Genomic DNA, 121,896 nt, shown 5'->3' on the forward strand with positions numbered 1-121,896 from the left:
GGAACAGAATACAGGAGAAGGTAGAAGAAAAAGTAGAAAAAAGAGAGGAGACTAGAGAAGAGTAAGAGGAGAAAATAAGATGAGTCATAAAGTATGGTACAGGGAATAAGGCGAGGGGAGACAGGAGGGGAGGGGACAAGGGGAGAAGGGGGGCTAACAGGTAGGGTTATTTAAATCAGCTACACCTCAATTCAGATCTTGTTCTGCCTCTTATTACCTGAGACCTTCATTTTTACACTTAACCTTTCTGTTCCTCACTTATATTTGATTTATGAACTTGTTTTTAATCCAAGTCTAACAGGCATCCAGCTCCTCTGTTCTGTGCCCAAAGTTCTGGACCTTTGGATGCAGAAGTTCAAATTTCATTTCCACTACCTTCTAGTCATGGCTGAAGTTCACCACCTTTTTGAGCTTCATTTTTCTTATCTGTACAATGCAGAGACTGAAACTCTCTCCTGGCATAAGTCTCTGCTGAGTAAATGCTTCTATGCAGGGTAGAGAGGATGAGCTCAAATACAACGAACATTCCATCAGAGAAAGTCTGAGTCTGTCCTCTGTCACTAGCTTAGAATCCTGTGAGAGAGGATACTCACAGTTCATCCGGTACAACGCCCTCAAAACACAGGTGCAAAAATATAAACTCAGAGAGCTGAGGTGACTTGCCCAAGGATGCACAGCATGTTAGCACTTCAGCCACAACTCAAAATCTCTAACTCCTGGCTCCCATTGACTGTTTGCTCTTTTGTGTGTGTGTGTTTTCTTATTACATTTTACTACTTTAAATACCAGTCAAAAATTAGGTAACCTGGTCCTTGTCCAGATGATATCAATCACCTGTGCAACCTTGGACAAGGGTCCGACCTTTCTTGGCCAACTACGGAATTATAGTACCTGCCATATTGCTTTGGACTTGAGGGAGGCAAAATGATTTAATGGACCAGAAATTTCTTCTAAAAGTTGAAAGACAGAGAAAAAGAGAGAGATGCAAGGGAGGGAAGGAGGGAGGAAGAATGGAAAGAAGGATGGAAGGAAAGAGGGAAGGAAAGAAGGAAGGAAGGAAGGAGGGAAGGAAGGAAGAAAGGAAGGAAGGAAGGAAGGAAGGAAGGAAGGAAGGAAGGAAGGAAGGAAGGAAGGAAGGAAGAGAGAGAGAGAACAGGTTATTATTACCATAAATATACCTGTTTTCTTTTTTTATGAGCTTAATGCCAGTCTAGCCAGGGTGTGTTGGAACCTGAAATAACCTGATCGATAGCAGCATGGCCTGGAAATGGCCCCATGAGTGGGCAGTCACTCTGAGTCGAGGTACTAAACTATGGTATCTACCAGCATGAAGTCTGAAAATCAGGAAAAAGGACATGTCTGCTACCCCTGGGCCTGGGGATAGGGTTCCCTAGCAGGCAGGAGACACAAGGAGTCATATCATGTAGGTTTCTGTGAGGTTCTTACAGTAGGTATTATAAAGGTCCACGGGCTTGGCTTTGGAACAAGCAGTCAAATGGACAGCTATATTAGGGGTAATGTGCTTTTTCTCTGGAACAATGGAAAAATAAATCCCTTAGTGAGGGCCCCAGGAAACCTTATTGCTTTCATAAAATATTTTTTCTTTCCTTTTCAATGCTTGGTAAAGATTAAAAACAGAAGATAAATTTCACTTCATTGCGTGTTTTTATGTGTGTGAACCAAGAAATTCTATAAAGATTCAATTTAAAAAATCAATGAAGTTTCTGAGAGTACTATGTAATCTAAAGTTCCCCCACCTAGAATCATAATTTGGAGAGGGGGGATACACAGAAGGCTTGCAGAACTGCTAATTAAAGAAATCACATTTCCCTGAAATGGTTCTGAATCATCAAGTCTAGAGGCTGGAGAAGGGACACAAGAGATCATTTTGTCATCTCCCAGCTCAAACACTAAACCAGAAAAATCCTTGTCTGTTCTTTTCCATAAACCTCCAGAAAAGAAAAGTTTTCATTCTCCCTTGATAGTGCCACCAGTTGGTGAATCATTGAGTCAATATGCATGGAGCATTTTTTTAGCACCCAGTTCGATATTAATTGGAAAGAAGAAATTTATTCTTGGCATAAGTTGGGCAGGTGGGAGAGATGAGGCATCTGAGACTTCAGCTTGGTCAGTTCTCAAGCCTCAGTCCTTGCTGTCCCCAAGTTGAAGCATTTTTATTAGTCTCTCTTCCTTCATCAGAGAAACAGGGATCAAATTCTGCCTAGCTTACATGACTGATGAGAAGATTACAAGAAAGAACATGGGCTTTGGCCAGGATTTAGAGCCTAGCTTTCCTCTTTTATGACATGGGTGATACAGTCAAGGCACTTCATACCTCTCTGCTCAGTTTCCTCATCTGAGAGATACCATGAAGGGTTGCTGTGAAAATCAGAGGTAATTTATACAGTGCAATGGACACACATCTAATAAATGAGCTACTGTTCTTGTTGAAAGCATTTCATTGACTGCCAGGTTCTGTGTACATTTTAGGGACCCCTTGCTCCACCCAAATCTTCCGTTGTTATCCCATGGAATTAGTGTGTTGAGGTGTCTCAGTATGGTTGGGAATAAACATGAAAGAGTTTTCTTTTTTTCCAATCACAGCCCCTTCTCCCCTCCTCACCACCAGAGAGGTGCACCTCATATTTTCTTGCTGCTGGCACCCTCAAAGCCGAGGATGGGAAAGCTTGGGTCTGGTTATGGTACAGAGGAAATTCAGGCATCTTTGGATGCCTAATAGTAGAAGAATAAGGAAGCTACACCATCAACTCTTTACCTGGCAGTTCTTTCCCCCTCCCTTTCCACCTGCTCAGGTAGGCTCAGGCCAGATAGGCAGGTCCACTGCCTAAGCAGATGCCCAACCAACCCATGAGATGCTATACTCTTCCTCTCTTGCCAACTTCTCTGTTTCTGCCAGGGTTCTCTGATGCCCTGTACCATTCGGGATGGGCAGAGGTGGTGGGGTACAAACACTGCAATCCTTTTGAGGCAATGTTTGTTTCCCTCTTAGCACTGTCTCCTTAAAGATGCTGAGGACCCCTCCATCTTGTCCCCATCTTTATATGTAGAGTGAGAGGATGATGAAGGCTGCAAGGACAATGGCTGATGCACAGATCCGTTTGAGCCACTTCTCAATACGTCTGAGAGAAATTTCCTACCCCAGTTCCTGTTGGCTCCTTAGTACCGCTCCCTTCTCATAGTTCTCTCTGTCCTCAGACTCAGGTCTTAGCCACGAAGGCACTTAGCACCCTAGGACACCTGACTCACTCTTGAGCTCTCAAAGGATGTCACATGTGCTGAAGGGACAATGGGACCTAACAAGTCCTAAACATTGTGGTGGTGTTAATATTCTGCTTTGGGAATGGCAGAGGAATGGACAAGGAGGGGAACTCATCTACGAATTCTTACACCTGACATTTCTATTTCTTCCAAAGCCAGACTTATAAAGCAGGTTTCTTCTTTACATCTAAATCATACATTCAGGTCTAATGTATATCTGGCTCCAAGTCCAAAAGGACACTTAGATTCTTTCCCACCATCTGCTCTGTCTTTGGCCAGCTGCCACATATTTGGGTTGACAATGCATGTTGCTGGTAATTCTTATTACCAAGTATTAACTTATTTACTCTTCAAACTATTCTGCGAAGTTGTTGTTATCACTGTTCCCTTTTCATGAATAAGAAAGTAGAGCCTCTGAAAAACCAGAAAGCTAAGAAATCACAAACCTATTGTATGAATCCAGCTTTTATGATTCTAATTTCTATGCTCCTCCCACCTCATGACATGCCTGCTTTATGCTTCCAGGTTATTCTCAGAAGCCACCTCCCCGAGACAGTGGAGTCTGCAGAGGGCTCAGAGCTGCCTTCACAGGACCTGGTGCATGATGCAGACTCCCCCACCCACCAGCTCAGCCTCGGGAAACCACGTGACCTCTCTGGATTGGTTTCTTCATTGAGAAAGAACCAGAGCGATGGAGAATGGTAAATATTAGATAAAATACCACATATGGCAAGTGCTGTGTAAACAGCCAAGCAGCCTGTGGATGCTGGTTGCTATTTCCATCTTCTCTGTGGGGCCTTGTCTTTCGATAAAACAGCTGGGTCTCCCCGCCTGGCCCAGTAGTCACTGCCTGTTTGTCTGTGTCTATAAACTCTAAGCTCCTTGAGGACAAGCAGCTCATTTTGTTTTTCTCTTGGCTCCATCCGGTGCCCAGATTAACATCATACACAATGTAGACTTGCAATACGTGTGCAACAAATTAAGCGATGAATGGCCCTCTCATATGCTGCTCTTGGAGCTGTAAATTGCCGCCCATTTTGGGAAACAGTTCAGCAGTCTCTATTGACATCGAACATACGTGTACCCAACTACCCAGCAAGTCCATTTCTTTGGGTATATGTAACAGAAATGCCTACATACACATAGAAAAACAAAGGCTCAGGCAGCTCTATTTAAAATAACCTTAAATTACACAGGAATTCAATTCCCATGTATAGCTGAATGGATAAACTGCAGTATATTTACATACTGGAATATTAAGGAGAAGTGAGAATACATGAGCTAGAACTACAAGCAACAATACGGACAAATCTCACAAATGTAACACTGAGCAAGAGAAACCAGACACAAAAATCACACACTTTATGATTCCATGTATAGCAAGTTCATGGGCATGTAAAATTAATCTACAGTGCTCTTCTTAGTGGGGAGTAATAACTATGAGGGTCCCGAAAGGAATCTTAGGCTGCTTTTCTTGTCTTGTTTTTTTCCATCTAGGTGCTATTTACATGGGTCTTTTCAACTTGTGAAAATTCATCCAATTTAACACTTTTCCATATGTGTATTTTATATCAATAAAAAGGTGTAAGATGTGAATAAATAGATTAAGGGGTGAATGAAGTCATCTGTAACATGGAATCCAGCACAAGTAAGTTTAGATAAAGGTGAGGGTGTGAGGAGGCCCAGAGTGGTGCACATGGGATTCCAACAGCCAAGCTGCCTCCCACTTTTCTGGCCTCATTTCTGCAATCTCTCCCATGGGCTCTGTCTAGCCATACATAAGTATTCAGGGTGACCGGAACAGGCAGTTTTTACTGTATTCACTGCAAGCTGACTACAAATTTCTCAATGGCCTTGCATTTCCGGACCCTTTTGTATATAATGTTGAATCAATCCAGGATATGCCTGCTAGGGAATTAGGTTCAAATGTTGGTTTTAACCTAGTGCCTGCCTTTCACACCATCTGGATTTACTTTTCCCCTTCTGAGTAAATCAAGAAACAAAAGAACTCTAGCCACTTAGACTGTTTAAACTAGAGGAACTGTTTGTTTTTAGCTTAAGACTGCTGTCACAACAAAAATATTAAACACACAGCCAAGATATGTCCCTACTTGTCATGAAATGCTAGTCTCTTTGCTCACATGACCTGTTCCAGACATTGCAGTACAAGAGGTACTATATCTGCCATCTATTCCCTGCAAGTGCTGCATGAAAGGAAATGCAGCCGCCAGAGCCCTGGGCAGAATGATATATGTACTTCTGTGCCCAGACACAAACACCCCAAGCAATGCCTTTATCTACATCTTTGATGTCGTTTCTGCAAGCCTGCATGGCCATCAAACAAAACGACCCCAGGCCAGTTATTCCCTGATCATCCAAAACATGAGGAGTCATTTTCCCTCCTTGGCTAGCAAGCGAGGAAGGGGTCATCCATCAGACGGCAGGGAAGCCAGCCCTGTGGATGCAGACTCAAACCGAAAGGAACCCTATCTTCCAGGGTTGCCAGCCTACTGGAAAGACATAAATCAACATTGGCCACGTAGACTGATAATTTTTGTGATAAGGGATACGTCCTGTGCCATGAGAGTACAAAGGAAAAGATTCTTGTTCGTTTAGTTAGTTGGGGGTCAGAGGAGAGTTCCTGAAGGAGACAGTGCCCTCCAGTGCTGAGGAGACAGTAAGCACCCCCGAGTGAGGATGCAGGTCGCTGAGGGCAGGGAGAGCACTGGGAACGAAGACTCCTGAGGCATGCAGCCTGTGGCATTCTTGGGAAAACTCCAAGCGGTCGGGCACTATTGCATCGCGGGTGCAAGGGTTAGGGAGAGGTGGTGGTGGGAGGCGGTATCTATTTGTGGCTGCAAAGTCTTATGACCATATCTTTATATTTAGTTTAACCCCCAGCCCCCAAACCATGAGGATTTGCATCTTCTTTGAGGGGTTTGCTGAAGAAAAAGTAACAATCTTAGCCACCTGTCTCATAGACAAGAGATATTTCTTTCAATTAAGAAAACACTTGGAACTAAAGAAAACTAAACATTTAGCAAGGATCGCTTCTACTGTACTTTCTTCTGTCATTGGTGACTTGCCTTCCAAGGTCCTTTATGGGCTATTCCTGAAGGTCTCCGATGGTTGAGCACCCAGCCTCAGAATGTTGCCAAGAAGAACTCAGAGGCCAGAGTCCCTTGATGAGGTGACATGTCAATCTCCCATCTTTGGTCCAACTGACTCCAGTAGCTTTTGTATTTGGTCAGCTTTTTCATGAGTTTAAAATTGGAATTCTATCACTAGGGGGGCCACTTATTAATTTGTTAGGCCAAGTATATAGTATAATGTTCCTCCAAATTATACAAACAAGAGGGGTGGCAACATTACACATACTAGGACTGACCAAACATTGCAACAAAAGCAAGTCATTGGATTAATACAATAATTACTTTTGTTTGCTCACTCATAGTCCAATATAGAAGGCAGGGAGCTCTGTTCTGCACAGTCACTTATGTATGCAGGCTTCATCCATCTTACAAAACAACCATCTTCAACAACCAGTCTTTAAAATTTTCATGTAAGAGAAAGAGAACATAGAAGATTCCATGGACAGGGAGGTATTTGGCTAGGCATGGCATGCATTTCTTTTGCCAACGTTCTCATGGGCAAAATTCAGTCCCATCCAATTGCAAGGGAATCTTGGAAATATGGTCTTTCTGTGTGCCCAAGGAGAAGATGAAACAGTGTAGGCTGATAACATAGCATTGTTTCAGGCACATTAAGAAAGAAGGAAAAAAACTAGAGTTGACCATGTCCTCTGTACAATTGATTACTGACATAAGGGAGCAAAGAGAAAATATGGAGCTATTACTCCTTTATATCTTTGTATCGAACACTTTCATGTTCACATGGAGGCTACTTCCATGTGATGGAATCAGGATGGACACACCATCTGAGGCATGGAGAATGGCCAGTGACAAACTTCTGTACTTTGGCACCTCGATATTTATGTGTGCGAGCTGAACATTGGAAACAGGCCTTGCAAGCTACTAGAGTGAACTAGAGAATGAAGTATGGAATTTCGTAAGCTCTGAGGGTCTGTGAGTTTGCTAACAAATCTTGTAGTCTGAGAAACAGCCTTTAATATTTTCCCTCTGAGTCTATACTTTTCAGACTGCTGGCAACTTTTTTAACCATATAACAAGATGTCACTTTCATAAGAACACTTGGCAACACCTATCTCCAAGGACTATTCCTCACTGGCCAAGGTTGCAATAGAACCAAATTAAATTTGGGAGGAAAAAAAAATGTACCTTTTTATCATCCAAGAGCAAATATATACCTAATGACAGAGCCCATATAACATTTACACATAGATCTAAAATATTAGCATCTTGGGTGAAATGATAGGAAATGAAGAAGGACGTTTTGGTTCATTACATCAGATTCTTGCAAAGCTTCACAGACTTTTGAGCTAATTCTACATTTTTTATGTTTACCTTTCACTGCCTAGCTATATAAAGAAAATAATTTTTTTCTTTACGATTCATTAAAACATGGCAAAACATCTTAGTGTGAAACATTAGATATTATATTGGGAATATAAAACAATAGAATAGTTTGTGGAAAGACATATTATATTTCAATAAATACCTTTATACTACTGGTTTGGAGTGCTTTTAAAACTCATCTTACAGTGATCATTTTGTGTAGGAATTTGAGGTCCCAACATTCTTTCATTTTCTGGCCTCCTTCCACCCTGTGCTAGCTGTAATCGTTAACATTAGAATTTTGACAAATAGGATAATACAAGTCATTTTCTTATAGTGTTGACATAAGGATCAAATGAGCTAACATATACATACTTATTTTTAAGTAATAAAATGTTTCAGCTGTTGTATCACTTGGTCTTGTGCAGGTAGACATGTGCTGCCCTCCACAGCCCTGTACGCATTCTCCTTTGACAGCCTTATCCCCTGTCATTGTCTGTCACATAGTCAAGAATCTGTGGTAGACATGAGTTTGTGGTAGGTTGGGCAGACAAGCATGATAGATGGGCCAGGCACAAGTATGGTATCAAGATCAACTCATGCCCCATCTGAAGACTTGACAGGGTGTTCTCGATGTCTTTCTCCTTTAGACAGGAAGACATTAAATACCTCTCAGCCTACCTTCCTACCGAGGCCCATAGGCTGACAAAGAGACTGTCATTTCTATCCCAGCTCCAGAAGGGTGGGAGAGAATGCATCTGCGATGGTCTGGCGCTTTACCTCTTACCCACAGGAGGACATGAGATTAGAAAGAGCATGATATGTTTTGGACAATGGCTACCTGTTTTCTAACTTTTTCTTTCACCCTCTTTGTTCTTTGCTCTGCCTAGGATTGGTTCATGAGACAAACTTAACAACTTTCCACATACCTGGATGGATAACTGTGCAGATCCAATCTAGAGGTAGGTCCGAATATTTCTATTTGGAGGGAGGGAGGGAGAGAGATGTAGTTGAAGGGATTGGCTCACATGATTGTAAGAGGCTCAGAAGTCCCAAGTTCTGCAGTCAGCCAGCCAACTGCATGGACATGTGTAGCCCCCATCCGAGTCTGAAGGCACGTGGACCAGGACTGTTGACGGTGTAAGTTCCGGTCAGAGTCGGAATCTGAAGGCAGGAAAAGACGGAGGCCCCAGCATAAAGACAGGCAGGGAGAGAATTCTTTCTTCCTCTGCCTTTTAGTTCCATGCAGGCCTTCTGTTTCATTCAGCCTATGAATTTGAAGTCCCTCCCATCCAGAAACACCTCACAGGCATACCCAGGATAATGTTTAACCAAACATCTGGGGCACCCTCTGGCCCAGGCAAATGGACTCATAAGACGAACCATCAAAAGTCGCAATCTCTAATTCTTTACTGGGGAGTTATCTGTCCTGTGTTATGAGATCAGTACCGTAAGCCTTCTCCTCTTTCATCAAATCCTTAACATCACCTCTGTGGAGGCTGTGTTTTTTCCTCCATACAGCATCTGATGGTCCCCCAGTTTCCCTCTGTACTTCCTTTGTGTTGTTATTACAGATGATCACTGAGGTCTAAGAGCGTGCTTTGGAGAAGAACAGAATTTGAAGACTGACTGAGAAGAGGCAGCCCTGGAAGACTAATGGGGAAGAGGGGAGAACGCTAAACATGCATCACTGACCATTAGGACTTTTTGACAAAATTAAGAGAATTCACCAGAAGAAAGAAAAATAGAGAAGGAAGTAGGGAGAGCAAGGTGGTAGATAAGTGTAACCCCAACCTTCATGAAATCAGAAAATCATCACCATGGAATTGGTGGGGGTTTTTAAGGCAAAGAAGGTATATACTGGATGGCAAGGAGGATGGCTAGAAGCGGCATGAATGTTAGATCCCCGTAGAAGGGATGTGAGGGCCATAAGCGTCATTCATGACATCAAGGGCACCAGAGGGGGTGCCCATGTGTCAATCATTGTCTTACACCCCAGGAGAAATGGCAGCACTTATAAGGTGAAGAAACTAGGCAGGACACCGGAGCCGGATCTCAGGCACTCTGCAGTGTTGAAGCAGAGGGACCTTGCACCTGTTCGCTGACGTCCTGGTTGAAGAGAAACAGTGCCACCCAGTGTTCTAAAACCAGCGTCTGTCTAGCTGTTTGCATTTTTCACAACGGGATTTGAGAATCTCTTTCAGCTAAAATATATTTTTGGGCCGCAGTAGAAACCGTTGATTCATTGCCAAGTATAAGGGATGCAGTCATTCATTTTAAGCTTTGAGAGAAAGGGGGTGGAGTGGGGAAGAAGAGAAAGAAGGTTAAGAAGGTGTGGAGGGTTCCTGTGATGGGTCAGGATTCTGCCCCGAGAAGATGGTAAAGCGGGACCATCAACCAAGGGCAGGTCTCAAAAGCCTCTAATTTTGCAGAGGGTTACCATTCCTGTGGGCAAGGACAGATAGAAAGCATGTGCCACACTATTAATTTTGCTAAGGCATAGGGGGCCCACGGGCACCTATGTAACAAACCTCACAGTAGAAATAAATGCCAAAGGCTGTTGGAACACAGAAGGGAGCAATGAACTTGACATGTACACTAAAATAAGATGCCAGCCAACCAGGGTTCTAATCCCAGCTCTACCATTTCCTCACTGTGCGTCCCAACGCAAGCAGCCTTAAATCTCTCTGAGCCTCAGTTTCCCCTGTGAAAAAGGAGATGGTAATAGTGACCACATCATGTTGCAAGGATTAAATAACTTAAGGTATTTGAAAGAGCCTAATGCCAGGCTTAACACCTACACTCAAGGTGATTTCCTATCATAGAAGAGACTCAGGGAAGGTTTCATTGAGAAAATGACATTTGAGCTACATCCCTAAGAAGTATGAGTCCCATTTTCTTGCCCGAAGAACTCATATCCTCCTTAATTGAAGGCATAGCTCAAGATTGATGTGCATGGGGCAGTGAGGACCCAAGGCAGCTATCCTTCCAGCCAGCCAGATAAATGACTCATGGCAAGAGGTCCATGGGTGACGGTTGTCACAGGCAGATCACCCAGACAACCCAAAGAACGCACAGGTCACCCTCAGGTGGACATAGCAAGCTCCCTGTTCCTAAATACCCTTCTCTGCTGGGTTGCAAGTAGAGGGCAGAGCCTCCAGTCTGAGGCTGGGTCCCGGTGGATGTTCCACAGGCTGTGGCTGGAAAACTGTGGTTAAGGGAGGCGTGTATTACCGACAACAGGAAAGGTTATTCTTGTACTTAATGAAGGTGATTGTCGCTTTTCTGCCTCTAAGGGATTCAGAAGGCATTGTTCCTGGGGAAGATTAGGCTTATTCTATCACAAAGATACCGCTTCTCCATACCACCGGTTTTCCTGGCTGGCGAGCAACCTGCACTTAAATATTGCTCAGCTCTAACGCTAGAATTTGCAGAATGTTCCAAGTCCTGATCAACAATCACAGCAACACTTCAGGTGACAGGGAATAGTTATCTGTTGTGCAAACAAAAAGGCTTCTCCCCCTACACAGCTAAATAAATGCAGGATGGTTCTGCATATCTTTATGCCTCGTTTACAGCGCCACCTGCCGTTTAGAAGTAAGCAATGTCCTATATAGGCGATATCTCCCCTTAGGAGTCTCAGAATCAAGGCCGTTTTTCACCAATCAAGAAAACTAGAGCTCAGCATGGCACTCGCCGTTAGAACATGCCAAAAGAAGTCAAAGTGGCACATTTTACCAAATAGGCTTTTATTTCATGAGGAGGGCTGAGAAGGGACATTAAAGCAAAGAATAAATCTGAGAGTATGTCAAAATCCAATTTAAGTCCATATAAAAGTAATGATTGAGCCTCGCCATGATATGTGCCTAGCATTGCTAGGTGGTGGAGAGACTGCCCTGCTGAAGAGGATACAATTTTTGGCTTCAAAGAGCCAACGTCCAAACAGGCCATTGAAATACGGAGTGATTAAGTAAGTGATGAGGTTATAAAGAATATGCGAGGGAGCCCCAGGACCCTTGACAGTTTGAGAACAGGGTCTGGGGGGTCTCTGAGTGGACCCTTCAGAAAGCTGGCCAGGTGAAGGCAAAAAGAGAAGAGAGGAAGGGTTCAGGTTGAAGGTTTAAAAATTCATTTAGGGTTGTCAGCCAAATCTGGGGGCGATCCAAGAGCTGCTTAATTCACCGGTGGGGCGGGGCCCCCAGCGGCACAGCTTGCCCTCTGCCGCCCCCATTCCCTGGGCAGAGTGCGCTAACAGGGGACACCTTACCCACCCTGAGCCGGGAATGTGGAACTGCGACCCAGCAGTCTCTGGTTGGGAAGAAAGGTGACACCTCACCTAGAGAGGTGTAGGGACAAACCGTAGCGTGTCGTGTACAGAAAGCAGCAAAGAAACCCAGTCTGCAGCAGAAAAACCTCAGCCCATCCCTGTTGACCCCAGCTCTGCGGCCACCGTCTCTCACTCTTGGATTATGGCGACCGAACAGCCTCCTGAGACGCGTCCCTGCCCTGCCTTTGCCCCTCTCGGTTTATTTTACAGCAGGAGGCGATTCTGTTCGGGGTCGTAAGCAGATTGTGTGTTTCTCTTCGCAACGGCCTACCAGTTCTGGGTCCCAGTTGGAAAGCCGAAGTACTCTGATTGGTTCAAAAAGCCCACGTGACCTCTCCCGGCCTCTGCTCTAATTTCCTCCTCACTACCCTTCTCCTTCAATCGCTCTGCTGCATCTCCCCAGCCGCCTGCCGCGGCTCACCTGTCCTGCCTCGGGGCCTCTGCAGTTGCTCTTCCCACCGCCTAGAATCTCTTCCTCCAGAGATCTGCGTAACTCACTCATTTACCCTCTAGGGTTTGCTCAAATATCAGGTGTTCAGTGAAGCCCTTCCCGATTGCCCAGTTAAAAAGTAAAACACTTCATAACATCCTCTACCCTCTGTCCCTGCGTTCTCCTTCTCCACAGAACTTATCACCATCCGACATACTGCAGATTTTCATTATTTATTTTGCTTAGTGTCTGGCTCTGATACCCCCACCACCACCAGGATGGGAAAAAGATGGTCATAAATTAAGTAGCTAATTAATTAACTGGCTACTCCATTGGCAGGCGACTAATTCACCTGGTCAGAATGCCAGGTCTCCTGCAACACGGCCTTGGCCTAGCTGGACAAAGCACGTGCCTTTGAAGTTAGGCATTACCGGGTGCTGACGCCACACATGTCGTTTGCTATCCACGGGTGAAGCAATCGGTCAGTTCCCTGAACCTCAAGTTTTTCATCTCTAAGGAGGTTCGCATTCCCTACCTCAGGTGGTTCTTGCCAGGGTTACCTACAAGAATGCACATAATGCACCTTGCATAGGGCCTGGCCCTTAGTAATAAATGTGCAACAAATGATTCCTACCTTTAGGCAGGTGGGGACAGACAGGAGCAGCAGGGGAGTTCTTGGCCTGTGGTCAAGGGGATGCTGCTGTCTCCAGGCCCCTGTGAGTGAAGAGGGTGTTGAAGGTGGCATTCTCATGCACGTGGTCAATGGCCATTTCTGGTGCTTCCTTTTATACCTTCATAGCAGAATCTTGATACATTGGAACTATTTGGATCTTGCCAGAAAAAATGAATTGCACAAATGTGATATTTTGTTTACCCCCTGCTAAAGTATCCTGAGTGTGCGTGTGTGTTTAATTCTTGTGCTATGTCCAGGTTCTTTACATATGTTACCTCACTGAAGTAGATAGTCAAATCCTCACTTTACAAACAAGGATACAATGTTCAAAAGGCGTGTGCTCTCTCTCTCTCTCTCTCTCTCTCTCTCTCTCTCTTTCTCTCTGCTGTAGCATTCATCAGTATCTGAAATTGTGTTATACATTTACATGCTTAGTCAGTACCTTTCTCGCACACTAGACTATGATCTCCTTGAAGGTAGAGATGCCATGTTTTTCTTTACTCTTGCAACTCTGGAACATAATCAGTGGTTAATGAACACTTGTCAAAAGAGAAATGTAAAAGAAGACTAAACATTTCTGAAAAGATTTGACCAGCCTGAATCAGAGGGCACCACCACAAGGCTCAGGTAATATGCTTTTCTGAAAAATTACTAGATTATTGAACATCTATTAAAATCCTCAGTATATGCTTTTCTGGAAAGTTATCTGACTACTAAGAATATACTAAATTGATAGGGATACCTTCTTTCCATCAATTTCACCCCCATCACCAAGTTGCCCTGTAGAGAACAGAAAGAAACATTTTAAAAGCATCGCTGAATCCAAACATGCTCAGCAAATTCTCTTTACTCTTGTACTAAATTTTTGAAGATGTTCATTGTTGAACTATGGTCAAGTTTCATTTTTGTTGTTCACAGTACAATAATACTGTAGCAATATCTACAAAGAAGTAGGCAGTCTAAAAATATCTTTGCACATGGTTTGAGACATCTTCAAGAGTATCCTTTGAGATCGCCTTCAGAGTAAAAATGCTGTAGGGCTGTATTCTCACTGTAGCAGTTTTATTCCTTATTCTTAGTCACACAAAGGTGAGAACATATTGACGACAAAGATGTCCTTAGGCTTTTGTATTTCTATGAAGATGCTCCCGGTGAATTCAACAGCTCTCAGTGAATCATTGTAAGACATTTTGCTGTTTAACTTCTGGAAAGCACATTAGGGCAATAAAGGATTTTCAACATATTTTTAACATTTCAACCATCTCTCCTAATGCATCCCAGCTGCCTGTTAAGAAAGGCAGGGAGGAAAAAAAAAACTCTATTATGTACAAAAAAAATTGAAGAAGAAAAACATAGTAAATGGCAAGCGGAGATAAACATTGCTAAAGACTCCCTGCAAAGTTTTCATCAGACCCAATTTTATTGAGAAGAGAGTAATGAGCTTCTATTTTTGGAGGTTATAATAATCAGAAATTCTGACGACACCGAATCATTGCAAGGCACAAGGAGGGCACCAGCTCCGGTGGTGGGATGGAAGAGCCACCCGTTCCAGTCCCCAGGAAAAGGGATTAGCGCTTGACTAATCCACCAAACCTCTGCATTGGAGAGCTCGTGACTGTCCGGACTCTAGGGACTCAGGCACAGATTACTGTTTATTTCCCCCACAGCCTTTGGTGTTAAAAATAACAGCTGCTCACTGATGCCATGGGCAAGAACCTCAGAGGACATGCCAGCCGCATCCTTCTTCCCATCAATGGGGACGCCAAAGCAAAGAGAGGCTTTCCCACGTTCAGTCAATCGACAGGGTGGACCCACAAGGTGGCAAGGAGCCCTTTTCACTTTCAATAGTTAAACCAAGAGACTAAACTAGCAAATTGTAAAACGTAATTCAAAGAATCACATTCTACCACCTACTCGGGACTAGTTTCATCCACACGGGCATAGAGAGTTTTGCCATTAGCGCGAGTACGGTGGCGCTTTTCACTGGAATTGACAGAACGTGATCCTGACAGTGGATGTGGGGGGCAGAGGAAGCTTGAAGTTGCTGATTTGCAGGAATCTGACAAGGGCAACAACTTACGCGTTCCGCCCGCCCAAGGAAGAAGGCGGGATCTCACAGTCGAAGCCTCCGTCTCAGCCAGACTCGGTCACGTGACCTGTGTTCCACCAATCAGATGCACCAGTGCAAGACGTTCGCTCAACAGGGTGCAAGGGGCGGAGGCCCCCCCCGCACGTGGGATTTGTTTTTCTAGAGAGATTTGGGAGTGACGGAGTGGAAGTCCCGGCGCGCGGAGGCTCGCATCCTGCCTCGGGCTCAGTGGGTTCTGCTGGATGAGCTTCACACTGCCGTTTGGCACTGCTCTGAATAGGTCGCTCCTGTCGATGTCAGCAGTGGCCAAACCTGCGGAGAATTTCTACGGGCTTACGGGAGCCAGACTGACAGCCATCGCCAGAAAGCAAAATCTCTACCGACTGAGAAAATGCTCCGGAGAATGGCAGCTTTGCAACGTATTTTATACATTGGAATCAGAGGAGGAGAAGAAAAGAGGGTTACACGAACTCCATGGGTGGGAGGCTAAGGGTGGGGGAGAAGCAGAGCCGGGAACTCTCTGGGGTTGGGTGAAACGGCAGAATGGAGGGGCACGCGTCCTTCTGCGTTGGTGGGCGCAGGACAGTTAACGGTGGGCGTTCGCAGCGTGGAGAGACGGTGTGCGGGGAGCCCGGCAGCAGCGAGGGCCCTGTGGGTGGTGCCTGGGGCGGTGGTTGTGCTCGGAGGGGCCTGGGAAGGACGGTCACCCCGACAGGCCAAGGCCCTGCCACCTCAGATACAAAAGCCAGCAGGCGGGCTCGCCAGAGGCAAAGGCTGGCCTTGGTCACGGGAGTTGCAGGCCCAGGACGCAGCTCGCTGCTGTGAGCCGCTGGTGGTGAGGAACCTTTCTGTTCAGACCATCCCGTGCGGTTACTTTCGGTCTCTGAGCTTGGAGGGCCCGCCATGCAGGCCTCCCCGGAGCTGGTCAGGGTAGTATGTGGCCCCTTTCTGTGTCCACACACCCAAGCCTGATTCTTTGGCTTTCCTGAGGAGTCTCTATGGGATCTGTTTGTTTCAACTGCTTTACTCTTCACGCCTGCTTGTGTCGTTCGGCAGAGGACCTCCGAAAACGGCTGCCCCGTGAGCCTGACCCCCTGTCGTCCCTCCCGTGGGTCTGGGCTCACCACGTGACTTGCTCAGGACAGAATGTGATGGACTGATACTGTGTGACCTCCAAGGCTAAGTCCTAAGAATCCTTGCAGCTTCTCCTGGTGCCTCTTGGATTGCTGGCTCTAGGGAAGCTGCTTCTTCGGAACTCGGCTGCCACCCTGTGAGAAGCTTAAGCCACATGGAGAAGCTATGCAGCGCAAGAACAAATCAAACTAAAAAGAAGAGACTTTGCATTGTGTGCCCAGCACCCAGTCAGATCTCCTTCCATCCCCATACGCTCCACGCCCCCCTATCATTGCCCCCTACCCCGCCTCCCCTCTCGCAACCACCACACTGTTGTCTTGTGTTTACGAGTCTTTGTTTGTCTCGTTTGTTCATTTGTTGCTTTCAGTTTTATATCCCACTTATGAGAGAAATCATGGGGTACAAGTGACTAGAAAACTAATAATTTTAAGTACCTCTCTTTGAAATGTATATAGCCATTTTGAAAACTAGATATAGGTCTCTTGTCAACTTTATGGTCCAGGGAGGTCTCTCTCAAGGAGCCATTTCTGTGAAATGTAAACGTCAAGATTAATAACATACCTCTCTCTCTCTCCCCCCTCCTGCCTGCTCTGTTTCTCTCTCTCTCTCTCTCTCTCTTACACACACACACACACACACACACACACACACACACGGAGTTTCTTTGAGAGGCTAAGAGCCTATCCGGAGTAGGCTGACCTTGGTCCACATTGCAAAACAATCTCCTGTCGTAAAGATATCAGAAGTTTGTTATTCCGCTGGATGCCAATTACTAACACAGATAGTCACCCCAATTACCCAACGACCAGGTAAAATCGGAATGAACTATGTGTAACCCTCACCTGAGGACTAGCTATTGTTTATCTTGGGAACATGTGTGCAATAGGTTGCGTCTGCTTGGCTATAGGAAAGGATGAGATTTCTTTCCATGCAGTCTCGGAGTGGATTGCTTCTGAAGTGCGTCACGTTCTGGTTTAGTGTTCATGCAATAATGAAACTGGTTTCTTTCTCTACTCTCTTTGTGGACAGGTTTTCTGGGTTGGGAGAAGATTTCATTTTGAATTACATTTCCCAAGAGCAGGCACCCTGGTTGCCAGCCCCAGCTGACAGACAGCACCAACTTCCAGCCATGGGAGTGAGCCATCCTGGACATCTGGTCCCATGAGCCTTCAGATGACCACTGCCATGGCCAACATCTGGCCACACCATGTGACAGACTCCAAGCCAGGGCCTCCTGGCTGAGCCCAGGCAATCAGAGAACATATGACAGCTAATGAACTACTGTTCTAAGCCACTGAGTTTTTGGGTAGTTTGTCATGCATCAAGAGATAACACAAACAAATGACTTTTGTTCTTGCAGATAAGGATGAGTTTGGGAGTAGTTTGTCAGGCATCAAGAGATAACACAAACAAATGACTTTTGTTCTTGCAGATAAGGACTCTGACAGATACATGTAATCTCTCCTCTCCTTCTATGAGGCGAGTATCTTGGAAGATGGGGGTCCATACCATCTCCAAACCACCCTCTTGAAACTGGTGTTATTTTTTGCACAAGGTAGTTCCCAGTATGTTTGCCTGATTAACTGGCTCTTTGGGCAGATTGGAGTTTAAAGAAAATAAAACAACAAGTTGGATGCAATTCACTTCAGTCGGACTAAATTGAATATTTTTTTTATCTGACAACTGCTTCCAAAAAGCATTTGCTTCTGTTTGTTGACACACTCCACAGATAATTTCCCCACAGTTTAAAGCCAGCACATACCAAATTATGTTTCGGGAGCATGAAAACAGTGCCATTTCTCCACAAGCCCTGCCCTTGGTTCCCTGGGAATTTCGCTCTTATATCCACCTCAGTTGACAGCATTTTGGGTTTGTGCCACTTTGTTCCCCATGTTAATGGTGTAATTAAAAGCTCTCTGTTAGTCACCCATAGAGGACCTCTTTCACAAATGTCCACAGAATATTGTCAAGATTAAAACTGAGTAATTAGGGACAAAATAGGCTGTCCACAGGGCTCTGCCGTTCCATTTCTCTGGAGCATCAGCCTGTACGTGCGGCGAAGACCGGGTTACGTGTCTGCAGATACATGCTGACTCTTGGGATTTGCCTTTCTCACACTCCTGACACATTGCTGATTCGCGGGTTTCAAGATAAAAGCAATCTGGACACTGTCTTCGTGCTTTTTTCCAGGACTTGGTAGATGCCTTGCAGTTGCCATTTAAAGTGAACTTGGAAATGTAAAGCTGCTCCCCTTAGCTGACCTGGAGGCTTTCTGACGGGACTAATTCTCGAAGAGGAAGCTCAGGAAACGTGGACTGGCTGCATCAATCTCCCCTGTTCTTCCCCCATTTGTTTTTAAAAGCCTCGCGTGGCAGGAATCAGCAGACCACCCAGGTAGAGGAAAAGAACAGGAAGATGCCGCAAGTGAAAACCAGATGACAGAGTCTGTCCCAGGCAAGCACTTCATATCTGGGCCAGGCGTGCTGAAGTCCCGGTCTTCCCTCCCTTTTCCCTAGAGCCAGGGGGAGAGACCTAAAGACAGGGAGTAAAAAGGACTTGAGCAATTTGGAGGAGTTCCATCAGAGGCTGAGGTTGGGGAGAATTCATTCGCCGTCCCAGCACCTTCAACTACAAAACGGCAAAATGTTCAAAATGTCGGTGTGCAAGCCCTGAGGTGCCTGGGCAGCCTAAAAATGTAAGTGAGCCTAGAGTGTAAGGTGCTCCCCGGGTGTCACGTCTGGCTCTTTGCGAAGTGCTCAGTCAGTGCCACCTCCGATGATTGCCACATCCAGGGTGACACTGGGAACAGCGTCTTCTGTTTGGGGCGCCAGGTTTTAGGATGGACACGGCAAATGTAGAACTACAAAAGGAGGAGGAAAAAGAAGCCAAAGAGAGGGAAACGGAAAGATAAAGGGGGAAGAGGAAGATGACCAAGTTGGTGAGAATTCCATGGGGAAAAAAAATATATATAGAGAGAGAGAGAGAGAGCCTGGAGAAAATAATGCATAAAGATCAGGAGAACCGAAATGCATTGTGACTAAAAAATAACCCTTGTTCATCCAGCAGTGGCTTAGGTAGTGCTTATCTTGTCCTTAGCGAGCTGTTGGTGGGGGGAATACACATGTGATTCCCGCGCTCACAGAGCTTACAGTATAGCAGAGGTGAAAGCAAATTTAAAAGGTACTGGGACAGTGGCCGTAAGGGTGGCTGTGGTGGAACCCTTAAGGACGGGTAAAAAGCTTTTGGCGGGGGAAGGGGAGGAAGGGGTTGTCTAGAGAGGCTTCTCCCTTCCATATAGGGGGCCTAAGGAGCTGGAGAAATTCCCTCACCATTGTGAAGCTTCGGACGATCATCTTGCAAAGTGGGAATAGTAACAGTACCTACCCACAGGGCGCTGTGAAGAATAAATATGACCATCCTTTACGAGGACTTCCCTTGGGCTAGCAAGGCACTCAGCCTGATGGCCTGGGGGGCAAATGAATGTCACCGCCTGTGTAGTCAGTGATTCGAAAGGAAATGAGGGGCCCATATTTGAAAATTGAAAAATTTTACAGGATATACTTCCAGATTCTTGGGAAACTAGGAAAATCTGGCCGCTCTGCCCTCACAGTTCCATATGGCAAGAGTTGGCTGGAACTGAGGACCAGCTGCCCTTCTGGGCACAGTGTCTTCCCTTTGGCTGGCCAGCCCTTTTCTCCTGCGGGCTGCCTGCCTGGCCCTGAGGTTTCTGAATGGACCGCTCTTGGGCTCCTGGACACACCTCCTCCCCTGCCGCAGTTGTGCCGGTCTCCCTCTTCATTGTAGCAATTCTGAAAAACTTACAATTCCCCTGTGACCTCCAAACTTCTATGCTCTTCTTCCCTTGTTCTTTCTGCCTGGAAGAGAAAGCGTAAGTCAACTCTTGCTGAGGTAGATTTGAATTCTATTTTCAAGTGTGGAAGGATTTTGCCTGGACAAAGCCATGGGACTAATGGCACATCATTCTCTGGGTGGTTTTAGCCTATTCATTCAAAAGAGAAGTAGGCTGACTGTTATCGGTAAAGGGGGAACCTTTGTGTTCCACACCTGTTGTTTCCTCCCAAGTGGAGGGAGATCCATCACAGTAACACTCCTCACTTCTCCCAGCTTCACTCCATCTCCCCAGGGCAAGAGGGCATTTCAGTAAGTTTGAGAAAAAGAATTGGAACGCACAACCTAGCCCTTCCGTCTATCCTTTTGCTAGCTTGCCTATGGAGAGCATATAGTTTGCTCTGCCTCTGTCATGGGGTAAAAAAACAATCTGCCTCAGTAGCGGAGAGTTTTAGGTTCCCAGCTGCAACGATGTCTAGATGGGTAAACCTGACAGGTAGATTATTTGGAAAATGGCCACAATTATTCCTTGCCCTGAATCCAGCCTCTAGGTAGTCCATACAGCTGCCTCTGGGGGCAGAGAGCTGGGAGCTGGGGGAGGGAGGGGAGACCTGAGGCAAGCAGGAGAGTCCTAAGTTATCTATGTGTCACCTTCCAGGTGTAACCTCCTGCATTGCTCTGCTGCTTTGCATGTTTTAAATTCCTTATTCTGCAGAGAACAATCTGTAGCCTTTGCCAATCCAGCATTTGACCTCTCCGCACAGGAGGCAGACTCCAACTCCCAGTCTGGAATTCAGAAAAAAATACCAGAAATGTGTTTTCCTACCCTCCCCTGCAACAAGAGAGCCCATCCCACTCCTGGAATGTGCCTTCTGGACATTCATTATCGAATCTGAAAATAAGTTTTCCCTGCCCACAAAGGTTCTGCCAGCAGAACCATGGGATTTCTAAACACCTTATTCATCATCAGAACATTATATTCAACTTTGCTCTGAACAAGAACCTCATTTTACAGTGAAAAGAAAATTATGTTGTCATGCAACCCATCACTCAAGGGCCCCTGGCCTTCTAGAACAGCAGCGGGGGCCTTCTTGAAAACTTAGTTATGATGCTAATTGGGCTGCTTTGCAAGGCTAAACTACAATTATGTATATAAGATATAGTATATGCTCTGAGCCAGAAAATAATATGAAGGCAATTTCTTCTGTAGCCAGGATATTGCATTCCATTCCCACTGCTCTAGACTTCGATGGTTTAGATAATTTAGTGTCCAAGAGAGAAGAATGTTTCCTTTGGCATACACTGCACTATTTTCTTCAAATGGGAAGCTGAGCTGAGACCTACCTCTTCAGGCTCCTCCATGCAAGGAACGGGGGAATGGGAGCTAAGCTGCTGGCTGGGAGGATGAATCCTCATCAGCTGGGCATGGCTGGGCTGCTCGCGGTGTCTGAGTCCCTGAAGATCTCCTGTGATGGCCTGTGAGCATCATTGCCTAATCGCGTGGCAAATTAGTGGAAAATAACAGCAGCCCCATGCAAACAGAGCACAAGGGACTTCCTCTCCTCAGGAATGGAAATGTGGGCCAGGTAGAGAGGCTCAAAGGGCTGAGCAGCTGGCCGAAGTCAAAGACAACGGGAACCAGGCAGTAGGGAAGTCATAAATCCATAAATATCGACCGCAGCCTTAACAACAATCACACAAATGAGTGCATTAGTGGTGGCCAACATCACGATGTATTTCCATAGAATACAGAATATTGAGATGGGATTGCGACTGAAGCAGAATAAGAATGGAAAAAACACCCAGACACCCCAGACTTGGAGCTGGGCTTGGTTACTCAAATGACTTCACGTTGTATTCTTTGGCAAGGAGATGAAAACATTTTTCTATTTTATGGGGGATACTTGCATTATATTCAGTGAGGTTTTTGTTGAGCATGTGTGTGTTTTGATACTGCAAATGTGGGGAAAACACAGTGAACATGTGGATGCTGAGCAACCAAAACGTGAATTTTTGGCTGCCCAGCCTCCAAACCTCCTTCCTACGTGTGGGAAGCCCACCCCTGGAAAAACAAAAACCCTTCTCCCACTGCAACCTGAAAATTCCATCCATTTATTTTTCTACCCCTTCTTGGTACCTGACTCAGCCTTGCGTACCAGCCTCCAAACTTGGAATTGGAAGGTAGCGACGGAAAAGAAAAACAGACAGGACTTCACTGGATCTGTGTTTGGAACAATGGCAGCAACAGTAGCGGAGTTGCCAGAGAAAAGAGCAGCAATTTCCAAAGTCAGTGAGTCTTTGCCAGTGACAGTACTATATCAGTGTTGGGGGCAGCATCCAGCGGGGCTTCCTCAGGCGGGTTCGGTGTCACCGGGGGTGTCGTTCAGATCTCTTACCTCTGCGCTGAAACCCCAGGCTTTCTTGACCGCCCTGCAAGTTACCGTTTCTCTTTTAACAAATTCTTTTTCTGCTTAAACCAGACAGAGTTGGCTTCCATTGACTGAAACTCTGAACCCTGATTGTTATATATCTTTGACTCAATGAATATTAATTAAACTCTTGCTGGGTAAAAGACAGTGAACTAAGCACTATTAGATACCATGGATACAATAGTGAGCAAATGCAGACAAGGTTCCTGCCTAGGTGGAGCTTACAGTCTGTAGAGAGGGCAACAGTAATCAAATAATAATGAAAAATATGTTTGATATTGATTCAGTTGTCTTTTCGACCTTTATAGTTCCTTGAGTCTATGACATGATTTTCTTTAGATACTGAGTAAAAGTGAGATGAATTAACCATAACTAGTATTCTTCATAATTTTCCAGATTCTCTCTAATTGGCATGTAGGTCTTTTTAAAAAACATATCTTTCCCATTAGACAGATTGTGTTTTATTCTCCAACTGAAATCATTGGAATCTGCAAAGATTTTTGATAATGCACACAAAAATATTTTCCATTAGCACCAGTATACCAACATTTGGAAACTGTATTTAGTTTATGTGTGATTACACCAAGTTTATTAACTCAATATGACTTGATATAATTGGGAAGATGTGCTTTATTTTATTTTAGTGTTAGCACAGTTATAAAACAAGTAAAGCAGGTCAGGTTATGGTAAGAGCAATTTATTGACTATTAGAATAAATAACAATGGGCAGAAATTTTTCTTGAAAAATTTTCAATTAAATTAGGCAATTTTAAAATTGACTTATTAGATGTCTAAACTCTGGCATCTGCCTAATTAAGTAAAATTGTATTCCTTACCCCAATGGTAAATGAGCAGCCACGTGAACAGAAATCAGTGACATTTTTTCTCTCCTTTCCTCCACAGCTCCTGTCATGCTGTGTTTGTTTACCCGAGTCATCTGATGGTCCCTTATGGTCAGAATTCTACATCCCACCAAGCTTGCCTTTTCTGGTACCATGTAAAAGTGTACTAACTTCACTGTGATTTTGGACAATTAGTTCAAAACCAAGTTTAATAACGAAATGGGGAATTCTACTTGTCATATTTCACAAATCATGGAGGTTTCCTTTGGCCAGCTAATCTCTTCTTTGGGAGACTGGATTCCTCTTCATTTTGCTGCTCAATATCTCTTCCTATAAATTTCTTTCCTCCTCAGTTTGTTTCTTATTTATAAATTATGTACTCTGTTAAAGACACTCTCTTCACTGTTCCTGGTTATTCTTTATCACCAAACTCAAGGACCTGTCTCTTTCCCCACTGACGACTTCTATAAACTAGAAAGATTGCTTTCTTCCTTAAAAAAGCGAATCCCGCATCCTCTGAGGTCGACCATTGGACGGGAAGACTTCCCAGGGAGAGGGAAGCTGGACCTGGAAGCGCTCACCTTTGTACCCTTGATGTTCCCCTTCTTCTTTGACAGACTCTTGTTCATGACTCTTTGCTGAGCAGAATTGAGGGTACAAATAAAAGACAGGGCATGTTACTCAGCTCTAAGCTTCCATACACCCTCCTTTCCTTACCTTCCCATAGTACCTCACATAGGCTGTTCATTTCTGCTCCAACTTCTGGCTTTCTTTATATCTCCAGCTCAAAATCTGGGTGAAGAGGTACATTGATCCAGGTTATGGTGTCCCCAGCGTCCTCTTTTCTTGGGCTACCCACGCAGAGACTGCCACGTGTTGGTAATCCTGGCTGGCCTGGCAGGTTCTCCGCTGCCCTTGGCTGGACTCCCTCTTGCATATGTGCCAAGCTGGTGGGTCAGCTGCGGCTGCCCAGGTTATCGTGAGAGGACTGGGATGGCTGGGGCCTCTCCCCAGGCTTTGTCACATCTCTTAGGTCCCTGAGTGTACAATATTGGCCCCTGTCCCATTGGGCAAAGCAAGTTGCAAGGCCAGCTCCGATTAAGGAGTGGAGAAAGCTTGTGCCTTTTTGGGGAGGAGTCACAAAGTCAAGTGCAAGTGTGTGCGTACAGCCAGGGGAAGAGCCTAGGCCATTTTTTCCCTAATCTATCACAAAGAGCTTCTTCTAATACCTTGATTTACCGATGTTTGCTTCTCGTCTTTATACCCTTGATGTTGCTCTCTCCCCTTCCTCCCTTCCGCCCTGACTTCCTCTCTCTCTCAAAGGTTTACTAAGCACATTTTACATATCCAAGGTATACAGCAATAAGTAAGATTTGATCCCCCGTGGCGTAAAGGTCTGGTAGAGGGCCTTGCTGACTAGAATGCCACTATATTTAAAAGAACTTCCCCCTCCTTTTCACAGCTTTGCTATTCCCCGTGTTAATTGCTAAAGCAAGCTAGCACTTTGGTAAACAATGAGAAATTATACTTTCCTCTAATTGTTGAAAATGATGGTGTTTCTAAGGAAGAGTTTCCTGCTGTTTTGTCTGATTTAATCAAGAACAGATAACCTTTTTACCCCAGGATCCTGGTCCCTACCCATTTGCAATTCTCTTTATCAAGCACAGAAGACCGTGGCATTTGGCTGCTGGGGATGACAAGGAACACGTGCCGTGTGCTGTGTCTTCCTTGGCACGTAAAGCATTGGGTGATGACCTTTTGGATTAGAGGCTTATCCTTTTAATTTAATGAGTGTTTCCAACTCCTTCGGTGAGCATGTGAGTGAAAAAAAGTTACTCTGTAATTCAGAGCACAGTGATGTCGAAACCCGTGAGCTTAACTGGCAAAAGAAATGGCATAATGAGGTCTATGACACTTGTACTCAGAGCTTCCTCTTCCTTCGCTGCCTTTGTAGAGCAGCGAAGCTTGGCCTTGGCTACACGGAGAAACCCCTGAGGAGCTTCTAAACTAAGTCCAAGCCCAGGCCATCCTGCAGACCAAATGATACTAGAACCTTGGGAGGAGGACCCAGGTAGTTTTTAAAGCTTCCTGGGTGATTCCAAAAGTTCCCAGTTTGAGAACTACTGCCATGAGCAGACTCAACGAACATTACAACACAAGGTGATGCGTCTCAATCCTGAAATTAAGGAAAATTAAGTTCAGAGATGTTAAAGATGGTCAAACGGCCAGGTGAGGGGGAAAGCAGGATTCAAACTCGGGTTTTCTAAGTCCAAAGCCTGCTTTTTATGCCTCATAAGACCTGGAAAGCCCCGAGTCACTATTAAGGAATGGCAGGAATCAAATGGAATGGAATGAAACTAAAAGAGCTTATTACTGATACATTTAGTGGGAAAGAAAACTGAGCAATGAGAGCCTCAAATTGCATCGTGAACTTTTGGGAATACGCTTTTGGGAGAAGTAAAGATTCTTACAGTTATTTCCTATCAACTGTAAATTTGCTGGCAATTCTCTTTGAACAGTAAAATGTGTGCTAATTAAAAGTGCATCATCTCAGTGCCTGACTTGGAAACTGGAACAAAGACTGGGCTAAACTGGAAGCAGAGCTGTTTCAGGCAATTTGGGCTAAAAGCTAATGCTCTAATAGGATGTTGCCAATGATCTAATGTCATTTTAATTGATATTTTCTGGCAGGCCTCCTTTCTGGAAAAGGGAGCTGGTGGCCCATCTCTGTGGCCACACACAATATGCAAGGACGAGGGCTGGGCAGTGTGAGGAGTGACAGAGACGGAGAAAGCTCGGTTCCTACCAGTTCAAGTTAAACTTCAAGAGAGGAGCACTGACACAGAGCAGCTGTGTTTGCAAGAGCGGACCGAAGAAGTGGTCTGGGAGAGGCAGGCCCTCTTCGGTCACCTACTAACTGAGGTGCTGAACCAGTCCTTTCAGAAAGGGGAGGAGTGGAAGGTTTGGGGAGGGGAACACAGGCAGAACTTGATCCAGGGGATTTGGATCGAGATCATCTGTACGGTAACAGCATTACCAATAGCCTACGTGTACAACCTAGGAAAACAGGCGTGGTATGCATGATTCAACAATTACGATGTTATTATTCCTGCATTTCAGCTGTCCTTCCCCTCAGTCTCTGCTGCTGATCTTATTTCTGGCAACACAAAACCAAAAGACTAAGGGGATTAAAAAAAATAAGAAGAACCAAACCCGTATGGGCCACACTTCCTTGTGGTCTTCGGGGTTTGTGTCTTTTTGACTAATGTCATATGCTCCCTTGGCTCCGGGGCACTGTACCCTCTGGATCTCCTCTGACTGTCTCCTTGGCTCCGCACCCTCCCTGAGCTGGCTTTCTCTGATCCTGACTTCAGCTTCTGTCCCTGGGCCAAAGACTCCGGAATCTCCCCCCTGGAGATTTCTCTGCCTACCTTGGACCTGGTATGGCCAGGTCTAGCCACTTGCCTGTCTCCCTTGGAGGTCACCTCAAGCTTACTATGCCCAAGAGGAACTCACATCTTCTCTCCATAACCCTTGCCTAAGACAGGGTTCCTTCCGATTGTCTGCTCTCCTCCCAGCACCATGGGTTTCTCCATTCCAACCTTGGAGTTACATAACTAACAGATGCCTCGCTTCTGCTCCCGAGGAGCAGCCAACGAACCTCAGAGATTCTGCACTAAGATTCAGCTCTCCCCCGTCCGCAGCCACCACCACCACGAGCAGGCACCTAACACGCCCCCGCTGCATCAGGATTGAGGCCTTCACTTTACGCCGGCCACTCTGTAGAACCCCGTCTCTGATCATTGAATGGTGCTGTATAGGTGAAGAACCCGGAATGATTTCTTAAAGGACAAATTCCCAGCTTGTATGTAAAGTCGTTAACTCTATTTTACTTGTTCTGCTTCCCTATTCATTGAATAAATCTAGTTATTAAATTAATAGGCACTAGCCTCTCTCTGTGGGCCAAGCAGAAATACATAAATATGAACAGAAAATGATTTTTGTCATTTTCTGAAAAGTACATAGTCCAGCGGTGGAATGCAAACACTTAAGGACAGTTTAATTAGGGTTCCGATGGAAAACTTCTGTAGGGTGCCTCTACAGAAGAGGCAGGTCCTGATACTGGGAAAGTCTTGGGGAGAAATCTGGGAGCAGTACAGATTGCAGAGATAATAAAAATATGCAACATTGTGTTGTAGGGTAAGTGTTGGCTAAGTACTTTGTAGTTTGGCCTTTACCAATAGCAAGGCACTGCCCTCTGATCAGCCTCTCTGACTCACTGTAACTTGCCCTCCACCCTCCCCCAACCTCTTTAAGAACTTCCCAGGTCTTTGCTAATTTAAATTCTGCTTTTTTTCCCAGTCTATCTCAAGATGAATTCTCTCCAAGCCCTTCCTGGCTCTCTATCTTCTTTCTCTTCTTCTTTCAATGTGGCACAGTATCGTTCCTTAACCGGAATGTGAGCACAAAGACAAAGGTTCTCAAATTTAAATATGTATTGGAATCATCCTCAAGTGTGACTCAGTAGGTTTAGCTTCAGACCTAAAAATCCCTTTAAACAGCCTCCCCAGTGCTTTGAGCACAAAAGAATCCTGAAGCGATCTGAGGAACAGTTTTGGACCTCAGTGGCTTCCCTCTACATCTCTGTGCAGGCGACCCACTCCCAGGCTCCGGGCTCCAAGGGTCCCCTAGTTGGGTGACTATTAGATAAATCAATTATTGACACTCGGAGAGTCAAGAAAAATAGCTTAGCCACATGGACAGACAGCCCTTTCTGGAGGAGACTAACTCCTGGGGCATAAAATCTCTCTGGAAGTCCCCAGTAGAGCAGGGGTGTGTGACATTTCTTCCTGTCCTCTCCAAAAACGCAGCCATCACCCCAAATGACCTCAGCACGTCTCAAAAAATAAAAACAAACAATAAAAAAAATGCTATCAGAGACTACAGAATGCAGTCTCGTAAAGAAAAAGCCTACAGGTACTCATGCACTGAAAGCAGTCATGTTTACCCTTTCAAACGTCTTAAAGTGGTGCAACTGTAAGAAACAAATATCGCTAATGCACCTCGAATAAGGATTCACGAAAATGAATAGTACACAAATCACTAGGGCTTGACAATACAACGAAGTCTGAAGATGTTCCGTGCGCCACCCTCCCCAAGGGCCCCAACTAAAGTCCTTCTGCGCCGCACAGTCCCTGCGCCCGGAGGTGACCGCTCCCGGGTGGAGCCCTGCCGACAGCGGGTGGGGCCTGGACGACGGCGACGTGATGACGTCAGGGCGTGAGGACAGCCATCGCGTCGTCCGGCGCGGAGCTGGGCCGGCTCGCAGCTGTCGCCCCCTTCGTTGCCTGAACCGCCGGGTCCGCGCCCGTTCCTTCCGCCCTTCGCCCTTCGCCCTTCGCCTCGTCCGGTCCTCCGGGGCTCGGTGCCATCGCGTTATGCTGCCATCGGCGCGTCCCGCGCGGCCCCGCTGAGCTCAGAGCGGCGGCGGCGAGCGCGGCTCGGGGGTCACCATGCCTACCCGTGAGTGGCCGACCGGGGGTCGGGCCGGGCGGGGGGCGTTGATCGGCTGCGGCCCTGTGGCGCGCAGTCCGGGGGGTAGTCCCCGGGGCGACCGGGAAGCCGAGCGGGCCTGGGGGGAGCCAGGAAGTGCCCGCGACCTGCAGAGTTAGTTTCGCTTCGGCTTAGCCTTTCCGGGGTGGGGGGCGGTGATATGAGCCCGAGGCACAGACGGGGATGCTGAGCCTGGGGCGTTAAGGACGCAGGGCTACTAGCGGCGTAGCTTGTAGCAATCTAGACCTAGGGGACTTCAAAGTCCAGGCTCTTTCCCCAGCCCTCTTCGTAGCAAAGTGGGACTTTATGGAAAAAATGAAAATTACTGTGGCCCCAACACCATCAACTTGTCACTTCCTCGAAGACCAGGCTTTGCCTGGTGCGATGCACCGGCCTGGGAGGGTCCGGGCCCTGCCCGGTGTCCTTCCCGGCGGCCCCCCAAGTCCTCACAGCCTTGACTTGCTCGCAGTCTGTTAACTTGTCCGGGTGGTTGAAGTATATGTTCTTCTGGGTTAGGGTTAGGCGCTCCAAAGTGTGTGTTGGGGGCAGGGCGGGGGGAGGGGTGGCTGTTGGACCTCCTGCTTCAGATTCACCTGGCAGGTCATTAAAAATGCTGGTATAGGGCTCCTTACTAGACACTTTGAATAAGATTCAGAGTTTAGGCCTGGAATCGTCATATGTAATAAGTGCCCTAGGTGTTACTGAGGGATCCTAAAGTTTGAAAGTCACTGACTGTTGGAGACATTCTGGACGCTACTATTTGTGACCCATTTTAAAACGACCCAGAGAATCGCAATATGACTTTAAATTCAGTGGCCCATATGGATCCATCCTGATCTTGGATGGAGAGACAGCATCGTTATAATTGCTTTGAGAGTCTTTTCAAGTAGGGCCTGTTGAGTAATTGCTCTGTGCTGTAGAATCTTTAAATATTTGTCGGTATGTTTCTAATTAGTGCATATTTCTTAGAATTCACAACTCCTGTCCTCATTTTCATAGACATATGGGACACTGGATTTCCAGGTCAGCCTCAAATGCACGTCTTATCTAGTGTTGGGTAAAGAGGAATTATTTCCAGATACTGGAAAGGTTTATGTTATGCTGTGGCAAATCTTGATAAATAATCTTGATACAAGGATTATTTCTTACTCCTCGTACAGGTGTAAGGCGGATTTTGTTTTCTTTATACAATACTGCGTGTCCTGCACTCTTGTTCTTGGATTTTGTGTCCAGTAAATTTGTCAGCGGTTTATCTTTTTATTCCTCTGAATTGGAGGGTTATCATGATTACTGTCAATTTATTTGTTATTCAGTGAATATTTGCTATTAGCACTGTGCTGATCTCTTACTTTCTAAGAAAGTAAACTGAAGGGGATAAACACCTACTCCTGCAAGTTAAAGCTTCAAATGGAATTTATTGGTAGAATGGCAATATAAGGATCCTGTAAAATTAAGCACATTTTTAGTTATGTTCATAGAATGGATATAGAAGACGCGATTCTTTTAAAATGTATGATCTGCAATGCAAAATGACGTAAGGATGATCCAGGCTGTATTTTGCGTAGTTAAGAATGCAGATTTCATGACAGGACTGGAAGGCAAGTAAAATGTTGGTTTCTTATCATTATTGTTGTTAATGTTCATTGTGGTACAGCTTCCCCAACTGCATAAAAGCGTGGTACTCATTGGTGGTCCCCTGTGCAATCTGTAGTGTTAATCTCATCTTTTCTTCTTGAGGCCAGAACCTCCAGAATTTCTGGGACAGTACAGTAGACAATAGCACTTTAAGAAAGTCTATGTGTAGAAGAAATTTCCAGCATGTTAAGCACATAACCAGAGATAGCAAAATTATTACTTCAGGGATGTTTTTAGGAAAAAAAAAATCCTCTCTAAAAAAGGTAACCTTTTTTTTTTTTAAATGTCAAATGAGTTAAGAGACTCTTCTACAAACCTAACCAGTCAATCCTTAAGGGTTTACTGAAATAAAGGTAATGCTTTTCTGTAAAGTGAAAGTACTGGGGATAATTACTAGGGTCCCTTGGACTCTAAAATTCTGGAAGGGACCCTTGTTGCAAGTCAGAGAATTATTCTACCATTGCTATTTTGTTACTTATTTGCGATATTGATGTTCTCAGTGATAAGTGGAATCCAAGAGAGCATGGAGTACCCTTGAAGGCTGAGCAATGGCATTATCTCACGAATGGTAATAGTAGCTTAATTGCAGTTCTTTTGGAGAGCTATAGACTCTTTCACAAAGCAACTCCCTGGAAGGATTCCTGACAGGAAGCTGCTGCGACACAGGAACAATCCTGCGGTGCTGTCACTTATTGTCACCCAGTGTTTTCAACAATCACTAAGCACAGATTTCACAACCGTTTTTCACTAAATGATCTTTTTAAACCTATGAACCTATAATTTGACACATCATTTCTCTAAAACCCTTTATTTCATCCTCCTCCCTTCAAAGAATTGTTAAGAAACATTTGGACCTTAAAGATTTTCAAAGCCAGGATCAGAATTTTGAGTGGAAGAAATGTTAAAGCTTATGAATCTGTTCATTTTATTTTATTTTGCATATCAGGAGACTCAGCCTCAGCAAGTTTCAGTAACCTGATTAAGGTCACACGTGCAGTAGCACCAGGACTTGAACACAAATCTGGGACTTGCAGCCCCTGACCACAGGGAGCACCGGTGCCTGGCTGCAGAGCCTTTTGCGTGTGTTCATCGTTCCCGCCCCCCCTGCCCCCACCCCGTCTCCTGCGGCACCTGCGTGTGCAGCCAGCGTTAGAGCTGAAGAATTTTCTTTCTCACAGTGACCTTTGGCTTGATGCTCTCTTAGTTTTACTGTCAAGCTCATTTTTTAATCTGTCCCTACTTACAGGGACGTAGTAGGGCTGCATTAAAGATGGTGGAGGTGGTGGGAGATAAGGCTGGAGACCGGAGGCGGGAGCCAGAATTTGGACGAGTTTGTGTGCCCTGCAGTTAACTCGGCTAAAGCTGTGTTCGTGTTGCTACAATCACAGGTACCGTGGCTGTCTATTTCACAGGCAAGCCGGCAGTTTCCAGCTTACTCTTTATTTTACAGAAACTTGAAATTTGCTATTGAATTAATTATTGGGTACTGATTGTGTGCCAGGCAGTATGCTTTGTGCTTTATCTATTTTTAATTATCTCCCACTTTAAAAGAGGCCCTATTTGAGCTACCACAGAAACGGAGAGATTGAAGTTGGAGTGAAGTCACATGTCTAATGACAGTGACACCGCTGGGATTGGAACGAGAAGGGTCTCACTTCGAAGTCCCACTTGTTTTTTCAAACTCACTGCTGTGAGCCAGGCAGGAGCTGAATTGCAGTCGTCAGATACTATCAGTTTTCTTTAACACTGTCACTTCTGCTTTGCACTGTGCCTAATTATGTAATAGGTGCTTGGTAAGTGTTGAGTCAATGATTGATTGAATCTTAACTTGGGTCAGAGAAGTTACTCTTTGGATACCATAACCCAAAGTAACTTTTTCCCCCTAAAGGCAGTGTGACGAAATTTTTAGACTGCACGATCAGATTGTTAGCAGGTGTGCCTGGTAACATTTGCAAGGCCAGAGACAAGAATACAAATAGAGACCTGCAAATCGTAATATAAATCAGGGTTCCTCAGTCTTTACACTGTTCATGTCTTGGGCCAGCTCATTTTTTGCTTGGGAGGTGGGGACCTGTCCTGTGCATTGTAGGATGTTTAACAGCATCTCTGGCCTCTGCCCGCTGGGAGCTAGTAGTCCTCCCTGTCCCCAAGTATAACAACCGGAAATGTCTCCACACGTGAAAATTCTTTCAAAAACCTGGAATGAACATTAAACTATTACCCTGAACTGGTTCTTCCTTTAGCCCTTAAAAAAGAGTATGAAGTAGCTGATCAAAGAGTTTTGACCACGTATATGGCTTAGAAAAACAGTGCATTTGATTGCCATTGCTGTCATATGTGGAATCGTAAAATTCTGTGAATGACTTTGGTTGGTGAATTATATTGTTCCTGAATGGGAAGTAAAATAAGGGGGCTTTTTTTCCTTAGCATTGGTATTTTATTCTAATAGGAGGAAGAAATATTTCTCTTTTCTTTTTTTTATATCATGTAGTATTTGTCTCTGCCTTACTTCACTTAGCGTAATGCCCTTAGGGCCCATCCATATTGTTGCACATGGCAGGGTTTCCTTCTTTCTTAGCCATGAGAAGGAAGAAATAGTTTCTGATTTACTAGGTGGCAGTTTCAGTCATGAAACCCCGAAAGGTTGAGATGAATCATTATGTGTGGGTTTAATTTATAGGGAGTTCGTCGGTTTCTTTTCTTTTCTGAATGACTGTGTGCTGTCGAATGAACACAGCTCTAAAGGAGTGTGATCGCAAAGTGAATGTAAGCAGCCTCTCCTACCATTAATACGTCAAACGTGTCACGATCCCTGCCAGGCGTGTTTGCCAGCTCCATTCAGTTCTGAGGTGCGCTGACTCTCTCTCGTGCTCTAACGCAAACAGAGGCAGTTGTTATTTCTCCTCTTTCCACAAAAGATACCTTATTCCCCCTTTCGCATATTTATGAACCGCGCTCTCACTTGAAGTATTGTTAGGTAGCAGGATACCCGTTTTTTATTAAGGAATCACTATGCGGGTTTTTGTCATTGTACCTCTGAATCAAGAGTTTGCTATAGTCTAAAATTAGGCCTTACACCTTCTGCTCTGCAGCCTTCCGGCAGGACTCCTGTTCTAAATGCCATTGATTTTTGTGGTGGTTCTTAGTTGGCGAGGTGTTCAGCAGTACCTCTTTCTTTTCATTACCTGAACTCCAGGGTATCTCTGCTGCAGTGCTTTGCCTGGATAATGCTAAGTGTTCCTCATACCCCTGCTATTTAATTAGCTTTTTCAACAACTATCTTGGCAATTTGCTGCAAAGTTCTCTGCATTCTGGTTGCACTTAGCTTTAAATGGATCTCACTCCTGCTGGGCAGAGGAAAACGAAATATAAGGTGTTCAAGTCTGCGATTGTCAGTTCCTGGGATCACACAGGCTTTGCAAAAGGTGCTCTGCCGGGCCACAGGCCTGGCCTGGACGTTGAAAGGAGTGGCTTACTTATGACATCTGACTTACACTGATTTATCAACTTAGTTATAAGTCATTTTACTAGCTATTTGATTTATTAATGAAAAATGATAGCATCTTTCAGGGATATTTAGATGCAATACAATTTATGTAATTGGGTTTTAGAGGTAGAAATACTTTGTGGACATGTTATTAGAATCAGTATGTTGTCAGGACAAGATCGTTGCTTCTTGGATTCTTGCCATCTGCTGCACCCGCTTCCACAAGGGCACGCGCAGAGAGGAGGGCGCTCCTGGTAAGTGCGTAATAGCTGGGATTTGGGGGGGTCTCAGCCCCTGTGGGTTTTCCCGTTCTGTTAGCTGGCTGGTCTGTGTGAACACAGAAGTCCAGTTTCTTCTTCAGTTCACAGTCCAAATTAGAAGATACTTAAGTGACCTGTCTGTCCGTGCCACTTTTTCCCTTGGTTCCATCCTGGCTTTTCCCACAGTCTTCCAAGGATGGGGACACCTTGGGGAAGTAGCGCCAGGCTTGCCTTCCTGCGCCAGCTTCGTGAGCTGGAACGGTTCGGGTCCGAGAGAGTGATGGAAGAAACATGGACGTCTGCCCCAGGGCAGTTCTGTTTCCGTTGCCCTTATGAGAGCCCTGTTTCCTGGTTTCCTGACAGAGCAGCTTCTCCCTGCTAGTTCCTAAGGGTCCCTTGTTGTTTTCAAGCCACATTTGAGGGTGGCACAAGTGAATCTTGAGTTACCTGTAGAGCCAGAGTTCTCAGAATGTCTTCCAGGAAGCATATTGGGACTTTGCGTGGCGAGGATGCGGAAGAGGCCAAGCCGGTGGGCTGCTCTCCCCGACCCCGCTTCCGCTGGTCACTCCGTTTTCATCTGTTATTCCTAGGATTTCTGGATATTCGTAGGATTTCAGCTGGAAAATAAGTTGGCTACTTATAAAAAATCTGAAATACATAGTCTTAGACATTAGAATATCCCCTCTGACAAAAACATAAGCTGTTTTAGAATCAAAAGCTTAGGAACCTAGACACAAAAACCAAAGTCACTCAGCTGATGGTGTCTCACCGGTTTTGCTGTATTGATCTCCGGGAGTGGAGATGTATAATTTCTCTTTGTGGTCATTTCTCCGTCAGAGGCACTGCCAGTACACTCTTGGAGTTATAAAAGTTTCCTTTCAGCTTTTCTTGTTTTCCTGTTGGATTTCTCTCAGGGGTTGATTCATTCAGCAGATATTTTAGTGCCTGCATGTGCAAGGCGCTGCCGGGTGGGGAACACAGCGGTTAACACGGCAGGCCCTAGCTTAGAAAAGTTTACCTAATTTCTAGAACTTGTATAGGTAGAAGGCCATCATGAAAAGCAGGAAATGGCAGGCACCCTGAGAAGGATGTTCAGGGCCCAGAGGAGAAACTGCAAGGGGAAGACGAGTGGAAGATGACATTGTAAGCCTGAGTGATTTCAAGGATATTAATTAATTGGAAATAGAAGTCATAGCACAAGTGTGGGTTTGGGGAAAATGTTGCAAGTGAGTCATGTACGTGGAACTAACCAGCAGCCGGCTGACATGATAAGTCATTTGTGCTGGGGAAGGTGAAGATTTCATAAATGTGATAAATTTGTCTTTTACTCAGCGTGCACTCGTTGCACAGTGTGTGTTGGTTATGCTAGGCCCTGAGCATCCAGCAGTATCCTCAACCCGAGCATGGTAGGTATCACTGTGGACATGGCAGCTGTTCTCACAAAGCCTAGCCTCGGCGGGGAGACCAGCGCTGAGCTTGCAGTTGGACTCACCAGGCAGGGAGCTTCATGGGCCCTGCCGCCTGTTTTCTTTGCCACTGTACACACAGCTTCCGATGGCAGTGCTTGGTCCACGGTACACAGTGAGTGTGTATTTGTAGAGTGACTCACAGCACTAAAAGAGTGGCCCAGGTCATTATAGAAACACACATGAGAGGTTGGAGGAAGAGTGGTAGTCAAGCACAGTAGCCTGAGTGGTGGGCTTTGGGCGTGGACGTTGGTGGGGTGGACTGTAGGGGAGACTGAAGGCTGCGGAGGAGGTGCAACTGGTGGGCTTATTGGATGCGTGGCCGAGGGAGGAGGGGGGAGGAGTCAGGATTCGCTTCCAGGGTTCCATGGGAGTGAACGGCTCTGGTTGGATACAGGGACTTTTGGAGGAAGAGCATTTTGGGGAAATTGAGACGGCAAGTGAGTTTATTTAGGGTATGACAAGTGTGTAGTGCCTTAAGGACATTCAGGGTCCATATTTAGGAATAACAATGGAGGAAAGAACTAAAGGAATAGCTTGTAAAGAGAGCAAAGAGGCTTAGAACAGAGTCTAGATGAGGAAGATACCCATTTAAGGACTGAATAGGCAGAGGAACCAAAGAGGGAGACCATGGGGCATTGTTCAAACCAATGCGAGGCTGCATTAGATGCTCACATGGCACGACCTGTGTAGGGTCAGATGGCAGTCCATTTATTTAGGTGCATTTGAAACATTCCAATATGGCAAGTAAAAGAAGTGGGCAGTCTTACTGTTTGATACTATGTCAAGGATAATTTACCAAGTGTTAGAAAAAAAATCTTATTTTAAAATCTTATTTTGGGACTTAAAGATGATCGTGTATCTTAACCGTGGTGTGCGGTGTCCTGCACTCGGGTCCTTAACTGTCTTGTCACTGCCCGCTCGCAGGCAGGAGAGATTGCAAATGATGCCTGGTTGAGGATGTAGACTGTTCCGTGACTCCTGGGTACATGTGCTGAATTGTGCAGGTTGCCAATAGGAACTAGGGTGGCTCCCCATATGCAATCTAAAATATTTCATCTGGAACTAAACTATTAGTGACTTAATCCGTTGCTCTCTTCCTTCAGTCTTGCGATGATGTGTATCCGTGAGAACTGAACGATGTTCTGGTGGCAGGTGCAATGCTTGTGTAGACGTGCGGAGGAGCTGCTTTATTTTAGACAAAGAACTGAGGAGCAGGTAGACTTGTGCTGTCCCCCGAGAGCGTCCGGTAGCTCCTTGAGTTTTCAGCAGGACTTACTTTCTCCCCTCACACAGTGCAGACTGCGCCCCGGACCCCCATCCATGGGTTTCTGGGTATTGACGCAGTGCAGTGCAGTACGCAGGCGCCGGTTGTTCTTCCCAGCGACGTAGAAATACGGCTGCTCGTTTCGTGGCCACGCTGATAGGCTCCAGCAGCAGGCTGCCTAAAGGCCGAACGGTAGGATTCCAAGAACGGTAGGGAGGGGTGGGTACGATGAAGATGGGTTAGGTTGGTGAGTTTTTGCAATTTTAGGTTAATTTATAATCAAAAATTGCACTGCTAACAAATTGAGTATTTGCATAAAAGGGAAATACTTTTTAAAGTTAATCCTTTAAAATTTTCAAGACTTAAGTTTCTTTTTATAGTTGTAATAATAAAATGAATACTACAAATGTATAGAATTCCAGGTTCTTTGTGTGTAATGCCAGAGAAAGTTGCTGTGTTTTTTTTCTTCTTCTTCCATGCGTTAGTAGTAATACGTATTAACTTTGAACTTGAGGAAAATTTAGTAATATGTTCAAATCTTATGGTAGCATCACATTTTGGTTTATGATTCATTTAAGAATATTGATTAGAAAAGGTTAGATTGCCTTTCTAGACTTTTTTTAAAGATTTTATTTATTTGTTTTAGAGGGGAAGGCAGGGAGAAAGAGGAGAGAAACATCAGTGTGTGGTGGCCTCTCGCACGCCCCCTACTGGGAACCTGGCCTGGCCCTCAGCTCAGGCATGGGTCCTGACTGGGGATCAAACTGGGAGCCCTTTGGTCCGCAGGCCTGCGCTCAGTCCCCTGAGCCACACCAGCCAGTGCACCTTTCTAGACTTTTGAATAACACAAAACTCGATGGTGTATACTAACTGTGTAGGCTTTTGATTAACATAAAAATCAGTTGTGTAAAAACCCATAGTGTATGTGTATGATAAATTAAAGGAATACTCAAAAAGTTCAGAAGTCTTAGGCTCTTGACTTAGTGCTACCGAAGTCTCACGCATGGAGTGGATACAAGGGTCTAGAGTTGCTGTGTGTTATTTAGAAGTTTGGGGAGACTGTATCTAGCACTGAACCATGAAGGTTTAAATTAGTAGTATAATCCTTTTTTAATTAAACCCTTTTACTTAGCCAGGCTTAGTCAACAAACCCTAGTGTATATTTTGCTGTCTTCAAACTTTGGATAGAGAAGTAACTTAAAAATACGCATTGTGTTTCGATACATGATTAGAGCGCCACCTATCTGTCTTTTCCTGGTTGACCAGAAAACGTCGTCATCCCAACTCAAGTGAAAATCCTCAGCGTAAGGCGTTGGCACTGCGGGTGTTATGAAATCTATAAGAAGAATCAGTGCTATTGGTATATTAAATAGATTTGTTCTAAAACTAATTTTGGAAGTTACAGACATCCCTACAGATTTAACACTTTTGTTACTCTCTGACTAATGAGGAAATTTTAAAAATGTCTAAATTATGCATTTGGGGAATTTTAAAGATGTTTGGAATTTTGCCTGAAATAACTCATATCCTACTTGTGAAATATTCAGAGGATTTTTAATTTAAAATAAATCAACCTAGTTAATTGAAAAGAGTCAGCGATTGCCTGTGGTGGACTCTTTATGTTCATAGCAGAGACAGATGAGTATCTTTTGATTTAAGGGTCTGTTTTCCTAGACTCTAGTGCCTTAGTTTGTTTAAGCAGCAGTTGTATTCGTTGGACCTTCTGAAACAATTTTAAAATTTTTTTAATAATTTTTTCAGTCCTCACCTGAGATGTGTTCATTGATTTTGGAGAGGAAGGAGGAAGAGAGAGGAAGAGAAACATCAATGTGAGAAGGAAACGTTGACCAGTTGCCTCTCGTAGGCCCCTGACCCAGCTCAAACCCACAGCCTAGGTGTGCGCTGGGACCAGGCATCAACCCCGGCCCCCCCCCCCCCACCTCTGGGTGTGTGGGTTTATGTTCCAGTGGGGCCAGGGCAGGGCTTTTGTTAATTTTTTTTTTTTTTTAAGAGCTTTAATTTAGCTAAACTGCAGGAACCCCTCACGCTCCTTTTTCTTTACAACTACATATTAAGTCAAAGAAGTACAATGAAAGAAAACACTGATTTTCAAAACCAGCTTTATTAAGATGTAATTTGCCATAAAATTCACATGTTTTAAGTATATGGAAAGACCTGATTTTTATGTAAAAGAAGAACCCTGGGAATTACCTGAATACTAATTATAAACATGCATCCCCAGAAGTCGACGCCTTTCCTTCTTCCCACATTTTGATTCAGTGGGACTCACTTTGCTAAATATTAGGAGACCTGCTAAAGATAAAGATACTGCGTGGTAAGATTCTGAAATTCCAGTTCTTTTTCACCTCTTAATTATTAAGACACTTTTATCTCTGAATTTATAAACTCACATGGAGTATTTTTAAGTTTAAGAATCTGAAGTCACGCGGTATCAGAGGACCATAATGACAACACAAGCATTTTAATTTGTGGGGGGAGAGTCCTTAAAATGTTTCAAACCCATATCCTTTTTGCGTTCATTTTGCCTTATATAAACGTCACAGCCTTTTTAAAGCCTTCTGGAAAATGTCATTTTTTTTTTCCTACTTTCACAAATTGGAAATGCCGCATTCAAGCAACATCAGAAGAGGAAGGAGGAATAAAAGGTGGTTATTATGAGTCTAGGTTTGAGTTTTAGACATTCATGAAGTGTGTTGTTTAACCAAGAGCTTCAGTAGACTTTCTTGTTCCCCGCGTGGCAAGTTCATTTGGAAGGGAAGCAGCAAAGCCCGAAAAGGAGAGCAACGGCAGCCCGCATTAGGCCCCGCCTCCTGCCTCGCCTTCTCTGCCAGTGTGCGGTGTGCTCGGAACGGACGCCAGTTGCTTGCAAATTCTCATCCCCAGGGGAATGTGGTGGCATCACTTCAAAGTGCTAGGGACGTTCTGGAGATCTCAGCCACCATTACCAGCACGTCGCTGGCAGCGATAACTCTTTATCACGTCAGCATCTTCTTTGAAGTGGTTTCCAGTGCCCTAGTATGAAGTGTTTATCACCTCTATCACTCGGTGTCATATGCAGTGCTTTATATGATTCATTTATTGTATTCGATGACCTGAAGCTACAGGCTGCATTATAACTTTTTATCTTTTGCATAACTTAGATAAGAACAGTATCCTGAGCACCTAAAAGACACAAGAAGAAAATGTCGTGTACTTAGTTGTTTAAACCGTCGTGTAAGGGAATGGCTGTTGAGGGCAGGGGTTTCGGGCCTTGGAGGTGCATGGTGACCATTATGGGAAGGACGGGTGATTTTTAGAAATAGCAACTCGGATATGCTGTCCCTAGAGATTGACTCAGACTATCCTGGTTGGGGTTCGGGAGTGTTCACCCTGAAAAATTCTCTAGGGGATTGTTCTTCAGACGGCTCACAGAGCCCCCGAAGGAAGCACTGCGCTAAGAAAACAAAGTTTGCTTAGGAAGGATTTCTTAGCACATAACTTTTTACCAAAAGAGAATAAACACGTTCACACAGAAGTAGAAAACGCATGAGTGGTGCTTTTGTGCATGAAGTGAGGATGGCGGTAGTTGTTCACTGGAGATGTGTCAGTGTTGGGTGTGGTGGGAAAATCAGCATAATTAAGTATACATTCTGCTTATTATACCTAATTATAAGGCTGAGGGTGAATTCAGTTACTTTACACTATAATGTTGCTTGCATCTATCTTTTGTTTTTAGGAAAGGAATAGTTACCCTGTTTTCTATAACACTGATTTCTTACCATCATGTTACATTTTAAAGATCATGCTGTCAGGAACCAGTTTGGTTAATTCTCCACACAGCTCACGATGCCTGGCTTAGGACCTTGACTGTAGTAGGCATTTTATAAAACATTGAATTAGAAATATCTAGGCAATTAATCAGTTAATGAGCCTTTCTACAAAGATTATTACATCATTTGATAGGAAGGCTGTCATTATGGTATACCAGAGCGATTGAAGCGTAGGCAAACTCTTAGGTGGTTATTTTTACCTGTCTTCTGGAGGGGGGTTATTTTGTCCCCTCCACCCCTCGCCGCTCTCTTTATCTGCCTCGGCTGGAGGGTTGCTGCTTTTCCTCGTTTTGAAGCTGTAACTGAAAATTTGATGATTTTGTTTGATGCTTTTAGACATATCGCGATACTCAGTCTAAGATAATGAGTAGGATAACCCGAGGTCCTGGGTCGCTTGGGATGGTCCAGATTGATGCTGCTGGTCCTGGCAAAATTGTGAACAGCACCCTCGGTCACTCTCCAGATGCTAACGTGCCTTAGCACCTGGGGCCTTGGAGCGTCTGGATTGCTGACTGGCAAACTGAGTTCTCGCCTTCCCTTGTCCTTAGAGGCCAGTCAGGGGCACTGCGCACTCATCTGCTGTTAATGGGTCTTGGCTTAATGTTCGGCCAGTTTCTGCATTTTGGTCTCTAAACCCCCAAATGTCGGTCCTCTAACAAGTAGCACTTCTTAAAGTAAGATGCTCCTGTCTGGCTTTTTGGCCACCTTTGGTATGCAGTTGACCCTTGAACTGTATAGGTTTCAGCTGTGTGGGTCCACTTATGCACAGATTTTTTCCCAATAAATACTATAAATGTATTTTCTCTTTCTTACGGTTTTTTCTTAATAACATTTTCTCTAGCTTTATGTAAGAATACACTACAGGGTGGGCAAAAGTAGGTTTACAGTTTACATGGAAAAAGACATGCAGGTTATGATTATTACAATAGCCCTTACTAATTCAAAAGAATGTCACAATGGCATAGTGCACTTAGGTACAATCTCATAAATGATCAAATAAGTAACACAATAATTAATGAATAAACAATACGAGAGTAAACTGTGTTTCATGTACTCATGACTGTAAACCTACCTTTGCCCACCCCTGTATCTAATACACTTCATATGCAAGATATGCGTTAACCGAAGGCTGATGTTATTGGTAAGGCTTCGGATCGACAGTAGGCTATTATTAGTAGTATTAAGTTCTGGGGGAGTCAAAAGTCAAATGCATTTTTTCTGCAGTGGAGGTGAAGGGTTGTTTGGCACCGCTAGCGTTGTTCATTAAGCAACTATATTATATATACAAAATTTATTATAACAAAATTTGTTCTGAGAAGTGGAAAATACATTTTTGTAGAAAATAGACTTGTTGAAATATATTCCAGAAGTGCAAATTGTCAGAACCTTTAATGACTTAACCAGCTGTTTCCCTAGGTGGGCAGTAAATCTCCTTTTGAAGATAAGGGTGCTGTGTGTGTGCGCGCGCGCGCATGCGTGCCTGCGTGCGCAAGCACACTGCAGTTTTTTGTTAGCTTGTGTCTTAAGTTGGTCTTTTAAAACCCGTTGGTGCTTAGTCTCTTACTTTCCGCTTTAAATTCTGCATACTAGCCTGTTTGCCTTTAGCCCGTCCTCTGTTTTTCTCCCTATTAATCATACTTACATTTGTCTTCCATCACTACATAATTCTCTCCTCCCCAAAACATTAATTATGCAAAATAAGTCTCAATATAGTAGAACAGTGGTTTGGATTCAAAAGGAAAGTTGTTGCTCACATACTTTTTTTTTAAAAAAAATTACATTACATGGAGAAAATGTGATTCCTTTTGTAATTCTTAATAGTGCTACTGACATTATCATAAATGACATTTAGTTAATGTTTTATATATCAAATTTAAAAAGGGCATCACACACTATTTCAGCTCTCAGCTCTGCCTCACCTAATTACTCACCTCCGGCGATGGGGACACAGGAGCGCTGCACCCCCTTCCGAGACCGCCACCTGAGCACGTTTGCAGACGTCTGGGGCGTGCAGGGTCTGGGACGTGGTCTGAGAAGGGGGGTGAACCACACGCCCTGTCCCGCCATTGGTGGGACAGAGGTAGGGGCACGTTTCTTCCCTGGTCACAGCTCTGGTCTCTGTGTCATCCACTGGATGGCTTCTTAATTGTTTTACAAACTAAGCCCACATCAGATGAAATGCATGGAGAATTATACTTTCTGATTTTAATGTTTGTGGCAATTTTTTTCATATGATGATTCCAGAAGGTTTTTCACACACAATCTTTCAGGAATATAGTTTCTAAAAGCCAGATTAGTCTACGTTTTATTGCTCTTGTCCTTGGGTAGTTCTGAGCAATATTTAATTTTTTCACTTAAGAGTGATAGTATACAGTCAAGTTAATTCTAGGCACAAAATCTACAAATTGACTTCGTAAGTAGGAGACTATCTAATACATAATACACTGTAATGAGTATTAAAAACTGTAAGAGTGAGGGGAAAGCAGATGTCGAGTAGAGACAAACAAGAGATGACTCTGCCTGAGGCTGCCTTTCACTAAAGACGGTCACTCAGAGCAGCTTTGAAGAGCGTAACAGTTTTGTCTGCCTTGCCTGTCGCAGAGCCAGGGACCGCAGTGCAGGGGGGGCCACCCTTGGAAACAGCACTGTCGCTGCCGTCTTTGCCTTTGTCACCCTTTTCTGTAAGGTTTGTGTGCCTGGGAATTAAGAACGAGTAGTGAACTTGAGAACGGAAGGAGAGGAGGTATAGAATTACACGTGGAAAGAATCATGTAATAAAATACTCCTCTAATGGATTAAAATCTTTTCAAAAGGAACACTTTCCTGAAGATAAGACTATTTTGTTCCTGTTTCTTTGACCCCCAGTCGAATTAGTTACTAAACTGTCGATGCTGAGTTTGAGCCTCCTCCCACGTGCCTTCCTTTCCAAGCTCTGGGTCACTGAAAAGGCATTTTGGCTTTCCACGAGCCGTCCTCTGTTGTGATGCTTGCGTTGTTCCTTCTGACCATAGCTGTCCTTCACGGTCCCCAACTTGTGCGCGTAGTTCAGTCTGCTCGTTCTTCAGGGAAGCCCTCAGGCCAGGTCCCATGTCCCACCTGAAACCTCTCCTCTCTGCGGTATTGTGGCCCTTGTGGCCATGTGGTCTCTTTGACATTGGATATCCCTTGTTTTTGAATGTTGTCCAAATATTTTAAAATTCAGTTTATAAACCGTTGTCTTTTCCAATAGTTTCTTTTTAATCCCCTGTCGTTCTCATTGTGCTGATGGCACCCATAGTACCGGCTCTTTGGCTAGCACGTGCATGTCCGTGTCTGGCACTCGGGAGGGCTGTGTGGGAGTGGGGCTGTAATACCACCGCAGCTTTGTAATTGTAGGAAGTGAACAGATTGTCCTGGCACTAACTATATGGGTAACTTGACTTTTAATTTTAACCTTGAAGGGAGTGTATGTGATGCAGACTCTCAAAGGGTTTTGGACACCACAGAGCTAAAGTCTTGAAGTGATGAATTTTAGAATCTAATAGAAAAAAAGCAGTCTGTCTCTTTTCACCTTGATTACTGATGTCCTCTGCCAGGCCTAAAAATAAACCATTAAATGTTTAAAGTGAGTCATTGACATTGTCATCTGTGCTTCAGAGAAATCGCATTGTTCTGGCGTTTATGTAGTGGACAATGTACTATCTTTGCCATTATTTTGCTTCTTATAGCACATATTGGAGCAGATCTTAATTTCATTTTATCAGTTAACTTCGGGAGTCTACATTCATTTAGTAAAGAAATACTGTTTTTAAGAACCCGCTGTATTTCAGGCATGCACAGCAATGAACAAGAAAAGGGCTTTATGTGGGAGTGACTTATGTTCTGGTGGTAAAGACAGATAGGTGTATAAATAAGTACAGCAAGTTGGTACAGGTTCTATGGTAGAAATATGCATAAAGGACTAAAACCCAGTAATCATAGCCATTCCTGCTTGAAAGTATGAAATTTAGTGAGCCCTAAATATGCTACTGAATTCCCACTATAGTACAATTAAGAATCAATTGAGGAAATATAATTGCTGTGTAGAAGGTGTAGAGACTGTTATTTTCTGCTTTTACAGGTCAACCTAACCCAGAAGCATGCATTTGGTTTCTATAAGAGGATCTAAGCATTCCTCAACTCCAGGGACAGTGTTAGTAAATTGCTTTTGTTGTAGAGGATAGGTTTATCCCAAGTACCCCGTGCCATGGCGGTATTTAATAATAGAGACATTCATAGATTCATGATAGTTTAATAATGGAGGCATTACTATTTCCAGTTAGATTTAGATTATCATTGGGTAATATAGTTAGTTGAAAGTATAAGGAGCTTATTTTAAAAGGGCTCTGTATTAATCAATCATCCAAACCCCCAGACTTACCAGAGCTTCACAGGAAAGCAAATGCCGTCACAAACTAGACGTATGCATTGGTGGACCAGCCACTTAGAAATATGCAGAATCCTTCCAGAACCTTTGTGTTCCTACGTGCCTGATGCATGCCGCGAGCATTTCTGCACTGCTCCTCACGTTTTTTTGTGAATTGGTCAGGACAGGCTGGAAATCAGTTCTCAACCTCACCATCAAAGAAGGAAGGTGCTAAGTAGGGGTCGAGACGTCTCACTCTGTGTGAGGTGAGGACTGGGGACCCTGGGTGCGTCCACGTGGGGACGGTGTTGGGGCCAGAGGAGAAGGGCTAGTCTTTGGGTATCTTTAAAGAAGAAATGGTTAACTTAGGAGTATGCAAATTTTACTAAAAATTACATTACATATTTTTGAGTGACTTCTGCATTCCAGAGAATTTTTATATTAATTTACTGCTCCCAAGCCTGAGAGGGAGGTAGAAGGATTTTCCTGTTTATTGAACAGATTGCCCCATAAGCCTGGCACGTTTTGGGCAGGGTAAGGTCATGATTTTTCTCTGTCCATCTCTTCCCCCTTGTAGACTTTCTATTTCTCGTCCTAAGTGTATCGTTAGCAGGGTTCTGAATTCCATGTGCTGCAGGAGAATAGTGGATCACTTTTTTTATATGCTGGAACTAAAGTTAAAGGAAGAAGTCATATTGCTCAGACTAGCTAGTTGCTCAAGACTTTTGGTGTATGTTTAACCCATTTTTTCCTTTGGAAAAGAGACAGTTGGGAAGAGATCGGAAAGTGAGTTTATTGGAAAAGATCAGAAGCAGGGATAAGGAGGAATTAAAGGAATACTTTAAGGACAACAGGTATCAGCATGTTTACTTTCTTATTTGAACTTTATGAAAATCTACTTCTATTAAACCAGCAGTACAAGTACTTTAATGATATCTTGTGGAAGCTATTTGATACTGCTAGCAGAATTTGATATGGATATTATCAAGTTCTTGATAGCTTTATATTTGATGTCAGCAACAAGTTGGATAAGTTACATTACATTAGGGCTCTCTGCTAATTAATTACAAGTAAAGCGAACTCAGCCCTTCCTGGACAGTAGGTGAAAGGATCTGGAAGCAGGAAGGTCAACCAGAAAACAGTCTCTGACAACATGAGAGACTATGTCCAGGTCCCTGTGGCTGAGCTTGAAAAGCCTTATGAATTGGCTTCGACGAGGGAGTCAGCTGCGTTTCTGTGCCTGAGTATGTCCCGTGGTTTCATTGTAGTTGTTCTTGTGATGCTTGCAAGTTCAGTATTCTCTTATTTAAAATAGTCTGTAATTACTTCTTTTATGATTACTGTTGCCACAGTCTTTTTAACCTTATATTATCTTCAATATGTTTTCATTTTATAGAAACCTGAGTAAGTTTAATGTTTTAAACCTGGTTTTATGTATATTCTCTACAGTTGGTAGCTTTCCATTTATAGTAACTGGTTAAGAAAGTGTTTCTGTTTTGTTTCATTTGGGGCGTTGTGGAGAAACTTGACGTGATCATTTATTTTCCTACACGGAAGTGCCTTCCTCATTGGTCAGACGTATTCCTGCAGTCAAGTTCATTCTCATGGTGTGCAGAATGCTAAAATGTTTAATTTAGAAATTGTTCGGTACTTGAGTTTAGTGTGGCAGTTACCCTCTGAAGTCATCAGATGCAGTTGGAGTCTCAGCTCCTCTCCTTGGCAGCTGTGTGATGGGCCAGCTGGGCCTCCCGGAGCCTCTGTTTCTGCATTTGTCAGACAGAGGAGAGTAACCACCTCAGCGAGAACTTACTCCATGAGTAAGTGAATGATAGGTTAGCCCTGCGCACATCATGCCCGGAAAGTGGCGCTTACCCCCACTGATGCTCATGTTGTTACTGGCAGCTTACTGTGAACCATCTATCATATCTGTTGTGATTTTTAGATGATGAGTTTACAGCAAAGGTTCTCACGTTTTTGGGACTATTGTCTCAAAGGCCCTCAAACACCTGCTTGCCCCTATTGCAGCACTTCCCTTATGCATTGCTAACAATAGCTGCCATTGTATTGAATGCTTACTTTATGTTACATCCTTAATAAGAACTTTGTATACAGTTGCATTTAATTTCCAGTAAATATGCGAAAAGCATGATTATACTATTTAACTGTTGAGGAAACATAGGTGAAGTAAGAGAAAGTAACCCACCCACGCAGCTGGACGGTGAGAGACCTTGGGTTCACCCCAGGCCTGTCTGACTCCAGAACCCACGCCCTTCAACCCCTTGCTGCCTGTTGGGCATTTTGCCTTTTTATTCCACTGTCTCCCCCAGCAGACACGAGCTTTCTGAAAGTAGGAACTGGCCATTGTATGTATTCCAAGTTCACATTTCTTGAAGGCTCTTTAAAATAAAAGCAATATGTAATATCAGACAGTGTCAGTGTAAATGAAACTTAATAGCTTGTTAAGAATCCTTAACTATTGAAAATAACACAACTTACCATCCTGAAGAGAAGCTCAAAACTGAGACTTGTTTTTTAGTCCCATTGCCAGCCTCTTTGCCATGACAGCCATTTGAATTCACTATTTCTTTGGCCTTGTATTAGTGATAGCAAAATATTCATTTTAATCTTACCAGGCTATGAGCTTCTTTCATCTAAGTATTATGTGCTAGCTTAGTGCCCTGTATAAGTTAATCACTCCATACAGGTTTGATTTTAACCTATTACAGTGTACTAACATTTATTTGTAGTATATTTGTGTTATGTATAGTGAACACAGAAATCTGACTTTTGCTCATTTGGCTGTTACCCTTCCTTTTCTTTCTAATAATAAGATTTGTGTTTCAGTTTTGGACTCTAAAAAGAAGTCAGGTGTTTTTTGTGTTAGTTAATATGAAAAAATCCCCTAATGGACTCTTTAGCAGTATTTCTATTCTATTAAAGTAAAAAACACCCTGAACAATAGGTAGCATTTCACATTATCAGCCTAAGTATAGATTGCTGAGTTATTCAGTATTCTTATAACGATTTATAAACCGTTTGAGGCCAAGGATCTTGTGTCTTTCATACCTTCTTGCATCTGTGGCATCGAGCATAACACCGCATACTAGGTACAAGCGACCTATTTGGAGGACGATGGATTTGACCACTAATATCGACTGCAAAATCTGGGTCTGTCCTCCTGGGTTGGGCCTGTGCTGGGCACTGAGTTGACATTTGGTATGTGGCTGCGTGGGCGAAAGGTGCATACATACGTCATGAGCGAAGTGAAAGGCAGAGAAGTCTCTTGCATGGCCTTACTTGAAAAGATAGTAGCAATTGTCTGGGTAGAGCTGAGTTCTTTTCACGTCTAGCTCAAGTGTTCCCTCATTCCATATTTTGGTTTTTAAATATATGCAAATACACACTTACACAGTGACACGTATACCCCAGCTTCCTAAATCACGAGAATAATTTTTAATGGCTCAAGACCAGTATTCCTATTAAGTTACCAGTTTGCAGGGCAAGAGAACCAATTCTTCGCACTTACATAGTTTTTCCAGGCAGCTGCTGCGCTTTGCCTGAAGTCACATAGGAACTCACAGACTGGGGTGAGCTTCCGGATCCGAATCCATTGCTCCTTCCAAGACATCAGCAGCTGAGAATATATAGAGCAAACTTTGAACATTTTAGAAAAGTTCCCGGACTTTCCTTTTAGTTTGTCTTCCCATCTATTGTAGTTTCTTATATGATTATTATGTAGATAAAAGTATTAACTGTTTTCATCAGCGAGGAGTGAACTGTCACTTTAAGGCCACTGTTGGCGGAGCTGAGTGGATTGGATTGCGCAGAGGGAGTGGGGAGTAGGGGGTGCAGAGCACAGTGTGAGATCAGAGAGGAGGTAAAGGGGGTGGCGATTGTGTATTTGCTTTATAGGGCGAATGCCACGGGGGGGTGTGTGCACATTCACACACATGCCCCCAAACAATTTGGTTTTGAACTTTGGAATAGCTCGTTAGTATATTCATTTTGACCTGGTATCTTTGGGGAGGGGAGAGGAAATTTAACTTTTTCATTTTTTAAATTCTCACCTAAGAATATGTGTATTGATTTTAGAGGGAGGGACTGACGGGGACAGGAAGGAGGAAGAGAGAGACAGGGAGAGACGCATCCATCTGTTGGGTGCCTTCTTTAAGCACCCCGACTGGGGATCGAACCCGCAGCCTTTTTGGTGTATGGGATGGCACTACGACCAGCTGAGCCACCTGGCCAAGGCAAACTTCTCCATTTGTTAATCAGAAACTGAATTCATATGCCTTTTTCTGTTGGTGGCAGTTTGAACTTTTCTCCTTTAATTTAAATAACCCTTAAAATTTAGAAACTTGAATTTCTGGGTCCATTTACAGTATGACTAATCTCTGTATTTTGTGACTTTATTCTCTTTTGAACAGGGATGTGCTGCTGCTGTTCTGCTCTGCGTCCTCGCTACAAACGCCTGGTGGACAACATATTCCCTGAAGATCCCAAAGTAATTTGATCCACATCTACTGATCCTTCTCTTTGCTGACCCATCCTCCCCCCTGCTGACCTCCTTAAGGTTTCCCTCATTTCATTTCTCTACTTTTACTCCTGAATCTCACCATGTACTCTGCTATTCTTATACTTTTTCTTTCTTTTGCTTTTAAGCGATCAATGCTTGCTTGTCTCCTTTTCAGATCTTTCTCATAGATTGGACATAAATTTGGAACGATGGACAGGTGATGTTCTATCTGTATAGTTCTTAAATTTAAGTAATACTCACTCATCAGGATTTTATGAACTGCTGCCAGATATTTGTGTGAAATGCTAAGAACACAACTGTGAGCGCAGACCTGGCTTTCTGCCTTGCCACGCTCGGAGCCAAATTACAAACCATAGTGTGTGAAAAGGGCTCTGTGACAGAGAACGGAGGTACAGGTGCCCCTGGGGGTAGGGGGTTGGAATGTCACCTGACTTGAGTTGAGGAGAAGAAGGAATAAATAGGACTGGCCACACGGTTCTTAGAAGAGAGTGGAAATGGAAAGTAAGAATTCTCCAGGCAGAGTTTGTTCTCTTTTTACTTAAATTCTTATAAATTTTTTATAGAAGTTACTTTGCTGTGGAAGATTACTGGTTTCAAAGCAGCTCAGTTTTGTTTAAAAGGTTTTGTTTTGACACTCCTAAATTTTCTAAGACTCCTTTGTTCTAGTGTTTGTGGATATGAATAAAAATTGTTACCATGGATCTGATTTCCAGAATTTGCTTTATTTTAAAATCTAGCCAACAATAGAAACCTTTTGGCTGTCTTGACATTCATTTATGTATCTCATGAGCTATATCTCATTTTTAATCAAATCTGTATAAACATTCAGCTGTTAGGGGAAGCTAATCAATTAAATACTGCCGGCTGCCAGATATCCTGCATAATTTGTGGCGTAGAAACAGCCCTGAGATACGGTTCCTGCCCTGAAGGACCTGTCCATCCATTGACTGATTTAGGATGCTAAGTATGCCGAGTAGAGTATACTGTATCAGCCAGTGGATGGAAACGCGTACTAAATATTAAATCACAGTGCATAAACCAGGAAGTGAAACGTGAAGTGAAGCAGGTGCCAAAGTCCTTTTCCTTTAAAGCAGGGAGGTGTCGTTGTGATTGGCAGTCCCTGGGACGCATGCTCAGAGAAAGGAGACTTGCTGGGTTCGAAAGCAGCACACCATCGGGAGGAGTAGAGATCAGTCTCTTTGCTGCACGTGATGGGCCAGGCAAGGGAACGGCACTGGAAAGCAAGGGGTGCATTTGAGCTCAAGAGCCTTCAGGCTGTAGAGGGTGATGAGTGCGAGTCATCACCGCAACTTCTGATCTGGAATTTCCGACGTAGTATTTAGCCGACTGGATACGCAGCTACTTCCCCTCAGTGGCCTGGGACGGGCGGTTCCTGAAGACACGCTGGGGGCCACAGTGGGGAGGACTGTGGAGGACGGTCCCGGTGCCCGCGTCATCCGCTCCCACCTGTGGGTGGTGAGGGAGCTCTGATCATGGGAACAGTGTCAGGTGAATTAGAGAATGATTGCAGGAAGACTATCTCACCAGGCGTTGAGATAAGATTGATGTAAATAGCAGTCTGTACAATAAGCTCAAAAAAGATTTACATGAACCTTGCTGCACAGCTCAGTTGACCACATGTCTTATTTTTAACTTATTAAACAAAAAGAAAACCATCTTGTGTATCCAAAATGGACCAGGTGGGAGGTGCCCAGAGTGGAGGGGTCTTTAGTCGTAGTCCCTGCCTACGGCTACCTTGTGAGGGGACAGACAAATAACCAAACCATTTCTTAAGATTACCAGTGGTATGATCTTGGGCAAGTCCCTCGGTTTCCCATTATGAGTAAAAATTATAAATAGTGCTTATTTCCTAAGGATGTCGTGAAGATTAAATGCGTTAACACAATTCTTCGTTCATGTTAGTTCCCTGGTGTCCACCACAAGTTAGCCCTTGACTGGCATTAGTCTAAGATTGAGAAAGCAGTGCGGCAAAGCACGACCGCAGACATAAGTGCAGCGATAAGTGCCCTGAGCTAAAAGAACATGGAGGAGGAAGTTCTCCCTCCCGCTCAGGAGGCGCATGGCAGGGGCAGGGAGAGCTTTCCTGGGGGAGGCCGGCCCCGGAGGACAGGCGGGGTTCCCCAGGCGGACGAGCGAGAGCCCGGCGAGGAGGCGGAGGCGAGCTGAGCGAAAGGAGTCGAGCGCGGGAGAGCCGGCCCTATGACCGCCTCCGCGCACACGGACCCAGGGCACCAGAGGCGGCGCGCGGGTCGCCGGGGAGGGAAGGTCGTGAGGGTCTGCGGCAGATGGGGGGCGCAGTCTGCATCTTGTTCGTTACTGGTGGTGCCAGGGTGTATACCGCTGTCACATTTCAAATGACATATTCTCGGGTGCAGTTTACTGTATAAATTATTCCTCATTAAAATTAGTAAGGGGTTAAAAAAAAGTGGGTGCGATGCAGTCACGTTTAAATGATGTTAGTGTGATTCATTGCTTATGAAGGTATATACCAGTGCTTTGCCTAAATGGGGCATTTCTTTAACTTTTTAAGAATTCTGTGTATCCAGAACGGGGAATATTAGTACTAAGGAGGCTATTTCCAGAAAGGTTCAGCATAAATATGGCTGCCTCACCAGTCCAGAAAGGGGAAATATGCAGCAAGCAGCCCTTAGAAATACAAAAAACAAGCATGAAAATATAGATAACCTGTTTCTTTATCTTGTTACAATTTTTAGGATGGCCTTGTTAAAGCCGATATGGAGAAATTGACATTTTATGCAGTGTCTGCGCCAGAGAAGCTGGATCGAATTGGTTCTTACCTGGCGGAAAGGCTGAGCAGGGATGTTGTCAGACACCGTTCTGGGTAAGGAGGGGCGTTGCTGCTCATATTGCATCTTTAGAAAATTACCCCCAGGCTAAATCACCCTGTAGATTATTTTGCCATCTAGTCAGGCAAAAAGTGCTATATAGAGGATAAAACATTGTAATATCATACAAGGAATCGTGTAATACCATATAGATGCTGCAGCTTTTATTGCTTTCCTGGTGCTCAGATTTCAAGCATAGACTCATGTTAGTTAATGGAGTTGCCTTTAGCTTAAGCATCCATTAATCCCTGAGAATTCACTAATGGAAATAGTAGCAATTGACTCCCTTAGTCTATTAGTCTGATACAGTAATTTAAAAACCAGTCTCTAAATTGAACACAAAGAGAAAGATCCTGTTAACCAACTGATTATTAACACAGGTTCAGTTTTACCTATCAGAAAAGTAATAAAAGAACTGTATGAGGCTTAGATATTAAGGGTCAGAGGTTGTAAGCATGCTGACTTGAAATGGTGCTTGCTGTAAACTACCGATAAATAAAGACTTACTAAAACTACTGATAAATAAAGGCCTACCTCCTTGATCCGTTTTCTGAGCTTGAACAGTAATAATTTGTATAATTCAGATTAACTACTTCCCCAGGTTGTCATTTTATGATCCTGGTTTCTTAGAGTACTCTGTTCTCCAAGTGATATATACTGGCTTTCTCTGCTTCCATATTGTTATCATGTAGAACAATTTTTGTGAGTCTTAATACGAACAGTTTTACAGTTGATTGCTGAAGCAAAGTTAACTGAATTTTAATTTTTACTAGAAGCTTTAAAATTCAATGAATTGTAAGGTAAATTTATGAGACATTTCCTTATAATGTTGTTGCTCGTAATGTTTGATATATTCATGTTTACAAATGCCAATAGATTATGTTAGAAATTTAGGCACATTGCTTGTAATAATTATTTTGGATCAGATACAACAACTATGGTTAAAAGTCTGGAAAACAGAAAACGTCCTTGTTTACAAAGACAAATGTCCACATAGGCCATGTGAAAGAAGCTGTGACAGGGCCTGGGAAGGACGGAGGAGGGGACAGAGCGGCACAGCCTGGGTCCTGGTCTGCTCAGCACCAGGGCTGTTGGGTGTCTACGACCACCTGTGCTTGGGAGATCCACAGTTTCGCTTAGACATGACCGAATTCGCCTTCCTATGTTTTAAATAAACGCTTTTTAGTTCTTCAGGGGAAAGCACTCAGAAGTTAGACAGCTAGAAATGTTTTGACATTGTTGCTCTCTTACACATAGGTATGTTTTAATTGCCATGGAGGCACTAGACCAACTTCTTATGGCTTGCCACTCTCAAAGCATCAAGCCTTTCGTAGAAAGCTTTCTTCATATGGTGGCAAAGCTTCTGGAATCAGGGGAACCAAAGCTTCAAGTCCTTGGAACAAATTCTGTGAGTAAAACTATTTGCGTACTAATTTTAAGTTTAATTAGCATTAACATATCCAGGATTTCTCTATTCTGAGAACACCTTCACCCAGTAAAGGCAAATAAATGCTCTGGACAACCAGTATAAATGTAGACGATTAGATCACTATGTCTCTTATCTTTTTCTGTCATTCCTTGTGAAATCTGTGATATTAACCCATCATAAGGCTACCGAAAATCAATTGGCCATAAAAGTAAGGGTTTATTTCCCCATGCCTTCTTACATGACTTCTGAAGTATTTCTCTTGCTACATTTATTTTCTTCTATCCTGAGCCATAGTTTGTTAAACATATGCTGGGTTTGGGAAGGCATATCTGAAAAGGAAAATAAAATACAGGGAAAATCTTTTGTTTTTAGTTTTACTGTATAATGTTGAGTCTCCCAGTTCCAATTTCATCTCTGAGGAAGCTTTCAGGCGTTCAGCGGACCTGTATGTTCCCACCCAGGTTTTTATCAACAAATAACAACAGATGCGGAATTGAAGCTAAATAACATGTCAAAAGACACAGTGAAGTACTGCTGTTTATACCAGAGATTCAATACTAGGCCTTTCCTCTGCCAAAGCCTGTGTTTTGCATATAAATACACTGTTGTTGTGGATTAAGATCTAGGGAGAGCATAGATTACTTTCCTTTTTCTCCTCCTGTATTCAGTCGACCCGTCTCACTTTTCTCAAGCCCCATGACTATTCTTAACTGTTCTCTTTAAATGTTGCTGCCAGTCGTCCACAGGGACCAGTCACCGAGGCCATTCGCTTCACTAACGCAATGGTCTCAGCCAGGGCGACCCTCCCCACTCGAGCCGGTCCCTGAACTTCCGCTCTTCAGTGTGCGGCGGGGAGTGTAGTGATGTCAAGGATGCTGCTAAACATTACTGTAGGTGTTACACTGGACAGTCCCCCAACAAAGAAGGTTTTTAGGTCCAAAATTGTAATAGTACCTATTGTGAGAAACTCAACTTCTAAAGAATTTCATTGCTGCTGCTTTTTATTGTACCTTTGAAACATAATCTCTCTCTCCATTTACATTTTTAAGTGAAAAAAATGAACATGTAGTTTTCATTGAGTATATATGTATGTGCAAGACATTTTATTAGCGTTTGGTTCTCATTTGAACCTCTCAACAACCGTATACGTTAGTATTTCATTTCACAGGTCACGCATTTTGTAAGTCAACCCGGAATCTGAACCTAGGGCCCTCCAGCTGTTTCTAACCTTTGCACTGTGTTGCGCCTCCTTGTCTCTACTCGTGCACCTGATAAGAAGCCCTTTCTATTCATTGGCACATTGCAGCACAGAGAGTATCGGTTTCCAGCTTGTTAGAGAGCCCCCAGAGCTACAGGAGGCAGAAGGGCTCTCCCACAAAGTCGGGAGGGAAGCTGTGCTTGGTGCACCCCCCCACCAGACCCCCGGAGCGCCGCCCCAACTCAGGCTCCGGGGCCTGAGTGGGAGCTGCTTCTGGAGGGGAGCAGGCAGATCACACTGTTGCTTGGGGCTGTCACCAGATGGAAAAGGAATTGAGTTTTTCCTCCTACAAATTTTGGCAGCACTTTTAACATTTTAGTGGTCAAATTTTTATTTCTGATCGTTTTCTAATTTTAAAAGTAATATACGTTTATTGCAGCAAATTTGGAAAACGCTAGAAAATGTAAAAGTAATAAACAAGACACCTGTAAATTCCAATATTCAGAAGAAATCCTTTAATATTTCTATTAAAATATATATTAGGAAATGAGGAACATATTGTATATAGACTTTGGTGTGTATTTTTTTTTTATGTGTTTAAGTATTTTCTCATGTCACTTAAGGTTTGTTTTTATGAAACGTAATAGTATTTTCCAAAACGCCTCACATGGTTAGTGTGTAGTTATGGGAATCTCAAAAATTAGCGTCTGACCCCAGGACTGTGATGCCAGTTTCACTGTTTACTGTGTCACTTTGGGCAGATGGTTTAACCTATGAATTTTAGTGTTCCAATCTGTAAAATGGGTATAAATGATACATTCTTTACAGGGTTGTTGGAATAATTAAATAAGAACAAGCACCTAGCACAGTGCACGATACAAAATAGGTAATGAATTTCAGTTTAATCTCAAGCAAGTGTATTATTTGTGGCTTTTTTCTAGATAATGTGAATCATATAAAAATACAATTTAAAACGGTTGACTTGGCTCTGGCTGAATTAATTTAAACTGCTATTTCAGTTGGTCTCCTGGAGAGTATAAATAAACCTGGTGGAATCATTCTTTTAGATGTAGCCTTTTAAAGCCATCAGTCTGTATCCTGGCAGGTTGTTTACATATGTACTGTATTTAAATTTACAAGTAAACCAGCAGTATATTGCTTCCAGCTATTTAGTGTACGGAATTAATAAACCACCGAAAGAGTAAGAGTGTCCTCGTGGTACGGTGGCAGCACCTCTGAGTCCAAAAGAATGAGAAAGCGAATGAGAAAAGGTAGTGCATGTTAGGGGGTCTGAGGGCCTGGTCTGTGGTTCATGTAGGAGACTTAGAGTTCCCTAAACATGGGATATTTCCTTTTCTTTTTTCCTTTCTGTCATTACAAAGGAGGTAGAGTGAATTCTACCCATCTCGGTGATGTTCTCCTCTGCAGAGTTTACGCCCCCTTCTCCGTGTGTTAGGTAGCAGCTGTCCAGAAAGAGGCCCTGCCCGCAATCAAGAAACAGAAGGCCCTCAGGGTTGGGCCTGAGAGCTGGCCCTGAAGCCGGCACGCAGGGCGCCAGCCCAGCCTCGGGGTCAGGCCCTCCCCCTGCGAAGAGCCCGCTCGCTCGCTCCAAAGGAGCTGGATCAGCCGGTCCTAGTTCATGCTGATAATGTTCTGGCCTTGATTTTCTACGGTTCATTATTGAAAAGTATTTTTGTGTGTATGTGATCTTTAGGCTATTTTATACATTTCATTTGCCTCTTGGATATTTTTTGCTAATGTGACAAGGAATGAATGAGACTAAATGTGTTTCGTCCACACTTTCAAAAAGGTGGTAACGCATTTGTATTGTTTGTTTATCTTTAGTTTGTCAAATTTGCAAATATTGAAGAAGACACACCATCCTATCACAGACGTTACGACTTCTTTGTGTCCCGCTTCAGTGCCATGTGTCACTCCTGCCATAGTGACCCAGAAATACGAACGGAGTATGTATTACTTTCCTCTGTGATCCACAGAACGATGTATTGACGAGCACCATGTTTTTATTTATTATGTAATGGTCACCGAAGGAATGTGCAAGTGCATGCTTTGTTCCTGAAATACAAGCTCCCACTGCTGGTCCTGGAGCAGCAAAATTGAGTGTGGCTTCTCAGCTCACTGCAAATAAAATTCAAAGCCTTAACGGCCACCCAGAGCGCCCCTCCTGTCTCCCGCCCGCAGGGTCAGAGCCTGTCATACCCCCTTCCTCCCTCCTTTACTCTAACCCGGCCACCGGCTCTCCTTGGTTTCCGGAACACGCCGGGCACCCTTCTCCCCAAGGCCTTCGGACCAGGTGGTCTCTGCAGAGAACTCCCCGCACACGCACGTGGCTTCTCACCTCGCTTTGTCAGGTCTCTGCAAATGTCACCTGTCGTGAGAGTCCTGCCCTCGCCACCGTTTCTTTCTTAAATACCCATCCTCCCTTCCCGTCCCAGTTCTGCTCGCGTCTCTGTCTGTTCTGGCTCATCCTTGGAGCGTGACCTCCCGGAGGGCCCGGCTTTACTTGGAGGACTGCTGCGCCGCCAGCACCGGGAGTGCCGCCGGGCCGGGCGGGGGCCGCGGGACCCTCTCCGCAAGGGCTTTTTGAAGGAATGCGTAGATCGTAGATCGTAGATCGAATGGGTGTGTGTGACTGAGTCATTGTCAGTCTCAGGTTCTCATAATAGTCAACTTGAGCATTTTTAACCATTTCTTCTAGATACAATCTACTAGGAATTGGATCAAATGCTTATCTGGAAACACAATCTATAGGTTGAAAGTTAAGAATTAAAGTCAGAATGACCCTGGTAAATATAGAAAGTAATTTGAGCTTTATTGTAATACACTGAAAAGAAAGAAACTAAGCTGAATTCAGAGTTATTTGGGGCAGTTTAGCAAGACTTAGCATGCTTCGTAATTCTTACTTTTCTTTGAAAATAAATGAGGAAATGTGCTGAAATATAGCTAGCTTTTTGTGTGTATGTTACATTGTTGCTTTACACAAAGAAAACGAGTGTAGAAGTTATTTTAACCTGGAGAAAGAAAGCTGAGAGGTGATTTAATAGCTGTTTTTAGATAAGATCTGTGTCTGTATGAGAAGCTGTTAATTAATTTTTCCTCAGGGTCATTTAGACTCCTGGTCTTCTTCCTTTGTTATGAAGGTAAAGCTGTAGAAAGGTAAAGATGACTATAACTATCGTATACTACTTAAGTTCCTGTTTTCCCAGGTGCCACTAAAATCTTTTTTCCCCTCTAAAGGACATTAAAACATATTTTATGAAACTGTTCCCTGTTCTCAGTGGCTGACATTAAAATGTTAATGGGGGCAAAAAAGTATAAAGATCACCTAAAGAAAATGGCAATTTTTTTCAATATTATAACAATTTTGCTTCCTTTTAAAAAGAGCAAATATCCAGAATGTAGGGTTTTTTTTTTTTCTTTTTCAGTTTAGTATTATAAGGATTAATAAACTACACATACACATTTCTCAAATTTTGGTTGAGGTTTCATGTATAAACCAATGTAGGTGAAAAGTATTGATGGTATCCATAAAATTAATGAAAGGATGCATTTTAAGGAAGAAAAGTGTATTACATAAGTTATCTTATTTTAGGTATTTAGCACCCCCTAGTGAAAGAAGTTCTTTTGAACATACAAGTATTTTCATGTAACATTTATTATTATTGTTTACAAAAAGAAACTTGAAATTTTCTATACACAAATGAAAGGCCTTGTAGTACTTTTTCCTAATTCTAGGTCTTTCCAGTATTATATGATAATTATATGTAATTTTGGTCTTTGTCAAAATTACAACATTTCATTTGAATCACTGTAAAACAAAGGAGTAAACTAAAATGGTTTGCCATACTTAGAGGGTTTGATTTTTTTTCCTGCTTTGCCTTAAGTAAAAGTCCTGGTTTTCTTTGGGCACATTTAGATTCCTTTTAGTTTCCCTTTCAGGTTTAGATACTTGGTATCAATCCCTTTAATTTTGGCAAAACCCTGTCCGCTAGAACTCGGGGCTGGGCCTCGCCGAAGCAGTTCCCACGCGTACAGTCACACAGCAGTCTTAAGCTCTCATTTCCTGAGCGACATTCAGCCGCGTTAGAAATCATCATCATCGTCATAATGCTTAGCACATGAGCACCCTGGTTATTGAGTGCTGACTGTGGGTCGGTTTGTTTAACCCTTTATTGCATAAGCACTTTACAGGAATTAACTTATTTAACCCTTACAGCACTCCTATGCTTTAGGTAAGACAATTGGTCTAGTTTACTGATAAGGAAACCATACATTTTTTTTGAGGTCGTGGCCAGAATCATTGGTTAGGCCAGACACGAGATCTGAATTGGATGCTAGCTTGTAGCTCCAGTAGCTATAAGTAGCTCCCACCTTTGCCAGACGGGGCGGCACCCTCTGCGTGCTCCATTTAGGCCACCGTGTCACAAGGCAAGAGCCACCCTTCTTCCGTCATCTTGTCGGCTCCACCTTGTCATCTCCCAAGGAGCAGCAGCAGGTGCATCTCGAAGCCCCTTTGTAGCAGCGTCAGGCTCGCCCACCTGTGATGGCTGAAGAACCTCCCGCCCTTTCAGTGTTTCAGGAAGCAGCATGACTAGTCACAACTTCAAAACAGGCGGGACTGGCCGCTGTGTCTGCCAGCTCACTTTCTCGCGTGGTCACCGCCCTGTTACTGCCCCTTCCCATCCTCCCTCGGCCACCCCTGCTTGCCCGTGTCGGTTCCCCGGGGGTTTGGAAGGCAGTAGCACCCTTCCCCAGAGCTGCCATTCTCTAGCCCTACTGACCGGTGTGCGAAGACAGTGCCGGACACGCCGAATGAACCTCCACTGGTGAACATACCCAGTAGTGGCGAAAAAGGAAGTAACAGTCAAATTTGGCCAGAAGCAATATTCTTTTAGGGCAACTGGGCTACCTGTTTAACTCTGCTTTTACGTTCTCTTTTCTCGTCACTTTTCATTCTTGAACCTGTAGATTTTATATATACATACATGGGAGTGAGAGAGAGCTTGAGGAAGTTGGGGTTGTGGATTGAGAGGGGAGGGTGGGGCAGCATCATCTCACTGTGGGATAAATTTTAAGTCACAGTACACGATAATGCATGTGTCAGTACTCACAGGCACGTATGTGCGTGTAAGTGTGGCTGAGGTTCTGTGCGCTCCGTTTTGATGGTTCTCATTTGTCGGACCTTTAAAGGAGCCCCTTAGTATTCCGGTGTCCCTCGGGGGGCGGACTCGGAGGGGAAAGCCTCAGAGGGAGACAGTGGAGGCGTGTGAGGAGCGCCGAGGGCTGCTCTGGTCCCGTGTCTGCTCAGCCTCCGGGGCGGCTAGGCCGGCAAGGGACCGAGCCTGGCTCGTTACTCCGAGTTACTGTCATTCTCTTAAGGAAAACCTCGTGCTTTTGATTAAATTTTCTTATTAAAAGTTATATTTAGACTGGATATGACTATATTTTACTGTCCTTTGAGACTTTAAATGCTGATTTTAAAAAGATAGTATTGAAAGTAAGCCTCTTTTGGAGCTGCCTCAGCGTTTTGTCCCTCTTAGATTATTGAAATTTTAATTTCTCAGACTTCTTGTGTTATTTTCATTTTATCGACTTGAGGTAACAATATTTACTTGGGATTCATTCTTTTAGCTAAACAAGCAAGACTTGTTTAAATAACTTTTTCATGACTCAGTTTTTTTTTTCAATAGAATTCGAATCGCTGGAATCAGGGGTATTCAAGGTGTGGTTCGTAAAACAGTTAATGATGAACTTCGGGCTACAATTTGGGAACCCCAGCACATGGATAAAATCGTTCCGTCTCTGCTGTTTAACATGCAGAAGATAGAAGAGATCGACAGGTATTGTAGAAGGACTTTCAGTTGGGGCTGCATTGCCTCTGTGTAAATGTATGTGTACTTGCTCACTAGGCTAACTAAGGAAGTTTTGTCTTTAGTATGATGTAAATAGTGGTTTCGTAAACTTGCGTGAGTTTAAATTTGTGCCCCTTCTGAAAAATTATTTGTCTTTTGTAATCGTGTTAGGCTTAACAGAACACAAATTTTTACTCATACACTTAAGGTTCTATTTGTTTTAGAATAGTTTTATACTTTACATACTGCTTATTATTGAGCATCCAAATTGGTATTTGAAGTAATATTGCTTAAAGTTGCAAGGGTAAGAAATTTTAAAGTTCTGTTATCCTTTAGAGAGCCAGCCTGCTTTTTCATGGAGTGAGAAATAACCAAACTAATAACAATAGCTATTTACTTTATAATTTTTTCAATGAAAGAGTTAACCTGTGTGCCTTTCTTGCTCATTCTTCTAAGATATTTGGGAGAAAAGGAAAATGTTACTTTACCATTTCTGAGAAGAAAAATCAGTTCTGTTTAACTGTTAGAGCTCGTGTTAGGATTCTTAGGACCATGTTTGTTTATCATTTCTCTGTGTTTCCAGTCGCATAGGCCCTCCCGCCTCTCCCTCCGCGGCTGACAAAGAGGAGAACCCCGCAGTGCTGGCTGAGAACTGTCTCCGAGAGCTCCTGGGCCGAGCGACGTTCGGGAACATGAATAATGCCGTGAGGCCCGTTTTTGCGTAAGTCGTGGGCACTTTTGTGGTGGTGCGTGGCTGTGCTGTCCTATTTCTGTGCTGATTTACTCGCAGGGGACAGTGCTTTTTCTCGCACGAGGGCGTTGTCGGTGGAGCAGCGCGGCCTTGTGGGAGGGAAGAGTGCGGGATGGCGCCAGATGCCCATGCCCAAGCGCTGGTTCAGCTGCCCCACCAGCCTCTCCTCCTCACAAATGAAGTGCGCTCTTGTGCTGGATGCCGTCATTTATCTTGAATTTCTACACACAGACCTTCAAATACCTATGCGCAGTAAAGCATTAAAACAAACAGCGCCCCGTGTGGCATGTCTTGTTTTGTTAGCTCCTGTGGTCAGTTCCTGATACTGGCTGCCTTCTGTTTTCCCGGCTTTCTTTTTGCTGTGACTGGACTGCTTTAGGTCACATTCGGTTCTCTGAGTGATTTCTTCTTACATGTAGTGACGAAGCCAGGGCAGGAATAGTAAACGTCTCATTGTCCTCCAGTAAATCACATTTGTGAGCTTTGACTTCCTCCACACAGTATCTTTCAACCTTGTCACGACGCTGTGTTCTAACTCAGTCATCAGATGATAGAGCGGCTAATATTCCATGTAATTTCTACACAGTTTTGCTCGTCTTTCTTTTGATAATCACTTGCCTTGTCTTTTTCCCTTCCTGACTGTAGTGTCTTTATAGCATATGTGAAGTAGTCCAGATGTAACATCCAGAATTCTTTACGTAGAGCAGATGTTTGGGTTCAAAGTTGAGCTTTAGTTATAAGAATATGTAAACCACAGAATTATATTAAAAATCAGAGAATGAGTAGGTTTTCAGAAGGATCTGGGATTTTCCCCGGCCCCCATCCAAATTATTATTTAAAGACTCAATGGCCTTATAAAAATTATACTAATAATCAAAACGACATCAACTATAACTAAAGGCAAGTTTATTTTTTAATGTATAGATATGTTTTAAAAAAAAATTATTTATATATTTTTAGAGAGAGTGGAAGAGAGGGAGAAAGAGCAGAAGAGAAACAATCAATCAACTGCCTCCTGAGTGCCCCCAGCTGGGGACCTGGCCTGCAGCCCAGGCCTGTGCCCTGTCTGGGGATCCAACAAGCGACCTTTCGATTCACGGGCCAGCGCTCAGTCCACTGAGCCGCACTGGCAAGGGCCAGACATGCAAACTTAAGAATTCCAGTTTCTATCTTACTACTTCTATTAAGTATTATTTATCGAGAGGCACTCTAGAAAGTCTTAAAAATCTACAGAGCTTTCCTGGAAGAATGAAATTACCCAGTTAACTGTCCTCGAGCACTCAAATAACCTGAAAGTGGGCTACATTCCATGTAGAGCTTAATGAACTTAAATCCTGATTATGTGCTAGTTAATTAATTTAATGTTAATGAAATAGTTAATTATATATTAGCCATTTAGTTAATTAAATATTAAAGGTCCTCTGCAAGTAAAGTGTCAGGTATTTGGGGGAATATATACATGAATAAAACTGCCCTGGTCCTTAACAAACTTGATGGCTAATTGACGTGCACTTGTAATTAAATATATAGGTTAGGAGAAAAGGCCAACAATTGTTCTAACAGTTCAAAACACAGAATTCAACTTGAAGTTGGGATATTGGGGGGGGTCGTCTTTATTTATTTACTTACTTATTTTGAGGTGGGCTTAGGTGGTTAAGCAGGTTTTAGCAAGGCGAGGTGCGTGAGCGGAGGCAGAGGGTGGCGCAGACTTTGCGGGCAGAGCAGAGGCCAGTTGAAACCACTGGTTGGAGCACTGGCTATAGTTACCGGCTTGACGTGCGGTAAGAGAAAGACAGGTTAGGCTACACTGTAGAGATCTTAAATTTTTATATTTAAGTCTGTGAGTAACCGATTGCTGTTAGCAAGTAACTTTTGAATCTAGTATATTTCTTTTAGAAGTGAGTTGTTTTTCCTCTTTGTCTGTCGTTAACCTTCTCCTTACCTTTACTGGACTCCTAAACCCAAAGATTGGGGTTTTTCTTCGTCTTTGGTTGCTTTTAACCAGCAAAATCCTCCGTCATTGGCGGCTTCCAAACAGCTCTTGCTCTCCCAGTCTTTGGCCTCCTGGCGCCGCGATGGGAGTGTTTGTTAGGCCTTCTCCCTTTACACTTCATGTCTCCTAAACGCTCGTATGTGTTGTTCGTTCCTTTTCTTCTCAGTGCCACCTCCTAGGAAATTTCTTTAGATTTCGTCACTAACTCTTTATGCCTCATCTGCAGTTTGCACCGGTAGTGTTTCTCGTTGCAGTACCATATCTTCATGTGTGAAAGTTGTAGTTATTTTTCTTATCTGCATGTCATCTTTGATAGACTTTTATTCAGTTGTCAAATTATTAACACCCCTTCTCTCTGTTTCAGCATAAAAACAAACTTGTTTTAAATTTCGAACCCGTTAATCCCCGCAATGTCACTGGTGCCCGAGGACTGGATCCTGCTGCCTCTCGCCCTCAGTGGCTCTTGGCCTCAGGCGTTTTGTGAATTTTAATTTTGAGCTCACGCTGATTGTGACCTTACTTATGTGAATTCTTTGAGGCCTGGATTGGTGGCATCCCCTCCACAGGAGGCTCTGTTCGCGTCTGCTGAAGGCATGGCTACAGGGTTCTGCAGGCGCCACTTTGAACTTTTAATACATCCTTGTCTTCAGGCGTTTGAGCCGCACAGGCTGTGAACTCCCTCAGACCAAGGTGGGAGTCTGGGTGCTGGGGTATGGACTTGTGTTTCTTCGTGGTTCCCCTCAGCGCCGAGACCCACGCAAGAGCTTCCTGACAGTCTTCCACAGCAGAACATCCTCCCAGGCTCACGGGGGGCGTCCTCTGTTAGGGGTCCCGGATTTGTGTGAGGACTTCTGGTCCGATAGCCTGCCTTTCCTGGGTGGGCCACAGGCTCGGTCTCTAGTCTTCTGAGTACACAGTGCTTTCCATTTTCACCCTGTCGGCCTCTCAAGACCCGAAGCTGTGCCTGGGACGGCTGCTGGCTTCAGGGTATGCCCAGCGTTCCAGCGGCTTGCCTTTCTGGGAGTTTGAATAAAATGAGCGACTTTTCTTTCTTACCAGTTCACCTAGGTACTCCGAAGTCTTATCCAATATATACTCTGGCCTTTTATTGTTGGTGTTTTATGAAAGAATCCGGCAGTTGGGGGAAATGTATATCATATTTCTGGAATTGGGACATCGACTTTCTTTTAGATAATCTTTTGATCGTAAAGCTCTGCATGTTGTCAAGGGTTCTAGAGGGAAAAATGTATACTAAAAATAAGGAACAACTAAAGTAATTTTCTCATTGTTAATTACAGGCATTTAGATCATCACAAACTGTGGGATCCTAATGAATTCGCAGTTCACTGCTTTAAAATTATAATGTATTCCATTCAAGTAAGTAATTTTGGTTTTATATTGATAAGCATATCATCAAAGATCGAGAACACTGTAGGAGAGCAAGTTCCAACCTGTGTGCCCCAGGTCGCTGATGTGTCACAGGAATGTTTTTCCCCACGGGAATGTTTAAAACATGCACTACCTGACTGTTTAGTCAGGGGCACGGACCTCTGTTCCCTTAGATTGTCACAGTAAAAAATGACAACAGCCAACACAATAGCTGTCCAGTGTGAATGAATCAAAATCATACTTTTTTTTTTGTCAGATTGGCAAAAATATTTTTTGGTATGTTGCAGTATTTTAGTAATTAGTTTTTGTGTGCTATGAGATGAAAAGTTTCTATTCACTGCTGTAGGATATAAAAATGTTCTTAATTTACTTGTCTCGTGTATTTTTATTTACCACTTAATTGTTTCTATTTGCTAAGATGGAAAGATATCTAATAAAAAGAATGAAATGATTTTATGATGGTGCTGTTACTGTACATTTATGTAATAAAATTACTATATATTTATCTTTCACTGAGAAACTGGTATTAGAATTGATGTTTATTTCAGCAGCATGGAGTTGATAATAGTAACTACCATTTATTGAGTATTTACTATGCTATGTTGCATGTATTAACTCCTCCAGACTTTATAGAACCCTCGACATCATATTTTGCAATTTATTTTTTTCACTCAGGATATCATAAGTATTTTCTAATATTCCTCTTTATTCTTAAAAAGAATGATTTTTAATAGCTACATATTATTCTATAACGTAATTACCATCTGTAATTGGGTGTTTAAATGCCATGCAGTCTTTTGTTCTTACGAATTCTGCTGGGATACATGTAACTCTTCACCCATCTCTGTGTTACCTTGTTCCTGTTAGGCTCAGTATTCTCACCATGTGATCCAGGAGATTCTGGGGCACCTCGATGCTCGTAAGAAAGATCCGCCGCGGGTTCGCGCCGGTATAATTCAGGTTCTGTTGGAGGCTGTTGCCATTGCTGCCAAAGGTTCCATAGGTGAGTGCCAGCGAAAAAGAAAACCAACAAAGCATTGTCGCCTCAGTCTAGTTCAGAATGTTCTTCAGTAGACATACAGTAGTGGGTGGAAAACTCTCAGAAAATAGTTCTAATGTTTTTAAAAGTGCTGTCATTTTTCTTGAAATTTGGGGTTCATATGCTTATTCTCAGAGTTCTTAGTGTACAGTTAAGCATTTTCCTTCAAACCAATCTCTCCTTCCCTTCCTCCTCTTTTCTAATAAAGATTTTTTGGGTCCCAATTATATGCTAAAGATTTGGGAGGATACAAATATAAGAAACTTACCATTTACTTGGAGATAAACAGTTCTTCCTTATCCTGTAATGAAAGGCAGAATTGGATCACATATAAGAAAGCCAGGCTTCTGAGAAGAGAGGGAAAGTGGATTAGCAAGGAGCAAAATATTTTACGCAGCCCAGTTGGCTGCAGTGTGTGGTGCTCATGGAGAGGAAGTCGGAGGACTCCACGTTGTGGTCAGATCGTGGAGCGAATTATGCGGTTGATGGATACTCTTTAAAGATTTACTGTAATCTTTATCAGGCGTGTGTTTTAGGAGAATTCATCTTGCTGCAAATGTAGGACACGTTAGAAATAACGGGGGGGTTGTCACTGCGGTAGGCGTCAGGGAAGGAACTTGACGTTGGATGGCAGCGATAGGAGTGTAAAGTCAACAGAGTTGGATAACTGACTGACAGTAGGGATAAGGAAGAGGGACAGGTGAGATCGTGATTTTCACCTGCACGTGAGTATGAGCGTGAAAGGGTCCTTAACAGTATTGCTGACGTTGGGGCAAGAATCTGGTTATATTTGTTTGCTTCAAAATCTAAATGGAAATACTCAACTCATATATACTCACGTTCATTCAGTGTCAAATAAGAGTAGGCACTTGGGATATAGACTTTTTATTGCCTATTTTGTTACTTATCTCAAAGAGATGGAAGCAGGTTATATCATTGGAAGGTTATTTAATTTGAAATACAAAATGAAATACGATAAATTGAACCATCACACTTACTAATGTCTGTTACATGTGAGGTTCCACGTCCTAACTCTATACATTCCCAGAAATCTGAATGTGGCTGTCTTAATAATTGAGGCAAATTCTTCCTTCTTCAGCCTCAAAAGATGCAAAATAAATTTCCTATGCTACAACGAGCTATATTATCCAAATGTTATGGATTCTGACCCAGCAGTCAAGATAAATGTCCTCATACACATTATTTTAAGCAGACAAGCTTAGATAGGTGCAAAGTGTTCGGTAATCTTTACCAAATCTTTACCACTTAGTGTGGGTTAGGCAGTGATTCAAACAGTGAGCTGCATAGAGATGCCAGGAAACATTTGTTGAAATAACTGGGAGACTTTATTTAGATATTTCTCACTTACTTTTTTAATGTACTAATTTGTTCATAAATTAGTGAGTATTTCCAACACTTAGAACACCCCCAGCAACCCCCGTTGAGGAGCACAAGTGTTGGTCGGGGGGCACGTAGCCGTGGGAAGTGGGTCTGCTCACCTCGCTGACCGCCCCAGGGCCCACGGTGCTGGAGGTCTTCAACACGCTGCTGAAGCACCTGCGTCTCAGCGTGGAATCGGAAGCTAGCGACTTGCAGGAGGGATCTGTGGGCAGTGCCAGCTTCAGCACGGGTTCCAAGGACAGCGATGAGAAGATCGTGCAGAATGCCATCATCCAAACCATAGGTGAGTGCGCGCCGCTTCTCCAAACTACTATGTAAAACGGGGGTTAAAAAAGCCCTCACAGAAGGTGCTTGACTCTCGTAGTGCATCTGCCAAAGGTGAGTGACAGCTTCGACTCTTGAATTTATATTTAGAAAATAAACATAAGAGTAGGACATAGGACACTGCATACCCTTCACCCAGATTCGTCTATTGGTGTTTTATGCCATTTATGTGATCATTTACTTTCTGTGTCACTCCATTTCTCTGCATGTGCATGTATGTATATATGTCTCTATATACATATATGCTTATGTAAATATATACATGTACACAGATAGATGCATGCATGCATACATACATCTACTTTTTTTTCCATAAACCACTGAATAGTAAGTAAAAAACATCATGGCTCTTTAGCACAGAGCATTTTTCCAAAAGATAAAGGTATTTTCTTATATAACCAGACTATAGTAATCAATGTTGGTAAATTTAACATTGATACAGTTCTTTAATCACATTTTTATATTTTGTTTTTTTTTATTTGACCTAACAATGCCCTCTATTTACTTCTGGTCTCGGGTCCAGTCTAGGATCATACCGTGCATTTGGCTGCAATGGTTCTTTAGTTCCTTAAGTCTGGAGCACTCTGTTATGATATGGGCCTTATTTTAAGAGTAAGCCCCCCACCCCGCTTTTTTAATTTCTTCACTTGGGTTAGTCTGGTGTTTGCTCATGATTAAACTCAGGCCGTGCACTCCTCGCTGGATAATGTTCTTCCCCCAGTATCACGTAGGGAGGAGTATCACAACATTCATTTGCATCTCTTCGGTGAAGTTAACTGATCACTCAGTGCTGTTCTGTTTCTCGGCTGTACGGTATCTGTTTTGCCCCCTGTAGATAATAAGCAGTCTCTGAGAAGGTACTTCTAGGCCAGGCAGGTAATTCTGCTCTTCACCCACACTTCCCCGAGGTTTAGTGGCCATTCCCAACTCTTACCAAACCGGCCTTCCCCAGGCTGCTTGCAAAACTGCGGGTTTCCAGCTCCGCGCGGCCACCCCAGCTGTCAGGCGGCACTCAGGGCCACGCCCCAGGCAAGAGCCCCGGTCTCCCCTCCGTGTGGAGGCAGGGACGTGGGCATTCATCTGTTTATTACTGGGGGGAGCTCATGCGTTTATATTTCCATGCTTCATCATTCATCCCATACTTACTACCTTCTGGTGCTCAGACTGCCCCAGGCTGGGCCTGGGGAGCCCCTGCCAGCTGCCCTCTGTGTCTCTGTAGCCCACCCCCCACCGCACCGCCGTCTCTGGAGCAGAGCCTCACCTGTGTGCGCTGCCCAGGCCCACTTGGTCCTTCCTGCACCCGCGCAGGCAGCTCTTCTCCCGGAGCGGGCGCCTGGCAGCGGGGGCGGAACATGTTAGGGACCAGGGAGACCAGGGGTCCGATGTCTTGGGCTTTAATGTCATGGGCCGTTTTCTTTTTTTTTAAACTCAGTGATGAAAATATAAAGGGTAAAAAGGTAAAGAGCTTCCTTAGATAAAACAAACAAAACAAAAAAGGCCCTGAGAGCTTTTTGGGAGATGAAATGCTCTGACTGTGTATAAACACAGACTAAAGCAAGCAAACTTTTTCTACTTTAACCCTCCCCTCCCATTTCTCTCTCTCTCAAATTCTTCAGAATTTCCAGACCATACTTTAGATTTCTTCAGAATACCCAGATCATACTTTAATGTAACTACACAATTGCTATGATAATTTCAAAATTAAGTTGTCTTCCTGGGGTTTAGTGCCTAATTTCTAATGGTCACTAACAGTGTCTTTAATAATAGAATCATGGATCGATTTATTCTGGTGCTCAGCTTTTACCCTTATCTGGGTAATTTCCCTCCCTGTGAGCTCCTTGTTTATAGTCCTTTGGAATATATAATACAAAGTTTCTCTTTGTCATCTTACTTCTAAAGTCCCATGGTTATGCACACATGCATTGTGTATTCAGCACCTATTTACTGGACACGTATACACACCCAGGCCAGTGCTACGGCTTCATGATGTGCATGTAGCGCTCTCACCTCATGGAGGCATTTGGTTGATCTGCTCGGTGCGGTGCCTCTGTTTTACCTGGTTACAGCCTCGTCACGTGCATAGAAATTGATTGTCCTCATGACAGCAGAGGCCCACGTGTGTCTTACTCAACACACATAATAGGTGGTTAAGATTTTTTGGACCGACTGAAAAAGAAACCGTAGTAAGTTCAATATTACCATGAAATCTCAATAAAGCAAGAAAGGTATTCTAGTCATTGCTTAAAACAATTAGTATCAGTGTATGGTAAAACTAGCTTTTAAGGTGACTCTTAATTTTCTTTGTTTAATTTTAGAGAGAGAGAGAGAGAAACATTAATTTATTGTTTCACTTATTTATGCATTCATTGGTTGCTTCTTGTATGTGCTCCCACCAGGGATTGAACCTGCAACCTTGGAATATCAGGACAATGTTCTAACCAGCTGAGCTACCCAGCCAGGGCATGACTATTAAATTTATTTGCATTTTTTATGGATTTTCAGTGATATTTTAATATGGTATTTCAAATCAGCTCATCTTGTTCTAACAGTTAATATAAATTGCTTTTGCAACTTTTAATTAATGCAGTGTTACTGTTTTACTTTAGAATGTTTAATTTATTGTTTCTCAGGTATTTTGTTATAAAACATACATACAACAGACTCAAGCAATAATTCTCTGACATAACACATTCAGAAATAATATGTGAAAATTAAAACATGACCGAAAGGAAATACAGTGTAGCACAGAGAGTAAGATTTTTATTTAAATCACACTGCTGATTTTCTCAATATCTTCTTGTAGAAGTTCTCCGCGTTCTGGCCGTTATCAGATCAGCTGGGTATTTCTGTTGGTGGCCCACGGAACAGGCTGCTGTAGCTTTTGCACTTTAAGTTATGGCGCTGTTGGCCAGGTTCTTTCTTCTAAAATAATGGAGCACAGAGCTCCCTGGGTCTTCTTTTTTTCTGGGGTCGGGGGTGGCGCTGGTCATTAGCATTTTTTATTGAGCCGTTCCAACGAACAGCAGGCATAGAGAATGAGTTACTTTCAGGACTGGCCTCACAGTTGGTCGTGTTGGAGAGTTTATGTCCTTGTGATAATGACAAACTTTCTTGGAACAGAAAATCAGTGTCCAGTTTAGTATAGTGATTAGGAATATTTCTAACTGGGTTCTTCAAAAACTTTCAAAGTATCTTATAAGGAGGAAGTAGAAAGTAATAATGGCATAGAATTTGGAAAGGAGTAGTAGCCCTCATCTCAGGTCTTAATATTAGTTTCTTGTTTGAGTTCTTAACCTTTCTTATCCTCACTCCCATAAGGGGAAACAGATAGTAATAGTACCTAGTCTCATAAGGTTGTTGTGAGGTCCAAATACAAAGTAGTGTATTAACCCAGAAATATGTGCTCCTTAAATGTTAGCTAGAATAATATATTTTATGCAGATTAAGTAGTATGACAATCATGAGATTCTTTTATTGCTAAAGTATGTGATAATGGGAAATTATTTTTAACCAATGGGATATTATTTTTAACCTCATGTCCAATCAAAATCATGAGTAGAATAATTTGAGTTTGCATAAGTAGATTATTATTTACTCTAATAGTAGAAGCTGAAGAGTTAATTTATTCTTAAAGGAATATTATAAATCAGAATTTTTCTGTAATGATTATGTTACATTTAAAGATATAAACAAAAACAGCCATGATTTGATACCTGTTCTGATCTTTCAAAGAAACAACAAAGTCTGAAGTTTGAGTAAATGTTAATTTAATATAAATCTTTTGTGACCAGGAAGTAAATATTCAAAAGCTGTAGCAGGTAAATTAAAATATCCACAAAACCCAAGAATGCATGAGAAAAATGACAATTAAATAAGTTATTATTTCTTAACATCAGCTAAGTTATCTATGTTGAAGTAACTCAGAGTTAAACTGTAATCTTGGCCCTTTATAATGACATATTAAAACATTTAACAGTCCTAGAAAACCAAAGTAGTGACCTAATTTTTGACTTCTTTAGCAAAATAAGAATCTAGGTTCACAGTATTTGAACAAGAGTTTCATCAGAAATACTACCAAAAGGTTTTTTTTCCTTTTTCTAATATTCCAACTCAAATTGATGATGGTTTGCCACTGTTAACTATATGTAAAAGACTTTTAGACATTGATTTTATCTTAGTCCGTTATATAAATCCTATATGGAGTATCACTAAATGATTTTAGGTAAGTTAAATTATAGTATCATTAGAGTTTAAATACATTGTATTACCACATAGTGAAAGCTTTGGTTATATAATTTTTTACTATATGGAAAAGTAAACTTTTTAATTTGTAAATTTATCTTAACATTTTATAGGATTTTTTGGAAGTAACCTACCAGATTATCAGAGGTCAGAAATCATGATGTTCATTATGGGGAAAGTGCCAGTTTTTGGAACGTCCACCCATACTTTGGATATCAGCCAACTAGGGTATGCATGTGTAATTTTCCTAAGTGTTCAAGCAATAAACTTCAACTTAATATTGGTTTGATTTCATTTTAAAGAAATCTAGAAAATGTTGTATGGTTTTTAATTACTAGCAACAAAAATCCTACGGAAAGTAGTATTTTTATGTTATAAGGTAACTAAGGAATTTCGCCAGCATTGTATGCTTTTAGAATCAGTTTTTAGTATATTATAAATTCTCTGATTTTCTTATATTGACCAGGCGGAAAGTTTGTTTAGCCTGGACGTTGTCTATATACATAGGTATTTTAGGATAAAGCTTCAAGTTTCCTGTAAAAAAAATTAATAATGTCAATGCAGCAGGAATATTGACCTATTCCTAGAATTCTATAACTGAAAGTGATTTCAAATATCCTATGTTTTGATCCTTTCATTTTATAGATTTGACCTGATTTTACAACATGCTAAAGCTTCAGTTTATAAATACTTTTGTGTTTTTTGCTACGTTAGTAATGAAATAATAGTCTTATTTGATTTATATTTCTGTGACCGTTAATTAGATAACCCTTTTCCACTTGTTAATTGTTTTTGAATTATCTGTTTTTACGTATTAGATATATTAGTCAATTATATTTATAGTAAGTAAATTCCCCAACTTATATCTTTTAATTTATGTTGTTTTGGTGTGTATTCCTATGTTTTAATTTTCATGTCATTTACATGCATTAGGTTTCTTTCCTTCGACAGCTAGTAACTTTTTAATGTTTTTTGTTTAAATTTGATTTTTTTACATACAACCCTTTAATTCATATGAAATTTAGAGTATAAAGTGAGCCATGACTTAGATATTATTAAAATCTACCTAGCCTGTATGAATAGTTTTAAAATCAGCAAATAATAAGTAAATGTGAAGTAATGTGGCTGTTAATTACTATTGATAAGGTAATGTCTGCGTGTTGTGTATTTTAGGGATCTGGGAACCAGGCGCATTCAGATCATGTTGCTGAGATCTTTACTTATGGTAAGACATTCACAACAGGTGAAGAACACATCTATCCTTTAATTATTGAAGAAGTGAAAAGAACAGTTTCCTGTTATTAGCTTCCTTTTCTTACATAGTCTGCGGTTTATGGTTCATTTTTTTCCTGTGGTTTATGTAATTAAGTATTATGCTTTAATTTTCTTTTATTTTATTATACTTTTGCTGTTTTTTCCTACTTCTCGTATCATCTTATTTGACATTCACAATGATGAAACATGCCAGGAAGCGTTGTCCTTTTAGAGGTGAAGATGCCTGGGCTTGGAAATGTTCAGTGCAAGGAGCGGAGGAGGTTCACCAAGGTCACGGAGCTAAAGCATGGAACTTGGACCTGAAATCCAATGTTCTGTCTAAAATATCATGTTATTCTTTCACATATTGACCAAGTAACGGCTTCTCTTTTGGAAAAGAATTCAGCTATAAATAGCTGAGAAGGAAAAGCACACCTGAAATGCAAGATTCTGTATTTGTTTTATAGGCAGTGTATGCATCTTTGATCCAACGACACCCAGCACAATGCTGAGGCCGAGTAGGAGCGTGTTGTTTGGAATGTGTCCTTTTCAAATCAAGGCTTTTAAAGTTTATTCTGAACATCTCTCATACATAATCACATTTCTTAAATATTTCATACCAAGGAGAAGTATGAAAGTATGTTATTTCGTATTTACTTCTGTGTATGGTACTTGTCATAAAGAAATTTTAAATTCTAATATAGCCAGATTTATCAATCCATTCCTATGTACTGCATTCTTTTTTATTTATATCTTAAGAACTGCTTTCCTCTTCTGAAGATACAGACACATTTGTTTATATTTTCTTCTAAAAGTTTTTAAAATTTGGCTTTCTACATCTAAAACTTTGATCTGAAGATTATTTTTATATGCGGTGTGAGGCATGGATATATTTTTATTTTTTAGGTGGGTAGCAATTATCCCATGAATTTTTCTGACTTACAGGGTCCCCTCCATCCTGTGACACATGCCCAAATACAAATATTAGATGTTCCAGGTACATTTGCAGATGTAAATATGAATTGAAATTACCAACTGAAATTTCATCTGGTGCTAAGTTTTTTATTAAACGAATTCCCTGAGTAAATCCCCCTGACCTAATCCTAACTGTGCCACTGAGGCAGCTGAGTGGAGGTCTGTGGGGCACGGTAAAGATGCTTAACGGTACTTAAGTGTATGCTCTTTAACAGCTTTCAACTTAGAATGTAGGGATTCACCCAGAAATGTCAAATCAAGTACCTAAAAGTACAGCTGTCCAAACTGAAAATTTATCCCTATTAACCTAAGCAGCTTAATTTAAAATAAAATGATAGTTTACGAATTTAAACATTCTCAGCCCTTTCTTGTATCATTTGCTACCTAATCTCCTTTATCCATTTATATCCGTCACTGTATATACCTACCCCGTATACGCGTCACCTCCCTGACCCTCAGCCTTCTCGTGTGAGGCCGGGGACAGGCGTGCTCACAGGGATGTGGTGAGGATGCAGCTGACGTACGCATAGTCTTAGATGCGCGGCTGGCATGTGGGAAATGTGAGTTGTTACTAAGTTTACTCTCTTTATGAATGAGGATTTGTAAATTCAGTACAACCCTCATTATCGTACAGAATTCTTCCCGGTTTTCCTTCAGGCTTGTGTTCATACTTGTTGCTCCCCTTAGTTTACGCTTCTCATCAAACAGTCTGAGAATTTTACCAAAGGAAGACTCATGCCAAAGGTTATTGTTTGTTCCTTTGACTTTTCTCCCCACAATCAGGTCACCTCTGGTTACAAAGCCAAGACAATTGTTACTGCGCTGCCAGGGTCTTTCCTGGATCCGCTGTTATCAACATCCCTCATGGAAGACTATGAGCTGAGACAGTTAGTCTTGGAAGTGATGCATAATCTCATGGATCGCCATGACAACAGGGCAAAGCTTCGAGGGATCAGGTACTGCGCCATCTTGAAATAGGCTTAACGATGATGTTTTTCAGTTTCTACGCTCATGTATTTAACTGTTGTGATTTTTTTCATCTAGGATTTTTAGGTTTTCTGAATTCAATTTAATTATTAATATAGTTTAATTTAATTATTAAATAGTTTAAGTCAGCAGTTGTTTGGAGGTCTTTTCAGAGATCTTAACTACTAGTGGTCACTGGTTACATGAATTTTATTTTGATATTGCTTAAACTTAGAGCATTAGGAGTCAAGATTACTTTGTGAGTTCTTAATTAAATATGCTAATTCAGTGGTATCATTCCATATAGGTTACTTAACATGCTCATTGAAATGAGTGTTATGTAGCCCCTAAGTATAACTATTGATTTGTCACGTAAGAGATGATATTATAACTAAATGTGCTATTCATTAAAAAATGATCCATTGATTTTCTCTAGAATAATACCTGATGTAGCTGATCTGAAGATCAAAAGAGAAAAAATTTGTAGACAAGATGCAAGTTTCATGAAAAAGGTAAGACTGTCTTCTGAAAAATAATGCAAGTTAAAGCCATTTAAATTGTTGGGTAGTTTTATATTGCTGTATGACCTTGAAATGGAGCCACCCTTTACTAACACATTTACTTGGATGGGTTTGGTTTCGGGGAATCCTCTGTGCAACCCCTGCGGAGTTTCTGTAACCTTGGCCCTATGTGCTGGCTTTAGACTTACCTTTGGGAACCCCATGCCCATGTGTGGCGGAAGCTGCGGGGGCTCTTCCCTGGACGGCCCCTGGCCCCCCGAAGGCGGCTGCGCAGTAAGTCGAGGGCGCCCGAGCACCGCCCCCTCCGCCGCATGTCCTCCGCCGTCGCCGGGACTCCTGTGATTCTGTCATCCGTTCTAGTTATTTCTCATACCGGTCTCCGATTTGCTTTTGTCTTTGCCAATTATTACTAAAAACATTTTCATTGTTGACATTAAAACTATGTCTTAACTGCTGTTTTTATTTCAGGCTTATTCTTCATCTCTAATGTTAGTTTGTAGTTGTATACCAGTATATTTGTAGATGTTAATGGTGGGACTGCAGTTCGACCACCTAATTATCAGTTTAAATCTCTCTTCCATGACAATAAGGTAGCTACTTTGCAGGTGGTTATATGCATGTGAAATCACCTTTACTGCATTTTAAGCAAACTCATCTCTTTCCTCTGTCATTACCCTTTTCAGAATGGGCAGCAACTCTATCGCCACATATATTTGGGCTGTAAAGAGGAAGACAATGTTCAGAAAAACTATGAGTTACTTTATACTTCTCTCGCTCTTATAACTATTGAATTGGCCAATGAAGAAGTGGTTATTGATCTCATTCGCTTAGCCATCGCTTTGCAGGTATGCTTTTGTTACTTTTCATTGAAGAAAACGTTTTTGTATGACATACACATCATCTTTAAAGTGGTGGTGCCTTTATCCAAGCACATAAATTTTTAAAGGAAGGCATCTATTTTAAATCTGAAATATTCGAGACAGTGACCAGGGACACTTTTTTTTTTAACAAATGTCTAGTGAGCATTTGACTGTGTGCTAAATATTGTTCACGGCCCTAGGACAACGCAGTCCCCGTGCTCCTACTTGGAGTGGAGTGGGGACGGTAGTCATTAAATAGTATCTGTAGAGTTGTTTGGTAGGGCTTTACATATTGTGGACTACAAGGACAGTAGGTCATGAGACTATTTATAATGTATGTGTACGAGAGTGATATATTAATGTATACATTGAATATATGTGTACTTTTTTTCCCTTGGGAAAGGCTATTTGAGAGATTTTCCTTAGGAAAGGCTATTTGAGAGATTTTAATTCTGTAAAGGGGAATTTATTCTCCTTTCAGAATTAAACAAGCAAACAAACAAAACTTCATATAAGATGACATTTTTGTTAGCATTCCAAACTACCTGCAGTTTTCCAGAACAATCAGAGAGACACTGATGGAGCATAAGACCTTGTGCTGTGCTTGTTTTGGTTAAAGGACAGTGCGATCATCAATGAGGACAACTTGCCAATGTTCCATCGCTGCGGGATCATGGCGCTGGTCGCTGCGTACCTCAACTTCGTGAGCCAGATGATCGCGGTGCCTGCCTTCTGCCAGCACGTCACCAAGGTCAGGTGTTCAGGAAGCCCAGCGGGGTTGGACTTTCTATACAAGATGGCTCGTTTTCTTTTAGTGATTATTCATTGTAATTTTGATGTTTATGTTGCCTAAATTAGGATAATTCTATAAAAATATGCAGTGACTAAATTGAAACTACAGCTAAAACTACAGGTAACTCTTGTATTTTCTGTGATGCCTATTATTTTGTTAGAATATTTTACATAGTGGTTGGATAGAATACTTGGTTTTCTTCGAGGCTACTTCGTGTGATTTCTTAGGTAATTTCTTTCTTTTCAGCAATTATGAATCTTAAGATCTCAATTTTCTTAAATGATTAATGATGCTATTTCTGTTGTTATTGTTTTAAACCAACCTACGTAAGCCAGATCTCAAAAGTTGAATAACTAATGTGCCTCTCAGAAATTTGTTCTTTGTCATTCAATTATGCTAGTTTTTTTCAGCAGTAAGTCATTTAATAATTACTTGCATGATTTAATAACAGTTAGGGGAACCTCATTTGGTGGAATTTGTGCATTTCTCCATCCTGGCTAAAATGTCGGATTTTAGAGCATTCTGAGAAAGAAAACCCTTTCACTCCCTAAACAAGCGTTTGGGTGAATACGCAATGCCTGCTGTTAGAGAGAGAAATATTCTGAGAGCAGGGCATGCCCTTTGGGTGGCTCCCGGCTGACAGGGGAGCCAGACCGAGACGTCACGCATGGGCTGCAGCAGGCACTCAGGAGGGGCTCAGCATGGGCCTGGCGCTTTGCGAAGGGATTTCAGGGACAGGGGCTACTGAGAAAATGTGTTCTTACCCCTTTGCAGCAGGTTTAATCAGATGTTAGGTATTATTGTTTTTTACTACATGTATTACTACATGATTTTGTTATCTGATGAGTTTTCAAAATAATACATGTAAAAACAAAGTGAACTCTGCATTTGAGCTGTAAATGTAGTTTAAATCCCAAAATAAAGTAATGGTATTTCTTATATTTACTTTCTGGTTTTTTTTTTTGTTAGTTTTCCACATTTTCATAGCAATGTCCTGAGAAGTGAGGTTTTGATTTTTTTGTTTTGTCTTTGGATATATTTCAGGTCATTGAAAGTCGAACTATGGAAGCCCCTTATTTTCTGCCAGAGCATATTTTCAGAGATAAGTGCATGTATGTTAATTCATTATATTTCGAGGAGGGGGCGGTCAGTGATTATTATAAAGGAATAAACTGTTGTTAGAATAATTTTCTGGTGTTGTATAATAATCATATTTTGTGTTTCTGACATTCAATTCGTCGAAATTCTTTCTCTTGCTATGAAGTTCTTGTACATGATAAGCATAGGGCTTAGGTACACATAGATCAAGCTTTGATGAAAAACTCATCTTTTAATATGGAGATATATCTCTTAAATATAGCATGTTTTCATATAAACAAACCCTGCTTTAAGGGAATATAATATCCTGTTCAAGACTTTCAAACAAGAGATAACAATCCTCATAAAATTGTGGGAGAAAGAATTTATTAAGGAAAATTAATAATTTATACCCTGCATTCTTCATTGCTCTCCAAACCAAAAGAAAGAACAGTATACTCTTCACATTTCTGGGCTGTAAAGTGGTTTAATATTGAAAGTGTCAGCATAAGATAAAACCAAGGAGTTTCAAAGGAAAATGAAAGTTCATTTCATTAGGGGCAAGTGCTCCGTATCAGCTGGCTAGCTAACATGTCTTCCCATTAACTATCAGTAAACTGCATTTTTAGTTTCTTCTCTCAGTAGACATTTAGTTAGCCAGAAAGTGAAAGCCGAATTCAGTCCTCCTCCTCACTTAGCGTGGGCATGCCGCCGGAACAACGTGCAAGGCCCGCCCCCTCCCCGAGGGTGGCTGGGGACGGATCGCTGCAGAACTCTCGCTGTGAGGGGCCACAGACCGCGTGCTTGTGAGGAGCTCGAGTCACTCCTCTCAAACACACTGCTGCTGACTGCAGCCTGCGTTCACAAGAGTTAGGCTGTGACCTAGAATGTTTGCATGTCTACTTACTTTTGCTCATTTAAATAACACTGCCTGACTTTTGTTTGATCGACCTGACAGGCTTCCAAAATCCTTAGAGAAGCATGACAAAGATTTGTACTTCTTGACCAACAAGATTGCAGAGTCACTTGGTGGAAGTGGCTATAGTGTCGAGAGACTGTCAGTGCCCTACGTACCACAGGTCACAGGTAAGGGGAGGCTGACCGGGACTCGTTCTAGTGATGTGTTTCAATAATTTTTCCATACCCAATTAGCAATGGAAGTTAGTTGTTTGTTTACCTACTGTGCCACAGCTTTTTCAAATGCTGCAGGACGTTGACTTGTATTTTTAAATTTTCCTCTTGAAACAGTTAGTAAATCTCTAAAGATACATACATGCAGGGGTGAGCTTTACAGGTTTACAGGTGTGAGTATATGAAATAGTTTATCCCTGTAATATTATTAATTGTATTATTTACAGTATTATTAACCTGCTTTTGCCCACCCCTGTATATGATTTTATCAAGAACAGATTGAGTCCTTGAGTTATTGTTATACTAAATAATAATATACTTTAAACAAAGAAGGAAAGCAAGAGCTTTCCTCTTCAACCAATATTGAATTTAACTCATGGAAATTGGTGCAAATTGTTTAATTAGTTATTTGTGTCCATTGAGCCTGATGAATTAAGCAGCTTTTGTCACTTGAAAGAGAGCAGATCATTTGCTAGGCAAAGAAATATTCAAACTTTTTAAGTTAAGAATACGTTTCCCTCTACACATATGCATTTCCTCCTGTTCTTTTCATTGAATGCAGCAATTCTCTTGTGTTTCAAGGCAAAACTGCAGGGCGTCTTACATGCAGTTTTTATTTTAGAAATTGAAATCAAACAATTTCTGTGTTCCACTTTCATTTTACTCGGTGATTATATAAATACTAAATTTGGTGGAACTAGTTCTTCCTTTGGGGATACCTCTGTTGTAGAAGAGAACTGTTTGATTTCAGTGAGGTGGTTTTATGGAATAATCACTAAAAGCAGCGCAGTCTTTGTAAGTACTTACCTCTTTTATAATGTGGACCCAAAATATATACATTCATTACTATGATAGTTGTTCATAATAGTCTGAGATGTTAATGAATTCTTTTGCATTTTATTTTTAATCCTGTACTATAAAAGATTTTGCTCTTCATGAATTCCATAGGGAAATAAAAATGTTAAAAATGAAAACATTAGCAGAGCATTGTAATTTAAAAGAGTTTTAAAATATTTTATTCTTATAATTTGGATTTAGCTCTCTTTTCTTCAGGCAAAAAACCTCATAAGCCCAGGCACAAACACAAAGGTAAATCAAGGCTGCTTTGGCCTGCCCTTCCCGTCACCTGTCCTCTAGGAAAACAGCTTAATAAAACGTGCCTTTTAGAGAATGGAGCCAGCGCCTGCATATTTTATGTTCTTACAAGCTCGGTTGTTATTTTGCTCTACCCTCCCCGTAGCTGCAGTTTATTTCCACCGCTTACTCCCTGTACCCTGGTCCTTTAGCTCATAACTGTTTTTAGTGAATGTTCTGGTGCTTTTCTTCAACAGGTAGTTTGCTCTTTTCCATTTCCTTCCACCCCTGAAAGAGGTGTCAGCCCTTTCGTAATGCCTCCTTATCCCCGACTGGAAGAATCCTGAGTATTTCAGTACCTAAACTGTAAAACTGCAGAGAAGTTGCTCAGACAGAATAAGATGTTTCTGACTCACAAAGACTTCGGTACTTTAGAGCAGCCAGTGGTGTAGGTGCCCAGCGTTAACGGAGAACAGTCAGAGGGGCAGGGGTGACACCGGGTGAGACAGTCAGCTGGGTGTTCCGTTTCTCTTTGCCTGTGTGACCGTCAGATACTCATTTTGAAAATTAAGGGATTCAAGAACATATGCCAAAAGAAATAATGAAATAATAATGAAATGATTTCATTATTCCTTGACTTATAGTTTGTTTTTATTCTGTTAAATAAGCATTAATTTTAGATGGAATTTTGTGTTTTCCTGTACGACCAAAAAAGTACACCTGTGTGAGTAGTATCAGCGCTGAACTATGGTATTTTGAATTTTGTGTAGGTAACTTCTTTTTGAAATTCCATTTGGCCCCAGGTAGCTTTTGAATGGCACCTGAGTGGTATGGCAGCCCTAATTACATTTATGATTTATTATACACAGTTAGGTCCGTATCTATATCTTATTTTTAAATCACCATGGAAACTTCATTGAGAGGACTTTTGTTCTGGCTACGCTCGTGCCAGACCGTTTTCCCGGTTCCTTAGCCGTCGGAGCGCAGTTGTGCACATCGCTCATAGACACACCAGGTGGCGGCAGGACATCGCTGGAGGAGTTAGGCAGGGCCCTGCGCGTCAGGGGAACTGCGGATTATCACCAGTATAAACAGCAGACACAGGAGGGGGGTGGAAAATGGGGAGGACCTGGCAGGTTGTGTCTGAGACCGCCTCCGCCCCCTGTCGGGGAGGGGAGCGAAGCGAGGGTCTCCCTGGGCGCCTGTACTCAGACCCTGGGGCGGTAACAGGGCGGCCCCCAGGTCAGCGGGGCGGGGCCGTCCCCGGGGGCCGCGGTGGGCTTGCAGGGCGGCGCGGGCACAGGCGCAGGCGGCCGTGGGGGCCGGGGCGCTGTCGCCCGCGAGCTCTGTGCCAGGGGCCTTGCGTTTGTGAGGGCGTACGAGGCACCGATCGTAGCTGTGCTGTGGCGTTCCCGCGGGAACCTGTAAGCAGGTGATTATATAAGTCAAAAAAACCCCAGCATTTCAAGAATATACTGTTAGAGTTTCCCATGAAAGTTTATTTCCTTCCCTTTTACAATTTGGAATCTTTTGATCTCTCTTTCCTTTATACTTCCCCTCTGTTCCCATCGGTTTTTGCCACTCGGTGGTCCCTTTCCCGCCCCGAGCCTCTGCTCCTTTGTCTCTGAGTCTTCGACTGACCCTTTTCTGCAGCCTCCTCAGCCTGCGCACACTAACCTAGACGTTCTTTCAGGGGCTCTCTGTGACCCAGGCTGTTTATTCTTCATCCTGAGTTCCAGTGGGACCTTGGAAGCTGGCCCTCCTGGGGGTAAAAGCAGGTCTGCAGTGGTGACCACGTGCTATTGAGTAGCAGTTCCATTGTCACTGTGTTTGCTAATTTGTATCGAAGTGCATGATCGCCAGGGAAAAACAGAAAGAAGGCAGCGTCTTGTCAGCTCGGTAATAGCCACGTGCAGTAAAACAGTAACCTGAAAACTCTAGCATGGCAATACGGCGTAGTAGTTTGTCACCTGAGTGTGTGCTAGCTCTGTGCCTCCAGCCTCACCTAGAGCAGAACCTGAGGGACTCCTGGGCGACACACGCAAAGGGCGTCGGTCACTGATTAGTAAAAATTAATCTGATCTTGGGTCAGGGAGGTAAGACATTAACTTAGGTCTCTGTAGTACAAGGCCCAGTAGATGCCTGAAGGGTAATAATGACCAAAGAAGGGAAGATCACTCATAACTGACAGGAAATTTTTGTACCTAGAAGAAAGAGGGATAAGTAGAAATAAGTGGAGTAATATTTAAGATTTTTAAGGAAGCAATATGTTCAGTGAGGCCTTGGAAGATATGAATCTCTCTGGTTGGCGGGACGTAAAGAAGGACAGGTAATATAAAGTGCTTCCAGCAGGGGATTCTGTTGGTAGAAAAGCGTGGGAGGCAGGCATGGTAGAGCGTGCGCAGAGGATGGAGGAAAGGCACACGTATGACATAAACACCAGGTGAGTTAGAGCAGCTGAAGTTGCTGTTGGCGCTGATAAGACAGGAGAGCCCAGAAGGCTGGTTCAGCTCATCAGGTGGCGGGGGGTTGCTCGCCGCAGTGCTGCGCTCGGTGCTTTGAGAGGCCTGCGACACGCTGGTGGCAGTCGGGGAACTACCGAGGGGTCTGTCACCCGTCGGGCTGGACTAGGGTGGTAGTTCTCCGCTGAGGGTGATTTTGTCCATCCAAGGGACACATTCGTCCTGGGGACATTTTCGGTGACCAGCGCTGGGACAGGCCTGCTGGCATCTAATGGGTAGCAGCTCGGGATGCTGCCGAGCTCGCCGCAGCCCACGGGACGGCTCCCCACAGCGCCCGCTCTCCGGCCTAAGCTGCTGCTGGTGCTGGGATTGAGAAAGCTGCCTGAGGCGCGCTGCGGTAACAGGCAGTCGCAGCTCCTTGGAGGGTTAAAACAGCGAAGACTTACCTGTGCTCAGTCAGAGTGTGCATATCGTCATATCATCCGTGTCTGGAATCCCGCTGATGGGGCAGCCGTGCCTGGGAACGCTGCTCATGCTTCCTGGGCCGGAACTAGTTACACGTCTCCCCTAACCACAGACAGGCCAGGAACTGCAGCCTTACTGTGTGTGTCCAGGAAAAGGGTAAACGACCAAGTCGGATTGATAGCATTGAGTACTCCCGTGGCAGGCTGCTCTGGAGGGGAGGAGTAGGCAATAAGAGAGAAACTGGTTTCTTTATCCTCGCCTTTTCCTTTCTAGTTCGTCAGTGGAATAAAAGCGCAGTACGTGCAGAGCAGGATTGGAAAGATGCAGTGGCAGCTGGTTACACAGTGTGTGTGCAGCTGCAGCCTGAGTGTGCAGCACCGTGTTCATCCAGAAAGTGCAAACATGACTCTTAATTTCCTGAAATTTTTTGAAACCTGTAATATGTAGTTTATAAATGGCATTTCATTTCTAACTGGCATATAATGGGGAAATTTTTTTATTTTAGATGAAGATCGACTTTCTAGAAGAAAAAGTATCGTGGACACCGTATCCATTCAGGTGGATATTTTACCCAGCAGCGTTCCGTCTGACGATGTGGTAAGTCTCTGTGAGTTCATAACGCAGTAGTTTCTTGAGGTAGACATCAATTCGAAAAATTTTTTTGCCCCTCCAGGCTTTTGAAAAGGAGCAAATGCAACTCTAAATTATCCCCAAATCACCAATTTCTGTCATTAGTAAAAATTAATCTGATTTAGGTTTGAATTTACTTGTAATTTATTTTAGTAAACTCATTTTGGCTACCTGTAAAGATACATAAATGTCACATGTTTTATGATATTATTAGATTTCACATTGTAATTTGGTGTAATAAAGTGATCTGTAGGACAGAACCAAGTAAGATTTTTTTTTATATAAGTAAAAAATGTCACATAAGACCTGATACTAAATTAGGAGGTCTTGAAATTCTATCTTTAAAGATTTATGAAACATAAATTATGAGAGTAAATGGAATTAGACACTTCACGTGGAGACGGATGCTCCTCACTTTTAGAAAGTTTCAAAGCTTCATCTATGAGGGACATTTGTATCATTTTAGATAATAAACATAATCTAATGTAGGTGAAGCCATCTCAATTGCCTATGTACTCATTGGGGACTGAGACTTACTTGAAACATCAAAGATTTAATGCTCTCCTTCTGTTTCAATAGAGCACAAGAGTACCCTCCTGAGTGGTAGGAAGAAAAAGCAGCGGCCCTCTCTGGGGCTCATTCCACACAAATCACCAGAGAATTTTTTGATAGTCAAGTAAAAATGACGAAGTACCAGCATGTCAAGTCACCCTCCTCCTTGTGACTTACTCATTGTTTGCCTTCCTAGGTATTTCATTATTTCTCAGTTGGTACCATATAAATAATTAAAAGAATATCCATCTAAGAAAAGGGGAAGGAAGTTGTCTGAGTTCATGCTTTCTCGACCTCCTCTCTCCTACCCCTTTCTCATCCCCGCCAGTTAATTTATATTCAGGAATTAAAACGATTTGGTGGCCAGGGCACAGCTGACAAGCTTATGTGTGGTTCAACTCCCCATTAGGTAGAAGCAATCAACTTTATTACAAAATTATCAACAGGGCATTAAGAGGCAGTTAGTGTTCATTTTGGAACTTAGCCTTTTGGGATTGGTTGAAAGTTTCTTGCCAGTTTAAGGTTCAAGAAAAAGCATCTTCTCCCAGTTCACCTCATCTAAGCCATTTAATAGCTGTGCTCCTTACTAGAAAGGAGGCTGTCTTACTAGCTCTTTAAATGCTTCTGAATTTGGTAAAATTATGTTTCGAGGGAAGAAATTCATCTCTAAAGCCTTAGTTTATACACTATATCTTGCCAAGAGCATACTGTGTTGCGTTGACTGGTATTGTTCCATTTTACTTTTGTTAACCATTTTTATTTCTTTTAAGGATACATATAAAGCACTTCAAACTGTTGCAGATGGTCTCTCTTGATAAAATGAGCTGAAGAGACATCTGTATAAAGATAGTATAGGAGGAGGATTCTTAAACATGAACTTTATATTAAAAGTCCATTAATACATTTGTTAACTTGTTAAAGATCCTTTCTCTTTGCTGTAAGTCCAAAGTCAAATATGCCTCACACTGAGCATTTGAAAAGTTAAGTGAACAGTTTGCTGTAAGATTTCCTCGAGTATGTTGGAGTTTCAAACCCACTTACCATTATGGAATCTTATTTGTCATCTTAGGAATGATTGTTCAAATACCAGAAGACAAAATACATTACCTTCTAGGCTAGGAAACTAAATAATTGCATGGTGTGAACAGAAGTTTGTGTCAGTTAGGTATTCACCAGTTAATGGTGTAACAGAATACCAGGCTATGAATAAGTACATTGACTTGACTCTTCTGTTTGGTCAAAATTAGTTGAAATTTTGCATACATAATCCCAGTTAGTCTTCATACATATCTGATATCTGCTTTTAGGGTTAATAACAAAGAACAGTCAGAAGATCATTTAGATAGAGATCATAGCAAACTGGTGCTTTCTCTAGATACAGCTCACACTGTTACTATAGTCTGTTGAAATACCTGGTCCCCATGAGGTACGTCAGTTTCAACATTTGCAATTCAAACCTTAGCTTACTGTGAATCACTTAGTAAATTTTTCCTAAAAATTGCCATACGTGAACTTTTATATATATGAACTTTTTCTGAAAATCTCTATAAATATACTAGTACATTTAATTAATTCAAGACTATAAATGGCGAAAATGATAGCGGCGTCCCTGCCTCCTGAGGCAGCATGGTCAGCTTAAGTAGCAGAACGCAGGGTCGCGGGGTGCCTTTGAGCCGGGTGCCCTCTCTGAGCGTTGTGGGCGTGACTGCCGCGCGTGATGGACATGCGTGACGTTTGATGTCAGCACCAGCTGTGCTCTCTAACAGGTGTAATAGTCAGGGCTTCATTGTTGGGGGAATGGGTGGAAGGTGATGGGAGGTTACCTATAATCAATTTGTCTTTGCACAGAATTAAGCAGTGGTGAGCTGAAAGGGTTGTTGTTTGCGCTAGGACAAGTAACAGATTTTTTTTTTTTGACATATATAGTCCTGCCTTTTTCCCAAATGTAACTGAAGAGCCCTGCATGTGTGCTAGCAAAACAATAATTCTACCATCGAGTCAGTATTAGTCAGAACCTGCTGTGCTGGGCGCCGCACAGCTATGGAGGTATCAGTGGAAGTGGCGTGAGAGGGGGTCTGAGTGGGAAAAGAGGAGCAGCAGGCTTCAGGCAGGCCCGGGGGTGTTGCCCGTGCTCGGTTGGAGTCCCCGATCAGAAGGCCCCAAGTGAGGCAAAGGCCACAGAGAGGAGGGGTGTCGCAGCGCCTCTGGGGTGGTGCCTTTGCGCCACTTCCCCCAGCCCCAGCACACCCAGTTATAGAGTTGGCGCACGTTCTCATTTAATACGTATTTTATTTTTGATTTTAGAGATGGGAAGGGAGGGAGAAGGAGAGGGCAAAGAAACATGGATGTGAGAGAGAAGCATCGATTGATTGCCTTCCCTACACGCCTCAGGGGGCCAAACCTGCAGCCCAGGCATGTGCCCCGACCAGCAATCGGACCAGCAACGTTTCGGTTCACAGGACAATGCCCAGCCAACTGAGCCACACCGGCTGGGGTGGAACAGATTCCAGTTTAGCTGAGCACTATCTGAAGTAGGCGGCTTGCATTTAGCAGCTTCATTGCACGAAATACATTAATCATTAAACACTATTATAAAAAAAATTTTTAAAAAATAGCTTTCTCAAAAGGGGATCTTAGGAAAAAAGATTGAAGACAAATTATAGACGGTGTTATCGCCAGCCTTCAGGCTTTGTATGTAACTTGGTAGGAAGTGGGGAGACACTGGAATGTGGGTGTGTCACTTCAGAGCTGTGCTTTCATTAAGTGAATTTGAGAGGCCGAGTAGGTGGAATTGGAAAGAGGAGCTGGAAGTGAGAGGCCAGTACGAGGACCCAGAGCAGCGAGGCTGGAGAGGAGAGGGGCGGGCGGGAGTCCTCTGTCCTGCCGGCGGAGCGGGGAGGACCAGCAGGGGACTGGAAGCAACTTCGAGAAAGGACATTCAAAGGACAGGGACAGAATGACTCAATATGGATGCTCAGAGACTGAGTCACAGATACCCAAATTGAGGAGAACAAGAACAAATAGCGGAAAAGAGTTATTAGGTGAAGTCTGTTAGCTTTTCCCTCATCCCGACTGAACAGGTCATAAGTAAAAATCTCCAGTGTTCTTTCTCTGGTACTACGGTGCCTTCTCAAAAGTCCAAGCCCTTCGCCAGTTGTAAAAACAAAAGTCGTTTGTGTGTTTTTTCATTGAGGCACTAGATTGCTTCTAGGTACAAATAATTGACCAGCCAGAGCCTAATCTTTTATATCTGCTCCAAATACCTAGAAGAAAGTCACAGAAGATTTCCAAGCTCAGTCTGGCTTCAACTAGAAGTGTGAACCCTCAGTAGAAAAACTGAGGCAGTGGAACTGTTCGTTGCTGCTTGATTTCCAGTCAGAGCCTTTGTGTTACAGAGAATGAAGGTGCAAAGCATGAAGTCTTTTGCTTTCCTTAGTCTTGTGGCTTAGACTTAGCAAAGAAGCGCATGAGCTAAAAGTAGGGATGACCAGAGCCCCAGGCAAACACTCAACCTATCATTTCTTAATTTTTATTCAGAGATAATATAGTGGCTGGATATATTTATTCCTCCTGAAAATGGGCTCGTGCCGCAAAAAGTATTACTGACTTTTTTATTGTTATTAAGTGGTGGATTTCAAATCTTTTACATATCTCAAAGCAACAGTGAAATTTGAAAACCCCAAGTAAAAGGGTATTTCTGGACAGTAAGACTTGGTGGTTGACCTTACAAGACCCAGAGTATGATTATTTTAAGCTGTTGATTATACTCATTGAACGCTTCCCAAAGTAGTGAGTCTTGCTTTTAAACCATTTAAAGTTGTAGGTTATTTCATTTTTGATTTGTAAGCTGTATGTGGTACCAAAATCATAGAGACTATAGAGCAGTTAGTTTTTCTGTGCTCCATGGCGGAAGCTGTGTATAATCTCTGCCTTGAATATCGGCAAGCACTGTTCCCTTGGGAAGCAGTTCCGCCGGCGGACCGCGGTCTTCTTGCACATCACATTAGGGGAGGCTGGTTCTAACTCAGCACTGGCTGAGTTGCCTAGGGGACGCGAATGTCAGTGTGTGGGCTTGTAGGGGACCACTGCAGCAGGCCGCTGTCATGGCCACTGAAAGGGTGGCCCTCATAGGACACTGTGGAGGATAATCAGAAATCGAGGCGACACAAAGGGACAAAAGTTTGTAGAGTTCTTCCGTGACTGCCCTGGCTGGGTGGCTTAGCTGGTTGGAGCGCCATCCCGTCCATCAGAAAGGGCGCAGGTTCGATAACCCCCGGCCCCCTGTCTGAGCGCGTGCAGGAGGCGACCTATTGGTGTTGCCCGCACATCGATGTTTCTCTTTCCCTCGCTCTCAAATCAATAAACATATCAATGGATGAGGATTAAAAAAGTTTTTATATACTTTTTTATATACTTTTACTAGGTGAAAGTAATATTTGTATTAATCTTTCTTAATTATTTTACTTAAAATCACTTTTCTCCAGGTTAGTAACACTGAAGAAATCACCTTTGAAACATTAAAGAAAGCAATTGGTGAGATTTTTTTGTACTCATTAACTCTCCTAATATTTTGATAGTTTATGTGTATCTTAGTACATGTTTAAATGCCAGAATAAATAAAGGCAATATGGCAAAAAATATATATATATACACATGCATATATAATATATATACATATATACATATGTATATATACACACGTGTGTATGTGTATATATACACACACTGCTGATTTCTATGTAAGCATATAATTGATTTATTCAGCTGTATTCTTTTGGCTTTTACAATTATAAAAAAAAATCAGAGTAATATTTTATACAAAGATCACTGAAGACTGCAGAGTTAGTCCACCCTGGGTATGAATTTTGGCTCCAGCACTTCCAGCTGAGTGACCTCAGGAGGGTTTGTCCCTGTCTCCGCCTCAGCGATCCCATGGGCGAAATGGCAAGAATGAACGTGGCGCCCTCTCAGCCTCCCCCACGCAGCCAGCCCCTCTCTCACCCCGTTACACCCCGCTGCTCGTTACCCTGCTCGTTACCCTCCTTGTGCCTGTGAGAAATCACTCCGTTGACCTGACCAGGGCTCCTGAGCCTTCCGCCTGCCTGCCTCTCACGAGTCCAAGCAGCCTGCATGCCAGCACCCAACGAGGGTGGCGCTAAAACACGCTGCGGGTGCGTGCCCGCCCAGCTCTGCCAGAGTCTGTGCGGAGGAAGGGACCCCCTGTGACGAGACAGGCCACATGTCATCCCAAAATAAAAAGCCCTCTTCAGGCTGCGGTGAATAAATGGGAAAGGCCAGGACGGTGCGGCTCTGAGTGACGCTGTCTGTACTGTGCCATTCGACACCGGGTTTAGCAGACTTGGAATGCAGTGCTCGCTCTGTGCGCGGCGTGACTGCTCATGGAGGAGGCACCCTTCAGGGAGGGGGCCAGCAGGCCTGGCTTGTTTGGCAGGGAGACCGAGGCAGTCTGTAACGGGTGTTGTGTAGTTTTAACCCGTAGGTTTAAATAATTTTGTGCATGTGTTGCTTTCCAGCCTTAATTAAGACATTTCAAGCATGTTACACCTTTTGGGTTTTTTTCACGTAAAAGCAGTCCTATAAATATTGTTTCTTTTGGGTTTTGATATCATTTACTCCTGTGGACATTGGCACAGTCCTGTGTTCCTTCTAACGGGTATTTATAAACATATACATAGATACCAATGGAATGGAAGAACAGGAAAAGGAAAAGAGGCGCCTTGTCATAGAGAAATTCCAGAAAGCGCCTTTTGAAGAAATAGCCGCACAGTGTGAATCCAAAGTAAGTAAATAAATGTTGAAGGGGCAGGGGTGGAGGGTGTTTGGGGGGAACTTCCTGGGTAATTAGCCGGTAGGTTCCATTTTTAGGCAAATCAGCAGAACCCAGCATAATGTATCAGGTAGGGACCGAAAACTTTAAAAGCATAGGTAGCTGTGAAGCCTAAATAGTTTATTTTTATGCTATAAGCTGATGGAAACGAGAGATCCCAGACTACATGTTAAGGATTGTTGTTGCTTTGATACTTTTTTTTTTTTGCAGTGATTTTCAAAGATTTTGCTGTCGGTATTTTATTTTGTGTATCTATTGGTTTGTTTTTACCAGTGAGATTAGAAAAGTAATAAAAGAGAAACTTTATATCACGTGAGACAGACAAAACCAGAACATTAAAGCATTCTCTATACTCTCAGTATAATAGCTACAGTTACGCTTTGTCTTTCAAATTGCATATGTATTATCCATATGGGTATTTGGAAAATAGTAAGTTTGTTCTTAACATGTTTTCTCTTTTATAGGCAAATTTGCTTCACGATAGACTTACTCAAATACTGGAACTCACTATACGGTAAGGGTTTTGTTATTTGTTACTACAACAGCAATAAAACTACAACAACCTGGGAACTATTAGCCCCCAATAAATTTGTGGCTGATTATGCTTTTCATTTAGGATACACATGAGGTCCTATAGGTTCATGTGTATTAGGAGCCATTCTCTTTGCTGGACAGAGTCTGATGCCATTTCTTGTGCAGGTGTCTTCTGGCTTTTCTAGCTGTCCTTTGAAGTGTTTTTATAAGGCTGTTTGTGTAATTTGGAAGACTCACATTATAGTGATGTGTTGAACCAGGTAATTTCTCCTGTTTAACCATTCTGACCTGCAAAGCTACAGTGTCTTGTGGTTTGACCTCAGAGTCCTTTCTAGGGCAGTAACAAAACTTGCCTTGAGCTTTCCTAAGTCATCTCCATTTGAGTCTGTTATAAGTTGTTTTATGCTCCAAAACATGGTATCGAGTATACTTTGGTTAATCTGTATCTATTGGTTATTAAGAACTGAAGCGCATGACGCAGGGAGAGGCAAGCTCCGGGTTCCGTCTAAGGAGAGCGCTTCCGCCTGTTCTTAATTGACTTCAGTGCGGAAGCGGCCTTCGTAGGCAGTGGTGCAGCAGAGGAGACGTAGATAAGAGCCCTGTTTCTGCACTTCTTTTCTCCATCAGCTTATCTGTTATATTTTTAACTTGATCAATAAAGTCTGTTCTGCTTCAATCCCAGTGTCCTATAGTAAAAGACAGGTATGTGCTGTAGTCTGCTTGTTTTTTTATTTCAGCCTTTCTTCCTGCTTCATATGCAAGGCATGTTTTCACAGCTTATTCTAGGCACTTCCCCACCATTCCTGCCAACCCTCAATAAGTTGAGAATCGCTCACAAAATTTCAGAACAAAGAATGGGACTGAAATGTGCAATGTGTGATATACTTTAGATTCGGAGAAAATTGCTGGATGTGGGCATCTCTTCGATGCCTGTTAGTTGTAATCGTAAATGTCTATTGTGTACTTGATGTTATGCTACTTGCTTTGTATCGGTTGTTTTTGCTGATCCTCACCACAGCCCTGAAAAGTTAGGTAGATGCTATCTTTTTCTTTTCCAGGTAAAGACATTGAGGCTTAGAAAAGTAAAGTAACTTGCCGAAGTTCATCCAGCTAGTGAGTGGAAAAATCAAAATTCAAATTCATAACCCATGTTCCTCTAAGGAATATTGCTAGATACCACCGTGTTACATTTAATCACACTTTCATAACTATGTAGATTTAATATTTTAGAATAAGTGTTATGACTAATTCTGTTTTGTTAGTACTGAAACTACTACTAATAGCATTTGCTGGATACTTAACTACTAATTGTCAACATTTTTGAACACTTACGGTGTTTTAGGCACTGTGCTAAGTGTTTTATTTAATATTTACAACAGACCTAAAAAGTAGGTAGTGATTATTTTTACTTCACAAGTGTAGAAACAGAAGCATGTAGAAGTTAGGCAACTTGTCCAAGGTCACATAGTTAGGAAGCAGCAGTTCTGGATAGCTGACATGACCGAGGCACGCTACACAGGCTCCTTAGGGTACCTTCCGAGTGCCTGTTGGACATATTTTGTCTTGTTAATGTGCCTCGCTCTGGCACCAGACAGAGGGAAGAGTTTGTATTCTTGAAGAAAAAACAAAACAATCTTATACTTCAGGCTCCATTGTTCTTTCACTTACTTTGACCCTAGTACAATAAAAAAAAAGTTATAAGAAATGCAGTGAAACAAAGCAGGAAAATAAGGTGCAAGTAAATAGCCCTTCAGATGAGCCAGTCATTGGAATTAGTAGACAGGGCCCTTAACACACAAATGCGTGCGCACACCCCAGAGAATTTAAAGGAAAAGATACACGTATTTTGAGAGAGAAATGGAAACTGAAAAAGGACCACATTGTAGTTCAAGAACTGAATGACATAATATCTGAAAGAAAAGATTTCCCTGGGTGCAGTGTATCAGACATTATCAAAGAGCTTCCCCTGCATTGCTCGTGGGAGTTTAAAGTGGTGTAAACACTTAGCAAACCATAGCCTTATAAAGTTCCTTATAAAGTTAAATGTATCCTTGCCCTGGATCCTGTAGTCCCGTTTCTCAGCATTTACCCAGAGAAATGAAAGCTGAGTGTACAAAAAGACACGTACATGAATGTTTTCAAAGCTTTTCTTATAATTACCAAATGTTCATCAACAGGAGAATGGATAGACGGTAGTAGACCACGAGTGGTATTCTTACTATAGTGAAGGGCTTTCAGCAATTAAAAGAAATATATTTTTTTGGATAACTCTAAAAAAAAATTGAGCAACAGAAATCAGACATAAAGGAGTGTAGTTTCTGTGGGCCATTCCTGTAGGCTGTGTAGACGGTTTGAATGAAATTTAAGAACAAGTAACACTGATCTTCGTCATAGAGACCAGGATATAGTGCCTGGACGTCAGTGTGTAGGGGGTACATGAGGGGAGGGAGGGAGTGACTGGCTAGGCACACAAAGGAGTTTTTTTTTAAGGATGAAAGTGTTCAGTATCTTTATGAGGCTGTGATTTACATGGATTTATGTATTTGTCAGACAGTATACTTAATATCTGCATTTCACTCTATGAAAATCATCCCTCAATAAAATCATAAAGGGATGTTATAAATGCTGGAACAGTAATTGCAGAATAATTGTTAGTTGCTAAAAGTAGGATAATATATCAGGAAAATATAAGGTAACCAACTGAATAACTTAATTAAGAACAGTTTACAATTAGATAATTATATGAAGTTAATATTTGTACATAATGTAAAATTATTACAATATATAATTCATTACATTGAATTACATTCATAACTATAAAATACTAACAAACTCAAAGAACTATATGCATCATGAAACCATAGATCTCTGAAGTACAATTAGACACTTAAGTACACGGAAACGCATACCTTGTCACTGGGTAGGAAGTCACTGTCTTAAAGGCATCCGTTCTCTGCAGATTGCTCTGTAGTTGTAGCCCAAATCTTCACAATTTGGTTAATAACTGAACAAAGATTCTAAAGACATTGTGGAAGAATTCACATATAAAGCAGCCAGGGAAATGCTGCGGGGGAAGAAAGCAGAGAAGCACTTTCCTCTCCAGGTGGGAAAACATGGTAGATGTTTGGTGCTTGTAACAGGTTGGGCTTGGGTGCAGGTAAGTAGAATTGAGTAGATTTCAGATTTGGGGGGAGAAGAACAGGTGTTCAATAAATCGTGTGTGGACAGCTGCTAATGACTATTGGCCAGCAAAGGAGGGAGGGAGGGAGGCGGGATCCTCCCCTCCTCCCAAAATAGAAAATTTTAACTCTGTTTAGAAACATACATAGAAATATTAGAATTTATACAGGAATTATAATCTTGGTATGGAGAAAATTTCCTTAGCATAATACAAAAATTAGAAATCGTAAGAAAATCACTGCAATTTTGTCAGGTCTTGAAGCATTTGGCAAAAAAAGAGAAAAGTTGAGAATTAAATAATGAATTGTGGAAAGGCATTTGTATCTTAGGACAAAAAAATTAGTTTCCCAAATTGATAAGAAAAAGATATCTGCGTAGAAATATAGGCAGCAGATTCAAATAGTTAAGTCATTTTAAAAGAAACATAAAATGAATACTAAATCTATGAGGGTATTTAGCATTAGTGGTAGCCCAAAATTGAAAATAACAGTAAGAATGAACTCTGTTTCGCCTGTCAGATTGGACCAATTTAAACACAAAAACATTGATTACACCCAAGATTTCTAGTGATGTAAGAGAATAGGTACACTCACATGTTGGACATATAAATGACTGGTATTCTGGCAGGATATACCAAAGGCAGAATTGTGAGGACAGAGTACACTTTGATCCAGAAATTCTGTTTGTGTGACAATAAACCAAGGAGATGATTAATCAGTCAGGATAAAATTAGGTAAGTAAAAGAATAGACCTGTAAGCATTAATTATAATAATGAACAATGGAAATCAACCTGCATTTATCCACTGGATTAAATCAATTACGATATAGCCATATAATGAAATATCATGCTGTTATCAAAAAAGAGTGATAGATTTATAATTGAAAGATTTTGTACTAGTGAAACAGCAAGCTTACAAGACTGTGTAGATTGTAATCCCATTATTAAAGTTATATGTACATGTATTCAAAGGAAAAGGCCTGGTTTAGACTTAAAATCAGCTCGACAGCACGATGGTCTGTCCCCGCTGTAGCCGGCCCGGCGCCAGCAGGGCGGGAGCCTCCCCCGAGGTGGGCAGCCGCCATCGGAAGGCTTCGTGCGGTGAAGCGCTCTGGGGAGCACCCGTCGACAATGCCTGTCCTTCTTTTCCAGTCCTCCCCCCAGCCCGTCGGGAACGCTGACCATCACTTCTGGGCATGCCCAGTACCAGTCTGTCCCAGTCTATGAGATGAAGTTTCCAGATCTGTGTGTATACTGAGTGGCTCAGGAAGACCTCAGCATAGGATTTTAAAGCCTAAGAATCCAGGCCTGGCGGATGGTTTTCAAGATTTACTTACTGCATATTAGCGTACAGCGCGACAGTAACGGTGGAGCCTACCTGTGACCAAACATTCGGCATACCGCCTCGGAGATTTTGAAGCTGTCTGTGATTTAGAGTACTGCGGAAGATAGGTGTGTGCCGTGTTCATTTTTTTGGAAGTTCTGTTGGCTTTTAAAGTTGAACATGTATTGGTCTCAAAATTATTTCATTGTTAAACAGTATATTTTAAACTTTTCAAAAATGTAATTTTTTTTTTAAAGTAAGCCTTCCAAGCATTAGAAGATGTATGAAGTGTCTACTGTATTTCTTAAACATTTGCATAGCTGCTTAGAAGAAGGATTGCTTTTGTTTTTGGTCACCTGCAAAAGCAGAAACCTACAAATACAGTTCTGGGGCCACAAAACAGCTCTGTGGCCTTTGTCCCTGTGTTCCAGACATTGTGGTAGGCGTCCCTGTATTCACTCACCGTGGTAACATGTGATAGGCATTCCTCAGCTGGTTTATGGTAGTGACATATATAGAAAATATTCATAGGCTCTGACCCTCAAAGTGCTGTACTCTAGAGTGTCGAGTTCTTGTTATACTGTATTTTCCACCGAGAGCGGGATACTTGAGAGACTCAGAGCTTACTGTTGGGATACCAAACTGTGCAATATTTTTTACATCATAAGATGTATTAGTTTACAGACTGTGCTTTGAAATTATAGTAGTAGTTTGCTTTTGCTCCATTAATTAAATTAGCTATATATTTAAAATAGCAACTAGTTCACCTGTGAAGAGTATACATTTTGATTTTTATTAAGAGTACATTAATTTACACTTTTATATTGTGCATTGTCTTAAATCCTCATAATGAGAAAATTACCGAAACGGGTTTTTAATTTGTAAGATTTGAACTGCAGCTTGTATGCATTTCTGTTTAGGGTTTGTTATATTACATTTGAAAAGGGTGCCTATGGTTTTAGTAATCAAGTGTGCTGAGAATTGTCAAGGAAACTTCTGTTGATTGAAACTGTGGACACTCTATTCGTGTGCTAACAGACCCATAGTGTTTTCTTAAAGTTCCGTGCATTTTAGTGAGTTCCATCACACAGCAAAATGAACAACTTTCTCTGTAAGTCTTATAACATTCTTTTAGAACATTTTTATAAAATAACCTGTTTATAGTTCTACATTTTCAGATTTCATTTCTTTCCAATTAAAAAATATACCTAGCAAAAATTGCAGCTCCAAAAAAGAATTCAGTTTTTGGCTCTTGTTTTTGTTTGGAAAACTGCAGCCGAGGCTGGCACGTTACACCCTTGTGTCGATTGCTTGGGCACCTGTAGTGAAAACAGAAAAAACTAAGGAAGCGCGCTCCGAATGTTCGGAATGTTTCAACTGAAGTGCGGCATCTTGAGCCGTCTTGCAGAAGGTTCTAGTCCTTGGAACCTATGAAAGGGCACTCAGGTATCCCGGGCGCCTCATGAAACGCAGGAGAGGAAGCCCCCGTTTTCCGAGGGACAGGACTGCCGCCGCGGTGCGGGGGCCCGTGGCCGCCGTCACTGTGTTTGCCTCTCCATCAGCGAAAAGGTTTTGCCATTTAATAGGCCAAATGTTATGGACTTTTTTTTTTTAATTTTCCTTTTTTTCTGTATTTTTAAAGGATATTCATTTTTGACAGTGCATTTAAAAAGTCAAAGCAGGGGGACATGCAAAAACAATCATCCACTTGGATGTCATTTTACAGATTAACACTGTGTGCTTTTGTATGAAAAATATATAATTTAATAGTATAAGAGAAGATATATATTCGTTTGCACTCATGCAGAACCAGCTTCGCTGTACAGAATTTCATGTTTCTCTGTGATGTATCAGTGCATGTGGTGCATGTAGAGGACAGCCATTTCCGCTAACGTCTGTCACCTCTTCCTCTTGGTCTGTTTGTAAACTTTTGGTTTTGTGGGGCCCATTCTGTGTTTAAATCACAGTAGACCTCCTTCTACCTGAGGTTATGGAACTGGTCGTATCAACAGTGGTTCCCAAGAAGTGGCTCTTCCTTTTGGTTTGTCCCTCCCAGGAGATCCTGCAGGGAGGAGGCATGCATACTGTATTGTCACCAGCTTTGAGACTGAAAGTATAGGACTTGTTGAAGTCCACTGTATTGCTATATTTTTGTAGATATGTAAAATTCCTAATAAACTGTTAATCACTTTCTTTTTGCTGTATACAGATGCTTATATCATTCTGTTTTTTCCTTGACATTGAATAGTTAACATTTAGGTGATCCTCTTATACTTGTGTTGTCTTTGCTCAAAGAGAGTTTGGTTGTCTTTGGAGTTAGCCTGAACACACCCACACACACACACACACACACACACACACACACACACACACACACCCCCCCCACTTAATACTTCTGAACTCATTGTCTTTTAGAAAAATGGAGCACTTTACCAGCAGTTAACTTCCCCTCCTCACAACATTTCTCATCTTCTTGTCTGAAACTTATTCATGGCGATAAATGTAATAAATGTAATGAAGTGAGCTTTTTGAAATGTAAAAATTCACTGTGCAATTCACATGTGAGCAATAAAACAAAATCAAAAAACTGGCGCACAAGTACATTTTTATAATAGCTATTATTACATTCAGTAAATAAATTTACTGACTATTTTGCTGTCATTAAACATGAAAAAGTTTGAGTGAGAAATCAGGTTGCCAAATGGGTTCATCCTCACACCCCTGGCAGTGTCAGGCAGTGTGGCTGCTGGTCACGTGAGGCGCAGCTCGCGGGGGCGGGGGGCCCGCGGTGGGAGCTTGTGGGGCACAGCCGCCCTCCCTGCGTCCGTCTCCACGTGGCATCTCGTCCCCACCTCCCTGCTCTGTGAATTACAGGAAGCCTCCCTCCAAAACAGGCTGCCCTGGGGCCCTCTGCCACCTGCGTGGTGCCTGGTGGCCTCGGGGGCTTCCTCAGGCAGTGATTCTTCACCGAGGTGGCCGTGGCCCATGCCCACTCCCCTGGCAACGAGCGAGAGGTACCACCTCGGTCGTTGGCATGCATCTTTGGTGGATTATTGGAGACTCAGGTGCTCTCATGAGACGGACCGCACATACTCCCTTGGCTTTCTTGTAATAGAAGAAAATTAGCTTCCCATGATTAAGGAGTAAAGACATTTTTTCCTTCACTGTCTCTATCACCACACCTTTGTGATCTGTTCATGCACCAGTATTTACAACTTTTCTTAAAAACACACAAAGCCAAAGGGGAAAAAAACATTGATTGGAATATTTATTGAGCCTCCATAGTGCACTACAGGAAGTATAGAACCACACCTGGTCTGCCTTCCCCACACGCACATTCACGTGTGAGCTGGGAAACATCCCAATGCCTGTGTGCAAAGGTCTCGCTGCCTCTCCTTCCCTTTGAGCCTCTGCTCAGAGGAAGACCGAGGAGGAGACTGAGGCCCAAAGATGTTACCGTAACAAGAGAAACAGGACAACAGGGTGTGCCTGTCATTTTCCCTGGGGCTCTATCTGGGGCCTTGTGGCCTGGCCCTCACAGGACCCTGTGACTTCCCCAGAAACCTTCAGGTTCTTCTCAGGTGTACTGGCTGGGGAAGGGCCTCCTCGCTGCTCTCAGAGCTGGAGCCAAGGGAGGAAGCGGAAGGCGGGCCCTGCACGCCGCCCTGGCAGAGGGCCGGGCCACCCGGGCACTCGGGCCTGCCCGCCGACTGGAGGCTCTGGTTAAAGAAGGCAGCGGCCATGCACTCAGCTGCCGTCTGGTCGCAGACACAAAGCAGCTTCGCGCACAGGCTCTGCCCCGCACCTTCGAGGACAAGAACAGAGAGCAGGCGTGAGACATGGCACCACGGTTAGGGAAGGCCTCCGTGGTGGCCCAACCGCCCCTTCAGCCCTGGCTGGCCTCCCACCCCCACCTTGAACTTCTTGGCACCCAGCGCACCCTGACTCTGCTACTGGGATCATTGCTGGCTTTGTTCTCCTGATTAACTCACTTGGTGAAGAGCCCCCAAGCACCCCCGGGTCCAGAAAGCTTCCCTGAGCCCCCAGGCTCCATAGAGCATCTTCCCTGCAGGCTTCCCTCGAGTGAATCCCTGCCATACTTCTTTTTTTTCCTACCATATTTCTTGAATGTCTTAGTTGCACGCAGCAGGCATAGGATTGATAGCATGTGTGGCTCATGCACAGTGTGTTCCAAGGTGCTGAGACAGACACGCATTCTGCAAACACCCTTGTTATCTGTAGTTTTCAAAGGCGGGCCTGGTCTGCTGCCTGTTTTCATCTGGCCCTGCCCTGGAGTGTTCCCCCGCCAGGTCAGCCACGTGCTCTCCCATCACACCGACCCTTCGAACCTCGCACCCTGGCCCTCACGTCAGCCCCATACATGTGTCATCGCAGCAGCAGGAAGAGAAGCGTAGAGCGGACACACAGGGAAGCCTGCTTCCTGGAGCAGCTCAGCCTCCGCCCCGTGCTCAGTGTCAGGAGAGCACAGAGCAGGCTCCGGGATCCCCTCCTGCCTCATCACTTGTCACCTGCAGCAGGTACAGGACACTGAGCTCAGAGCCCACAGGGGGTCAGACTGGTTCCCTGAAACTCCATGGGAGTTCAAGCTACAAAGGCATGTTCTGGATTCTGGGAGACCAGAGGGACGGGGGAGCCTTGGGCTGGGCGGGTGAGACCTGGTGTGATTGCATCCCATGACAGTGTAATCTGACCCTGTCATTCATGGGCTCTCTAACCGCCCCTGCATGGCCCTTTGTCCCCTATAGGACAAGATGCCAGTGTTTCAGTCTTGGGTTCATGACCTGGTGGTACCTGTCCACCTTCCCAGCCTCACCTTGCCCTTCGACAGCCTCGCCGACCCCCACTTTCTCTGCCAGCATCACAGAACCACACGTTGGTCCTGCACTGCCAGGCGTCCCCAAAATGCCACGCTTTCTCTCTTTTCCCTTTTCTTGGGACATCCACCACCGGAGTGGCCATCCTGTTAAGATCTCACCTGGCTGGTCCTCCTGACTTCTCCCAAACACTGCATCCTCACTGCAACACTTGGCAGGTGCCAACCCATTTGACTGTGCCCCAGGACACCTGCCCTACCTGTTAGCACTTAGGACGTGAGATTACAAAGTCGCAGGCTTGTCTGTCTTCCCTCCAGGCTCTGAGGGATTTGAGGCAGGGACCTGCACGCTCCGTTCCCCTGGTTCCTGATGAAGCCTTTTTGGGCAAGTAGATCATTGAGGGAGTGAATGGATGGATGGATGACCAGTGACGTGTAAGTGTGGAGCTCCCAGGAAGTGAGAGACACATGATCCTACAAGGCGGGACAGATGTGCGTGCGATGTGCGGAGGAAGGGAGGGAGAAGGGGACTGAAGCCCGCCTGGGGCTCCCCCAGACGAAAATGCAGATGAGAAACGACCCTCGCGGGGCATATCCTTTTAAACTGCAAAGCATCTGGGAAATGCATCCGCTGATGAGGAAGAGGAAATGGAGCTGGAGAATGCGGGTAGGAGGGCCCGTGCTGAGAGCGAGCCTAGATTTGCTCGGAGTGACAATGTGCGGTGTGCGTGGGGGTGTGGCAGTTTCCAGCCGTCCCAGCCCGAGGCCTGAACTGCGGCGGCCGAGGAGCCTCCAGCTTCCATGACAGAAAGGGCTCGCGCGGCAGGCCCGCCTGTCCCTTCCACCAGGGCCAGTGTCCCCCTTTATGGGGTCCTTCGGAAGATCCCACTTGGTAAGGGTCCTGCTTTTTAGGAAACGAGAGCTGCCAACGTGGCTCAAGGCCTGTGGCAGCGTGGAGTTAGGGCCCAGTCCCAGCGCTATCACTGACTTCCCCCTGTGGGGCCTGGGACCTCGGTCCCCCTGCCTCTGTAACCTGGGGAGGCTCCCAGCGCTGTGTCTCCACGACGGCTGTGAGGGTGAACTCTGCTAGCACACAGCAAGAGCTAAGTGAGAGCAGCACACGGCGAGCACTCCCTGCACGTGGGCTTTGGTGTCTGTTCCCTGCCTGCACCTCGCCAGCCCTGTGACTTGAGGCAGCGGACTCAGCCTCTCCAACTTGAGCATCCTCCTCGGTGGAATAGGGGGAGGAACATGTGCCTCGAAGTTAAGAGGAGTATGAGGTCACGTGATCGATGAGAAACTGCGGTGGTGGAGGTGGGGAGGGTAAGGGGAGGGGGGTGAGGGCGGAGGCGCCTATCGGCACACGCTGCGGTCATGACCTTGACCTGAATGAAAGAATAACTCACTGCGCGGGGCCACAGCACTTACACTTGGGCGCGCCGTCCGTGCACCCCACCGGGGACCGAGGAAGCCTCTCGAGCAGGCAGCCCAGTCTCCTCAGCTGCTGCAGGCAGCAGTGGTGAGACCAACAGCACCTAAGGCCAAGGAAAACCCCTCAGTGCCCGGAGCGCGCAGCTGCCCCGGGAGCTCCTCCGCACGCACAGCCCCCTTTCCCGGTGCACAGGGCCCATGTAGCCACACACTGGGGGCCAACACACATGGTTGTCCAGGGTGCGCATGGCACAAAAAGGCCGCACCTGGAGTGCACATCTTAATTTTAAAAATTCCTTTTTTGTATTTTACACTTCTCTTGACTGCAGAGGAATGACTAGCATATTTATTATAATAATTTTCCAGCAGATGGAAAAACGGGGGCTTGCGGCTGGGCGCTGGTTTTAGGTTGACACAAAGGCACGATGTGGACTAGCGGCGACCCCCTCCCTGCAACCTTTCACATAATAGAACAGTTAATCCCACACCTAAGGGCACCTCACTTGGTCTCCAGCCTTGAAAGAGAGCGGAGGAGCTACCTTGGGCACCAAGAACTGTATCTAGAAAAGTGCCCGACCTAGAGCAAAACCTCAGTAAACACATGGGGAGGAGGCGGCGTCTTGCTCTGGAGACCCTCTCACTGGCCGCGGACGGGGGCAGTGCCCTCCTGCAGTCAGCCTTTAAACGTAGCCGCTACTCTCAGACTAGTCCCCAAACTCATCTGCAGGCCGAGTTCTCCACCACTTCCTCTGTTTCTCCCAACACAGGGATTATAATGGGTGGGGTTTCTGTAAAATTGTCTGTCCGCCTCTTTCACTGTGCAAGCTCCTGTCAGGCACAGGTGGCGTGATCTGCTTCACTGAGGTTTCATCGTTTTCGCATCTTGAGCACCGAGCACAGTGGCTGGCACAGAGCCAAAGCTCACGAAATGTGCGCCAAATGCGCATATGCACGGGTGAATAAATCAATGAGTGCATGAGGTCAGGGAAAATCCTTCCCAAAGGTGGTAAATATAAAATTCAGATATAAAACTCACCAGTTACACTTAAAAGTTGTTGAGAGGCTCATTTCAAAGTGGCCTCTGCTAGAACAAACCAGCTGGAGATCGCAATTCTATATGTCACTCATTGCTAAATAGGCAGAGTTGGGGTCCTCGGAAGTGTCTTTGCAGAGTGATGCCCCGCCCCCCCGGCGTGGGTGGAAGGTCTTTGTGGCAGAGCTTCAGACCCCCACCTCCAATGACCTGGATCTGTCTGGCTGCCCCTTCGTCAGTGGACAACCCATGAGAAGCATGACACTTAGTTGCTCCCGTGGACAACGGACCGTGATGGTGATGAGCCTCCCCGAGTGAGACAGTGAGGGCACCGAGCTCTTTCTGAGACCGAAGGTGACTGCCAAGGCAGAGGAGGGCTGTCACCTCTCACTGCAGGTAGCGTCCTTGCCACCGGCCCACCACCTGCCCATGGCCCTACCTGTCCAGGGTGTCCACTGGTTCGCCTCGTCCTTCTTGCCCACAGTAACAGCCGTAAGATTCAAACTCCTCCGGGCACCGGGACGTCAGGCAGAAGAGCATCTCTCCCAGCTGCGGCATCACCTGTGTGTTGTCCCCACTTCCCAGGTGCAGGAAGGTGACCCTGTCACAAGCTGACAAGAAACAAGGACTCAGGAGAGCCAGGAACCCCAGGACATCCTTCACAGAAGTGGGGCAGGGCTCCCCATGGCCACTGATCCCCCAGGACCCCGTGTCCTCCGCTTCCCACCACCATTCTTCTGGGAGACTGTTCTGTGCCTAGTCCTCTGTCCGGGACACGTTGTCTTTCAGAGAGAAGTCTTCCCCACGGGGCTACTACTCTGCCCAGACTCCTCATGACATCCCCTCAGGCACAGGGACTTGTCCAAGACCAAAGATGCCCTTTGGGCCACACTTTATTACTGCGTAGAGGGACCGTCAGAGCCTGGCCTCCCGGGGGACAAGGGTCCTGGCGGTCGTTGTAGGCTGCCTGACTTCACCAGGCTAGCGCACGCTGGTGGGGCTTGCCTGCAGCACCTTGCTTTTCCACCTGTCCCTCTCTCTCTCTGTCTCTCTTGCTCCCCCACCCACCCCATCACCACCCTCTTCCCCTCCTCCTCTACTGTGCAAACCCCGTCTTCATAGGTTGGGTGGGGAAGAACTGGGAAGGCAGAGCTCTCGCGGAGCGCCCCCAGGCCCGGCCTCCCTCTCAACTGCAGCTTCTGCCAGAGCTCTGCATCCCGCACGCGGAGGGCGGCCCAGGCAGCACCGAAGTCCTCCTCTGTGTCCAGCAGCCTGTGGCCCGTGCAGGTGCAGGACCTTCGGTAAGTCACCCCGAGGGAGGAGAGCCAAGGCGGAGAGTCGCTAAGACCCAGTGTTTCATTCTTTCCAAGAAACCACAGCCAGGACGATGCCCGGCCGTTTCCCTCTGGCCAGTGAGAGGGCGAGAGTGCCCGGTCAGGGGCCTCCTTCCCCAGGCCAGCCTCCCAGCAGCTGCGCCCATGGAGGTCCATCCTGTCTGAGTCTCACCGGCAAGGGGCTGGCACCTTCCAGTGTCCCCAGCATGACAAGGTCACGGTGTGTGACAGTGGCTTTTTAACCAGCTAACCAGAGGGTCCCAAGGCTGGGAGGAGACAGGCACTCCTCTGCCAGCTTCTGCTCACCTCTCCCAGTTGTCAGCTCAGGCCCACGTCGGACGGGTGACGCAGCCAGCCCCGGAGATCCACTGCCGGCGGCGGGAACAACGGTCACACCTCCGGCCGTGGCAGCGATCTCTGCAGACCCTGAAAATGCGCAACCTCAGAACCCATATTCAAAAAGTGACTCGAGAAGAGCAGATGGGCATAAGGTCAAGGCCAAAGGCAGACAGGTATTTCAGAACAGCAAAGCACCGGGACAGTGTCCTCAGACTGGGTTGGCAGACGTCAGAACAGAGTCTCAGGGCTCCAGGGATGCTACATGGATTCCCAAATTTCCTGTGATAACCTTGACCCTGACAGGAGCCTGTGCTGGACCCCCAGGACAACATTTCGTGGATGAGAACTGTCACCCTCAGGCCTACGTTTGTGCCGTGTTCACTCTCACGCGCTTGCCAAGGAAAGCCCCATCGCAGTGTTGATAAGAAACACGAATGATGGAGAAATTAAGCCAACTCCCGGTCCGTGATAATGCAGGAGAGCAAAACTGTTCAAACCCTGCAAACACTGCAACAGCGTCTCATCCTACTGAGAATCAAGAGCAGGGTCTCCACCGTGGCCAGCACACTACCGTGACCTGGCTCTGCCTTCCTCAGACAGGCTCCCTAGCCCGGTCAGGATGCCCCTGGGCTGTCCTGTGAGTCAGCCCCACCCGCCTTCCCAGCTAGAGGCAGCCAGGTATCCAGCCCGGTCTGGCCCAGACAAGGGGAGCGGCGGAAGCTGGGCCCTACCCACCTCCCAACCCAGCCCAGCCCTGGGCGCTGGTTAAGGCCTGGGCAGAGCGGCCATAGATGTGCTTGGGGAAGGCTGGAGGGAAGCGTCTATTAAAGGCCTCTTCTGAGCAGGTAAGCTTCCATTTCTTTCTATGAATGGATTGGTCTTTTCATTTCATTTGTCTACCTTTTCAGGTGCTCTAAAAGTGGACAGGCTTCCTGATTTCTTCCATTTTGAGTCTGGTGTCTTTTCTCCAAGGCTTCCTCGGAGCACACCGGACTTGATAGACATGTAGAAGGCAACAATGTCGTCAAAGGGTGAGAAGCCAAGCGTGCTTACCCGGGGGGGTCGTTGTCCTCGTGGCCTCTGTGTCTTCCTGGTCTTGGAGTGGTTCTGTTCCCAAGAAAGGACAAGGGTGCGTGTCAACCCCAGCCTGTCCCTCCTTCTTCTCCAGAGGCAGCTCCCGCCCACTGGGCTCAGGAGGCCACATGGCCTTTGCTCTGCCCCTGCGGGTCTCCCAGAGGGGCTGGCATGGGCAGGGCCACCACTGAGCCAGAGGGAGACCCCCCACACACACACAGAGGGGCTTGCTGGAAAACTCAGCTGCAGGTGAGTCTGTTGAAATCATATATACATGTATACATACATATATATGATTTATAGATATCATATATAAGGGACCAGGGAGCTCTCTGAGGTCCCAATAGGGCACTAATCCTAGTCACAAGGGCTCTGCCCTCATGATGTAATCCCCCCACACACACACACACACACACACACACACACACACACACACACTTTTTTTTTTTTACAGAGAAGAATGAGGCAGAAGAACTGGGTGACTCCCTTAGCTTGTGAGGTGGTTCCAGGAAGGCAGCTGAGACTCTGTTTCTCTGTGAAATGAGTTTTTTGTGTTTTTTTAAAACAGTAATTAAGCTCGTACTATGCTGCAGACTGAATGTCTGGTCCCCCAGGTCCACATGTTGGAATATCAACCCCTAATGTGGTGGTGGTAGGAGGCGGGGCCTTTGGGGGTGATTCCATCATGAGGGTGGAGCCCTTCGAATAGGAGTAGTGCCCTCTTGGGACCCCAGAGAGCTCCCTGGTCCCTTCCACTATATGAGGACACAGCAGGAAGATGGATGTCTACGGATCAGGAGGACCCTCACCAGACACTGGACTTCCGGCCTCATGACTGTGAGAAATACGTTCCTGTTGTTTATAAGCCACGCAGTCTGTGGTACTTTGTCACAGCAGCCGGAAGAGGCTCAGGCTTACCACATACCAGATACAGCCCTAAGGGCTTTGCTTATATTACCTTAATAGCAACCCCATGAGTGAGTACAATGCTCACCCCTTTAAGTGATGAGAAAGGTGACACACAGGAAGAGTGTGGTCATTCACTCAATGTCACGGAGCCAGAAAGTGGCAGATCGCAAGCCCAAATCACTTGCTAAGGTTGACCCTCTGAACCACTCTCTAGGCTACTATTTTACTGCTGGCTGACCCACCAAGAGCTAGACATGGTCACTGCAAAATGCTTTGGAGAGGAAAGAACTGTTTTAAAATTCTATGTGCCAGAGATCAAGAGGATGATGGCATTACGTGAACATCAGGCATAGACATTTACTAAGTGGGGGACACACGCTCCAGCAAAGAGAATCGGAATAGTTCTAAGCTGGGGCAGACAGTTCTCTTCAAAGGCAAAATGAATCCTCAGCTCAGAAGTAGAAGAACACTGCGCTGGACCACCTCAGGCAAATGACTCTACCTCTCGGGGCTTCTCCTGTAAAACGGGGGTGGTAGTGGGTCTCCCAGAACCAGGGAAGAATAACTCAGAGCCTGTTGTATGTAGGGGCTTAGAAACATGCTCGCACATCGAGGTCCTCAACAATGTCTCCGCCCTGTCACCATTCTTAGTAATTAGTAAAGAGTTATTTTCAGTGATTTACACTTATTAATCAAGCGCCCATGGTTATTAATCACCACAGGCAATGTAAATCGTTAGATCAATTCTTCTGATGACTTCTTGGCTCAGATATTTTTAGGTAGGGGGTTGTTCTCTGTGAGTCAGTGTCAAAAAATGGAAAGAAAACAAGTCTTACAGCCTCAAGCCTGGGGTGAGGGGCCACTCCAACAAACCACCTGCCGAACGACTTGGAACTTTTAAGCCCCCAGAGCCTCAGTCTCCTACATCATCTGCAAAATATTATACTAATACTTCCTCAGGGTCCTAACAAAAAGGGGTCACCAAACTGAACACAGATATTTATTTAGATGGCATTTGTCCTCTGCTGTCCTCTGAAGTCCCCTTGGCTTACTTGTCCTGGAGAGAGTGGTCAATTGGTCGCCTCTGGTCTCAGCAGACACTGTGAAGAGAAACCACCCAATCACCAATCAGTTACCAATGATCAGCCCAGCCCCTTCGGCAGGCGAGGGTCAGATGTAAACAAAGAGTGTTGGGAGCGGAGGGGCTGAGGAGAGGAGGCCACGCAATCTGGTTGAGGAGTGAGCATGTCTGCAAGTTGGTGCTCAGTTCAGTTCCAATTCAGGGGCCAAGGGGCCAGATGAGTGTTAGTCAGTCCTGTGTTCAGGTGAAGAAACCAGCCAATGGGAGAAAGAGCCAGTATTTACCCTGATTCTATCAGATTCTTGTGGGAGGGAGTTTATTCTAAAAGGAAGGAAAGACCCCGTGGGAGGCCTGAGTTCCAGCCCTACCACTGAGCGCCACAACTCAGACAACCTCTTTCTCCATCTCAATTTACCATCTCAGCATGAAAGTTTGTTCATACGGCTGGGTAGGCATTAAATGACATTACGTATTTTAAGCTAGCCGTCTACTGTCCTGCGTGGGGCTTGATGGTATGTGCTGTCTTTACTTCCACTAGAATTTTGGGAAGGAGATGCTGGTCCAGAATCTTCCCATGCTCTCTGTTATTTAATCTTCTGCCTCTATAAAGGACAAGTATAATCACCCATTTTCAGGGGCTGGGAAAATATGGTCTGGCCCTTGGCATGTTTTTGTAAATAAAGTTTTATTGGCACACAGCCACGGCCATCTAGTTACGGATTGTCCAGAGCCACTTTCCTGCTACAATGGCAGAGTTGAGTCGCTGTGACAGAGATCCTCTGTCTAAAACATTTGCTCTCTGGCTCTTTCCAGAAAGCTGGCTGACCCCCGCGTAATGCTTGGAGAGGTTAAGCCACACTGCCAAAGTCATACAGCTGAAAAATGGGAGAGTCTGGATTCTATCCCAAAGTTGCCTGCCCCCAGCGCATGAGTGCTTCGTCCCATGGAGGTGACAACACTCACAACAACTCCAGCTTTTCCTCCTAAACTGTCCTGCCTGCGCCTGGGTGGTTGAGTGTAGGCCCCGCCTTCAGGCTGCAGCCTCCTCTGGAGGGCACCCCTGTGCTCCACCTAGGTCTCAGGTGTAGTGCCTGTGTGTTGGGAGGCAGCGGTGTGTGCATCTGCTCCCCTTCCCCAGTTAGACTCTAGGCTCCTGAAGGAGCCTTGTTTCCTTGCAGTGTTTCCCAGGTTCGGGCCACAAGGGGATGATGGTTCAGGCGGAGGACAATGGAAAGTGTACCAATTGGGGATGATTTGGGGATGATTTGGGGATGATCTGTCGGGCCAAGAAGCCTGCAGCAGCGTCCTTCATTTAGAATGGAAGTCACTGGGCATGGCTACTGCTTGGGCAGGGCATCCAGTGACACTTTGGTGGGGCGTAGGTGGCCCTTCCTCTCTTCTCTAGACCTGGACCCCAAGGCACAGGCTGCCCTGGAGATGTTGGGGATGAGATGACCTTGGACGTGGGCTTGGCCAGGGCTGAGCCACGCCACAGGCCTCTGCTTCCCTCCTCTCTGCAGCAGCAGCAGCAGCAGCCACAGAGGGGAGAAACAAACAAACTTCTGGGGAGACACTGGGCACAGTGATCTCCCTGAGGGGCAGGGTTGCCAGATTTAACACATAAAAATACAGGGCACCCCGCCAAATTGGGATTTCAGATGAATAACACATACTTTCTTAGTTTAAGTACGTCCCAGAATTTGCATGGGACATTCTTATGCTCAGAAGTTGTTTGTTGTTGTCTGAAGTTCAACCTCAGATGGTTGAGGGTGGGCATTCTGCATTTCATCTGGCAATCCTCCCGTGCTGGGAGTCGGCGTGTGGGAGAAAGCTGGGGGAGCAGAGGTTTAGGGGCAGGAGGAAGGAGGGCTGGTTCTGGAAGATACTGAAGCTGATCTGTTGCAGGCCCAGGCAGAAGGCCTTTGAGGGGAGGTAGTTCCAGCCAGTAGTCTGATGCTACAATCAAAAGGGCCGTTCATGTCTCACGCCTGTCCCTCTGAGCTCACCTTCTCCTGAGAGGGCCACCAGGCTGGCGTCTGTGGGCTCCGCAGGTTCCACTGAAAATAAGAGAATCCCCAACAGCCATGAGTGACGGACACATGGTCAATGCCAAGTTCCAAGGGTCTCAACCAAAAACAGGCTGGGCGAGGACTGCAGGACCGAGGGAGGAGGGGGCCGCTCCTCTGTCTTAGGATTCCCTGCCTCTCATACACCTCCCAGAAGGCAGGGGTGCCCAAAAGGCCCCAGCTCTAGAGGGGCTCCAGATGGCTCTGAGTCCTGGTGGGGGAGGTGACACTATCGAGCACAGGCTGTGACAAGGAAAGGGTAGCAGAGCCTGAAGGACTGTGGCTGTGGAGTATGGCATCCTGACTTGAAAAGCTCTCTGTTCTAAGGGGAGGCAAGACGGCAGAGCAAAAAGGATGCTGGGCTCAGAGAATACCTGGAGGTGCGGCACACCCCCCCCACGCGTGTGCACGCACATACATGCACACACCATGTCACACGTGCACACACCCAGAAATCCACTACACATGCCCGCATCAGCTCCCTCTTTACCAAACACTGCAGGACTACTTCTGGGGAAGAGACCCAGCTCAGGAAATGAGGGGTGTTCTGCAAAGGAGTATCTGGAACTTCCCACCCCCAGGCACCCATGGTGTTGGGCCTGAGAGGTCATGGGAACTTTGGTGAACAAAGAATAACAGGCATATATTGCACATGTATCCACCAGCTCCCATCAGGTCTGAGTAAGAAGAACAGCCTCCCTAGGAGACCTTACCTCCGGGCAGAAGGGCCGTCAGCTCCTTCCTGCTGGTTGTCTCTGCAAAGGAGACCCAGAGAGAGCAGTGGGTGTGTGGAATGTGAGAAGGAGCTGGACCTGGCACCTGAAGGCACACAGCACCCATGCCAGGGTCCCACACCAGCTCCTGCCCCCATCGTCAACCCCAGCAAGGATGCAGGGCCAGGCTCTTCCTACCCGGAGGCTGGGCCAGGCAGAAGGAGGGGTCCAGCAGGTTCAGGGAGGAGTTGATGGTGGACTGGGCCAGGCACTCGATGGCAGCCTTGTCACAGGTACAGAGCAGGCGCTCACAAGGGTCCCTGGACTCTGTGCACAGAGCAGGGACAGAGCCTGCTGGAAGATCTCACTTGGAATCCCAAGAGGGGATGCAAACTACGACGCTGAACTCCCGCTCTGCCCCCTCCCTGTACCCCCTGCCTCCTGTGGTCTCCCCATCTCGGGTGTCTGCGCCATCTCTTCAGTGGTCGGGTGGGTCCAGCCGGGCCCACACGCCCTCCTTTCCTCACACACTCACACACAGCCCATCGGGCCATCTTACGGGCTCTACTTTCAACCTTTTTAGAGTCTGCCCACGCTTCCCCTTCTCCGCTTCACTATCCTGGCCACTCCATCACCCGTTGCGTGGGTCACATCAAGGGCATCCTAACAATTCCCCACCCCTCCCCCACTGCGGCTCAATCTGTCCTCACTGAGGAGCCAGAACAGCCCTTTGGAAACTCAGGTCACACCACCACACCGTGTTTTGTGTGTGTGTGTTCAGAACCTCCCAACTCAAGGTCAAAGCCACTGATCCTGCTTCTTCTCAGGCCTCATCTCCTTCTCCCTCCCCACCCCATTCCTGACTCACTGGCCCCTGTTTCCTGAACACACGAGGCACCTCAAGCCTTGGGGTCCACACGCACTGTTTCAACACTCAGCCTCCCTGGGATGCTTCTCTTGACCTTCCTAGTTATACAGGTGCCCCCACCCCAGCCTCCCTATGCCTTTCCCTGATGGACAGTCCTCCACAGCTCCTGCCATTTATCTAATAGGCTATAGCCTCGCAGGGTATACCATTTGGTTTTGTTATTTTCCAGTGTCTGACGGCCATGAAGAAACTCCGGAACATCAGGGTGTCCCCAATGCCTAGACACTTGTTTTAGATGTGGTATAGGTGTTCAGTGCATATCTGATGAATGAATGAATAAATGAATGAACGAGTGAATGAATGAAGAGTGCCTTCAGTACTCAGTGTGTGCTCCACCTAGTGACTTATACCCATGCCTCTCCTCACATCTTTCTGGAAGCTCCTTACTCCAGCTCGTCCTTGTTGCCTGGCCTATGGAGTCAAACTCACCTGGATTCAAATGCTGGCTCTGCCCCTGAGCAGCTATGTGACTTTGAACTAGTTATTTATTGTCTCTGCACTTTCCTCTCCTTGTATGAAACCTAGGAATAATGACCCCTATCTAATAAGATTCTCTAGAAGATCAGAGCTGCTGGGTATCAAGTGTATAGCACATAGTAGGCACTGCTACAGCGTGGCTCCAAGATGGCGCCGCCAATGCGCCATGCTCCTCCTCTCTCTCTGCCTTTGCTTATTCTGCTTCTTCTGCCCAGAGACGTGAAATAAGCTTCCTGGAGCCACACAGCAAGCCAAGTGGACAGCTGATTCTTACAAACAACCACCAGGGCCCTCTTCATCCATCGCAGCCTCTCCCTCCACTTCCACCATTGTGTCCTTAGTGTATACCGGTCACCATGCTAACCCTCTTATGAGCATTATTTAACTCATAACAAATCTCTGAGACAGATTTTTCTTCTCCCCATTTTGAGGTTCCGAGGAGCTAATAATTGCCCCAATGTCATACAACATGTGAATGGCAAACTATTTGCCCTTCCCAACTTCCCAGGGTTGCTCAAATATAAAAATTGTAAGTCAAATAATCTGCTGATTAAGTACTGTGTCAACTCAAAAAGCATGTATCGCACACCTACTGTGCAACATATAGATGCCATAGAACCGGCTCTCGTGGGGCCCGAAGTATCGATGACGATGATGTCAGTGGCGGTGATGAGGAACGTGAACTCTGGGAGCCCTTGGCCTGGTCCTGCCTGGGGCCTCTGAACTGGATTCTCTCACCCAGCCCCCGGGGACACCTGGAGATGCTCACCACACGTGATCTTCTTGTTGACGCAGTTGACATCTGTGCTAATCTTGGTCGGGTCCTGGAGACAGTCCATCTCGGCAGCCTCCTCGTAGCACCTGCGGTGCTGGAAGCAGCAGCTGTGGCAGGAAGGGGAGGGGTGAGGGCGAGTGCGGGGGGCGGTCAGCAGCGAGGCAGGCAGCCTGCAATCACCCCATGTTTCTGGATGGTTCCTGGCGGTGGTCTGTGTCAGACAGTCAGTGCACTCACACACCCATACAGGTACTATCACAATATTTGAATTATATTGCTTATGCAGCAGGTGCTGTTATTATTATGAGCCTTTACATATGCGGGGACTGAGACACATGGGGCTCCGTAACTTGCCAAGGTCAAGGTTGATCACAGAGTGTGGCTGACACTCAATGCGGTCAGGTGGCACCGGCACACAGGAGGCCAGTGGAGACCAATGGAAAGAAGGAAAAATATACGGGCATCTGCTGACCTTGGGCAAGTTACTAAATTTCTCACACGACATAACTCATAAGAATTTGGAGGGGTTCAAGAAGTCATCTATATAGATCCTGCCATGTGCTCAAAAAATGGGAGCAATTATTTTTGCAATCTGGTGTGCAAGTTCAAGGTGGCAGTAACCTGTCCTCCAGGAGTTTGAAAATCCCCATCCCCGTCAACTGAACTGTGTAACGTAATTGAAGTTGAGCGTGACCCACAATCCTGCCAGTTTCTCGCCATCAGCACTTTGATCATTCTTTTTAAGTCGGAGACAGTGATGAATTACGGCTTCATTCCTTTGACTCCTAAGTTTTCAAGGTGTTGGTGTTTTAATAATTAAAGGGAGTGGTAAGGGAGGACCCCAAAGGAAAACGTTGCCAGAAATGGCCCTGGCACCATGCCCCGGCAGAACCAGCATTGCCTTTCCGCCTGTCGGTGAGCCGGCTCCAGGAGTCGGTTTGTTCACAGTCCCAGGAATGGGACACTGCCCTTTCGTCCACAGGTGACCTATACCCTCTCTTGGAGATTTGGAGATGGGACAGATCTGTGTTTTAATTCCAAAGCCATTAGTCTTTGTCAGTCAAGGACATATCACTTTCTAATCAATTCACTGATTTTTTTTCCATCTCTGAAAAGCAATTGGAAGTTGACCACCTAGTCAGTCAGTGAATTTATTGAGGTCTCTGTGCCAGGTGCTGGGCTCTGTGCTGGGGCCACAAGGAAATGCCGCTGTGCAGACCCTCCTCGGAGGATGTTGAGTGGGGTGGCAGTCAGGCATGTCCACAGAGCCTCCCACACAATAGGAGCAAGAAAGGGGAACCCAGATGCTTGGGGAGCCCAGGAATTGCCCTGGTGCATTCACAAGAGGGTCCCAAAGGAAAAACACCCGGGAGTCCACAGTCTGCCCCCTGGATTCCAAAGAGGAGTCCTCTCTACTTCTGTGAGTCTGTGTGGATGAGAACGCACAGGCCCTCACATGGATCTGGGTACCGGTGGGGTGGGGGCATTGTTCTTGGAGCAGAGTTGAGAACTGGGTCCAGTTTCTTGCTTCTATACCACTGCTGCTGCTACTGTTGCTATGGTTACAACTACTGTTACTACCACTACTACTGCTACTACAGCTTCACTAGTACTCCTACTACTGCTACTAGTCCTGCTGCTGTTGTGCTATCGCTACTATTACTACTACTATTACTATTAATGCTACAACAGATACTGTACCTACTGTTACTACTAGAAGGTACTACCAGCACTTTATTATTGTACCGCCATCACTATCCCTACAGCTCTACAATGATTGTTACTACTGCTGCTGGTACTATTAATACCACTGTCATTCGTTACTGTCACTATTCTTACTCCAGCCCCACTACAACTGCTACTATTGCTTAATCACTAATACTCCCAAATACTTAATAAGCTAGGCAGAATCCCAACCTCTTTAACTTGTATTTGGCTATTTAATCCTAAATAATCTCTCTATAAAGTTAACATTATTATTACCTCCATTTTATAGGGAAGAAACTGGAGCACAAAGAAGTTAAATAGTGTTGTCTCAGGCCACAGAGCCCGCAGGAACAGAGGACAGGAATTTCCGGGCCGCTGGCGGCATGTCAGGGTGCTCTAACAGATTCCACCAACTTTTCCCTAAAGGGCCCTCCAGCTGCCAGCGTCCGTTTGGCATATCCTTGCTTACACTTGATGCTTCTAAGATTTTAAATTTGACTGCCAGTCTGATAGTATCTGGTTCTCATGCACTCACCTTGTACATGGGGAGGGAAGGCATCCTTATGGGCACTTACTTATATTTTCTCGGTATCGCCCACTAGACATGCACCTCTTTGAGTCAGGGGTAGCATTCTGTTTATGTTAAGCACGGTGTTTGCATATTATTGGTATTTGGCATGTGTTTGTGGAAAATTGAACAGACACTTATCCTGAATTAAAGATAATTCTCAGGATGTTTATGCTTAAGAATCACCTGGAAGGATTGTTTAAAGTCCAGATGCCCAGCCTCTCCCCCAAGGTGATCTGAGTGAGCAGGGCTGGGCTGGGCCTCTGGACGCTGCATTTTAGCAGGCACCCAGGTGGTTCTGGTGCTGGCAGGCCCAAACTCTGAGAAACTAAAGTTTTGCCTACTGGACATCATATACATCTTGATAATTTCCTAGGACATGAGCAGATCACAGGTTAACTGCAATTTAAAGATGAGGAGAGGAATCACCCAGTGCGTGAGTCATAGAGCTGCGGCACTGCTGGAGCCCCCAGTCCGGGGAGCTTTCTGTGTCCCTGCTCTGCCAAGCACCGGTCAGACCACCACAGCCCCCTGGGGCCCTGCTCACCTGTCAGACTCGTCCACCGGCAGCCCTTCCATCTCAAACCTGCAGGTGCAGCCGTAATCTTCCAGGTCTCGGGGGCAGAGAGCAGCCACGCACCGCAGGCCGCTGACGAACTGGAGCAGCGCGGGGAAGTTGGTGAAGACGGCCTGCAGCCAGGTGAAGTGGGAGCCCAGGCAGTCTGCGGAGGGAGCACAGGGTGGGCGCTGGGAGCCAGCGCCCGGGGGGGAGCCTGGCCTGTGACTTCCTGCAGCTTGAGCGGCGAGTGCCTTGTCGACCTACTAAGCACCTTCTGTGTACTTGGGACTGTGTTGGACTATTAAAGCAAAGTAGTTTTATAAGCTGAGGACCCTGCTGGTTGCCCATCTGACAACCACGATCCCTTTTTCCTTACCAACAAAAGTGAACAGTACGCAGGGAAGGTGCGCCTTCCCCCCGGGGCCTTGGGGAGGTCACATGATCACTCTCAGCTGGCCATGGTCATCCCGTGCTTCCGTGATGGTCTAGGGCTGAGCATAGAGCCCAGATCTGATCAAAAAAACTAAATGGAAAGTCTATTACAGGCTTTGGAAAATACGTCTTTTTTTCCTAATAAAGAATAAAGGCATATTAGGAGATCCTTTTGATCTATACCGTTCTCCTTGCTTGAACATGGGGGAGGATGTGCTGACGGGAACGCGGCCATGAGGTCCCAAACCTAATGCTGGAAACCCAGCACGCCCAGGGGAGCAGTGGGGCAAGACAGAGTGAGCCTGCTGGGTCTCCGACCGGCGCTGAGCTACGTGCTGCGCCAGTCCTGGTGCCTTCAGACGGCTTATGTGCACTAATTAAATAGCTCTATTATTTACGTCACTGTTGGTTTGCTAAATGGATCCCAAATGCTAGACTACAGACTGTAGGTCAGTGCAGGAAGAAAAGGGGTACGGTACAGGCAGTAGTAATTCGGGGGCACCTACTGTTTTCCTGACACGGTGCTTGAAATAGCCCAATAGAGTGACTGATGCTTTAGAAAGCATTCACTTTGTCACTTACCCCATAAACCTCATGTAGATTGCACAAGGCAGGTGCTATTCTGCCACCTTCATTTCACAGGTAGACACTGAAGGTCAGAGCCATGCCCGAGGCATCACCACCAGTAACGATGACAAAAACGATCTTGCAAACAAGATGAGCATGAAAACGGCATCCAGCTCTTTGGCTTTAAACCTCGTGCCCATGCTCTCTCCACTCCTGCCTTTTTTGACTGGAGGACCATTGAGGGCTAAGAGGGGTGACTGAAGGGCACAGGGTCACAAGAGGGAGCTTGGGGGGATCTCGAGTTGCCTGTGAGGACCCGTGAACAGCCATCCCTGGCTGTTCCAATTTCTTCCTACCTCACGGAAACTTCCTTCCCATGTTTTATTTCTGCATGCCCTAATCAAAAACATGAAGAAATGATTCTACGCTAATAAGAAAAGCCACTCTAAGATTTGTGTGTGTGTGTACGTAAATACGTATTTTCATTCAAAAACTTACAAGTACCTATACTCAGTTGTATATGCAATTAGATGTCGTCTATGCCCAGTACTGTCTAATTCAATAGCAGTCCAGAATCTTCTGGTCTGTGTCCATCATAATATGATCTTATGTTTTGAGTAATTTAAGTAATCGATGATAGAAACCATTATGGTAATGAATAGTTGCTTCATAGATATGTTATTGATAAATGGAATACTTGACGCTCATTGAAATTCTTAGGCCTTATGTATAGTTATTATTCAGGGAGAGAAAATAAAAGTTCTTCGTTGTAGGGAGATTAAGCCCTGGATTCAGAGGAGAACTCCTCCCTCTTAGCTGTGTGGCCTTGGACAAGTCATTCAACTTCCTTAGACTCAGTTTCCTCGCCTGTAGAATGGGGCTACCACTCCCCCCGAGCGGGCTGCGGTCAGCACTAACCTATGGAGTTACCGGGCAACTCGGTGATGCGCCCTGCACTAATGGCGCCACTTGTCTGCTCAGAGCCGGGGTCACACTGTTTGGAGCTGGCTGGGGGGGGGGCATGGGAGCCCAGGGGGCAGAGACCAAGGTCATCGCTGAGATTTGCCCCACCCCGTGGTATGCTCCGACACCCGGGGGACAAAGGCACATACAGATTGAACTTACCAAAAATTTCCGTTGCACTTTCCACATTTTTAAACATGCCATTGAAGAATGTGACATCTACATGGAAGGAAGAGAAAACAGTGACAGAGCCTGGTTTCTCCCCTTCCCCATCTACCCCCTGGGTGAAGAGTCAGTAAAAACCCTTTCTCTTTTTCTAAGGATAGACTTGACCGAGGGCTAACTTTCTAATAACACAGGTTACCATAGAGACCTGATAAGATGTAACAAGACCTGTGTTACTAGGCAACATTGCTCAATGAATAAAAACAAAAATAAACACCCTGGATGGGTGAGGAACGACAGGTGAACGGTAGGTGGATACCAGGTGGGGTGACTCCTGCCGGCAGGCATGTCCTGGGCGTCCTAGAAACCGTAGCTATGAAGCTGTTACTAGGGGCACTGATTCCTATGGAGAAGGAAGCTTCTAGGCCAGGGACGGTCCCGGGGCTGCTCCACCTGAGCGGCTACCTGGGGTTCCTGGACTCTGCACTGTCACCGCAAGGCCACTGTCGCTGAAGAAGGATGGCCGCCATGACCGGCTGGCACACTGTTTCCTGGCCTAGATCCTTCTAAGTGCCAAGTGTGGCCTGTGAGTTCTCCTTAGGATCTCCTGGTGGGCACTGCCCTTCCCATGGGGACTATGCCATTTGGAGAGGGGCCACTTGTCATTTGGGCCTGGGTGGGACTGATCATTTTGGTTGCAGGGATCATGCACAAATAATTTGGTTGACTCAGCTCACCTCCCCGAGAGGTCGGATAAGAACGCTGAAGTTGGGGCTAACAGGCAGCTGGTTTGGTATGCGTTAAGTTCTTCAGTGACATCCATGTAAGAACCTACCAGAGAAATCCTTATAACCCACCCCTAGGAAAGCACTCCCTTCCCCCAGGAACGTTAGGGGTCCTCTAATAACTATACGACATCCTCTGTCTATTGTGGTCCTGCCTTTGGAAGCTCAGAGCTCAATTTGAAGCTAAAATACCAGTTACCTCTAACCCTCATGATCAGACCAGCCACACCCTTCTGGTTTCCCCTTTGAGCTGATGCTTCTCTTTTGATGGGAATTTTTAGTATTTTGTCTCAAAGGAGACACCAGTGGTGGGTCAGACTGTCGAGGGAGAGGCTTTTGAATCCCTTTACCTACAAATGTCACAGCAGTAAGTGGCATTTGGGTATGTTCAGAAGGGGTCATTTTACCTGCCAATATCCCAGATGACTTTCTACCCAGCTAGGTCTCCTAAGAAAAGCTCAAAGAATACTTACTGATGTTTTTTGAGAGTCCTGGAGGCAGCTCCTGAGGACGGTGGGGGGTGTCCAGAGGGTGGCTCCCTGAGAAGGGGGAAGCAGGATTGGTCCGAGCGCAGCCACCGCCCGCCAGCCGGGCCAAGGCCGGGGGGCAGCTGGATGCCTGTCAGCTCAATCTTGTGCATATTTTTCCAGCACCTGCCGTGTGCTAGGTCTCGGGGGCAGCTCTCACGGACAGTAATGCAGACTTTCCAGGCAGGAGGGGGCTTCAGTTCTATTTGAGATCTTATCCCAGAGTCCAGGGAATTGCTAGGGTACATTTGGCCTCACCGACCCAGAAACTAATTCATAGCGTCCCAGACAACAGCTCAGAACGCTTCAGCAGGAATTGTAAGCTACTGCCCGTTCCTTGATAATGACTTCTCGGGTATTCCTTGTGCAGCGGGTCATTCAGTTGCTGTTCTGGGGGTGGGACACGGTCCTGTTGCCGATATTTGTTCATAGGGGACGTTGGCCCCCCCACACTCCTCCCTATGTTCAGGGTATCGACACCCACACATTTTCATTAGCAACCGACAAAGTCACCCTGGCTTTTAAATTGTTTACCTCAGGGGACTGCATTCGTTCACTCACGCAGTCCAGAAGGAAGGTGAGGATAAACTTCACCAGGATCAAACTGATTCGGGTTCAATGCGAGAGTGACTGGCATTTGGCATTCGTACTGTTCCTGCTTCAGTTTGCATGGTCGCTGCCTCCCACCCTCGGCCTGACGCTGCGAGGCGCATGTTATTGCACCATTTTATGGATGACGCAACCAGGCGAGCTCCGGCAGCTTCTGGCCGGGCACCCAGGCATTCCTTGCACTGGTTCCTGCCCAGCTCTGCCGCACCACCTCCTCCCTGAACCCTTCTCTTCTGTGAGGCTGAGAAGCTTACATTTTCTAGACACCAAGCTACTTCTTGTCATCCTGACTTTGCTGTGCCCTAGGCCTGCGGTGCCCACCCTTTCATCTGCTCCCCTTTGCACTACCAACGCTTCCCCCACTTTAGGGCTCCTCTCAAAGTTCAAGGAGCTCCACCTGGCCCCGACCCGGGTGTGTTAGGAACGCTGTCCTGGGCTCCGCGAAGGCCAGGCTTCCTTCTCTTGCTGCCCTTGCAATCTCATGTTGCGATGCTCGGTCTGTGTAACTGTTTCCCCACTACCCTGGGAACTCTGAGAGTAAGCACGCTGACAGTGGAAGCGCCATCGCTATCTGCTGAGTGGAGGAGTGAGTACACGGTGGCTGAACTGCGCCACCACAGGGTCCGTGAGCGGTGCCCACCCGGATCGCAGGCTCTTAGTCTAGGAAATGTTTAGCAAAGGTAGGAGACGCCACCTCTAGATCGCAGAAGGATGAGGCCTATTAGTTGTTAAAAGTGGGATGTCCTAGTATTAAGTATTGTACCGGGAAGGTCAATCAGGAAAGCACGCAACCCGCCTTTGCCCAGGCCCCCTCCCCAGGGCTTCCGGAAGGAGATGAACACTCAGAGGACAAAGGGAAGTGAGAGCCAATATCTCTGTCAGAGGTGGGGCTGGTAAAATAGACTCCAGTGCAAAGCTCCCTGAGGCGGGGAGCTTAGGGCGCAGTGGACGTTTCTTACCTGGGACCCAAGTTTAGACTATGGGGGGTCCAAGTGTTCACTCTTTACACTGGCCATACCTACAAAAGGGGACAGCAGCTGCAGCTGCCTGTCAGGGGGGCTCCTCCGTGGTCATCAGCAAAACATGGAGGCCCGTGAGCAAAGGGGTGGGGGAGGCTACCAGGTGGAGAGAAGGTTGCTCCCCTTGCCTTCGGTCTTCCTGGCTCTCCACCTCACCTTTCGTGCATTATACAGTGTGCTCAAAAAGAGCAGTTGATTAAACCTATAGCTTATCATTGATGTTTGACTTCCATCACTCATTAGGCAAGGGGATAACGTAGTCATGAGCAAATCAGGTGAAGTTTGGCAACCCGCCCCAGTGTGCAGTGTCAGTAACTACGCACTACGCCATAGAGAAGCGCGGTGTCAAACACGGTACTCACCCACACCCGGGGCCGCCAGCACCCCTATGAGGAGAAGCGCAGCCATCGCCAAGGGCAGAGGGCGGGACTGAGGCGTCCACAGGAGCAGCCCCCTGGGAGAGAAGGCAGCGGGGTGTGATGGGTGTACTTCCAGAAGTGCCACAGGAGCCCTTGTGCCACCGGGCAGCGAGCTCAAAGGAGAAAGCCCCAGCTGTGCCCCTATCTAACTCTATGCCATCCAGGAGACTCCGTTTATCCATCTGTAAAATGGAAGCTTCACTGGGTCCTCCTTGAGGACAGGCTTCATTCATTCATTCATTCATTCCGTGGTGATTTATTGTGTGTCAGGCATATTGCAGGGACCCCGAAATGCGCGGGGAGAAAAACGCTCTGCACACCTGTGACTTGTTCACAGACTAATGGGGAAGGGAGGCAATTTAGCAAGAGCTCAACTCTGACTTTGGCCAATTGAATTTCAAATAACCCATGCATGACGATGCAGCGGCATTCTGAATACCTATTCTGCAGGCTGACTTTGAACCTTCGTACCAACATCACTTGAG

The 121,896-nt window shown here is 44.6% G+C and overlaps 2 protein-coding genes across 3 annotated transcripts; one reads left to right on the top strand and one right to left on the bottom strand.

Moving 5' to 3' along the window:
• Positions 1-28,810: 28,810 nt before the first annotated feature.
• Positions 28,811-98,643, top strand: EFR3A (EFR3 homolog A). 2 transcript variants are annotated; one of them, XM_054590499.1, is made up of 23 exons: positions 28,811-29,050; positions 49,837-49,982; positions 52,682-52,809; positions 54,071-54,221; positions 57,286-57,407; positions 61,152-61,301; positions 61,897-62,034; positions 65,356-65,434; positions 66,314-66,449; positions 68,002-68,169; positions 72,566-72,680; positions 73,626-73,677; positions 75,465-75,637; positions 76,084-76,159; positions 76,852-77,013; positions 77,648-77,779; positions 78,866-78,933; positions 79,857-79,984; positions 84,536-84,627; positions 89,697-89,745; positions 90,909-91,012; positions 91,525-91,574; positions 95,926-98,643. In XM_054590499.1, the coding sequence occupies exons 3-23, from the start codon at positions 52,703-52,705 to the stop codon at positions 96,029-96,031; spliced, it is 2,358 nt and encodes a 785-aa protein (XP_054446474.1). In that variant the 5' UTR covers positions 28,811-29,050; positions 49,837-49,982; positions 52,682-52,702; the 3' UTR covers positions 96,032-98,643. The 2 variants fall into 2 exon arrangements, with proteins under 2 accessions (XP_054446474.1, XP_054446473.1); XM_054590498.1 differs by having other exon boundaries at positions 49,837-49,913.
• A 1,020-nt stretch (positions 98,644-99,663) lies between these two features.
• OC90 (otoconin 90) lies at positions 99,664-121,400 on the bottom strand. Its single transcript, XM_054590097.1, has 14 exons — positions 121,355-121,400; positions 119,311-119,376; positions 118,050-118,106; positions 115,914-116,088; positions 113,086-113,198; positions 111,110-111,238; positions 110,912-110,953; positions 110,139-110,189; positions 108,065-108,151; positions 106,122-106,163; positions 105,036-105,155; positions 103,835-104,006; positions 102,360-102,466; positions 99,664-99,902 (listed from the first exon to the last, which is right to left on the bottom strand). The coding sequence occupies exons 1-14, from the start codon at positions 121,398-121,400 to the stop codon at positions 99,664-99,666; spliced, it is 1,446 nt and encodes a 481-aa protein (XP_054446072.1).
• Positions 121,401-121,896: the final 496 nt, after the last annotated feature.

This window comes from Pteronotus mesoamericanus, unplaced genomic scaffold, assembly GCF_021234165.1.
Source record: "Pteronotus mesoamericanus isolate MK-2021 breed Mesoamerican mustached bat unplaced genomic scaffold, CSHL_Meso_final scaffold_174, whole genome shotgun sequence".
NCBI lineage: Eukaryota > Metazoa > Chordata > Mammalia > Chiroptera > Mormoopidae > Pteronotus > Pteronotus mesoamericanus.

Coding starts and splice junctions, on each gene's coding strand:
- OC90 (XM_054590097.1), bottom strand. CDS start 121,400: ATGGCTGCGCTTCTCCTCATAGGGGTGCTGGCGGCCCCGGGTGTGG. Junction 111,239..113,085: donor CAACAAGAAGATCACGTGTG/GTGAGCATCTCC, acceptor CTCTGTGCACAG/AGTCCAGGGACCCTTGTGAG. Junction 99,903..102,359: donor CACGGACGGCGCGCCCAAGT/GTAAGTGCTGTG, acceptor TTGTCCTCGAAG/GTGCGGGGCAGAGCCTGTGC.
- EFR3A (XM_054590498.1), top strand. Junction 68,170..72,565: donor TGCCATCATCCAAACCATAG/GTGAGTGCGCGC, acceptor AACATTTTATAG/GATTTTTTGGAAGTAACCTA. Junction 77,780..78,865: donor TCTGCCAGCACGTCACCAAG/GTCAGGTGTTCA, acceptor GATATATTTCAG/GTCATTGAAAGTCGAACTAT.